Source organism: Microcaecilia unicolor, chromosome 9, assembly GCF_901765095.1.
Source record: "Microcaecilia unicolor chromosome 9, aMicUni1.1, whole genome shotgun sequence".
NCBI lineage: Eukaryota > Metazoa > Chordata > Amphibia > Gymnophiona > Siphonopidae > Microcaecilia > Microcaecilia unicolor.
The window spans coordinates 7177233-7321411 of record NC_044039.1 but is presented as its reverse complement, the minus strand read 5'-3'; the positions used below and the strand labels follow the sequence as shown (position 1 = coordinate 7321411).

At 45.4% G+C, this 144179-nt stretch overlaps 3 protein-coding genes across 5 annotated transcripts; 1 reads left to right on the top strand and 2 right to left on the bottom strand.

Moving 5' to 3' along the window:
• The first annotated feature begins 1960 nt into the window (after nt 1-1960).
• Nucleotides 1961-10235, top strand: CYREN (cell cycle regulator of NHEJ). Its single transcript, XM_030215458.1, has 3 exons — nt 1961-2341; nt 4293-4374; nt 8093-10235. The coding sequence occupies exons 1-3, from the start codon at nt 2193-2195 to the stop codon at nt 8315-8317; spliced, it is 456 nt and encodes a 151-aa protein (XP_030071318.1). The 5' UTR covers nt 1961-2192; the 3' UTR covers nt 8318-10235.
• Nucleotides 10236-16459: 6224 nt separating this feature from the next.
• TMEM140 (transmembrane protein 140) lies at nt 16460-26434 on the bottom strand. Of its 2 annotated transcripts, none has more exons than XM_030215455.1 (4): nt 26214-26434; nt 25304-25398; nt 23914-24001; nt 16460-17115 (listed from the first exon to the last, which is right to left on the bottom strand). In XM_030215455.1, the coding sequence occupies exon 4, from the start codon at nt 17065-17067 to the stop codon at nt 16522-16524; it is 546 nt and encodes a 181-aa protein (XP_030071315.1). In that variant the 5' UTR covers nt 17068-17115; nt 23914-24001; nt 25304-25398; nt 26214-26434; the 3' UTR covers nt 16460-16521. The 2 variants fall into 2 exon arrangements, with proteins under 2 accessions (XP_030071315.1, XP_030071316.1); XM_030215456.1 differs by lacking the exon at nt 26214-26434 and adding an exon at nt 25894-25992.
• Nucleotides 26435-40402: 13968 nt separating this feature from the next.
• On the bottom strand, nt 40403-123529 carry AGBL3 (ATP/GTP binding protein like 3). Of its 2 annotated transcripts, XM_030215331.1 has the most exons (21): nt 123408-123529; nt 122281-122377; nt 121492-121552; nt 118717-118902; nt 108121-108219; nt 102256-102406; nt 96759-97541; nt 92667-92841; nt 89747-89873; nt 85336-85436; nt 83958-84079; nt 82365-82431; nt 79420-79518; nt 73658-73708; nt 68153-68245; nt 67075-67128; nt 59281-59335; nt 51642-51690; nt 49676-49872; nt 45928-46135; nt 40403-42132 (listed from the first exon to the last, which is right to left on the bottom strand). In XM_030215331.1, exons 2-21 carry the CDS (start codon nt 122344-122346, stop codon nt 41937-41939), a joined length of 2940 nt encoding a protein of 979 aa, XP_030071191.1. In that variant the 5' UTR covers nt 122347-122377; nt 123408-123529; the 3' UTR covers nt 40403-41936. The 2 variants fall into 2 exon arrangements, with proteins under 2 accessions (XP_030071191.1, XP_030071192.1); XM_030215332.1 differs by lacking the exons at nt 40403-42132; nt 45928-46135; nt 49676-49872; nt 51642-51690; nt 59281-59335 and adding an exon at nt 59442-59562.
• Nucleotides 123530-144179: the final 20650 nt, after the last annotated feature.

The following is a 144179-nucleotide window of genomic DNA, read 5'->3' as shown; positions in this document are numbered from 1 at the left end:
AGCTAGTTTGCTCTGCATCCCTTTATTGGGGTGGGGGAGGTCAGGCAGAGCAGCCAAGCTGACCAGTTTCATGAGGAAGATTTGAGAAAAATCCTGGAATTCCGACGACCTTTTGTTATGGGACCTGTGGCTCTGATTTCAATGTGTGCAATTAGATACTACAAATTCCACACTACTGTGTGGGCTGTAACTTCGGAAGCAGGACTAGACATTTGAATTCTTTTTTTGGAAACTGCTTTGCTATCATTTGACAGGTGCAATAGCAAATCAATCAAACTTCAAAAACAGAGCAGCTAAGTTACACAGTTCCAAAAGAGGTCTTTTGGGGCTGTTCTGTTTTTGAACTTACATTCCAAAGCAGTGCTACAATTCTTAGTTTTCTTTTCCCATAAAATTTTTTTTTTATTGAATTTATGTAACAAATGAAATACAACAGTTGTATAAAAAGAGAGAACAGAGTAGTTATTAAAATACATAACTATTATGCATAAGAGATGGTAGCAAGTACAGAAGTCTGCAATTTTAATATGTTGGTGTTACGGCAACAGCGTCAAGAAGTATTTACAAAGGAATTAACATAATGAGTGAGTGTTGATCATACTGCTCTTTTTTTTTTAATGACTTGCACCCAAAACTTCAGCAGATGCAAGTTCATACTTGTGATATAGTACAACACACTGCCACCAAAAATGTTCCTTGAGCAATGAAGATTTTTTTTTCCAATTAGATGGTATGATTTGTTGTGCACAGCAGTAACAGGGTGGAAAGGAACCCATTCCAAGTGATCAGTCACCACACCAGGATAAGATGCTCGAATGAAATTTCAGTGGAGCATCTTATCCTGGTGTGGTGACTGACCACTTGGAATGGGTTCCTTTCCACCCTGTTACTGCTGTGTTCTGTCCTTTGTGCAGAGTGTGAACCCCATTTGTCTTTGCACATGATTTGTCCCATAATGTTTGGCAGACATCCAGGACTGGCTTGGGCTTCATCTCGCCCTCCTGGAACAGGCTGGCTGAATGCCTGACCCTGCTTTACAAAGAAAATATTAACAAAAGCGAAGGGACGAGGAGGAAAGAAAAAGCAGCCCACTCTTAGCTAATGGTTGCCAGGTTTAAATAATTTTTCCAGCCCAATAACCACACCCCCGCTGTCATCAACCCCGCCCCGCCGCCATCAGTCCCACCCCTGCCGTCACCAGCCACGCCTCCTACGTCATTAACCACCACCCCCAAACGTCAAAAACCACGCCCCCCGCGGCCGTGAAAAAAAAACAAAAACCGCCCGGCAAAATTGAAACAAGCCCAAAAGACCGCAACCCGCAGCGGGTGGCGGCAAAATCGGCCAATTGGGCGGGAAAACCGCCGATCTGGCAAGGCTTGAACCGGATGTGCTTCTCGCCTCTCCTCTGACGCAACTTCCTGTTTCCGGTCAAGGCAGGAAGCAGGCGCCAGGCGGCGGGAAGGAATGGGGAATCCGGATGCAGAGGGAGGGGAAGAAGTTGTGTTGTGTATAAGGGACGGGGCACCGGCGAAGGAAAGCTGTGGGGTTGTTAGGGGATGACCTCAGGGAGAGCCTGACTTGATATCTTTGGAAATGGCAGCTTGAATGTTGGCTTGGGCTAATTAGGAAGAAAACCCAAGGCCAGGTCTCCAGTTTGGCAGGATGGCTGCACAGTCAGAGACATTTCTAGAGCGCTACTAGGGTTACGCAGCGCTGTACAAAATAAACAAAGAAGGACGGTCCCTGCTCAAATGAGCTTACAATCTAATAGACAAATATAGGACAATCAAGCCATTGTGACATCACTGATGAGGTTGGCTCTTAGACATTGGTGGAATGAGGCATTATGACATCACAGTATCAGCTCTGGTTACCAAAGACTGAACCTCTTCACACTAAGGGGGGAAAGTGAGCCAAGTACTACTACTACTACTACTTAACATTTCTAGAGCGCTACTAGGGTTACGCAGCGCTGTACAAAATAAACAAAGAAGGACGGTCCCTGCTCAAATGAGCTTACAATCTAAAGAGCCAAATTTAACTTGATGGTGAAATAACACGGACTCCTGTTTCACTTGGGAAGTCCGATACGAGACAGTAAATCAGCCGCTTCTACTGTGTTTTGCAGAAAGGCTTTGGGGGGGGGGGGGAATCTTCTGGCTACTCCTTTTACTCTTATTCCTAGAAGAATGGACGCTGCTCATGGCAACGTTAAGAGCAGAGTCCTGCCGCACTGGATGACAGCGAGCGAGGACCAGAGCAGAGCACAGGCAGCAAAGCCGAAGACGTGGAGGAGGAAAGCCAACAACCAGCCTGAGAAATGTGTGCAGGGGCAAAGGTGCTTGGAGGAAGCCTGCTTGTGGGATTAGTTAAAGGGCCGGTCTTAGCCATTGCAGGGCCGCCGCCGCACAGACCGCTTCAGCGGGGCTCCCCCGCCCCTCACTATAAGCCATAATTTATCAGAGTTTAAAAGGAGGTTTAGAGCTCTCGGAACCCCACCTCACCCCGTACCTTGATGTGCATCCACCACGTCTCAGTAGAGAGCAGCAGGCAGCGATGTTCATATCCCGTCAGCTGCCCAGCCCAGAGCCTCCTTGCTGCTGCATCCCGCCCTCACGGAAGCAGGAAGGGACATCAAAAGGGGGCAGGACGCAGCAGCGTGGAGGCTCTGGATTCGGCAGCTGACGGGATATGAAAATCGCTGCCGCTGCCTGATGCTCTCTACTGAAAACTGGATGCACCTTAAGGTACGGAGCAGGGAGGTGTTCCGAGACAGGATGGGGGGCCCTATGCGACCACCCCTGTCACCCCTGCCTAAGACCGGCCCTGATTAGGAATTTGTCGTTGTGGGTTTGTATATATGTGCTCAGAATATGGTTTAGGACTTGCTGCTGATGTACACAGCTGTCTTATTCCCAGGTGTCAGTGATAACCCTCAGGTAGAGAAGAGATAAATTGTGCAAATCATCTGAAGGGTTATTAAGAGGAGCTGATAGTAACGTAGTAAATGACGACAGATAAAGATCTGCACAAGCCATCCACTCTGCCAGTGCAAGTTACACTCTATGATCAAATACTGGCATCGCAAACAGAGCAGTCGGCTATTTGCCAGAATGTCAACCATGTATGGGCAGCTTACTGGAAGAGTGGTTTAACATTTTAGTTGCAGCAGTCACATTCGTTGTCACTACTTGATTAAACCAACAATGTTGCTAACACGTTATTTGCCTTTCAGCCTTAAGATGTCTTCTGCTCTCCTCTGAGATACTTCATAGCATATGACATGAATGTTGATATAAAATAGATTCTATCCTATGTTGTTAAACCAGATTTCTTTTTGAGAGAGATTAGGTATTACCAATATTATAAAACACTCTTCAATACCAAATTTTCTTTTTTTTTGTAGACCGTCAGAAGATGGGTTATCCGGAAACAGCATGGCCACATTCCATCTTAATATATGTGCATTGTATGAATGATTTTTTGAAAAGGAAATTATATACGGATGCAAAAATAATGGAACTTTGAAGGAGATATATATAGTGAAAAGAAGGACCTATGAAGTTTACAGGTGTTGGTAATGGAACAAGCTGTTTCTGGATAACCCACTTTCTCACAGTCAACCCCCCGAATTCTTTATGGTATTGACAAGAGTGTTTTCCGATATAAAATACACATACTTGACTTTGATCTGTCCTTGCCATTTTCGGAACACAGACCATAGAAATCTGCTTGGTACTGGCCTTACTTCCCAATTCCTGGAGTTGCCTTCGAAGCCCTCTCCAGCCTTTCCAAATCTATCTTTCCATAATGGGGACATAGCCTGTAGAAGTTTGCCCTCATTTGCCATTGGGACACAGACTGTAGAAGTATGCCCAGCATGGGTTTGTGTCATGTGTATGGCAAGACCGATAGGATGTGCTGGAGTGGACTTTGATGGCAACTCTAGTAGTTGGGACATAAGGACAGTACTGGGAGGACTTCTGCAGGCTGCGTTCAAAAATGGCAAGAAAAAGGTTGGGATCAAATATATGTATGGTTTAATCATGAACTGATAATGAGTGTGACTGTTGGGCAGACTTGATGGACTTAGATCTTCATTTACTGTGTTACTGGCTTTATTTCTCATTGAACTACTGAAGTTGTTATCTAAGCACTGCAAAGTTGTTGGTTTTTATTTTACTGATTCCATCGTCATACCTTGTACAGGTTAGATACTGCTGCTTGTGATAGTGTTTCAGCTTTGTTCATTTTGTTGGTTGACCATTCTTGTGCTCTTTGTGTTTCAGCAAATGTTCTTCTTGGATATTTACCGTCTACTGTATGAATGAAGCAGAATTGGTAGGGATGGCACTCTCCATTCTGAACAGTGTAAGTAACATAGTAACATAGTAGATGACGGCAGAAAAAGACCCGCACGGTCCACCCAGTCTGCCCAACAAGATAAACTCACATGTGCCATTTTTTGTGTATACCTTACCTTGATTTGTACCTGTCTTTTTCAGGGCACAGACCGTATAAGTCTGCCCAGCACTATCCCTACCCCCCCCCCCCCCCCAACCACCAGCCCTGCCTCCCACCACCGATTAAGGGGCAGATGCACTAAAGCTAAATGAGCCTTTAATGACTCTCCAACGAGGAAAATTTGATCCGTTGCATGCATCAAAGGGCTTTTACCGAGGAAGCCAGCAGCTAACGAAAACGGAATGGAGATGAGCAATTAGTGTGAAAACCCCATTGAAACGACATGCACTAACCTTTTCCGATTGCCTTTACGCAGGAAAAAGGCAGGAAAACTAACGACAGGTCTGGACCACTCGTTAGGACAGCTCTGTGCCAGGAAAAATCATTAAGAGAAAAAATAAACTTTGAGCCAATCCCAGCGCATTAGCAGAGCTAAAAGCGCTGTGATTGGTCCAAAGGACGTCAGAAAAACATAAATAAATAAAAATAAAAAAAAAGGGTCGGGAGGGGGCAAGGGCGCTCATCAGGAGCGTCCTGTACGGACGGCCTTGCCCCCCCCCCCCCCCCGCTGCTCCCCACTTTCCGCCGCTCCCCCCACCCCGAAAAAGCAAAATTCGAGCAGCCCCTGCCCCCCGCCCTTCCTCACTACTCTCTCACCTGAGCTCCGCCTCCCGACATCCTCCGTCCTGTGCCCCGCCCCCTTTTGGGGTCGTCGCCGCCATTCCCCTCCTCCATCGGGCCCCCCTCCCTCTTACCGGGCCCGTGCAGCGCCTCTCTCCTCTGTCCGAAGGCGCTGCACGGGCAAGAAGAAAGCCTGATGCCTGCCTTCGCCCAGCTTCGATGGCGCGTCTTTCTCCTGCTGGGCCCGCCCCTGTCTGACGTCGGTTACCTACGTAGGTTACTGACGTCAGACAGGGGCGGGCCCAGCAGGAGAAAGACGCGCCATCGAAGCTGGGCGAAGGCAGGCATCAGGCTTTCTTCTTGCCCGTGCAGCGCCTTCGGACAGAGGAGAGAGGCGCTGCACGGGCCCGGTAAGAGGGAGGGGGGCCCGATGGAGGAGGGGAATGGCGGCGACGACTCCAAAAGGGGGCGGGGCACAGGACGGAGGATGTCGGGAGGCGGAGCTGAGGTGAGAGAGTAGTGAGGAAGGGAGGGGGGCAGGGGCTGCTCGAATTTTGCTTTTTCGGGGTGGGGGGAGCGGCGGAAAGTGGGGAGCAGGGCTGCTTGAATTTTGCTTTTTCGGGGTGGGGGGAGCGGCGGAAAGTGGGGAGCAGCGGGGGGGGGGGGGGGGGGGGGCAAGGCCGTCCGTACAGGACGCTCCTGATGAGCGCCCTTGCCCCCTCCCGACCCTTTTTTTTTCTTTTTGTTTTGATTTGGGAGCCATGTGCTTGTGATTTGACTGTGTTTTGACTGTTTGTGGCATGCGCAGAGCAGCTAACATAACGCTTGGCTGCTCTGCGCATGATTTGGGGGCCGATTAACGATGTGTATTGTGATTCTTTGATACATTGTACGTTTCTATACCGATCTGAGCATGTGTGACTTTTTTTTTGGTGCGTTCTTCGTTTTTTAAAAATCGTTAGGGCCTTTAACGATTTTGATTTTTTTACGTTTGCTTGATGCATCTACCCCTAAGTGTCTGTCTCTTGGACACCTGCGCATTCAGAGGGTGTCTGAAGATTGCAGAGTTTGTGGTTATTTGGGGGGGGGGGGGGGGGTCACTTTTTGAGAGGTAGGGGTTTAAGGTATTAGATTATTGTAACATTGTCTATGCCGGTGTTCCTCTATATTAAATCAAGCAGCTACAATTACTACAAAATACAGCAACCAGATTTGTCTGCCGGGCAAAAAGATTTGATCTTTAAATTTTCAATTTAAGATGCTTATCCTGACTCATTGAGCACTTAATGAAGGCGTTCATTTGTCTGGTTTGATATTTTTTTCCCCATTAAGTCTCAGGACAACGTTCATTTCTTCCCCCATCATCTCGGGTACACCTTGAGTCCACATGCCAGTCGGCTTTATTTTTATCGCTCCTATGTGGTGGAATGCTTTACGTTTTTCTCTTTGCAAAGAGTTATCATTGAAAAAAATGTAAACCCTATTAAAAACTCTCTTTTTTTTTTTTTTTAAACATGCTTTTGAGTCATAGGTAGGAAAGAGGGGGTGGGGGGTTGTGAGCCAGTTGTCTTGTGTACTTGTAAGTTTCTGGTTTGGCTGTTTTCTTGTACGAATGGACTCTTTCCTATCATGTTGATGGAGTCCTGATTTAATATTTCTAACATGTTTTTATTGTATTGTACGCCGCCTTGAACTGTATTTTCAGAAAAGGCAGTATTGCAAATGTTAATTAAACATAAACCCCAGAGCACCATGGTAACATGCTGAACAAGGCTGTGAGCTGGGCCTTGGAGGACTAGGCAAGAAGCCATGTCGTTTGTCTTCTGTTACTGCTTTTTAAAGATGTTTTCCCCAGGTGTTTCAGCTGTGTTTCACTGAAATTGCATGATCACATTTAACCTATGTGCAGTAGATTGCACGGCTACCAACTGCAGCATGGCAAGGATTTTACTCAAGGTTCTATTTTTGGTGTGTCCAAAACATGAGAGACATTTAATTGGTACATTCGTAGCAGACTCTTGCACTTGTTAGGTAGCTAATTGTTCCTATGAAACTTTAAAAAAAATGTTGAAACAAAAACAGGTCTCGTTTGGACTACTGCAATCTGCTTCTTGCTGGCCTCCCACTTAGTCACCTCTCCCCTCTCCAGTCGGTTCAAAACTCTGCTGCCCGTCTCGTCTTCCGCCAGGGTCGCTTTACTCATACTACCCCTCTCCTCAAGTTGCTTCACTGGCTCCCTGTCCGTTTTCGCATCCTGTTCTAACTTCTTCTACTAACCTATAAATGTACTCACTCTGCTGCTCCCCAGTATCTCTCCACACTCGTCCTTCCCTACACCCCTTCCCGTGCACTCCGTTCCCTGGATAAATCCTTCTTATCTGTTCCCTTCTCCGCTACTGCCAACTCCAGACTTTGCTCCTTCTGTCTTGCTGCGCCCTATGCCTGGAATAGACTTCCTGAGCCCCTACGTCTTGCCCCATCCTTGACCATCTTTAAATCTAGATTGAAAACCCAACTCTTTAACATTGCTTTTGACTCGTAACCACTTGTATCCACTCACCTCCACCTACCCCCCTCTCCTCTTTCCTCTACATTAATTGATTTGTTTGCTTTATTTTTTGTCTACTAGATTGTAAGCTCTTTGAGCAGGGACTGTCTTTCTTCTATGTTTGTGCAGCGCTGCGTACGCTTTGTAGCGCTATAGAAATGCTAAATAGTAGTAGTGCTGGGAATCTGGAACATGATCTGAGGAGCTGACGTTTTGCAACAACTATCTGTGCTTTAGGCTTTCAGTTGATTTGACCTTGAGTTGGGGAAAGTTTAAAAAGTCTGGTTTTGTGCCCAGTATTTTCTTCATCTTTTTGTTCGCTGTTCATACATTATTGTACTTGTTCTATTTCTGTATTTCCTATATGTGACTTGGAGCATGTCTTGTAACTTAGCAACTCGTACGTTGAAAAGAAAATTCTACATCTTTTTTTTTTTTTTTTTTAATCTGTTTTAGGATACTGGATATAATGTTCCCAAAAATAGCGTTTTTTTGGAAGAACAGAGAGAAGAGTCGACAAAAAGTCCAATGGTGGGCAACAAGGTTATAGAAGTCAGCCCCCCCAGAAAGTGTCCAACCAGCCTCGGAGAAACGACCTGCCCCAGCCCCAGAAATGGAACTGGCTCCCAGGATGAGGAGGATGATTCTCTGAAATTTGTGAGAGAGATTTTCTTTAAGTGAAAATCAAGGGCTTGCACATTATTATTATGTATTAAAAACCTTCCGTATTGCTCGGTCTGCAGCAGTGTGCACTGACGCTCTTGGCCATGGACTCCTGTTTATAACGTAAAGCAGTTCCTCTCCGGTTGTTGCCACCAGCCTTCTTCCCTAATTGTGTGTGTTGGGAGCACTTGCTATACAGCAGCTGGAGCCCTTTGTTCAGTAGGCAAAAGGGTAGACACCCAGGGCTAAGTGCAGTTCTGTAAATACTTTTTGTTTTGTTTTGCTATGGTCTTTTGGTTTCAGTCTCTCCAGGTTTTTACTTAACCCTTTACATGTACCGGATATTACTTGTGGCCATGACTGATGGGTGTTGCCCATGCTCAAAAGTGAATTCACAGTTAAATTCTACAAGAACTGGTGCCAAGGGTATGAGGTGCCCTTTGGCAAACCTTCAAGTTCATTCTTTTGGGTCCAGTGTCTTCAACTGCCCTATGCTCCTGTTATCTTTCAGGCTCTTAGATTTCCTGGGCCTTAGAAATTTTGATAATTAATTTTAACTAGCTTTATCACCTTAACACCAGCCCTTCCAGAAGAATCATAAAATGGCCCTGGCTGATCATTAGACTTCCTAAAGTAAAGCCAGTTTTATGTTCAGCGATCAAGGAAAATGCTGGACTGTTTTAATGTTAATATCAATTTTGTGAAGTTCATAGACTTCACCAATATCGCTGATGTGCTTGCAAAACTAAAAGCCAGAAAAATATTTGAGCAGATTAAACAAATGTGTCTAAGAAAATAAACTAGTTTTAGAACTACCTCATCTTTCTTTTTCTCTTGAACTGTATATCATCAAAATTTAGTGTATGAAAGTACTTGGCATTTTCTTGAGTAGGAAGGTGGGGGAACACCAGCGCCTTAAGATGGTCTTGCTGTCACCCATCGTTCTCTCACATGCAGTGGAAGAGTTAGAGGGTTCGCGGAAGCACAATTTAAAGTTGAACTAAAGCAGTGCCACAGTGGAACAGGCCTAAGGAACTGCACGGGTGACCTCTGACCCCTAGCCGAGCCGAGAAGCCAGCCTGGTCAACGTAATAAAGTTAAGCACCAGTCCTGATGTTTCACTTCATTTGTACGGTAATTTGTTTCACTGCTGGATATACAGCTGATCCTGACAGGCTATTATAGATTGTCTGATCATTTGACACCGTTTTTGATTGCCCTTCATTGGTTGCTGGTCCGTGTGAGGATACATTTCAAGCTACTTAAAAAAAATAAATGTATATGGTTTCGTGCCAGACTGTCTCTCTCAAGAGGTATCACTCTATTCTGCCTCCAGGGCAAGAGAAGATTTCAGTTTGTCATAAGACACTTGCTAGGAATAGACTCGTAATTGGCAAGGGTCCAGAATTATGCAACAGTTTACCCAAAGAAATTGCGAGTATTCCTGCCTATCTAACTTTAGACAGACACTTTTGATTTATTTCTTTTCTTTATATTTGAATGATTCATAAGTTTGAAATAATCTCTTAGTCTTTTGATTTCTTATTCAAGTTAGTTTTTGTAATTAATTTAGTGGTATTTTGTTTCTCTTGTAATCCACCTTGAGCCCTTCCTGGGTAAAGTGGACTAGAAGTGTCTAGATTAGATTAGTTGGACCTGTACAGTAGCAGACCTAACATATAACTTAGCCATTTTGGGGCCGGTTCTATAATGTTCATGTGTTTTTTATGCGTTTAAATGTTTAGAATACTCACACATATGTGTGTATGTGCATATAGTTTCTTTAAATACGTGTGTATGTTGGATAGCACATACTTGCGAGGGGGGCTTACAGAGGGCTCCCCCTTAATAGTGTAGCTTATGTACAAAGTTAGGCATGTTACAAAGAATCTTAGGACCACCTAGGCACAATCATCCTCTAGACTGATTGATTGATTGATTGATTGGGATTTATTAAACATCTTTAATGAATACATTCACCCAAGGTGGTGTGCAGCGGTATAGTTTAACATAAAACGTACAATTTTGTTAACAGCATAACAATGGTAAAATAACAAAGTATAGTGATACCTCGGTTTTTGTTGATAATCCGTCTGAAAACAATCGGCGAAATCCAAAACCGACGAAAACCGAGGCAATTATTTTCTGAGCAGGAGAACGCGTGGGTCGCCCTTTGTTTTCGCAAAGTTGGCAGCGAGGTCACGTGTGCACGCCAGTGAAATCCGAGGCAACCGACGAAATCTGAGACAAATTTTTCGCGGAAAAAAATCGACGATAACCGAAGTCAACGAAAACCGAGGTATTACTGTATAAACATATACAGTAAATGATGCAAACTTGAAAACAGTAAATTGTACATATTTAACAGCACTGGAATTCAAATTCTAAGCAAGATTACCCTACTTATAGGTTATAGGCTATGTGCCTTCAGAATAATCCCATTAATAGGGAGCAAGGAAGATGCACAATATAAATCAAAACCCCATAAAAGGCAGCATTGGAGCATTCAAATAAGCAGAGATATGATGATAGTGTTTGTACAATACAAAGAAACATCTTAATAAGTGAGAGGGGGGTTAACAAGTCAAACCTTTAAAAGATAAAGTGTGAAATATAATTTATACAGATACTTGAATCACAAAACTAGAAATATCATAAGTACATAAGTAATGCCATACTGGGAAAAGACCAAGGGTCCATTGAGCCCAGCATCCTGTCCACGACAGTGGCCAATCCAGGCTAAGGGCACCTGGCAAGCTTCCCAACGTACAAACATTCTATACATGTTATTCCCGGAATTGTGGATTTTTCCCAAGTCCATTTAGTAGCGGTTTATGAACTTGTCCTTTAGGAAACCGTCCAACCCCTTTTTAAACTCTGCTAAGCTAACCGCCTTCACCACGTTATCCGGCAACGAATTCCAGAGTTTAATTACACGTTGGGTGAAGAAATATTTTCTCCAATTTGTTTTAAATTTACTACACTGTAGTTTCATCGCATGCCCCCTAGTCCTAGTATTTTTGGAAAGCGTGAACAGACGCTTCACATCCACCTGTTCCACTCCACTCATTATTTTATATACCTCTATCATGTCTCCCCTCAGCCGTCTCTTCTCCAAGCTGAATAGCCCTAACCTCCTTAATCTTTCTTCATACTACTATTACTACTACTATTTAACATTTCTAGAGCGCTACAAAGTGTACGCAGCGCTGTACAAACACAGAAGAAAGACAGTCCCTGCTCAAAGAGCTTACAATCTAATAGACATACTAATGACTGATTGGTACTGCATTAATTGTGACAGGACGTACAAGAGGAAGAAATGTACATAATGTTTGAAGCTCTTATTTACTTATTTATTCACTCCTATTGAACTTGCAGCTTCAGATACCAAATTCCTGAGTCCAGATGTTGATATTATTTGCCAGTGGGATATGCAAATGACTCGATATTACAATACATAGACAAACTTGTGTGGAACACAATTACCTTACATTATACTGCTAACACCAAATAGTTTTAAATGGTTTACAAGAAAAGAAAATCTCTTGGGAATTACAAAACATGACAAATATTACTTCTACACAGGAACATTAACATAACTTAAAACATCGTTTAAGAACCAAGGTCTTTAAATGTTTCCTGAAAGCTGAGTAATTAGACAGACAGTTAAAACAAGAAGATACAAATTTCCAGATCTTCGTGGCTTGTAGCTTAACTCTTTTTAAAGCTTTAATTGATGGAGAAATGAAAAGAGAGTAATTACAAAGTCTTCTGAATCTGTTAGGTAAGGTAAATTGAAAAATGAGGTATTAAGCATTCCAGACATTCCCCAGTTAGAACTCTAGACAGCACACAACAATATTTAAATTGTATCCTGGCTTCGATAGGCAACCAATGCAAGTCCATATAGTAACTGGAAAGACAATCATATTTATGCAGTGAAAAATTAGCCTTACTGCAGTGTTTGTCTGTAAATTTTTGAATAAGCTGTTTCGAACCACCAAGGGGTTTTGATATGTATTGTGCAGACGTTGTAAGTATATTCTTTCCTGTTCCCTATTACAGGATCATTCTGAAGGCAATAATCTAATTTAGCAAGCAGTAAAGATTGTACCATTAATTGAATTGCTGAAATTCAACAACATTTTTAATACGCCTTAGTTTCCTCATCAAGAAGAAGGAACTTTTTATCAAGATGTTAATATAATAATTTGATAATCTCCCAAAAATGTAATCATGGGTGAAAGTGAATATTTCTTGTGATCTGTTAGCCCATGATTTAGCAAAGGATCTGACTTGTAATCCAGCAGCAGAAAGTTAGTTTTGTCTGTATTAAGTTTGTTTAAAATTCCTCCTCCAAGAACTAATCAGCTTGATTAGTCCTGTCTCTTGATAGATACATGTGCTAAAGTAGGATAAACAGGAATCAACACAGAGATATCATCTGTAGAGCTATGAATTGAAAAACCAGCCCTGGTTAATCTAGAGCCCAATGTGTGAAGAAACACATTAAATAATGTTGGTGAAAGAGGAGAACCCTGGGATACTAATCGTTTTCGTGTCTAACCTTTGAATCATGGCAAAACATTATTAGCAATACCAGTTCTGTTTCATTCAGAGAGTAGTGGATCATGGTCCACCAGGTGAAAAGCTGATGAAAGATCAAATTGTAATAAGAGCACTTCAACATTTTTACCTGGGAAAGTTCCAAACCAAAAAAACAAAAAGGCACACAACTGCTTTCAAAACAGTAGATAAAAAACAACAAAGCAGTGGAATCAAATGCATTTATTTGGAATAATACCCGACGTGGCCACGTTTCGCCCTCAGGCTGCGTCAGGGGTACAAACTATCAAAAGTGTATATAAGTATATTATATACACTAGTAGTGAGATGAGAACAGTTATTCCAAAAATCTAGTTCCACTTTTCTGCTACTTCCAACTGAACTGATATGCATATCAGTTCAGTTGGAAGTAGCAGAAAAGTGGAACTAGATTTTTGGAATAACTGTTCTCATCTCACTACTAGTGTATATAATATACTTATATACACTTTTGATAGTTTGTACCCCTGGGAAAGTTCCTACAGTGGGGTAGGATTTGCCTGTCCTCAAGATACTTTTTTCTGTAACTGAGATACCTTTTGAACTGAGAAGCACTTTGCTTCCCTTCACTTGGGAATATGTGGTCCTATCTAGAGCAGGGTTGGCCTCGAGGGCCCCAATCCAGTCGGGTGCTCAGGATTACCTCAATGAATATGCAAGGGATCTGTTTGCATGTAGTGCCTCCATTGTATGATCTCATGTATATTCATTGTGCAAATCCTGAAAACTCAATCTGGCAGGGGCTGAGGTTGGACATTGGTAATCTAGAGGAAACTAGCAGACGGGTTACATTAGTAATAGCTAAAACAAGAGAGATGGTTTTTAAGTTTTTTAACAATGTCTCCATAACTACTGGGATCATAAAGGGAGCGGTGCCGTACGTCTGAGAATGGCCTGGAGTTTTTAGAAAGAGGCCTGGAGCAATTCTGTGAATTCTATTTATTTATTTGTTACATTTGTATCCCACATTTTCCCACCTATTTGCAGGCTCAGTGTGGCTTACATAGTACCGGAATGGCATGTACTGTTTCCGGTGTGAACAAATACATTGGGCTGTTGTTGCATAATGAAGTTTATATGGCAAAGCCACAGAATAGTCGTAATGAAACATATTTTTCCGAAGTGCTAGTCTGAAAAGACCCCTTTAGCTTATGAGGCAGTCCTATAACTGGGCACTGGGAAGTGTGCGCCTCATTTGTTCCAGTAATTGGCAGGGACACGTATATGAATTAGACACTTCGATAAGGGGAGGGGTTGATGTGGGCGGAGCACAGATGAGCACAACTTTTCATGTACTATTAGCTGCATGCATTTATTGGCACATCTACTTATACAACTCATGGACCTGGCATAAGGGATCGTGCCTAACCTTTGGCGCACCAATGTGGGTTTGGGCTAGTATTCTATAAAAGGGTAAAAGGTCATGGATTTAATATACCGCATTTCTGTGGTACGACCAGAGTGGTTAACATATATTATATGCAGGTACTTTCTCTGTTCCTAGTGGGCTCAAAATCTAAGTTTGTACCTGGAGCAGTGGAAGGTTAAGTGACTTACTACTACTACTTGACATTTCTAAAGCGCTACTAGGGTTATGCAGCGCTGTACAATTTAACATAGAAGGACAGTCCCTGCTCAAAGGAGCTTACAATCTAAAGGACAAATGTACAGTCAGTACATTGTGCCAAGAGTCACAAGGAGCCTCAATGGCAATTGAACCCAGTTCTATTAGGCTACTCTCCACTCCCAGATTCTCTTCTGGGATGCGAAAGAAAGCTTCGTGCCATCAGTGTAGCAGGTTACGCAGACAGAGAACCATTACTTTAAGTGGGCTGTGTATGGATAGATTCAGTGGTGTGCTGGAGCCGGCTCGCAAGAGCTGGTTGTTAAAATTTTTTAAAATCTTGCGAGCCGGTTGTTCTGCAGGGCGAGCCAGCTCCGGTAAACGAGGTAAGCATGGCAGTAGGGCGCCAGAAGCCATGCTTACCCGTTTACCTCACCTTCCACCACTGCCCTTGTTTGCCTGCGCCGCCCTGGGGGGGGGGGGGAAATCTTTTTTATTACCTCCGTCCGGCCACATCGTTGAAAGCCCTGCCCGTCTCTAGCCTTCCCTTCGTGAGTTTGTTCCTTCAGAGTCCCGCCTTCTGACGTCATTTCCTCTTTCCGCGAGGTAATCGACAGAGGTAATCAGGGGATCGAGGAAAATCGCTGGGTATGGGTGGCTGGAGGGGGGGCAGGGGAGAGAAGAGAATTGCTGGGTATGGGTGGCTAGAGGGGGGCAGGGGAGAGAAGAGAATCGCTGGGTATGGGTGGCTGGAGGGGGCAGGGGAGAGAAGAGAATCGCTGGGTATGGGTGGCTGGAGGGGGAGCAGGGGAGAGAAGAGAATCGATGGGTATGAATGGATAGAGGGAGCAGGGGAGAGAATTGCTGATATGGATGGAGGGGGGCAGGTGAGAGGAGAGTTGCTGGACATGGATGGAAGGAGGGCAGGGGAAAGGAGAGTTGCTGGACATGGGTGGGTGGATGGAGTGGAGGGCAGGGGAGAGGAGAGTTGCTGGACATGAGTGGATGGAGGGGAGGGCAGGGGGGAGAGGAGGGTTGCTGGACATGTGTGGATGGAGGGGAGGGCAGGGGGGAGAGGAGGGTTGCTGGACATGAGTGGAGGGCAGGGGAGAGGAGAGTTGCTGGACATGAGTGAATGGAGGGGAGGGCAGGGGGAGTGGAGGGTTGCTGGACATGGGTGGATGGAGATGAGGGCAGGGGGGAGAGCAGGGTTGCTGGACATGGGTGGATGGAGGGGAGGGCAGGGGCAGAGGAGGGTTGCTGGACATGGGTGGATGGAGAGGAGGGCGGGGGAGAGGAGGGTTGCTGGACATGGGTGGATGCAGGGGAGAGGAGGGTTGCTGGACATGGATGGAGGAGAGGAAAGGGAGAGAGAAGACATGCTGGACATGGATGGAGGGGAGGGAAGAGTGTGGAAGGAGATGAGATGAGGGAGAAGGAAGAGGAGAAAAACTGCACATGGATGAAGAAAATAGGCAGAAGCTGGATCCACTGGACAGTAAAGTCTGCGTAGGACCCAGCTTTTACTTACGGATGTAGGGCAAGAAATGAAGAAAGGTGGAAAGTAAATAAATGGAAAGGAAGCCCTGGAAATGGAGTTAAGAGGACAGATAGCAGCAGAATTAGATACTGGGCCAGCATGATCAGAAAAAGCCCCATTGAGTCTGCAAAAAGGTGGGATACAAATGCAATAAATAAATAAAAACAAAGTCACCAGACAACAAAGGTAGAAAAAATCATTTTATTTTCATTATAGTGTTTGGTTTATGTTCACTTTGAGAATTAGGTGCTCAACATTAAAAGTTTATATTTACTTATTTATGACATTTTATCCCACATTAAACATGAATTAGATTGGAACCTGGGATTTAATTTTCTTTTTCCTGGAGTAATGCACTGCCCCCCCTCCCTGGCTCTCTCCCCAGCTATAGCCAGCTCTGCAATTTGGGTGGGGGGGCGCAGAGGTGGACCGGGGAGAGAGCCTGTTGTTAAATATTTACCAGCACACCACTGGATAGATTCTAATCATTCCCTCCTCTCTCCCCCTTTGTTAAACGTATTCTGGTTTTGTAAGGACTTGTTCAGACTCCCATTTGTAACTCTTTGCAAGGAAGACCTGAAGCAGCAAAGTGGCATAAACCACAACTAACCCCACGACTGTGTTATTCAGCTCGACTCTGTGAATCGAAGCCCAGATGGCTGCCAAGAATGTGCCAATGCCAACAGACAAAGCCACAACAGAGAGGGCTACCAGCCAGACCCCAAATTGCCAGACATCCCGGTCACTAATGGACCTGGCTAACACGAATGAGAACAGTGCAAACAGGCAGAGAGGCAGAGTGACATAAACACAAGCCGATCCAACCAAGATCATATACTGGAGAGCGATGCCCAGTCTCTGAAGATCCTGCATCTCATAGCATGTGAGCTCCTGACCTGTCTCGTTCCAGAAACATAAACTATTGAAGCTGATTCTCTTTCTCTCGGTATCTACGATGTTTCCAGCTTTCGGCATAAGAGTACAAAGCAACAGGCCCAGAGCGAGCACGAGAAGGACCAGGCAGACCAAGTAATGCATTCGAGAACCCATCTTCATTCTCTTACAGAGAAATTGTTTGCTTGAGGACTTCCACTTTCCTGGACACTGCAAACCAGGAAAATACAAAAAAAAGAATGCGTGTAAACATTTCAGTAGGATGATGGTGTGAATGAGTAGGGAACTAAACGATCTGAAATGGGTTCACTAAATGTGGAAGACTAGCTCAAGCCTGTAATTAATGACAATATGACACAGAGGGTGACAAATATTCAAAGGACTTATTTTCCTAACTTTGGGGCCCTTTTACTAAAGCTTAGTGAGGGCTAAATGCTGAGAGTCCTGTTTTTATAGCTATGAGCCACGTGATGCTTAGTACAAGTTAATGTTCACTAGCGCGTGCTTACCTTTACTAGAAGGCGGCCGTGACAGTTATGCTCATAAATTGGCCTATTTGAAAGTTTGCTAGGGCTGGGTGCATAAATATTTACTCAAAATTTCACTAAACTCTCAAATTCTGGAGCATAAAAAGCAGGTGATAACGGGGGACGGATTTAGGGTGCGGAAAAGAAGTTAGGAGCTTAGCACTAGGCTCGTAAATTAGGCAAACGAACAGCAGGCTTAGGTCTATGAGCATAACTTTTAAACTCCTATATTAAGATGAATTTTCAGCTGAAACATAGGCTCCTAAGTTTAGCTGAAAGTAGGGCACAAATTAAGGAGCATAAAATCAGGAGCTCCCGTGCGGCAAATGAGAGGAAACCCGTAGGAACTGAATGGGCTTCCTCTCATTTGCCGCGCAGGAATCACTAGCGCGGCTTTGTAAAAGAAGCCGTAAATGTTTAAACAATTGCTGCAAAGTATTTTGAAACAATGTAAGGGGTCCCATTTATTCTGGAGCCGGCAGTAATAGCGCCTGGATACCAAGAAGCTATTATAGCATCGGAGTACCTAAAGCTTAGTGGCAATTTACAAAATTGCCACTGAAGTAGTTAAGATATGAAAGTGTCAGGGTTTCAGATGAAAGTCTAAAAATAGATGGATTTTTTTTTAGTCATGAATTGAATATGGCAGAGAAGGAACAAGACATGCCAACTTAGGAGGCCTGTTCCAGGCACACAGGGGTCAGGGTGGGGGGGGGGGGGGGTGGATTTATACACCAGTTCAAGCAGGGGAGATGCAGGCAGACTTGCTGGTGAAGTTATAATTACACAGGTATGTAAGTACATATTTTACAGGTCTTAAAAAATTTATTTATTTTGCTTGATATAACACAAAAGGCCTTAAAAGGCTTCAATGTGGTTTTAAGTAAAATAATAATGAAAGGGGGGAATTTGGAAGGGGAAGGCAAGGCAGTGGGGGTAGGCTGAGAAGTATATAGATTACTGTAACTTAAACATGTATCATAGGCATTTAGATACTGCTCTTATGTCTGCTTATACCATAGGCGCCGACTCCGTGGGTGCTGAAGCACCCCCAATATTTACCGCGTTGGGTTTCGGCGGCAGCAGCAGTGAAAGGTGCAGGCTCGGCGTTTCAGCCTTCCCTTCTCTCAGCTCTGGTCCCGCCCTTGTGGAAACAGAAAATGAGGGCGGGACCAGAGCTGAGAGAAGGGAAGGCTGAAACGCCGAGCCTGCACGCTTTTCACTGCTGCTGCCACCATAACCCCGACAAAATAAGGTGACTTTTAAAATTCGGAGGGAGGGAGGGGAGGGGGGCCTGGAACTGGGAGGGGGGAGGGGGGCCTGGGGGGAGGAGAGGGAGGGGGGAATGCACCACCTGTAAAAAAAAAAATTTAAGCACCCCCCAATCATTTTGAAAAGCTGTCTCCTATGACTCATACCACCCCTCACTCTCACTACACGGAATCGCGGTTGCTGCTTCTCTTTCTAACTCCAGTGATTTCAAGCAAGCAGATGTGTCTTCTGCAATGACCCGTTCTTTTTCAGTCATTCCTGTGGCCACGTGGTTCAGATAGAGAAGGGAGATAAAGCGTGCAGGAAAAGGGAGCTTCAGCAGTGGGAGAGGTGAAGAGAGTCAGAGGTGATACGGACTTTGATTTCACAACACAGGGCCTCCCTTGTCTCATCATTTATTGATCAAACCTTTAACCTCATTTTCTTGTAGCCTTAAAGCCAGGGCTGGCATCAGGAGGCATGACTGCTGCTGGGTGTTGATGCCCCCTCCCAAATTTCTGCCCTGGACCCCAGCATGCTACAAGCTGTGTTTACTCCTGGGGGAATTCTGCATAACTGCACAGTGCAGAATTTGTGCAGAGTATTCATTCTGTCTGCAAAACGCTCAGAATTCTCAGTGCTTGCATCGGTTCTCTCCCCCCCCCCCCCCCAATCCCCTGTAGCGATCGCACAGCAGGAGGGTCACTTCCTCCTCTGCTGACTTATTAATTTATTTATTAGGATTTATTTACCACCTTTTTGAAGGAATTCACTCAAGGCGGTGTACAGTAAGAAAAGATCAAACATGAGCAATAGACAATTATAGCAGTAAAACGTATGGATTAGTGTCCTATATTACAATGTCAGTACAATGCACAATAAATTGTTTTAATAGACAGTATAAGGTGTAAGCAAAGATGGAACATATAGATGTATCAGAAGCGTAGTCAGGTTTTGATGTCAGGGGGAGCAGACCTTTTGTAAAAATGGCATCAGTGTGAAGCTGACGGGCTGATCCGCATAGGCACCATTTTATTCAAAATCTGCACCCCCACCTAGCTATGTCTCTGAGACAGATAAGAAAGAGTAACAGGAGTAAGAAAATAAGGTACTAATTTAAAGAAAAATGCACATGAGTTCAGAAAGGTGCTTGAATATGAACTTAGCTAGGGTAGGAGTGGGTAAACATGTCCCGCTGCAGTATGTGCAGCCCGAGTAAATCCTTGTGTGTGTGGTTGAGACTAACGAGTTAGTTACTTCTTCCATTAAAGGCTTGGTTGAAGAGCCAAGCTTTCACCTGCTTCCTGAAGTAGAGGTAGTCTTGTGTTAGGCGGGGCCTTTCAGGCCGTGCATTCCAGAGTGTGGGGGCTACTCCAGAGAAGGCTCGATTGCGGGTATCACATCATGGAATGTCTTTTGGAGAGGTTGTGATTAGGCATACTCCCTGGGAGGACCTTAGTAAACTTAGAGGTGTGGGGACAAAAACGGCCCTACATGGAAGTAGTATGTGTACAGCGCTACATGCAGGGGTGTGCTGGTAAATTGTTAACAGGGGGCTCTCTCTCGCCAGCAAAGTAAAAGAGAATTCAGGAGGGGCCCAAGCCCACATTTTGGGATCCATTTGTTAAAGTAGCCATGGAGAACCGGCTCCCAAAATTCGTAAAAACTTAACAAATGGCTCTCGAGAGCCTGTGAGAGCCTGCTCCAGCACACCACTGGCTACATGGTACTGTTCAGCTTTTAAACCTGAACTTTATCAATAGAAATCAAACAAAATAAAACATGGAAAAGAAAATAAGATGATACCTTTTTTATTGGACATAACTTAATACATTTCTTGATTAGCTTTCGAAGGTTGCCCTTCGAAAGCTAATCAAGAAATGTATTAAGTTATGTCCAATAAAAAAGGTATCATCTTATTTTCTTTTCCATGTTTTATTTTGTTTGATTTCTATTGATAACCTTAAGAGTGGACTAACACGGCTACCACAAACCTGAACTTTAAAATTGTAGACTTTGGCCAGTTTCATCTTTCCTTGCTGAAGCCTGTTGCTCAGGGCCTTGCACTATTAAATCCCCAAGGACTGCTGGAAATTCCCTTAGTAACTATGCCAACCTAATGGCTGGAGAAACAGAATGCAACAAGATGATGTGACTATGAATAGTGCACTTTGCTCAGAAGGGCTCCGTTCTGAATGTGATGTCATGTTTTGGTTCTCTGAAGCAGCCTTGGGAAGTTCCAAACCTATTGTTCCAGACTTGGTGGGCACTTCTTGTTTACCTGAAGCACTGACCTTCTAGTTTATTTATATCATTTATACCCCACAATTTCCCACCGCTGGCAGGCTCAATGTGGCTTACAACATTTAGTTAACAAACAGGAAAATACAATAAATTGAAAGGTACAGGGTTAAGAGAAAGTAGTTAAGTCCACAAGATCTTTACATGCGTTGGAGTCCAGGAATCACAGAGGCAGGACGGGATCTTTAGGGTAAGCTTGCCCAAATAAGTAGGTCTTGAGAGACTTCCTGAAAGTCAGATGATCTTGAACCGTTTTTTACAGATTTAGGCAGTGTATTCCGCAAATGAGTGCCGATATAGGAAAAGGTGGAAGCGTATGTGGTTTTGTACTTGAGGCCAGAACACGCAGGGTAATGGAGGTTTAAGTATGAACGAGAAGAGCTAAGCGAATTCCTTGGTGGCAAGTTGACAAGAGCATCCATATATGCTGGAGCTGCTCTGTAGAGGATCTTATGGACTAGGGTGCAAATATGCGCTCCTGTACAGGAAGCCAGTGTAAGTTCTCACGAAGTGGTCTGGAACTTTTAAACTTTGATGCACCAAAGATTAGTTGAGCCGCTGTGTTTTGAGAAGTAGGTCTCTGCACCCTGCGTATATGCCATTGCAGTAATCGAAGCAGCCTTGGGAAGTTCCAAACCTATTGTTCCAGACTTGGTGGGCACTTCTTGTTTACCTGAAGCACTGACCTTGTAGTTAAAGTGCTCTTCAATGTGATGCCAGTGGGACAATACTTTGGCTCATAAAACCATAACATGTGAGCTAAACATGTTGTGGTGCATTGTGGGAGAGAAGAAGAAACAGGCTGGGAGGGTGAGAGGAACTCAAAGAGAGAGCTGGAGGATCTGGTAACAGCGGTTAGTGTGTCTGAGTTTGACAAAGGTTTGGACAAGTTCCTGGAGGAAAAGTCCATAGTCTGCTATTGAGCTTGCCCTGGGATTGGTAGCTACTATGTGGGATTCTGGAATGTTGCTACACTTTGGGATTCCGGAATGTTGCCACAATTTGGGTTTCTGCCAGGTACTTGTGACATGGGATTGGCCACTTTTGGGAACTGGATACTGGGCTAGATGGAAAACTGGTCCGACCCAGTATGGCTACTCTTATGTTCATATGGGCAAGTAAGCACGTCATCACCCAGCTGCAGTTGGTCTCTTGTCACTATACGAGAGGCTACAAACTAAGATTGCGGGGAGTTGCTGTTGAATTCCATCTGCGTCTGCTGACCAGACTGAGGAACATTCTGCTATCTGGACATCTGCATCATCCGAGGTCCTATGTTTTATCATGTACCTTGCGTGATGGGTTTATAGAAACAGGTTGCATTAGGGGGATGTGGTTCACTTTCCATGCTGTTCCTCTGCTATTGTAAATAAAGGGCACTCTTTATTTTCAAAATACCTTGGGTGGGGAGTTAGTGCTGTTATTAGGGCATTGGATCTTGAGATAAGAGGGAACATTTTCATCTGACAGTGTCTTTAGTGGGTACTTGGCTAGGGTTACCATATGTCCGGATTTACCTGGACATGTCCTCTGTTTGAGGACATGTCCGGGAAACCGGGTGGGTTTTGCCAATCTGCCCGTTTGTCCGGATTTCTGGACAAACGGGCAGGCTGGCGGGCGGCTCTTTCCTGCCCCGAAGAGGTCACTAGACCACCAGGGCAGTAGTAAGGTAATGGGAGAGGGGTGACGGGGAGGGGGAGTAACGGGGTGTGTGACAGGGGGGAGGGGAAAATGTGACAGGGGGCGGAGTGAGGGCGTGAAAGGGGGGTGGGATGAGGCATGAAAGGGGCGGGGCATGTGTCCTCTTTTTGGGGGGACAAAATATGGTAACCCTATACTTGGCAGAGGCCAGTTTTGTGGTAATTTATACTGTGTGTCCGGTTTCTCTGATTAACACCCCACAGAGGAATGTACCGTATTTTTCGGACTATAAGACGCACTTTTTCCCCCCCAAATTTGGGAGGAAAATGGGGGGTGCGTCTTATAGTCCGAAGGTAGACTTCTTCCTACTCACGCGATCTTCCCTGGTGGTCTAGTGACGTCGGGGGCAGGAAAGACCCTCCTCTTTCCTGCCCAGCGCGCTGCTCTCCATCCTCAATTTTGAATCTCGCCGAGACCGTCAGGCTGCATACAGGAGGATGGAGAGCAGCATGCTGGGCAGGAAAGAGGGGGCTCTTTCCTGCCCCGACGTCACTAGACCACCAGGGAAGATCGCGTGAGTAGGAAGAAGTGGTGACAGGACCGGGGGGAGGACGGGATTCGGACAAGACGCACCGGAGCACCTAGGTTTTAGAGTTGGGAAAAAGGAAAATTTTTTTTTTCCTATTTCCCTCCTCTAAAACCTAGGTGCGTCTTATAGTCCGAAAAATACGGTAGAGGGCGATCCTGTTCTTCAAGTACTGTAAACTATTTCCTTTAAGGAATTTGAAGATCGCGGAACAGTTCACATAAGCAGTCAGTCTAAGTCAGCAGAGGAGGAGGAAGTGACCCAGATGTGCAGTGGTTCATTTTCTCCTCCTGCTGTGCCAGCTCCAGGACTACAATGAAGAGGCGGGGGGGGGGGGGGGGGGGGGGGGGGGTGTAGGACAGAGAAACGTGAATGTGCCCTGTTGGGAGTGGGGGAGCAGGCAAATGTGAGTGTGCCATTGGGGAGGGTGGGGGAGGCTGGAGCTTGAAGAGGGAAATAGGAGGGGGAAATTCTGTGCAAAAATGCCTCAAAATTTCAAATCTGTGGGCAGAATTCCCCCAGGAGTATGTGTTGAGCTTTGTAAAGGGGTAGCACCATCTATTAGAACATGCCAGAGGTTGCTGTGATTTCACTTTTGATTTTTTGGAAATGGAATCAGCCCAGTGACATGATGCCACTTTCGGTTTTGCAGTCATGTGACCAGTCTAACACGTAGCTATGTAAACAAAGATCATGCTGTACCTGCAAACTGAATGCCTTTCCGTCCAAAGTCCACAGACTGCAGGCGATTAGGTTTACCTCCACTGATCAGGGATTTGCTGGTTTTACTCTGAGATAGAAAGGGTAAAGTAAGCCTTCAGGGAACAACTTTCAGAAACCTCAGTGCACAAAATTACACAGATAATCCTCCTAATTTTAGGAGGATTTTCACGCAAAACACCTGTTTTTGCATCTGCTTTTTCTGGCGTCCATGCATGTTGGAAAGTCTAGCATTTTTTAAAATTTGGATTTATCTCACACTTTTTTTTTCTGTAATCGTTCAAGGTGTGTTACATTCAGGTAAAATAGGTATTTCCCTGTCCCCAGAGGACTCAATTTAAGGGATCCTTTTAATAAGCCATGGTAAAGAATGAACTTAGTGGGTCTTTCCCATGCAGTGGGACATGTTTACCACAGCTGTAAAAATGCCTTCTTTTTCCAATTCTTTTCAGTAATGGCTGGGTGCTAATGTTGCCATTAGTGTGCAGCCATTTAATTACCATGACAGCACTTACCAGCGGCTATTTTGTAGGTGCTAAAGGCCCCCATGTTATACCAGTACTATTACTACTACTACTTATTATTTCTATAGCGCTACGAGACGTACACAGTGCTGTACACTGAACACGTAAGAAACAGTCCCTGCTCGACAGAGCTTACAATCTATTCCAGACAAATAAGGGATAAGTCAAAAAGTAGCAAGGTTCCAGAATCCCAAAGACGACTACTGGTACTTATCATTTCATGTTCAGTGTACTGCGCTACATACTAGATGTATGTAGCGCAGTACACTGAACATGTATGAGACAGTTCCTGCTTTACAGAGCTTACAATCCATGCGCTAACCAGTTATCAAGTAGTTATGTACATGAACTAACTGGTTAACGCACGGTTAGCTTGCGGCACTGCAAAAACTAATGCACGATGCTTTAGCACATCCCACGTTAGGCCACTTTTTTGCTGTGTCGAGGCAATAGATGATGTTGCTTACCCAAGCTCACAAGGAGCAGCACGCAAGCATCGTTTTCTCCGTTGACTTATACATCTCTTGGACTGCTAATTTCTTTGAGCTGCACAATATCACTGTCCATTTCGATTAAGCCATTTTGTGGAGATGTATTTCCACCCAGAAACTGTCCATTTGAAAGTGGCCCTCACAGTGTGTGCTCATGTGCACTGTTAACTCTTAAGAGTTGCCAGATGTGTTTGGGATGGGACTTAGAAGTCTCATTCGCTACAGCGGGGCAAGCAAGAGCATTGAAACTAGCGGCAAACCTGCATCCTTCTGGGACTGTCATGGAGCGTGTCAGCAGCGCAATTCTACTGTTAGTCACAGACAGGTATTGTACGACCCACAGCAAGCACGACCCACCTCTTGTAACACGCTTCAGGCTCATTCTTCTCTTGATGTGGTTCATCTTCAAGTTAAGAGCACCGAAGGCAGTCTGTCCAAATGTGGATTGTGGACTTCAAGGATACAGGGAAAGGGGAAAGCAGTATAAGTTACAGTACACACAACACCCCTTCCTCATAGCCCAGAAATATGACAACAGTCCAAACCGATATCTGCTAACTATTGCAGGGTATAGAGCTAAAGCACAGTCACGTGTCCCTCCCTGATCGCTTATTACACCTGTCCTGCGAATCTGGATCCAATTGGCAGCCTTACCATAGACACTGGGTAAACTAAAGGGAACTGCAGGGGACTACAGATTCATATGTTAGGGAAAATACTGTACCTACAAGAAAGGAGAGGCGAGACCGGCAGGATTTATAAAGGAAATGGTTGAAAAAGTAAGGGAAACACTAAGAATATTCATCAGAAGATAAGAAGGATCTCATAAAGGGCACAACAAGGAAGAGAGTTAGCTAAAGGTTGGAGAAGCAGGGCTCGGATACAGATTCTAAACAGCACACCCACAAGCAAAAAGGAAGATAATAATACACAGGGTTTGGATATACCTTTTTAACCACAGACTCAAAACGGTTTGCAACAAGCAGTGTTTCCCCAGTTTTAGCAATTCTTTTACTGTCAGTCTTGAATGCCCCGACATGCTTTGAATGTTTAATAAAGATCTTTGCCTCAGCCCTTCTTGTTAATTATTTCTACTCTCGAACTCCTGTGTTAGATTTTCACTGCCTAAGCTCGCTAGCTCTCTCTCTTTGCAATCCTTTCATCTGTGTCCTGACCTTTTTCTTCTCTCAGAGCACACAGTATGTGCCCCTTGGACTCAGTTCAAACAAGACATCTATTTTTTCTAAGGATAAGGAAAAGCACTTACATGGAGTTCGGCATAATTAATGTAAACTCAAAGAGTCAGCCACAATGAAACTGTTAGGAAATGTGAATTCAGTCCTCTGTTCGTTCCTTCTTCTCTGGTGTAGGCTATCAAAGGGTCCTGTGAGGTGCAGATCTGGGAGAGCAATAATAGCTGTGAACTTTCACTTTCAGTTTCCCTTAAACAAAAATTCCTCGGTATGAGTTGTGACTACTGTGCACATGACAGATGATATCTGAATCCTTCCCCCGCCCCTTAAAAAAAGAAAGTTGAATAGAATGTGAACTGGCTTCACTTGATCAGCCCCATTTTAGCCTTTCAATTCTGCCAACCTGCAGTTTTCTCCAGACCAGCTCAGTTTTCTATATTGGCTGGGAGATGCTCATTTATTTCCAAAGTCCATCGCCCTCTGCCTCTTGTGTAAGACCCTCGGGGGGGGGGGGGGGGGCTTTTAGTATGCTGTGGTAGGGCTAATGCGCAGGTAGCACGTGCCAAATCGACCCTACCGTCAGGATAGTGTGGGCGCCCAGCGATAGTTCTGAAGTTGGCGGGCGCTGTTTCCCACGGTAGAAAATAATTTTCGAGCGCAGGGGGCATTTTCCAGTGGTGATTGGCAGCACAGCCACATTGCTACGCACTGCTTGATAACTGCGTGAACCCCTTACCACCATGTAAATAGTGATGGGGGAGAAATGAAAAAAATAGACTTTTACTTCAGCAGATTTAGCCCATACGCAGCAGAGCTTTAGAAGTGTTAAGTCGCATTTTTTTTTCTCTCTCTCTCGTTCACACAGACTCTTGAATAAAAGATTCAATTACTCTCTCTTCTTTAACTTCCAAACAAAAAATGATGTTTACTTACAGTTTCTTCAGATAACTATTTACATCATACTTGCAGTAGACATGGTAAAACTACTGAATACAAAAATTCTGTCAGTTGGTTATCATACAGCTTGAAGAGAGATTGCTAACACCATCTTATGCTGACATAGACTGACTCACTCTCAGAGCAACTAGAGTGACTCAGACACACCCACAAGACATTACACTATATCCAATGACATCATAGCTCATAGAATTGTTGACAGTTAATGCATGCAGCACTTGTCTTTCACATCAGGGGCGTAGCCAGCCTTCCGTGGGAGAGGGGTCCAGACCCCAGGGGGAGGGGGCACATTTTAGCCCTCCCCCCGGCGCCGCCCCCCACACCGCCGACATTGCCGCCCCCCCTCCCGCCACGAACCCGCCGCCGCTGCCGCCTACCTTTACTTTTGCTGGCGGGGGATCCCACTCCCCGCCAGCCGACGTCTTCTTCTTAGTCGCTTCCTGCTCTTCAATTTGTTTGCTGACGTCCTGCACGTTGTACGTGCAGGACGTCAGCAAACAAATTGAAGAGCAGGAAGGACTGAGAAGACGTCGGCTGGCGGGGAGTGGGATCCCCCGCCAGCAAAAGTAAAGGTAGGCGGGGGCGGGTTCGCCGGGAGGGGGGTCCCTGGGGTGAATCTGCGGGGGCCCCGGCCCCCTCAGGCCCCACGTAGCTACGCCACTGTTTCACATATTCCTACAAATAGGAGGTGGTAGTGGCTCAGGCAGTCAATAGCTGCAGCGGCGTAGGAAGGGTGGGGCGGTCCGCTCCGGGTGCACGCTGCTGGAGGGTGCAGAGAGCAGCCGCGCGCCTGTCGGCTCCTCTGGTCCCCTGCTCCCTCTGCCACGGAACAGGTTACTTTCTGTTCCGGGGCAGAGGGAGGCAGTGGAGTCGACAGGCACGCGGCTGCTCTCTGCACCCTCCAGCAGCCAAGAATGTACCCGGGGGGGGGGGGGGGGTGTCATTGCACTGTGGGGGGGGGGGGGGGAGGGGGTGTCGTGCTTGGCAGCCGACCTAGGATCGCCACTGAATAGCTGCAAACTACTTTTAATATTAGCACATGGCCAGTTAGTGCCCCATTTAAAAAAGCTCTTTTTACCCGCCGGTTCTGTAAACCGTCTCCGAACCAAAATTTAGGGAGAGAAGCGGACTATAAGTATCCAGCACCATCATCATCAGCCCCCTCACCTCTTCTCTACAACTAGAGTGCTTTTTATCTTATTTTGGTGACTTTATAGTGACCTGAAGGGGGGGAGGGGGTTGCCTCACAAAAGCTAGTCAAGAAAGGTATTAAATTAGTCCAATGAAAAGGAATCACCTTATATTTATTTTTGTTAAACTGTCCATTTTTGAAGCGTGTTGTTTTAAATTTCTTCTGCTCATTCACGCCTGTCCATATAGGCATGAGTGAGCAGATGGAGCTTTAAACCCTTTGAAAACCCAGCATTACCTTGACAAATAAGCAGTGGCGTTCCGACCCTAGCTGACACCCGGGGCGGATCGCCGATGCGCCCCCCCGGCGAAATGACACCCCCCCGGGTGCACGCCGCTGGGGGGGGGGGGGTGCCGCGGCGCGCCTGTTGCCCTGTCTCCGAGTTCGCAATTCGCATGTGTTCACTGCTCCCTCTGAGTCTGCCCCAGAACAGGAAGTAACCTGTTCCGGGGCAGACTCGGAGCAGTGAACACATGTGAATTGCGAAATTGGACTGAGACAGGGGACTGAGGGGAAATCGGACTGAGACCACCCCCACCCCCCCACCCCCTTGGTACGCCACTGCAAATAAGGTTTAAACATAACCCCTGATGTAAAAGAGTACGTCAACCTTAGGACAGTTCAGTGTCATAGTCATGGGTAGGCCCAGGTGGGCATGGGTTCACCCACTTTGGGCTCAGGCCCACCCAACAGCAGCACACTCTTGCTGTGCCTGGTAGGGGTCCCCAAGCCCCGCCTGCTGAACACCTCAGAATCTCAGCAGGGCTTTTCTAGTGACCGTGCCAGCTAACTTCTCCCATTGTCTGGTAGGTCTCCCTTTTGCTTTCAGTCTCTCCCCACCTGCAGTCTCGCATCTTTCTCTTTCTCCACTTCCCTCCCCCTACACTGATGATCTAGCATCTGACACAACCTCTCAAACCGCCCTCCCCTCCCCATATACCTTTTAAACCCGATTCACCCACCTTGCTGCTTGCAACCAGCCCCAGAGCCTTCCCTCTGATAGAATTCCAGTTTCTGCAGAGGAGGGATCACATCAGAGGGAAGGTTCTGGGGTTGACCACCAGCATATGTGAATTGCTGCTTGCTTTCAACAACCGATGTAAACACAGTGTTATGATTCTGTTAGAATTCTGCTAGTCAGGGGAATGCTTGGAACAGCTCCTGATTGGTCCATCAGGGGCTGAGCTGATGTCAGTCTGATCTATTTAAGCCTTCCTTTCCCTACAACCCCTGCTTTGGCGTTACACCAATTCTGCTGAAGCCTTACCTTTGCTCTGTCTGAGCTGTTAGCTCTGTGCTTGCGTGGAGTTGTTACTCCTTTCCTTGCATTCAGTTTCTGTTGCTCTGTCTCTGTCTGCCGGCTGCTGCCTGTGTGTGTCTCTCTCACTGCACCTGGGTTTCTCTGTTTGGCTGTGGTGCTGTGTGGTAGAGAGTTGCACGGGGACAGAAATCTTACCCATCCCTGCCTGTCCCTGCTGGAATCTTACCCGTCCCCACTGGAATCTTACCCATCCCCACCCATCCCCGCAAAAATGTAACCCATCCCAACCCGTCCCCGCAAGAATTTAACCCATCCCCACCCATCCCTATAAGAATTTAATGGTACATAAAAGAAAATTCCGGTCAGCTCCCTCAGTCTCTCTCTGGATTTGAGCCACAGCACTGTAGGCAAGGAAGGAATGGAAGCTGAAACTTGGAACACTCTGGTGTACACATGTAAGATTTGTCTCTGCTTTACTGGCACTGTGTGCTGAGAGGTCACCACATGCACACGCCAGTAGGTCGTGACATCCGATGCTCATGCCTGTGTCAGAGCTGAGGTCTGCGCATCAGCCCGGGAGCAAAGAGGATTAATTGTAACATAGTAAGTGACAGCAAATAAAGACCTGAACAGTCCATCCAGTCTGCCCAATAGTCACACTCATTATCAATTCATGATTAAATCAACGAGTGTGATATTATATACTTGATAATGGTCTTTCTTTCGTGTTTCTGGAACATAGACCATAGAAGTCTATCTGGCCCTAGCCTTATGTTCCAACTGCTGGAGTTGCCGTTGAAGCCCACTCCAGTCTATTCGTCTTCTCATTTGTGGGACACAGACTGTAAAAGTCTGTCGAGCACTGTCCTCATGTTCCAGCCGCTGAAGTTGCTGTCTAAGCCCTTTCCAGCCCATCCTAAACCAGATTGCCATATATGAGACACAGACCATACAAGTCTGCCAGGTATCAGCCCTAGTTCATCAAAGCCAGAGTCACCATCTAAGCGTCACTTGACACATCCACACACATGCAGCCATTTAAGGTTAGGTTTTTTTATAACTTCCATTTTCTAATTAGAGATCTGTGTTCATCCCATCCCTTTTTGAATTCCATCATCATTTGTGTCTCTACCACCTCCTTAATGGAAAATTTTCCACATTTGTGCTGTTAAAGCAAGGAGGAAGAGGAGGAGGAGGAGACAGCACTCAAAGAATTTGGTACTCGGTAGATGAGAGGCTGGTGCAGGTGCAGCTTACACTTCCACGGGAACCCCGCAGAACTGCTTCCATCCCCGCGGGAACCCCACACAACTGCTTCCGTCCCTGTGGGGGTTCTGCGGGATTCCCTTGAACCCCGTTCCCGTGCAGCTCTTTACTGTGTAGTGAGTTCCTACCTAGTTCTGTTCCAGTTTGTTTGTTTGTGACTGCTTTCCATGTGGGTGCTCTCCTTGCCCGCTGGTGGCCAGAACTGGTGGCTGCTATGGACTGTTTTCTGCTGTCTTCCATGTTCCAGACTTCAGTGAGTCCGGTCTGGATTTTCCAGGTTGCCAGACTTGCTCTGCTGGTTTGTCCTTGAACAGCAACCTTACTTGGCTGGTGATTGCTGCAGCTGAGTGTCAGCTGCTGATGGGCTTATTAGCTTCTGTGAGCCTTGCTTGCTTTGCCTTGGTATCAAAGGTCATCCATGAGTTCCTGTTGGTTTGTTGGAGTTCCTGCTCTGAACGTTTCCTGTGTGTTTGACCCTGCCTTTGACCCTTTGCCTGGACCTGGACTTTGACTTTGCTTTCTGCCTGCCTAAAGACTCTGGTTAGTTTATGGATTACCCGTGTTTGCTGCCTGCCCTTTTGACCTTGCTGTGCTACTGGAAAATGTTTACTGTCTACTATTAAAGCCTCTTCTAGTTATATTCTGTGGTTCATGCCTGTTGTGGTCAGCACTGCTTTCTGCTTGGGTGATTTGCCTGCCGCTGCCGCTCCTCGGCAGTGGCCCAAGGGCTCACAAACCTAGTTCCTGCTTTGTAAACGTGACATTTGCTTCCCCTTCCTTCCAAGTTCCCTTTGTGCTGTGTTTGTTTTCTGCTTGGCAGGTCTGCCTTTGTAGCAGACTCTGGACTCTTTGTTTCTCGCCGTGGGGGTTGTTTGTTTGCTCTTTCATGGTACTCCCCATTAACCAATTGTCTGCAGTGTTCCCTGCCTCTGGTTGCTGTGTGTGTGCTGAACTTGGTTTAACCCTTTACCTGCAGAGTTTCTCTGCTTCTGGTAGTTGTCTGTTTACTGCAGTCTTCCCTACCAGTTAATCTTCCTACACCAGGCTCTGCTGCTCCCCAGCTCATTACTTTCTCCCTCTTCAGGCTCAACCCTGCTCCCTCCCCCACCTCCAGCCAGGGTTAATGCTCTTAAAGGACTGAAAATGCATGAAAAGAAAAAAAGATTTCAAATGATTCATGTGAGTATTTTAATATTTAAGGAAGGTGGACATTCTTCTCTTCTTGATACACTTTTAAACAGTTTATTTAAAAAAATAAACCGTCCCCTAAACTACAACAGAGATAATAATCAAAGAATCTTCAGTTGACAAATTACATGGTTTTCAACATATAAAAGAAGTATTTTTCTTCATTGTGAAATAAATTTTAATGGTAGTACATGTGGTCACCGCAACTCAAAAAAAGATATAGTGGAATTAGAAAAGGTGCAGAAAAGGGTGACAAAAATGATAAAGGGGGTGGGATGATTTTCCTATGTGGAGAGGCTAAAGCGGCCAGGTCTCTTCAGCTTGGAGAAGAGATGATGAGGGGAGATATGATAGAGGTAGTACTACTGCTACTTTTCATTTCTATAATGCTACTAGACGTATAGAGGTCTATACGGATAGAAGTAAATTGCTTGTTTACTCTTTCCAAAAATACTAGGACTAGGGGGCATGCAATTAAGCTACTAAGTAGTACATTTAAAACAAACTGGAGAAAATATTTCTTCATTCAATATAAGTACATAAGTACATAAGTAGTGCCATACTGGGAAAGACCAAAGGTCCATCTAGCCCAGCATCCTGTCACCGACAGTGGCCAATCCAGGTCAAGGGCACCTGGCACGCTCCCCAAACGTAAAAACATTCCAGACAAGTTATACCTAAAAATGCGGAATTTTTCCAAGTCCATTTAATAGCGGTCTATGGACTTGTCCTTTAGGAATCTATCTAACCCCTTTTTAAACTCCGTCAAGCTAACCGCCCGTACCACGTTCTCCGGCAACGAATTCCAGAGTCTAATTACACGTTGGGTGAAGAAAAATTTTCTCCGATTCGTTTTAAATTTACCACACTGTAGCTTCAACTCATGCCCTCTAGTCCTAGTATTTTTGGATAGCGTGAACAGTCGCTTCACATCCACCCGATCCATTCCACTCATTATTTTATACACTTCTATCATATCTCCCCTCAGCCGTCTCTTCTCCAAGCTGAAAAGCCCTAGCCTTCTCAGCCTCTCTTCGTAGGAAAGTCGTCCCATCCCCACTATCATTTTTGTCGCCCTTCGCTGTACCTTTTCCAATTCTACTATATCTTTTTTGAGATACGGAGACCAGTACTGAACACAATACTCCAGGTGCGGTCGCACCATGGAGCGATACAACGGCATTATAACATCCGCACACCTGGACTCCATACCCTTCCTAATAACACCCAACATTCTATTCGCTTTCCTAGCCGCAGCAGCACACTGAGCAGAAGGTTTCAGCGTATCATCGACGACGACACCCAGATCCCTTTCTTGATCCGTAACTCCTAACGCGGAACTGCAATTAAACTCTAGAATTCATTGCCAGAGAATGTGGTAACAGCAGTTAGCTTAGCAGGGTTTAAAAAATGTTTGGATAATTTCATAAAAGAAAAGCCAATTAGCCATTACTAAGATGAACATGGGAAAATTCACTGCTTATTTCTAGGATAAGCAGCATAACATCTGATTTACTGTTCTGGGACCTTGCCAAGTTCTTGTGACCTGGATTGGCCAATGTTGGAAACAGGATGCAGGGCTTGATGGGCCTTTGGTCTGTCTCAGTATGGCACCACTTCTGTTCTCATGTTCTAACCACAGATGCATCAAATGTTGGACGGGGAACTCAGATGCACTCTTTACATCCAAGGAGCTTCAGATTTTTCTTCAAGAATTTAATTACATGTTGAGTGAAGAAATATTTTCTCCAGTTTGTTTTAAATTTGCTACTTAGTAGCATCATAACATACCCCCTAGACCTACTATCTTTGGAAAGAGTAAACAAGTGATTCACGTCTACCCGTTCCACTCCATTCATTATTTTATAGACCTGTATCGTATCTCCCCTAAGACATCTTTTCTTCAAGGTGAAAAGCCCTAGCTGATTTAACCTTTCCTAATAGGGAAGTCGTCCCATCCCCTTTATCATTTTCATTGCCCATCTCTATACCTTTTCTTATTCCACTACATCTTTTCTGAGATGTGGTAACCAGAATTACACACAGCATTCGAGGTGCGGTCACACCATGGAGCGACACAAAGGCATTATAACATTCTCAGTTTTGTTTTCCATTTCTTTTCTAATAGTTCCTAACATTTTATTTGTTTTCTTAGCCGCTGCTGAACACTGAGCAGAGAGTTTCAATGTATCATCAACGATGACGCCTAGATCCTTTTCTTGGTTGGTGACTCCTAACGTGGTACCTTGCATCACGTAACTATAGTTTGGATTCCTCTTTCTCACATGCATCACTTTGCACTTGCTCACATTAAATGTCATCTGCCATTTGGATGCCCAGTCTCCCAGCCTCATAAGGTCCTCTTGCAATTTTTCACAATTCTCTTGTGATTTAACAACTTTGAATAACTTTGTGTCATCAATAAATTTAATTACCTCACTAGTTACCCCCCTCGCTAGATCATTTATAAATATGTTAAAAAGCAGCAGGCCTAGCACAAACCCCTGGGGAACCCCACAATCTACCTTTCTCCATTGAGATTACTGACCATTTAACCCCACTCTCTATCTTTTAACCAGTTTTTAATCCATGATAGGACATTACCTCCTATCCCGTGACTTTCTAATTTCCTCAGGAGTCATTCGTGAGGTACTTTGTCAAATGCCCTTTGAAAATCCAGATACACAACGTCGACCGGTTCACTTTTATTCACCCCTTTAAAAAAATGTAGTAGATTGGTGAGTCAAGGTTTCCCATGACTAAATCCATGTTGGCTTTGTCTCATTAATCAATGCCTATGTATATGCTCTGTAACTTTGTTCTCTATAAAAGTCTCTACCATGTTACCCAGCACCAACGTCAGACTCACTGGTCTACAATTTCCCAGATCACCTCTGGAGCCCTTTTAAAACACTAGCGTTTCATTGGCCACCCTCCAGTCTTCCGGTACCTTACTGGATTTTAAATATAAATTACATATCACTAACAATAGCTCTGTAAATTCATTTTTTAATTCTACCAGTGTACTGGGATGTATACCACCCAGTCCAGGTGATTTTCTACTCTTCAATTTGTCAAATTGCCCCCTTACATCTTCTAGGTTTACAGAGATTTGATTCAGTTTCTCTGACTCATCAGTATTGAATACCATTTCTGGCACTGGTATCTATCTCCCCCACATCTTTCTCCATGAAGACTGAAGCAAAGAATTCATTTAATTTCTCCAAGATGGCCTTATCTTCCCTGAGTGCCCCTTTTACCTCTCGGTCATCTAGTGGTCCAACTGATTTTTACTGGCTTTTTGCTTCTCATATACTAAAAAACCTTTTGCTATGTATTTTTGCCTTCAATGCAATCTTCTTTTCAAAGTCTTTCTTTGCCTTCCTTATCAGCGCTTTGCATTTGTCTTGTCATTCCTTATGTTATTTCCTATTATTTTCAGTCAGATTCTTCTTCCATTTTCTGAAGCAGGCCCGTGCGAAGGGTCTGTGCCGCCCCCCGCAAACGAACAGTTGGCGCCCCCCCGCAGATGAACAGTTGGTGCGCGCGCGCGCCCCCCCCCCCGTGAAGATGATCGCGGCGCGCCCTGGGGGCCTTTAAATCTTTTACTTGCAGTCGCAGCAGCGTCTGTGAAAGCGGAGCACTGCCGACGTCTCCCTTCCCTTCGCGCTGTTGGTTCCCTCAGTGTCCCGCCTTCTTCTGACATCAGAAGAAGGCGGGACACTGAGGGAACCAACAGCGCGAAGGAAATGGAGACGTCGGCAGCGCTCCGCTTTCACAGACGCTGCTGTGACTGCAAGTAAAAGATTTAAAGGCCTCGGCGGCGCGGGGCGAGGGTAAGCACCGCGGCGGCGCCCTCCAGAGGTGGGCGCCCTCCTGCGGTGCTTACCCCGCTTACCGCATCGGCACGGCCCTGTTCTGAAGGATTTTATTTTAGTTCTAATAGCTTCCTTCACCTCAATTTTTAATCATTCCGGCCTTTGTTTGGCCTTCCTTCCTTTTCTTCTTTTTTAATACGTGGAATATATCTGCTCTGAGCTTCCAGGATGGTATTTTTGTTCCTCTAATTTTTTTTTTTTACCGTTTGTCTCATTTTATCCTATTCTTTTTGAAAGTTAAATGTTAACATATTGGATTTCCTGTGTGTATTTACTCCAGAGATTATATCAAATCAGATCATGTTATGATCATTGTTACCAAGTGGCACCAGCACCGTTACCTCCTGCACCAGATCATGCGCTCCACTAAGGGCTAAGTCTACAGTTTTTCCTCCCTCTTTTTGGTTCCTGAACCAGCTGCTCTATAAAGCAGTCCTTGATTTCCATCAACTACTACTACTACTTAACATTTCTAAAGCGCTACTAGGGTTACGCAGCGCTGTACAATTTAACATGGAAGGACAGTCCCTGCTCAAGGAGCTTACAATCTAAAAGACAAATGTACAGTCAATCTGATAGGTCAGACAGATTGGGGCAGCCTATATGTTCGAAAGGTTAGGTTCCGAAAGCAGCATTGAAGAGGTGAGCTTTAAGCAAGGATTTGAAGATGGGTAGGGAGGGGGCTTGGCGTAGGGGTTCAGGAAGATTGTTCCAGGCATAGGGTGAGGCAAGGTAGAATGGGCGGAGCCCAGGTCTGAACGGATTGAAGGGGGGATAGATGGCTGAGTGGGAGGCCAGTGAGGAGTAGGTTGCAGTAGTCGAGGCGAGAGGTAATGAGGGCGTGGACGAGAGTTCGGGTGGTGTGCTCAGTGAGGAAAGGGCGAATTTTGTTGATGTTGAGGAGGAAGAAGCAACAGGTTTTGGCAGTCTGCTGGATATGCGCAGAGGAGAGGGAGGAGTCGAAGATGACTCCGAGGTTGCGGGCAGATGAGACGGGGAGGATGAGGGTGTTATCAACTGAGATAGAGAGTGGAGGAAGAGGAGAAGTGGGTTTAGGTGGAAAGACGAGGAGCTCGGTCTTGGATATGTTCAGCTTCAGTTGGCGGTTGGACATCCAGGCAGCAATGTCGGATAGGCAGGCCTATACCTTGGCCTGGGTCTCTGCTGTGTTGTCTAGTGTGGAGAGATAGAGCTGGGTGTCATCAGCATAAAGATGATACTGGAAACCATGAGATGAGATCAGTGAGCCTAGCGAAGAGGTGTAGATAGAGAAGAGAAGGGGTCCAAGGACAGATCCCTGGGGAACTCCAACAGATAGCGGGATGGGAGTGGAGGAAGATCCATGAGAAGGTGCGGTGGGAGAGATAAGAGGAGAACCAGGAGAGAACAGAGCCCTGGAACCCAAATGAGGCCAGAGTGGCAAGAAGTAAATCATGATTGACAGTGTCAAAGGCGGCGGAAAGATCAAGGAGGATGAGGATGGAGTAGTGGCCTCTGGATTTGGCCAGGAGCAGGTCTTGATGTTACATTTACCCTGTCAATATTGGGGTAATTGAAATCACCCAGTATTATTGTGTTACCCAGTTTGTTAGTCTTCCTAATTTCTGATAACATTTCTGCATCTGTCTGTTCATCCTAGCCAGGAGGACGGTATAATACTCCTATCTCTTTATCCTTTTCCCCTTCACACATGGAATTTCTATTCATAGGGATTCTAAGATGTGCTTTATGTCCTACTGAATTTTTAGTCTATTCAAGGCCCGTCTTAATGTATAATTCTATTCCTCCGCCAATTTGATCCACCTTATCTCTGCGATATAATTTGTACCCTGGTATGACAGTGTCCCATTGGTTATAATCTTTCTACCAGGTCTCAGAGATGTCTATTATATCTATCTGCAATATATTCTAACTCTTCCATCTTATTTCTTGGTGCAGAGACTATTAAAACAGATGTCCCTACATCAGACTTTTATGCATCTTCCACCACTGAAGGGAAGGAAGCACCCAGCCATTCATTCTTATTTGGCAAGATAGCTGTTGGGTCAACTGGCCCAACTAAAACAGGGGTGGGTAACCTCGGTCCTCAACCCGGTTGGGTTTTCAGGATTTCCCCAATGATTGTCATGAGATCTATTTGCATACAATGGAGCCAGTGCATGCAAATAGATCTCATGCATATTCATTGGGGAAATCCTGAAAACCGGACTCCGTTGCAGCTCTCGAGGACCGATGTTGCCCACCCCTGCACTAGCCACATTAGTGTCTACTGAATTGATGCACGTGGAGGCATGCACATGGAGTCACATGATTTGTAGATATCATATGGCCAAGCATTATCAGAGAGTTGTTCTTGTTTACGACAGTCCAGATAGGCCCTATCAGATGCTGGTTCTCTCATCTGGGAGAAAAGTTTCCCCACTTGGGTATCTATTATAGCCTCAATATACCGGAATTGCTATGATGGTTGTTAAGGTCAATTTTGGATAGATTATCTTGAAACCCAGTAAAAGCAGCAGCTGAACTGTCATTTGAAGCAGCTATTTTGGTATCTTCTGTCTAGTGGAAGTTCCTCTGTATAAATGGAGGGCTACAGGTACAGGATGTGCATTAGGATATGTCTAGATGCTTCCCGTAAATCCAAAGAGCATAACTGATCTATCACATTCATGGAGAATGACCTGCATGGAATTCATTTTGAATTGTTCCCAGACCAGGAATTTTTTTCAGGTTGCACAGATCCAATAGTGGCCTCAAACCTCTCAATTTCTTGGAATTAAGAAATTGAACATCAAACATATAAATGGCAAGAGGCGTACTCACTCGCAAATGCGCAGTAGAGACCCTGTCTGTCCCGCCTCCGCGTCAATACGTGATGACGGGGGCGTGACAGAGAGGGAACCTGCGCACCTGAGAGTGAGGGAACCGCTGTCGCCACCGCTCCCCCCCACCCCCCCAGGGTTGCCGCTACCGCTCTCCCCACCCACCCGGAGTCGCCGCCGCCACCACCCGGCCCGGGTACCTGGCTTCACTATTCAAACCGCCGGAACGCAGCACACAGCTCATCTGAGCTGCCGTTGGCCTTCCTTACCTGCCTGTGTCCCGCCCTCGCCGACGTTACGTCACACGAGGGCGGAACATACGCAGAGAAGAAGGAAGGCCGATGGCAGCTCAGATGAGCTGTGTGCTGCGTTCCGGCGGTTTGAATAGTGAAGCCAGGTACCCGGCCCGGGTGGAGGGGTGGTGGAGGGGACTCCGGGGGGGAGGGGCGGCGGCGACCTATCCAGGGGGGGGGCTTTCAACCCCCCCTTCCTTTACTAGCCCGTTTTTATGGGCTCAACGGCTAATAAGAACATAAGCACTGCCATACTGGGAAAAGACCAATGGTCCATCAAGCCCAGCATCATGTCGCCCTTGTTTATTTCTGGTTTTAGGGCATGGTTCATGGCCTTTTCTTAAAGCAGGGATTCCATTTCCTGCTGTGGCCAACCCTAGTGGCAGGGGATGGGACGACTTCCCTATGAAGAAAGACTAAGGAGGCTAGGGCTATACAGCTTGGAGAAGAGACGGCTGAGGGGAGACATGATAGAGGTATATAAAATAATGAGTGGAGTGGAACAGGTGGATGTGAAGCTTCTGTTCACGCTTTCCAAAAATACTAGGACTAGGGGGCATGCGATGAAACTACAGTGTAGTAAATTTAAAACAAATCGGAGAAAATTGTTCTTCACCCAACGTGTAATTAAACTCTGGAATTCGTTGCCGGAGAAAGTGGTGAAGGCGGTTAGCTTAGCAGAGTTTAAAAAGGGGTTGGACGGTTTCCTAAAGAACAAGTCCATAAACCACTACTGAATGGACTTGGGAAAAATCCACAATTCCAGGAATAACATGTATAGAATGTTTGTACGTTTGGGAAGCTCACCAGGTGCCCTTGGCCTGGATTGGCCGCTGTCGTGGACAGGATGCTGGGCTCGATGGACCCTTGGTCTTTTCCCAGTGTGGCATTACTTATGTACTTATGTCCTCTACTTGGCTCACTTTTATTACATAGAGCAGTGATTTAACCTATTGTGATGTCATAGTGGCTCATTCCACCAATAAGAGCCAACCTCATTAGTGATGTCACAATGGCTTGATTGTATAGAATGTTTGTACGTTTGGGAAGCTCGCCAGGTGCCCTTGGCCTGGATTGGCCGCTGTCGTGGACAGGATGCTGGGCTCGATGGACCCCTGGTCTTTTCCCATTGTGGCATTACTTATGTACTTATGAATGGGATGTTCAGATGGGATTTGAGAGAAATGCAGCAGAAATCCTTCATTCACTATTTGTCTTTCACTATTAATGGAGTGAAATTCTGCCTTTCCATTAGGACAAGTCTTCCACTGGAGACAATCTGGGGTGAGTCCCAAAGTTCATTTTTTAGTGTCTCCCAGACCAGGAATTTCTTAAGATCTCTCAGGCCCAGTATCTCAGGTTTGTTTTGCAGCTTTTTTCTTTTTAAGGAGAGATGGTTTATTTATTTATTTAAAATTTTATATACCGCATAGCATAATCCCAATGTTCTCAGCGGTTTACAATTGAAACATACATAAAAGCAACAAAAACAACCATATACAAACACAAAAGCAATCTGAATCCTAACAAGCAGGCTTCCCATACGATAAAATCCCCAATAATAATCAGCTAAAACTATCCATATACTGTCGTAAAAGATACGTTTTCAATTCTCGTTTAAACTTTGCAACCTCTTGAATCTTTCTAAGCCTCAAAGGTAGATCATTCTGCAACCCTGGATCAGCTAAATCAATCGATGAATCAAGGAACAAAAATTCAGAGGGAAGGAAAAGCAAACACGATTAATAAAAAACGGGAGAAAACTCTTCTCGCATTAATTAAAAAGAACACAGAGCTTGGACAAAAAGGGGGACTCATGAAGTAGTAACCGTACAGGATTTTCCTGCACATGCTCGGGAAAAATCTAGGAGGTTTATCCGAGCAGAGCCGGCACAAGGGAATTACATACCTTAATCAAGCCTTCAGTCTTGCGCCTCAATTATCATTCATACTTCTAGGTCGTCCCTGCCCCTCCCCCTCCCAAGATTTTCATTAACTTTGCAATCACAATTATATTCACCTATCCCAGAACTATCTTGTACAGAATGCATAGATAATCATCATAGTTTTAAATATTAAATGCTGTTTTGTATGTACATATTTAATGAGAGCAATTTGCAAAAACACATTTACCTGGGTAAATGGTTATTTATCCAGATAAGTGGACTACTATAAATTTCAAATACCTCTTTGCAGGTAAACATACGCACTGATTGTTTTTCTTTTGAGTTACCTCTGTGGATTTATTATTTTGCTTTTGCAGCTGCTCGTTTTACCCCCTCCCCCTACAGAAGCTGCCACCCTAAATGATTACCTAAATGGGTTAAGCCTGCCCCATCTGAGTATTCTGCCTTGGTCAGCACTGTGGGATGACACCTTTCTAGCTGTGCAGCTCATTCACTCTGTTTGTTAACAGAGAACCAGTGGAAAACAAAATCATTTGCTGCATTTAAAGGACCCATTAATGCAAATGGAACATGTAAGCCTTGTGCCTCTGAGGTCATTGATAAACGTGTTAAGTTTGGACTTAAAACTCTTCTGTGCTTTCATAACTGAACATTGATACCATGAGTTAATGGGGGCTCCCAGTCATAGTCCTGCATACAATCTACATAAATTTGATTGGCAGAGGGCTTAATGTTTTCATACTGCATACACTGATATTATCTTTCAGGTAGATGTGCGAAATATTTTCCTTTATGGTTTCTACCTAGCTAACATCTGCGTCCTTTGGCGTAGCACCATCCCCAGTACGATTTTTTTGAATGTTAGTTTCCCGTACGAACGGACCTCGGCTGGGTTCTGAAAGCTGAAGCTGCGGGTGTGGTCTCCTTTGCCATTTGCCCTTCAGATTCCAAACTTAGGAGGATTTTTTTTGCCACATTATCTTATGTAGTGTCTTGAATCCAAGGTCTGTGAGGCAGACCTCCGAGCTCTGCTTTAGGGAGCCTTCTTCAGATTCATTAAGGTGTAGCAAGCTCTCGTAGGCATTTTCTGCTTCTCATACTGCAGAGGGATAGACTGGACCTGCAGGTCAGACATCCACTTTGAGTCTTCTGGAAGCAGGCCACTTCTTCTCCTCTGTGCTTGCTTTATTGACGTCACCATCATGTTTGGTAAAACGGGCTGGCTTTCCCTGGGACAGAAAAACAAGCAACGCAAAAGGAACAGCTTGAGAAATCCACTTTAACTTGAAAAACAAAAACTCATTCTGTTGGAAGAGAACAAGTTAATTACTGATATCTCTGAAGTACAAGACAGCTCTAACTTGTGCACTGTAAGGGACCAGAGGCTTTGTCCTTACAGGAAACAGAGTCTTGAGTGGCAATTCTGTAACAGGGTGCCCCCTTCAGGCTTCCCGGCGCTTCGCAGGGAGCACCTATTCCAGTGGTTCCCAAACCTGGCCTGGGGGAATAGCAGCCAGTCAAGTTTTCAGGATATCTGCAATGAATATTCAAGAAATCGATTTGCATGCACTGCTTCCACTGCATGCAAATTTCTCTCATGCAAGTTCATTGTGGATATCCTGAAAACCTGACTGGCTGCAATTCCCCCAGGACAGGTTTGGGAACCACTGACCTATTCTAGAACAGCATCTGGGTGCCCCGATTCCATTACTGAGGCAGCCATGGGCATAATTATATATATATAAGAAATGATATTAAAAGCTTGAAGTTTGAATTCTCTTCAGTCCTGCAGGTAAAGGAATGCAGGCTGGATTTAATTACTAGAACTCTAGCTTTGTCGAGCTAAAGGTTAGAAAGGTCAGAAAGACCTTTGTGAGTGATGGATTGTTATTGCTAGCACATATGTATTCTATTATGAGCCGGCATATTGCAGGCAGTTTGTTTAGGATTAAATTGAACACTGCTTAGAAGGAAATAGTTAGAGTCTAAATAATTCTAGATATAAATGAGTTAGATTTTAGAAGTTCTTGCTTATAAGGAATACTGATTCTGTGTATTTTAGAATATGTCTTATAAGGATGCTTATTTTAGAATATGTTTTATTCTGTAATTTCTATGTAGAATATTTGTTCAATTCTTTGTCTGACTTTCTAAGCAAAGACTGCAGTGAAGAGGCCAACATGTGTTTTGAGTTTTCTGTGGTCCTAGCAAGTTCTGTGTAAGAAGCTGATAGGTGAAAAGAGGTCAGGACTAGTCAGCTCTCTTCTCCTTGATTAATTATAGCTAAGTATAGGAATGGTCCTGAAAGTAACAACAAGCTATGCCATTAAGTAAGACTGGCTTTTGACCCCTTTAATGAATGCCAGAGTTCAGCTAGCAGGTAGTATGAACCAGACTAGGAATATGAGAATAATAAATGTAAGAATATCCCTTAGCTTCTAAATGAACCCAGTTTAAGTTATAGATGAGAAATCAATCATAATAAGAACATGTAAGAGATGGGAGCCACAATGTCTGGTGTAAGAGGCCCCAGGTCACAGGTCAGTTTAGGATGTCTGGAACCTATGTAACTGATATTTGTATAGAGCTGATTGGTTGAGGCAAGGTAGCCAATCTATTCCTTAACCAATTGGAGAGTAGGGGGGGGGGCTAGGCTAGGAGGGGGATAGAACAGTATTTAAGTGAGAGCAGAAGCAGTTTACGTCCAGTGTTGCCAGGTGGGCGGTTTTACCGCCCAATTGGGCGGTTTTCCGCGACCCGCCGCGGGTAATTTTTGCCCGCGGCGGGTTGCGGTTTTTTGGGCTGTTTTTGGCCTTCAGGGCGGTTTTTTCGGCCGCGGGGGGGGCGGGGTTAGTGACGTTTTTGGGTGGGGTTAATGACGTTTTGGGCGGGGCCGATGACGTGGGAGGCGGGGCCGATGACGGGGAGGCGGGGCCGATGATGTGGGAGGCGGGGCCGATGATGGGGAGGCGGGGCCGGTGACGGCGGGGGCGGGGTTGATGACGGCGGGGGCGGGGGTGATGACGCGGGGGTGGGGGTGTCAGGGGCGGGGTATGTGTTTTGGGCGGGTTTTGGGCTGTTTTTTGGGCTCGATTGGGCTGGAAAAAAATTTTCCACCTGGCAACCCTGTTTACGTCAGAAGAAAGCTGGAAGATAACAGGAGAGACAGCAGAAGAGAAGCAGCTGAGACAGAAGCCACAAAGACACAGAGAGCTGAGAGAGAGAGAAGAGAGCTAGAACTGATGTCCTGCTTTGTTTGCTGGCAAATAAAGAAGATTTCTCCCTCATTTTGGTGTGCTGTCTGACTCCTGAAGTATCATAAATTCATGCCTCCATTCCTGCAACATTACTAGTGTAACCACTAAAGGCAGGCATGCCCAGTTATGCCAGGTCTATTGCAGGCATCATGTAGCAGCCCCTCCCATGCCCCCATGTTCCACTGATGTGAACACCCCTTGCCTTATAGCACATACACGCTTTCTTATAGAACTAGCCGTTGAGCCCGTAAAAACGGGCTGGTATTGGGGTTTTCCTTCCCCCTCCCTCCCCGCGAGGTCGCCACCGCTAAAGTCCCCCACCCCCAGCCCCGGAGTTGCCGCCATCCCTCCACCTGGCCTGGGCCTTCTCTCCGCTACTAAACTTACACATTCATTCGCCGGAACGCAGCACGCACATCAGGTGAGCTGCCGTCGGCCCTTACTTCTCTGCCTGTGTCCCGCCCTCCTGTGACGTAACGTCAGCGAGGGCGGGACACAGGCAGGGAAGGAAGGCCGACGGCAGCTCAGCTGATGTGCGTGCTGCGTTCCGGCGAATGGATGTGTAAGTTTAGTAGCGGAGAGAGGGCCCGGGCCGGGTGGGGGGGAGGAACGGTAGCGGCGATCTCAGGCGGGCGGGGGGAGCGGCATCAACCTCGGCGGCGCAGTTTTCCACTCTGTCCCGCCCTCATTATCACGTATTGACGCGGGGGCGGGACAGAGAGGGAAGTCTCTACTGCGCATTTGCGAGTGAGTCGGTCACTCGCCGTTTATATGTTTGATAGTGCGTAGTTCACTTACATGCTGTCTTATAGAATAATACATAGTTCGCTTAAATGCTATCTTATAGAATAGTGCACTTATCCAGCATTTCATAGAATAATGTGTAGTGCACTTACCCAGTATCTTATATGCGTATTAAAGCAGCATCAAAAAGGTGGGCTTTGACAGAGTAACCTGACAGACTAGCCCCCCGCCCCCGCCCACTGACTTCCACTGGCCCCACATCTTCTCAGGAAACAGAGCCCACACATGCTAGTAGGGCACCCTCCCCTGCCCCCCCCCCCCCCCCCCAATGGACCCACTGTTCAAATACCTTAGCTGTGGCCTGGCTCATTGCTCTCAACCCTTGTCTCAGGTACTGCTACCAGTCCACCTCACTGAGCAATAGTCTGTTGGCTAGACTTGGGGAACTGGAGGGAATGGCACCTCCATGCTCCACAAACCCCCAGAGATGACAGCCAAAAGACTCAATTCTCAGGAAAGACAGGGAGTCAAGCCCAAACACCAAACCTGCTACACCAGCCCAACCTAAAACATCTGCTATTCTATTAACTACGCCTGGATTTAGGCATCTATATATATATAAAACTCACCCTCAACGTTCTATTTGCACTGACGTCACTGAAGCCAGGTTCGTAAGTTCGAAGCTCTGAAGCCACACAACGTCACAGTCTGTGGGCCCCGCCCTCGCGTCAAACGTTATGACGTTGAGGGCGGAGCACGTTCTCAGCTCCAAGTTCCCTTGTACTGCGCTGTAGCTCTCGCACGGAGGCTGCAGGGGGGGCCGGCGACACACGGAGACACAAAGGGACGGAGGGGAGCCTTGCTAGCGCCCGTTTCATTCCGATTTGAAACGGGCCTTCGTTACTAGTATTCTATAAATCACACCTAAGGTTAGCATAGTTTGCTGAGCCCCCGTTACTGAGTGAATTTCACAGAAGTGACTTCAAGAATTCCACCGAAAAGAAAGAGGATGTTGACACTCACCCATGATGGTTGTTGGCTTTTAATTGCTGTTCCTGTTCTTGCCGTGTTCTCGTCAAGCTTGGCACTGCTGGCAGAGAGAAAGCCACCTTTTTCTCTCTCTGCCAGAAACTCTGCAGGTCTACAGACACCTCCAGCTTTTGCTCCAGGGTAGTGCAACAGCTGCTGCCCGTCTTCTGTGGATGCCTTCTTTTTGCGATATCAGTGGGACCTGATCAAACAGCAATCAGTGTCTATTATTCCTTCCAACCCACTGGAATGTCAGAAAGAAATTATACATAAGAGGTTGAGATTGTGTCTGTCAGGAGACAAAATAACTCTCCAAATATTTAACAGGATGGGATCAAGTTTGGTGTGGAGGAAAAACTGCTGAAAAAGACACATGAAGTTTGAAAATGGGGCCAGATCAGTCAGGGGTTCCAGAGAAAAAAAAAACAGTTCCCGAAAAATGTCCCAGTACATTTCTCTGGGAGAAACAGTTCCAGCTTCTGCAGCATAGAAACTTTGATACACTGAAACATAGCCGTTAGTGAATTGCTCCTATTACACTGATTCTCCCCTGTTCTCTACTCTCCCAGTCACAGACCACTACAGTGGCGTACCAAGGGGGGGTGGGGGGGTGGGGGCGGACCGCCCCGGGTGCACGCCGCTGGGGGGTGCCGCGGCGCACGTCTGTGGGCTCCGACTTCGCTAACTTCGCTCGTTCGCTGCAGCTCCCTCTGCCCCGGAACAGGTCACTTCCTGTTCCGGGCAGAGGGAGCTGCAGCGAACGAGGGAAGTTAGCGAAGTCGGAGCCCACAAGCGCGCACCGCGGCACCCCCCCCAGCGGCGTGCACCCGGGGGGGGTGTCATTTCGCCGGAGGGGGGGGAGGTGTAATTTCGCAGGCGGGGGGAGGGGGGGGCACATCGGCGATCCACCCCGGGTGCAATCCAAGCTAGCAATGCCACTGGACCACTATGATCATTTTAACAACTTTTATTAATTTTATGACATCTCACTTGCCAACTCCCATCTCCAAATCATTTCTGAGTATGTTAAACTACACAGATCCCAGTAGAGACCCTTGGGGCACCTCCACTACAGACCCATTTCCATGCAGACATTCAGTACGACTTTCTGTTTCCTGTCTTTCAGTCGGTTTCTAATTCACAAACGTCTTCTAAAGACCCAAACACACTCCTTCAAGGCTCACGGTTATCCACAAGTCTGTTTACTCCTTTAAAAATGTAATAAATTGGTGAGGCCTGATTTGCCTTTGCTTGAACCTATGACGACTCATTTTCATTAACTACAGGTGCATGAAATCGCGATTTGTACATGTAGTTCCCAGCTTTCTAAAATCAGGTTTCTATGTGTGTGCAGCTAGTCAACATTCCCTTCAACCAGGCCGGTCACATGTTAGATTTGGTGGCTCTTTGACTAAAGCTGCTGTAAGTGTCACATGTTTACTGCAGCTTTAAAGCGTTTACCACGGGATGTGCTCAGGCGTCCTGCGGTACGATCCCAATCTGGATGTGCAAACTGCTCCCTATAAAATATTTAAATTATTTTCACAGAGGGGGGCGAGTCTGGGGGGGAGGGGGCAGAGAGAGGTCGTTTTTGCACTATTCAGTTAGCACGTCTATATTACCGCGCAGAAACTGATTGGCGCAGGATTAATGCATGAGCCCTTACCACCCGCAAAATAGGTGTCGTAGGTACTCACGTGCTAATTTCTTGTAATGGCACGTGCTAATTTCTTGTAATGGCCACGTGCTAATGGCAACATTAGCGCACGGCCATTAATACAAGAAATGGAAAATCAGCCATTTTACTGCTGCAGTAAAAATGGTCTTAGCGTGCGGGAAAGACCCACGTAAGAGCGCTTTTAGTAGGGTTACCATATTTTGTCCGCAAAAAAGGACACATGCCCCGCCCCCACCACACACCCTGCCCCGCCCCCTTTCACGCCCTCGATCTGCCCCCTGTCACATTTTCCCCTCCCCCTGTTACACAACCCGTCACCCCCCCTCCCCGTTACCCCCCTCCCCTTACCTTACTACTGCCCTGGTGGTCTAGTGACCTCTTCGGGGCAGGAAAGAGCCCCCTCTTTCCTGCCCGGAGCGCTGCCCTGCATGCATCCTTCCTGTTGCTGATCTCGGCGCTGATTCAAAATGGCCGCCGAGAGTTGAAGCAACCACCCTCTTCATCGGTTCACTTAATTGTATTTCTCCATTTCTCCGACATGCATGTTTCGCTCAGAAGCGAGCTGTCTCAAGGACATTCCCCTTATAATTTTTCTTAGAAAAAAAAACGGAGAAATACAATTAAGTGGACCGATGAAGAGGGTGGTTGCTGTTTACATTGCCAAAAAAGTTTTGTTGGCGATCAGCACCGCTGAGGTCACTATATAAAAAGTTAAAGAAAGTGAATGTGAAAGTGAAAGCTGTTATTTTGAAGAATATATATGTGAAACTTTCTGATTGAAGAATTGGTCTATTGGAGTTTAGTTGGGTACCTAAGAACTATATACTGTATACACCTCTGGTACCTTATATAAATTTGACTGAAATAAGCCATTGATTGAGCTATTTTAAGCCTACATTTCTTTATTGAATACAGTAGAGCTATTCGCATGCCCACCATCCAATAGTTGTCTTTCTATAAGGGGTCATTGGGAAAATCCAATGCTTATTTCTAGGATAAGCAGAATAAAGTCTGTTTTACTCTTCTGGGATCTTGCCATGCGCTAATTCTGAACCAATCAGTTGCCAGACCTGGATTGGCCACTGTTGGAAACAGGATACTGGGCTTGATGGACCTTCAGCCTGTTCCAGTATGGCGACACTTATGTTCTTATCTATCTATATATATAATTCTTACCTCCAACGTTCTGTCCTGCCTGGGACCGTGGCTCCTGTGGTCTGCTAGGCACCATCATGATGTGTGCCCCTTCCGCCGAGTTCCAGACTCCGCCCTCCCTCCCATTTCAACACCCCCCCCCCTCCGCGTTATGGACCCCTGGACCCCCCTGCCGCGACCCCCTCTTCCAGACGAAAACACTTCCCCGCTGCCGTCGCGTACCTGTGCTGACGGGGGACCCCAACCCCTGACAGCCAAAGTTCTCTTCTCGGCTGCGCCGGGGCGTTGCTTCATGAATGATCAGCTGTTCAAGTTTCTGTGCATGAGTCTGACATCATATGCATGCACAGAAACTTCAACAGATGATCATTCAGCAAGCAACACACCGGCACAGAAGAAAACAGAACTTCGGCTGTCGGGGGTTGGGGTCCCCCGTCAGCACAGGTACGCGACGGCGGCGGGGGAGTGTTTTCATCGGGAAGGAGGGGGTCGAGGGGGTCGCAGCAGGGGGGTCCAGGGGTCTGTAACACGGAGGGGGGGTGTTGAAATTGGAGGGAGGGGGAGTCTGGAATTCGGTGGGAGGGCCGTGAGGGGGCCTTGAAATGGGTGGGTGGGAGGCTGGGAGGCCTGTGTGGGTGGGAAGGGGGCCTTGAACTGGGAGGGAGGCCTTGAACTGGGAGGGAGGAAGGCAGGGAGGGAGGGTGGCTTTGAACTGGGAGGGAGGGTGGGAGGGGGGTCTGGAACTCGGAGGGGACAGAGCGAGACAGCGAGGGAGGGTGGGGGATTGCCTTGCTTGCGCCCGTTTCATTTCATAATGACTAGACAATCACTAATCCCAGCTCCTTATAGAATTATCCCCTTTGTGCAATAAATCAAAGTCTATAAATAAATAAGTAATCAAGAAAAGACCTTCTTCCTGCTGATGCGTTGGCAGTCTTCCCTTTGGCAATTTGTCTTGGTGCTTCTCACAGTCAGAGAACGACATCATGTGAGTGGAAGCAGAGTAATTGGCTTTACTGGGTGAAAGCGGGTTTTTGCTTTCTCTGTCGATTTGTTCGGATAACAAGGTCGTTTTCATTGGAAAATATCCTTGCTTCACCACAAGGCTGAAAGAGAGCATATTTCTACATTACTTATTTCCCATCTGGAACCTTTGGAGAAAAAACTATTGTACGTAATACAAGTCAGTTTTCGCTTCTTCCTCTCCCACAACTGGAGTTTAAGGGTAGAGTCAACGGTCAATTAGTTTTTGAACCAGTTACCAAGCAACCGCAATACTAAGCAGCAAGCAAAGCTGATTGCCTGTAGACTCTTGTTCTCTGTAGACAGCAGGATTAGTCAGGTACGCAAGCGGGTGATTCAGCAGACTGGAGGGCATTTCAGGGGTAATAGAACAGAACAGAAACAAATAAATAGTCCATAAAGACATTTTTTTGCATTCATAATCCTAAACTCAGAAGACTAAAACCTTTCTTCCCAAGAGGCACTTTTCGCAACCTGGTACAATCAATGGTGTTGAGTCATCTAGACTATTGCAATGCGCTGTATGCTGGTTGTAAAGAGCATATCATCAAGAAATTTCAGACAGCCCAGAACACCGCAGCTAGACATATTTGGAAAGTCAAAATACGAAAGTGCAAACCCCCTAAGAGAGAAGCTCCATTGGCTTCCAGTTAAGGAATGCTCCCTGTTTAAATTTTGCACTCTAGTTCATAAAGTCATTCATGGAAATGCTCCGGCATACATGACAGACCTTATTGATTTACCACCCAGGAACGCTAAAAAATCAGCACACACATTCCTGGGACTTCACTTCCCTAGCTGTAGAGGTCTAAAATACAAACTAGCACATGCGTCCTGCTTTTCCTACATTGCCACATCATCTGAAAACTATTCATGACCTTATCAACTTTCGAAGATCACTAAAAACTTTTCTTTTTAACAAGACCTACCATAATAATCAACAATAGGAATTTCTAACACATCACCAAGTACTTGAAAGATTGACGGTTTTCTGATTTTTTATATAAGTCCTAATTAGTGCCAATTAACACCAAGTCCTAATTAGTGCCAATTAACACCAATAAGTGTTAATGGCTCAATAATCTGGGCGATCTATATAGAATCAGAGGGTTTATTGCTTGGAATGCCCTCCCGCAGGAGGTGGTGGAAATGAAAACGGTAACAGAATTCAAACACGCGTGGGATAAACATAAAGGAATCCTGTTCAGAAGGAATGGATCCTAAGGAGCTTAGCCGTGATTGGGTGGCAGAGCCGGTGGCAGGAGGCGGGGATAGTGCTGGGCAGACTTATACGGTCTGTGCCAGAGCCGGTGGTTGGGAGGCGGGGCTGGTGGTTGGAAGGCGGGGATAGTGCTGGGTAGACTTATACGGTCTGTGCCTGTGCCAGAGCCGGTGGTTGGGAGGCAGGGCTGGTGGTGGGGAGGTGAGGATAGTGCTGGGCAGACTTATATGGTCTGTGCCAGAGCTGGTGGTGGGAGGCGGGGCTGGTGGTTGGGAGGCGGGGATAGTGCTGGGCAGACTTATACGGTCTGTGCCAGAGCCAGTGGTGGGAGGCGGGGATAGTGCTGGGCAGACTTATATGGTCTGTGCCCTGAAGAGGACAGGTACAAATCAAAGTAGGGTATACACAAAAAGTAGCACATATGAGTTTATCTTGTTGGGCAGACTGGATGGACCATGCAGGTCTTTTTCTGCTGTCATTTACTATGTTACTATGTTAAATGGCCTGATATTATCCACATAAATACCAAAACTCTACAGACCAGCCACCTTCCAGCAAATGTATAACTCCTGCTGAATATCAGCTTGCAAATGTTTTTTTTATCAAAGGGAGAAACCAAACGTAGCTTACCGACTTTGTCTTTGTAAAGCCATCAAGGTGGCTGATACTGGTACACTTTCTGTGAAATATGCAAAGAAAAGGATCAGTTAAGACACTGACTCCAACAGTGGACAGCACAAAATGGTCTCATCGCCTAGTCTTGTATTAAAGAATCAACGTTTCTGTTTTGAAGACTCAAACTCCAGCAGCCAGAGTCTGGAGTGCAGTTCCTTGTCTTTTCGGTGGTCCTCTGCTGTTTTCCACCAGGAGGCGCAGTAGGCCATCCCCACTCTGGGTTTGCACTTCTGGCATGTGTATTATTAAAAAAAAACTCGCTATACTCCCTTTTCTGATGTACAGGTCAAGGCGGTGTACACCTCCCCCCTTCACCACTGTGAGGCACCTCCGTGATGACTGACTCTGGGGCATGTTACTCTTTTCCTGTGAATCAATTTTCCCATTCTGGAACCTTCTCCCACAGGTCAAAACCAAAAAAGTAGAAAAAGCCAACCAAAATGTCCAGGATGACCAAAGTTCATTCTTCCAAAAAAAAAAAAAAAAAAAATTGCTGATAGTACAACCCAACAAGGGCTGTGTTTTGACAAACACAGTCAGGGGAATCTTAATAAAAACAAATAAATGTAAATAAATAAAATAAAACAAATAAATACAAATAGAGTAATAATCCAACAGACTTAAATGGAAATCTTGATCAATGAAAAATCTCCAAAACACATAAGCAAGCAAAAACAGGACAAGTTTCTAAATTATACTAGCCGTTGAGCCCGTAAAAACGGGCTAGTAAAGGAAGGGGGGGAGGGTTGAAAGGCCCCCCACGGATAGGTCGCCGCCGCCCCCCCCACCGGAGTCCCCTCCGCCACCCCTCCACCCGGGCCGGGTACGTGGCTTCAGTATTCAAACCGCCGGAACGCAGCACACAGCTCATCTGAGCTGCCATCGGCCTTCCTTCGTTCTTCTCTGTGTGTGTTCCGCCCTCGTGTGACGTAACGTCGGCGAGGGCGGGACACAGGCAGGTAAGGAAGGCCAACGGTAGCTCAGATGAGCTGTGTGCTGCGTTCCGGTGGTTTGAATAGTGAAGCCAGGTACCCGGCCCGGGTGGAGGGTGGGTGGGGGGAGCGGTGGCGACGGCAACCCTGGGGGGGGGGGAGCGGTGGCGACGGCGGTTCCCTCACTCGCAGGTTCGCAGATTCCCTCTCTGTCACGCCCCCTTCATCACGTATTGACGTGGGGGCGGGACAGAGAGGGTCTCTACTGCGCATTTGCGAGTGAGTACGCCTCTTGCCATTTATATGTTTGATAATACAGCATATACCTGTCAAATCAACAAACAGTATGTTGTCATATCGGAATTGCCATAACGCCTTTTAACTCCGTTGGATTATTACTCTATTTGTTTTATTTATTTATGTTTACTTGTTTTTATTAAGATTCCCCTGATGAAGACTGTGTTTGTCGAAACACGGCCCGTGTCGACAATCAGCTTTTTTTTTTTTTTTTTTTTGAAGAATAAACTTTGGTCATCCAAACTTTTTTGGTTTTGATTTGTGTTGACTGTGTGGAACTCATCTGTGCCCTTTGGTGTTTTACCTTTGGGCGGTAGAAACATGGACCGACTTCAACAAGAAGACACTCAGAGATGCCAGTGGGTCCCATTGAAACAGGGGATGCCCCTGAAACTGTAGCTGGAACTCTTCCTCTCCCCCCCCCCCCCCCCCCCCCCCCCCCCCCCCCCCCGCCCCAGTCCATAGAGCTACACTGTGCTTGGGATGGGCAGCCATTAAGAACTACAGAAGAAATGTCAACATTTACTCTGTTGCTGGCAAACAAAAAAAGCACAGGAAAAAAAACCCATAACATATTTTTTTGTATTTGCCGTTGACAGGAAGCTGCCTGCTGCTGTGCAGTGTTGCCAAGGTTGATATTTGACTTGCCATATTCTGGCCCACCATGTATGTGGCAGGCTGAATGGCAGTCTTGGTTGCATCAAGCCCCTCCCCACCCGGCAATCCAGGTCCCTCCCTTCTGCCCCCAAATAGCAGACAATCCCCCTATTCCTACCCCCTCCCATAGGTACCTTGGGTCTACCTTAATTGTCTATTGGGGGCCTGTTGTGGCACAGCCATTCCCATGGCCACATCAAATCATGACACACAAAACTCAAAATACTGGATTTCAGATGTACTGATTTTGGTAAAATGGGGGAATATCTGAAGAAGGAACTGATGGCATGGCTAGGCATAGGTGAAGTGGAAGTGTAGTGGTCCAAGCTGAAAGCTGTTATAAATATGGCAACTGATCTTTACACAAGGAACGTAAACATGAACAAGAGAGAGAGAGATGGAGGAAGAAATGCTGGCCAATATGATTTTCTGAATTTTTTTCTTAACTCTCTTTCCTTTTGACATTTCTTCTTTTTCTATGTCCACCATCCATCTTCTCTTTGCATCCCTTATCCATCCTATCCAGCATCTCTCCTCTGTGTCCCGCTCCCTAATCTCCTCCTGTGTCAAGCAGTGCCCTTCTGTGTCCCTATTCTCCCTCTATGCCCAGCGAGTCTTGTGTCGCTTTCCCTCCCCACATATAGCTTCTCCCCTCTCTCTTCCTTTCCTCCTGCACACTTTGATCTAAGGCCAGCATTTCTTCCCCCCTCTCTCCTGCCTCCCCTGTGCCCCCAATCCCAGGCCAGCATCTCTCCCTCTCTCATCTTGACCACCCTCCCCCTCCCCACAGTCTGGCATCTATCTTTCCCTTGCTCTGTTAGTCCAAAATCTCTTCCCCCTCTCTCTCCCTCCCCTTTTTGACCTGGGACTCTCTCTCTCTCTCTTCCCTCCACTTCCCCCTAGGTCCAGCATCTCTCTTCCTCTCTCCCCCCCTTCCCACGCAGGTCTGTAATCTCTCCCCCTCCTCCTCCCCCATGCAGGCCCAGCATCTCTCTCTGCTTACTCTATCCCTCCTTGAAGGTCCATCATCTCTGTCTCTGCGATCCCCCCATGTATGGGTCCAGCATCTCACTCTCTGCCCTCCCACGCCCAGGTCCATCATTTTATTTATTTATTGATGCATTCTTGTATCCCACTATTATCCCAAAACAAGTTTTGGTTCAAAGTGGTTTACAATTTAAATTTTGGTGGAGTTACAATAGTGTTGTGCAATGTTGAGAGGGCATCTGTAGTTCATGTGGTTCATTTCTTTCTGTGCTCCACCCCCCCCCCCCCCCCCCCCCCCCCACTGCAGTCCTCCAAAGTTCCAAAGTGGCAGTGGGTGGCTACAGAGACAGCTATCAAGGTCTTTCCTCTGCCTTGTCCTGCCTCCTGTGACAAAGTTCCCGTGGACGGATGCAGCAGAGGAAGGGCCTGGCAGGGTCGGCTAGAGGAAGCCCATTTTGCTTGCTGTCTTTTCCAGCCACCTATTGTGACTTTGGAGGACCATGGGGTGTGGCGGCGAGGAGAGGATGACAGAGAAAAAGATTCTGGCCACTAAGGGGTAGGGTTGAGGATAGGAAACAGATAGTGTACATCAGGGATGGAGAGCAGAGGGTAGCAGAGGGTAGAAGGTGGCCCCTATCATTGAGTAGCTCTGGGCTTTTTGCCGGGCTTGCTTAACGGTAGCTATGCTCCTGGCTAGACTGAATGGACCTTGGGTGGAAAAATTAAGATACTCCCCTATAATACCATCTTTCCCAAGGTAGTGGGAAGGAGAAGGAATCCCTTCAAAGCTGCAGTAAACAAATCCTGCAAAAGGCAAACACATTCCAGACCTATATAGAAAGCCTGCCATAGTCATAGAAGTAGAAACTGAAATGCAAGATATCAGAGATCCTTATTTCCCAAAGCTGACATAATTAATAAATTCAGAAAAAATACTTTTTCTACCCTTGTTGTCTGAGCATTGCTTTGGTCCCAGTGTCTCTTTTCTGCTTTTCTCTATTTTTTCTTAACTCTATTTCCAAGGTTTCCTGGCCTTTTGACATTTCTTCTCTATGTTTATAATCCGTCTTTCCTCTATGTCCCTATCCCCATGTTCAGCATCTCTCCTCTGTGTCCCTCACTTATTCTGTCCAGCCTCCTCCTCTGTATCCCTATCCCTCCCCTTGTGTACAGCACTGCCCTTCTGTGTCCCTAACCCTATATTCCCTCGATGCCCAGCACCTCTCTTACGTGTCCCTGTCCCTCTTCATGTCTAGCTTTCCCCCTCTCTTCTTTCTGCATGCCCCGCCCTGCCCTTTCCCTTGTGGTCCAGCATCTCTTTCTCCCTCTCTCAGTTGGTCCAGCATCTCTCACCCTCTCTCCACCCTGGTTCAGTGTCTTTGTCTCTTGCTTTTCTCTCTGATTCCCTGCCCCTCCCAGGTCCAGAATCTCTTCCCCTCTCTTCCTCCAGTTTAGCATCTCTCTTCCTCTCTTTCCCAAGCTCCCCCATCCAGCATTCCCCCCCCTCTCTCTTCCCTCTCCTTTTCTCTCCCTTCTGCTTCTCCCTCCCAGGACCAGCATCTCTCCGTCTCTTTTCCCCTCCTTAGGTCCAGCATCTCTCCATCACTCCACCAATTCAGGTCCAGCAAATGCATGGTCCTCCAAACGCATGACAGGTCACTGGCAGAGGCAGTGATGAAAACAGGCTGTCTCTGGCCAGCCCCACCAGGGTCTTTCCTCTATGGTGTCCTGCCAACAGAAAATTGCATCAGAAAGGCGGAGTTTAGAAAAGGTCCTGAAGGTGCTGGCTGGAGGCAGCCTGTTTTCATCACTACTTCTGCCAGTGACCTGTCTGCATGTGGAGGACTGCAGGGGGAAGAGGAGGCTACATGGATGCCAGAAATGATGTTAGACTTTTTTTTTTTGGAGTGGGGGAGAAGGAGGTTTCAATTGCAAGTAGCTGCTACCACTGGGTGGCCCTGGGTATTTTGCTGGGCTCATTCAATGGTACTACTACTACTACTTAGCATTTCTATAGCGCTGCCAGGGTTACGCAGCGCTGTACAAGTTTAAACATGGGGAAGGACAGTCCCTGCTCAAGAGAGCTTACAATCTAAAGGTAGCCATGCCCCAGTATGTCAGAGGTTTTCCAGATTCCTATCAGTGATTTGCATTGTTAATATGTGCTTATCATCTTCTAAAGATAAGAACTGTCTGTGCTGGAAATGAAGGTGGAATTACAGTGGATTCGTTAGAGCCTATCCAGGATGACACCGTGAATGTGTCATCTCTCGGGCACCTGTGCTGGTTTCTTTTTTTGCATTCAGCTGATAAATAGAAGATTCTTAAGTTGTATTTTAGGAACAGAGATAAACAATATATAGAGGAGGAAAATTATAGTTTTTCCTGATATTTCCTGACACGTCAGAAGCAATTTTTCTTACTCCGTCCAGGAACGGTACATTTAAGAGCGTCCCTTTTCCTGAGATTTGTTTGCATTCTTCACTTTTCTCTATCTGTCTTCTTTGAACCTTCTCATCTAACTGCTTTCTTGGTTACAAGGAGGGGAAAGGTAACCACCGCTTCTGGCGTATCGAAGTGACGTTTGGGATAGTATAAGCCTTTCTACCTTATTATGAGTAAGTGAGATTTTGCCTTAAAATTTTCCGGAATTAGGATTTTAAAAAGTATTTCCTTTATTACAAGGCTTTTCTGAAAAAAAAAAAACCGTATACTTGCTTGTTTAATATTTGCTAAATTCATTTTTAAAAATGTCAGAGGAAATGTTCGGCAGCGCTATCCGGACAGTGAAATGGTGCTCAGAGGAAATATTAAATTTAAATTTAGGTGTGCCGATTTTGGATTTACGCTAGTATTCTATAATGGCATCCTTGCACCCAGACATAGGAGCCAACTTTTCAAAATGATTGGGGGTGCTGAAATTTTTTTTATTTTACAGGTGGTGCATTCCCCCTCCCCCTCCCTCTCATCCCCCCTCCCTCTCCCCATCCCCCGTCCCCCTCCCTCTGTCCCCTCCCTCGTCCTCCTCCCTCCGTTCCAGGCCCCTCCTCCCTCCGAGTTCCAGTCCCTCCCTCCCAGTTCCAGGCCCCCTCCCTCCGAGTTCCAGGGTCCCCCCTCTGAGTTCCAGGGTCATCCCCCCTCCCTCCGAGTTCCAGGGTCATCCCCCCCTCCTTCCGAGTTCCAGGGTCCCCCTCCCTCCGAGTTCCAGGGTCCCTCCGAGTTCCAAGGACCCCCCTTCTCCCTCCCTTCCTCCCAAGTTCCAAGGCCCCCCTCCCTCCCTCCCTCCCTCCCTCCGAGTTCCAGGGTCATCCCCCCCTCCTTCCGAGTTCCAGGGTCCCCCTCCCTCCGAGTTCCAGGGTCCCTCCGAGTTCCAAGGACCCCCCCTTCTCCCTCCCTTCCTCCCAAGTTCCAAGGCCCCCCTCCCTCCCTTCAAGTTCCAGGCCCTTTCCCTCCGAATTTTAAAAGTCATCTTACCTCGTAGGGTTTACGGCAGTAGCAGCGGTGAAAAGCATGCAGGCTCAGCGCTTAGTTCAGTCTTCCCTTCTCTCTCTCAGCTCTGGTCCCGCCGGGACCAGAGCTGAGAGAGAAGGGAAGACTGAACTAAGCGCTGAGCCATCACGCTTTTCACCGCTGCTGCTGCTGTAACCCCGATGAGGTAAGATGATGACTTTTAAAATTTGGAGGGTGGGGGCCTGGAATGCGAAGGGAGGGAGGGAGGAGGGATGAAGGGAACTTCCAGTGGGTGAAATATTGGGGGTGGTCGAGCACCCACAGCACCCACGGAGTCGGCGCCTATGCACCCGGATGATGTTGCAGAATCGGGACTCAGCGCACAGCACTGGCGCACCCTACTGGAGGTGCCAAGTTATAGAATCGCTCCCATATTTTTTTTGCCTTTTTCACCCTCTCTTGCTTGTCCGGTGGCTGGAGAAGCCCCTCCTCCATGCGGAATCCCTTAAGCATGAGTTTAGCCAGCAGTACCAGCAACCACAATCCCTTCATCCACCCCTGTGGTATACCCTGTGCTCAACTGAGGGATCTGGACTCCCAGTGTCAGCCCTCCCAGAGTGACTGGTTCGGAGATTCCTGCTTGCATGGCTTTTTAGTCAGATATGACAGGAAATTAAGCCCTTGGGCAGAATCTAAATTACTTTTAGTAAATTAATTTACAGGCTTTTGCTCTAAATTTGCCTGATCCTTACATCTGATTCACAAAATCATTCACGCAGACGCCCCAACCTACATGCTAAACCTCGTGGACCTGCCTCCCAGAAACGCCATAAGATCAGCCCGCAGATTTCTCAATTTGCACTTACCCAGCTGTAAGGGACTAAAATACAAGCTGATACACGCCACCACCTTCTCTTACATGAGCACGCAGTTGTGGAATGCATTACCTACAGCCCTGAGAACCAATGACGAAATAACTAACTTTCGCAAATCTTTGAAGACACATCTCTTCAATGAGGCCTACAAAGAGAACCCATAGCCTTACAAAACTACCTCACCAACCCACCCAGTTATTAAAATCCACCATCTAAACTATCCTGCCCAACACCTTCCTTCTCTCTTCCCTTTCTTAATCTCTGTATATTACTAATTGTACCTGATATCCTGGAATGACTATAGCCACATTGAGCCTGCAAATAGGTGGGAAAATGTGGGATACAAATGCAATAAATAAATAAATGTTTTGTATAATGTATTCAACTACTGATTACCTTTCACTGTTTCGCTGATTTCCATCGGTTCCTCATGCTGTGGTAATAAGTCACACTACACAAGTACACAAAAAAGGTCAGGTATTAGCTTTATTTTGCATAGTCATTCTCTTTATAGCATGATTCTGCGACTGTACACTTCTTCAGTAACATTAGGATTCTTCCTTTTATCACAGGATGTATCAGCAGAGCAAATCCTCCATCTGCAGCCTACGCTTCTCAGGACTTCTTTAAAAATCCACTAAGCGCACTCTTTCATTGGCTACTGCCATGACTGACACCCTGTGGAACCAATGGTTATCTTTCTTCAATGACAAATTCTCTTAAAGTCAAAATTTGCACATACAGCTAGGTGGTACTCATGGAATCTGATTTAAATGGCTCTTCACGAGCTTCAACGAACACTTAAAAACTCTTACTCACAGTGTCTTGCACAATACGGCCAAGTAATTACTCTAATTTTGAAAATGTCACTTTTGGTTCTTACGTTATGGTATTTGTTAATTTTTATATAACTATTATATCCTGCTGTGTTATGCAATTTTTTTGTAACTTTGTTAGCCACATTGAGCCCGCAGAAGCTGGGAAAATGTGGGATACAAGTGAACCAAATAAATTATTATTATTATTATTATTACATTTGTATCCCACATTATCCCACCTTTTTGCAGGCTCAATGTGGTTTACAATTCATTGTGGATAGTGGAAATAGAAAAGAATATACATTTGGTTTTACAGCAAGTTTTGGGTACATGATGGTGAAATACATGATAGTGTTAAAGCCATAGACGTTAGGTGCATGATAGTGTGAAAGCAAAAGACATTAGAGAACGTTCCTGGATATCTTAAAGACTGTAGAGTTACGCGTGTTATTCTTTATGATATATTTTGTCGAAGAGATGAGTTTTCAGGAGTTTGCGGAAACTGGTCATTTCGTAGACCGATTTCAGGTTACGTGGCATTGAGTTTCAGAGCTGTGTACTTGTATAGGAAAAGGTTGATGAATGCATTGATTTGTATTTCAAGCCTTTACATTTGGGAGGATGAAGATTGAGGAATGTGCGGGAGGATTTTTTTGCATTTCTGGGTGGTAGTTCTGTTAGGTCCGACATGTAGGCTGGGGCGTCACCATGGATGATTTTATGGACCAAGGTACAGAATTTGAACGTGATGCGTTCTTTGAGTGGGAGCCAGTGTAGTTTTTCACGAAGGGGTGTTGCGGTTTCGTATTTTGGTTTGCCGAATATAAGTCTGGCTGCCGTGTTCTGGGCTGTCTGGATTTTTTTTTAGTATTTGCTCTTTGCAGCCGGCGTAGAGTGAATTACAATAGTCCAGATGACTAAGTACCAGTGATTGTACCAGGTATCGGAAGACATTCCTTGGGAAAAATGGTCTGACTCGTTTTAGCTTCCACATTGAATGGAACATCTTTTTAGTTATGTTTTTTGCATGCTTCTCAAGTGTTAGGTGTCGGTCAATGTTGACCCCAAGGATTTTTAGGGTGTAAATAAATTTTGTAACAAGTTGAATAAACTGGCAGGCTGGTACATCAGTTTTCAAAATGAACACATGCTTGTAAGTTTGCTTTGAATTACACCTGCTATTTCAAGTGGACAATGCTAAGTAAATTTATGCAGTTACCTGACAGATTAATATTTAAACCTCATGGTCAGCGTTTTTTTTTTTAGCACTGAAATTGTGGTGTTTCAATTAATAATGAATAATTCATATTTAGAGCCAGTATCTTGGATGTAAGTGGCATTGGATATCCAAATAGAGAGGGCTGAACTGCCACCTTCAGACACTAATTAAGACAACATTTTTCCTGTCCTAAATTTATCCAGATAGGTATGTGAACAACGATCTGACTATTGGCAATCTCTATATATAAAACGCACCTCCAACATTCTAATGAAGCCTCCATAAGTCCCAACATTCTAAATCTGTGGTGGTGTAGATCAAAGTTAGCCCATGAGTGTTTGTCCTGCCCTCGCGTCCTGCAGGCACGCAGGCAGACAGGCGGCCAGCCTGAACGTCAGAGGGAGACAGCCAGCCAGTCACCCAACCAAACAACCAACCAGCCAGCCAGCCAACACACTCTCACACAGACAGCCTCACTCTATGTCACACACACACACACACACACACTCGCACATTCACTCTGTCTCTCTCTCTCTCACACAGTCACTATCACACACACTCTCCCAAACATACACACTATGATGAAAACCTTGCTAGCGCCCGTTTCATTGGTCTCAGAAACGGGCCTTTTTTACTAGTTTTTACAGATTGTACCTACTGAACATCTCAGAATTATCCAGGTAAGAGCTGCCAGTATAAAGGATACCATAAATGAAAACTTCACCCAGACACTGATCCCCAGAACATCTCTTCCAAGGGGTGGGGGTGGGGGCGTAAAACCTGCCTGTACCCAGGGCTTGTGAATACACTTGAACTGATGCACTGGAAGGGTAATGTTATAAAAGCAGTGAAAGCAAGAAAAAAGAGTGGGGGACCGCCACGACCCCCGAGGAAGGCATTGTGCCGAAACACGGCCCGTGTAGGGTCTTTTCAGTCAGCATATTTTGGCAAATAAACACTTGGATGCTCGTACTCTTTGTGTGCCTTGGTCATCTGGAATTTCCCTCACTTTCACCCGTGTTGTTTCTACTGTTATAAAAGGACATTTTCATGGATAAAACGCTGCTTTACATAGTAACATAGTAGATGACGGCAGAAAAAGACCTGCACGGTCCATCCAGTCTGCCCAACAAGATAAACTCATATGTGTATACCTTACCTTGATTTGTACCTGCCTTTTTCAGGGCACAGACCGTACAAGTCTGCCCAGCAGTACTTCCCGCCTCCCAACCACCAGTCCCGCCTCCCATCACCAGCTCTGGCACAGACCGTATAAGTCTGCCCTCCACTATCCTCGCCTCCCAACCACCAACCTCTCTTCCCCCACCTGCTCCGCCACCCAATTTCGGCTAAGCTTCTGAGGATCCATTCCTACTGCGGCACAAATGCCTTTTAAAATGGCTTTTAAGTTGTTATATTTTTAAACGCTTAGGAACAGACACCAACCCCCTCAATCTATATCTTGCATTGCACAATTTTATGCTTAGTAGAATACCTACAGCTGTGTGTGTAGTAAAATTGATAGCTCACGTAACTTCAAGGGATTCTGGATGTGGAAGGGGCATGGGCGGTTTAGAGGTGTGCCCGGCACTTAATCACTAAAGTAGTTAATAATAATAATAAAGCTAACCCGCTATATCTGAGTCATTCTAAGCAGCCAAAACCTAGCCCACCGACTTACGTTTTCTGGCCCACAGACGCTCAATAGAAACACAGATTCCTCCGACAAGATTCCTGCTTCCGTGCTGCAACTGCGAGCTTGAGCTGCGCAGCGCTGGGAGTTCGGGTTGCAATTAGAGGCGTTGCGGCAGGGAAGCAGGGATCTCGCCTGAGGACTTTGCATGATGAGGGCAACTAAAACAACAGAGGAATCTTCATTTTATTCCAGCTTTTTCTTCCTCTGCAACTTTATGCTCAACTGAAAAATGAACCAAAGATGGGTGAAGACGGGTGGTGGTAGTGGGGGGGGGGGCATATGAGAGAGAGAATAGATGAAGGCAGCGGGGGGAGCCCATATGAGAGAGAGAGATAATGAGGGGTAGGCAGGGGGGCACATATGAGAGAGAATGGGTGAATGCGGAGGGGCACAAATGACAGAGGGAAAGAATAGGTGATGGTGGAGTGCAGTGGTGTGCTGGAGCAGGCTCTCACAGGCTCGCAAGAGCCGGTTGTTAAGTTTTTAAGAATTTTGGGAGCCGGTTGTTAAAGTAGGGCCCTCCATGGCTACTTTAACAACTGGCTCCCAAAATGTGGGCTTGGGCCCCCTGCTGAATTCTCTTTTACTTTGCTGGTGGTGATGCTGAGCCCTGCCAGCCAAGTAAATAGACTACTGCTGCTCCCCGCTCCTTGTTTCCAGCTCTGGGCAGCAGGCTGGGACTTCTCGAGCATGTGAGAGAAGTTCCAGCATGCTGCTCAGAGCAAGACGTTGGGAGTGGTGGCTGCCAGCAAAGGTATGCCTAGCATGTCCGCACGAAGGGAGGGAGGATAGAGAGAGGCAAGTGTTGCTCCCCCCCCCCCCCCCCTCCTGGCCACCCCTGGCCCTTCCAACTGCAGAGCTGGCTACATCCGGAGAAAGAGCCTGTTGTTAAAAATTTACCAGCACACCCCTGGTGGAGGGGCACATTTAAGAGAGGGAGAATTGGTGAAAGTGGGGGGCACATATGTGTTTCTCAGAAAGAGAGCATGAGTGCACGTGCGTTTTGGCCCTCCGAACACTAGACAATATAAAATGTGGCACCTGATACAAAAAGGTTGGACAACCCTGGCTTAGAAAATCGCATCGGTCATCTACTTGTCAGTAGGCTTTGTTTTCAGTTCTCCCGTGATTTTGGAATGCCCTCCCGTTAGCACTTCGTGAGGTGCAGGCCCTTCCTTGTTCTAAACGGAAGTTAAAGCGTATTATTTTCTGCAGGACTTTGGGGCCGTTTTCTCTGTACAGTAATTTGATTAAATGTCTTAGAGTATTAAGTTTTTTTTTGTATGCTTTCGAGCCTCACTCCTTGTGGACTAGTCTAGTTGTCTCGAGATCCGGTGTCTGCTTATGTGCGAGATGATAGAGATTCTTGCGTGATTGTGCTTTCCCGTTATATATTCTATTTCTTTTCCTTATTTTAGCTAAGTTTATTTACATAGTAACATAGTAGATGACGGCAGAAAAAAGACCTGCATGGTCCATCCAGTCTGCCCAAGATGAAAACGGTAACGGAATTCAAACATGCGTGGGATCTGCATAAAGGAATCCTGTGCAGAAGGAATGGATCCTCAGAAGCTTAGCTGAAATTGGGTGGCAGAGCAGGTGGGGGGAAGAGGGGTGGGTGGTTGGGAGGCGGGAAATACTGCTGGGCAGACTTGTACGGTCTGTGCCCTGAAAAAGGCAGGTACAAATCAAGGTAAGGTATACACATATGAGTTTATCTTGTTGGGCAGACTGGATGGACCATGCAGGTCTTTTTCTGCCGTCATCTACTATGTTACTATGTTACTATTTAGAAAAAAAAAAAAGAGACAGCTTTTTACCTGCTGCAGTAAAAAGGGGCTTCAGCATGTGTCAAAAACCTGTTGCCAGAAAATGTGGTCAAGGCGGTTAGCTTAGCGAGGTTTAAAAAAAAGGGCTGGTGGTTGGGAGGAGGGGATAGTGCTGGACAGACTTGTACGGTCTGTGCCAGAGCTGGTGGTGGGAGGCGGGGCTGGTGGTTGGGAAGCGGGGAATAGTGCTGGGCAGACTTATAGGGTCTGTGCCCTGAATAAGGCAGGTACAAATCAAGGTAAGGTTTACACATATGTTTGATATGATCTCTTCGTGTGGAGAGGCGGTATAGAAAGTAAAATTAATTAATTAACTATAAGGTTACAGAAGATTGTCAGTTACATATGAGCATCTGCAGCAGCCTTTGATAAGGTGTGATTGATAAGTGCACACGACGAAGGTTACGTATTAAAATGCACACTTACCTAGTATTCTGCAGTAGTAATTACGTGCCTAATCATCAATAGAGAATTCCCGCTTAACTTTAGGCCACCGTACAGAATTACCTGGAGCCTTTCAAGTAGCAAATGTGCTCTATGTGATACACCCTCGACAGCTTGCATTGTCCTCTTGTCCTGCCCACTTTGGTGACATCAGCAAGGGAAGCTAATGGATAGGACATGATTTTGGTGCCGCATGTGCGTGCATGTGTAGTTCTATCCTGTTTTTAATGGCGTACTTTTCTGGATTGTTTTTATGTTTTTATTGGAATGTAAACACGGTGATCTTATATATTTAAGCCAAGTGGTATAGGAAATAAAGTAAACTGTAGCTGTAACTGTAAATGCTGTGAAAATCTAGTGACCTGTAGAGAGATGAAGGGAGCTCTCTTACCCTACTACTACTACTATTTAGCATTTCTATAGCGCTACAAGGCGTACGCAGCGCTGTACAAACATAGAAGAAAGACAGTCCCTGCTCAAAGAGCTTACAATCTAATAGACAAAAATAAAGTAAGCAAATCAAATCAATTAATGTGTACAGGAAGGAGGAGAGGAGGGTAGGTGGAGGCGGGTGGTTACGAGTCAAAAGCAATGTTAAAGAGGTGGGCTTTCAGTCTAGATTTAAAGGTGGCCAAGGATGGGGCAAGACGTAGGGGCTCAGGAAGTTTATTCAAGGCGTAGGGTGCAGCGAGACAGAAGGCGCGAAGTCTTGAGTTGGCAGTAGTGGAGAAGGGAACAGATAAGAAGGATTTATCCATGGAGCGGAGTGCATGGGAAGGGGTGTAGGGAAGGACGAGTGTGGAGAGATACTGGGAAGTAGCAGAGTGAGTACATTTATAGGTTAGTAGAAGAAGTTTGAACAGGATGCGAAAACGGATAGGGAGCCAGTGAAGCGACTTGAGGAGAGGGGTAGTATGAGTAAAGCGACCCTGGCGGAAGACGAGACGGGCAGCAGAGTTTTGAACCGATTGGAGAGGGGAGAGGTGACTAAGTGGGAGGCCCTTCCTGATCTACTTGAGTCATGGTCTCCAGCCAGCTAGGGGAGTGTGTTGGAGTATAATACTTATGATATGATACTTATGCTGACCCAGAATATTTGTTTTCTGACATGCAGAATGTTTGTTTTGACCTGTTACTACCAGAATATTTGTTTGACAAGTTGCTACCACAACGCTCCGTTGTGGTGGGTAACTCACTACAGGACTGTGCTGAGAAACAAGTCTAAAGGCTGGTGTTTTCATCAGAAGGTGCCTGGGAGGGAGGAATGCAGATTGGCCACTCATTGTTCTGTTCCAGGCACACTTGTTTGTGAGCTGTTATAAAAAGAGGCGAAGCCCTGGCTGAAACAGAAGCTCTGTACCTGGTTGGAGGGACGCCTCTTTCCAGTGTGGAATTGTCCCGCAGAATCTCTGGGCAGTCATCGGTGCTTCCCCGATTGATGTTGCAGCTCAGATGAAGGCTACAATCCTGTGGTGATGTATGTATACTGCATAAGAGTGTTATGTAATATGTGGGTGCCTATTGATGTATGAATAAACAATCTTTAAAGCAATATCCGAACCCTTGATTTGCTACAGGGAGTCATCATGCAGTGCTTATTATCTACCCCTGCCTCCTTCTCTTCTGCTTTCCTGATGACTTGTGTGGGACTAGCAGGACTCCCAAGACTATGGGGCACCACATGGTTCCAGCTTCAGAAGGAAGAAGGCAGAGATGGAGGCAACAGCAGGTTAGGAGTACCGTTCACCAGATTCCTCCTGCCAGCTGAAGGCCATGAGAGGGTGGAAGGTATGATGCTGATACCAATAGAGGTGTGTGTGTGTGTGTGGTGGGGGGGGGGGGGGGGGGTGGGGAAGAATGGGAAGTGATGATGCTGGGGGAAGGAGAGTGATGGAGTTGGGAAGGAAACGTTTGCCATGGCAATACAAAACCCGTTACCAGGTATGCTACACGCACACACACACACACACACACACACATGAACAAAAGGTTGAGATCTATTGGCCCAACGCAAGGTCACTGCAACCTTCTTTTAAACAATTTCCCTCCTCCCTACCCAACTCCATAATGTGGGGAAAGTGAGCCCTGATATAATTTAAAAAGTTGCTAAACCTGACTTCCTGAAAAGTGTTTTCAAGTCACATGAACATTAGGAAATTAAGACGCGCTTCATATGGTAGGTACCTTGGATCTGATGATGTCTGTCTCGGTTCTGAAGAAGAGGCAGATGACGGAGGCCTAGAAGAGAACGAAGGAGACAACATGCTGCGTCATGTCATATAAAACCAACAAAGAATGGAAAGAGGACAATGTAATCGAATCGAATCTAGAGCATTTCTAGCCTGCTTATTTCGAAAATGGATCCCAAGCGGATTACAGAGCAATTTATCAGACGCAGGGAATTAGCAGATTTACAAAATAGCGCTTTACAATCAAACACCGAGATGTCTTGCAACAAAAGAGAATTAAATGGTCATCTTTAGCCAAATAGTTGAAAATAAAAAGTCTTCAAATGTTTATAAAAAAAGAAAGTAAGAAGACTGTTGTTTAATGTTTAATGGTAGATTATTCCAAATACACCCCACTTGGAATGGAAAAGAACTATCCAGAATTCATCTGATATGACTATCCTTAACTGAAGTCACCACCACCACCACCACCAACTTTGACCCCCCCACCCACCGATGACCCTCTTGACCCCCCCTCCCGCCGCCAACCCTCCCCCACCATTGCCTACCTTTGCTGGCCGGGGACCCCAACTCCCGCCAGCCAAGGTCCTCTTCTTCCTTCGTTTCTGAGTCTGACGTCCTGCACGTTGTACGTGCAACAGAACGAAGGAAGAAGAGGACCTCGGCTGGCGGTGGTTGGGGTCTCCCGCCAGCAAAGGTAGCAGACGGCGATGGCGGGTTGGCGGCGGGAGGGGGGGATCGAGAGAGTCATCGGCAGGGGGGTCTAGGGCCAAATCTATGGGGGCCCAGGCCCCCGTGGCCCCACATAGCTACGCCCCTGCCTGGAACACCCCCAAAATAGCCGGTTTTCAGTTCAGCCCTAACCAGTTATTTTCAGTGGAACTAACCAGTTAAATGCCACTGCAAATGACTGGTTAACCCCAAACGGGTGATTTAACCGGCCAGGAGCCATTTCTGGCCGGTTAAATCACTTTGAATATCGACCTGGTATCTTTTGCTTTCTTAGTAAAAGGGCCCCACAGTGTAAGAAAAAACTGCTTTGGAATTGTAGAGTAGCAAGATGGTCAACCCACGTTAGATGTGTTGTTCTGGAAGAAGGTCTCGTCCGATTTGGAATCTGTCTTCTTGGATATTTTACTCCTCCGCAGCACCACATTCTTCACTTTCTGGCAATAAACAGAAATAAAACAAAATATAAAAGAAGATAAAATGATACCTTTGTTATTGGATTAACAATGCATTTTTTTGACTAGCTTCAAAGGCAGTATCTACTTCTTTGGGTCAGAAACGAGCCAAATATGACAATCCAATGACATTCTCAGGGAGGAAATGTGTGTGGGGGGGGGGGGGGGGGGGGGAGTTGTATCAGGTGGTCATATTACTGGAAAATGTGAACCTGGGAAAAAAGCAAAGTTACTCAGAAAGAGCACCCTGAAAAGAAAGCAGCAAAAACCTCCTTTCCCCTAACTTGTTTTACACAGTGTAAACCAAATAACTTAACCCAGGGGCGTAGCTACGGGTGGGCCTGGATGGGCCCAGGCCCACCCAGTTTTGTCTCAGGCCCATCCTCACCTTCTCCCACCCCCGCCGTAGGGCTGCCTCCTCTCCTGCACTTCACGGTCTCTGTCTCCCACCCTCGCGGCAGCGCTTTCAATTTGCTATCAGCGCTGCCTACCTGACAGCTGACAGACGCGGCGCGACGTCCTCCTGCTCCTTCCCTCTGCCGCGTTGATTCAACTTCCTGTTTATGCAGGGCGGATTGCATGCGGCAGAGGGAAGGTCCCGGAGCAGGACGTCATCGCGCCGCGTCTGTCAGCTGTCAGGCAGGCAGCGCCGATAGAGCGCTGCCGCGGGGGTGGGAGACGGAGACCATGAAGTGCAGGAGAGGAGGCAGCGCCATGGTGGGAGAAGGTGAGTGGAGGCAGCGCCGATAACTTTAAATGTGCTGGACAGACGCGCGCGTGTGTGTGTGTGTGTGTGTGTGTGGGGGGGGGGGGGGGGGTTGTAGTGCCCACCCATCCAACCCGCTGGCCCACCCAAAATTGTCTTCTGGCTACGCCACTGAGTCTTAACCATAGTAATAGTGTAACTAGAGAAAACAAAGAATTGGATTGACATAACCCCTTTCATCCAAACAGGACCTCAGCCTGCTTTACAATTTAATTCTTCAGACACCTCTAGGATGATGAGCCTCAGAGCTCAAATCCTAGGGTCTGGACTAAAAGAATGAGGAAAAAAAAACCACTGCTATTGCTGGGTGAACATATTTGGGTAAATTGAATAACAGGCCACACCAAATCAAGGCTGAAGGGCACTGGGAAAAGGGTTTCTAGGTGCTTTCGATACCCTAATCATCTTTTCTCTAATGAGGCCATTAGCAAGCAGAGAGAGTTGTTTTTATTATTAAACACATTTCACATTTCCAAAGCAGTTACGAGAGTTTATTAAAACAACAAACAAACAGAAAAAAAACAGATAAAAATACATGACTTATATGGTTAACTTGGATTTAACCGCACAACTGTTTTTTTTCTTTTCAAAATCTGGGTTTGCCCTCCATATATCTTTCATCCAGACATTACAATATCCAGCCAATGGTTATCTGTTTAGGAAAAGGGTGAGACTAAAAGTGATTTGGATAGCACCATTTTTTTTCAGCAATGTTCAGTCAACTTTATCTCTTAGGACCACATAGAATAGCCGACTTAACTTAAAAGGATAAGTTATCTGTTTAAGGTTAGGGCTGTATATTCAATGGTGCAATTTAAATGGATAAGCTAGCTGAAAACCCTGATATTCAGAGGGATTTAACTGGGTAGGAGAAAATCCTGCCTGGTTAAAAAAACTCCACTGACAGCCTCATGATCAAAAGCAAACGCTGGCGCTAGAGGCTATTAGCGCCATACCAGCGCCGGCGTTTGCTACAGCCCCATGATCAGAGCCTTTTAGCGCGTGAAACAACGCGCTCGAGGGCTCAGCGCAAGTAGCATGCAAATGCATGGTAAACAGGGCTCTTTGCACAAGTAGCCTGCAAATGCATGCTAATCAGCGCTTAATGCATTCATCACCAATGATCAGCGTCCAGCTCGCCAAAGATTGGGTCGCTGCTTGCGACAAACCCTACGCCAGCTCCGAGCTGGCGTTAGGGTTTGCAGATCATTGGGGAGGAATGGTGAGCCCTGTCCAGCATACATTTGCATGCTAGCAGGCCCCCATTCCCCCCAACAACGCAACTCCCCCCCCAAGCGACAGGGGACTGGAGGTCTGACGGACCTCCAGTCCCCCCCGACGATCCCCCCAAACGTAGTCAGGGCCTGTGTTTGACAGGTTTGGGCTTTTGACAGCCTAGAGCTGTCAAACAAGTGCAGGAGGATTGTGCTGAGCGCATGCTCAGACACAATTCTCCCGCACTTCTACCCCATGAGCAGAGATAATTGCACTGCTTAAATTTGCATGCATTATCTCTGATCATAGGTCTAATAGTGGCCTGCGCTGTTCCAGCGCTATTATAGAGCGCTGTTTGGAACAGCGCGGAGCTTTTGATCATCTGCCTGTGAGTTAGCTGACCTCAGCACCACTTAACCAGGTAACGCCATGGAATATCTCCAGTAACCAGCCATTCCCTAACTGGTTAAATTAGGAGTTGTCCTGGGGGCGGAGTTTGAGCAGAAGCACAAGTTAGCCAATGAGAGCCAGATTCTAGATATGATGACTACAATCTAGGCATGTCCGATTCACGCGCCTAGCGGTATTCTAGAAGCCGAGTCTTCATTCAGGCGTGGTTTATAGAATAGCGCACAAGCCGGGTAGATGAACCTAGATTCAGGAGCAGCCATTTACGCCAGTGAAAAGATAGTGTAAATGCTTGCCGCCTAAATTTAGGCGCACTCCCCCAAATTCTATAACCAAGTGCGTAGATGTGATTGATGGCCCTGACACACCCACACTCCGCCCGTGACTCTGCCCCCTTTTTGGCTGCATGCATGGGAATTTATGCATTGCTTTTTAGAATATGCCTAAAAAGAAATATGTGTAAACTCCAATTATGCCCAATTAGTGTTGATAATTCATTACTGGCCAACTATCTAATTGGTTCGCTAAGTAATTAGTGTGTGTACGTTGGCTGTGTGCACAAATGTACACACTACTCGGCACTCCATATATGGATCCTGGGGGTTAGCGGCAATATTTGGTCCCCTAACCAGCTAAGTAAGCGCCTAAAGTTAGGATGGCAAAATGTCCTAATTTTATGCACCAAGTTAACCAAGCACTGCTCTGAATATTAGCTGGTCCCCAGCTCAGTGGCGTACCAAGGGGGGGGGGGCTGTGGGGGCGGTCCGCCCCGGGTTCACGCCGCTGGGGGGGTGCCGTGCGCCTGTCAGCTCTTCGTTTTCATGCTCCCTTTGCCCTGGAACAGGTTACTTTCTGTTCCGGGGCAGAGGGAGCATGAAAACGAAGAGCCGGCAGGCGCGTGGCACCCCCCCCCCAACGGCGTGCACCCAGGGGGGGTTCTTTCGCCGGGGGGGCGTCGCACTGTTCCGGGGGGGCGGGGCGCATCGGCGATCCTCCCTGGGTGTCAGCCCCCCTAGGAACACCACTGCCCCAGCTAACTTCTTTTTGTTTTTTTAATTTTTTAAAATCATTTATTTGCAATTTTTCATTTTACAAGGGTCACTTGCAAACAGTAATACAGAGATGACTGTACATTAATACAATATAAGAAGAAAACAATCCCAACTAGATATATGGATTATATACAATCTTTCTCTTTCTTAGACCACAAAGTGAAGAAAAATAGGGAGAGTGAAATAAGACAAGGAGATCAATTAAACAGTAAACAAAAAAAAAAGAAAACATGGTATTAACCTGATTATCCCCAGATATTACTCATCTAGTTCATTATTCCACATTGATCATCTGGTTGGCTTCCTCAAGACCAAATACGGTGTATAGTCAATTCATGTCATTGAGAACATACTTATTGTCCAGGTTTTAGTTAGAAATAATACATCTGATTACATTCTCTCTCTTTTAAAAACCAGAAATTATTTAACGATACGTATACTCAAGTCTCTAATTCAAATCCCACTGATTAAAGCAATCCCAGTTTTCACAGGCTTCGCTCCTTTCGAAGTAATAATTAAGGAAATATTTCTGAGGAAAACCCCAGCTAACTTCAATGTCAGGAGCCATGCATTCATTCAGTCATTCAAAAAGTACAAAGACTAGGGGACACTCAACGAAATTACATGGAAATACTTTTAAAACAGCTCAGGTCAGCCTGCACCTGCCACTTGTGCTCTATACTAGCACTCTTCTCCCACTGACTGGGTCAGAATTGCCTCTGGGCGAGTCTCCTGCTCTCAAATTATCCCTAGTGATTTCTAGGTTACTGGGGCCACACTCCTAGTAGTCCCACAGTTCCCAGAAAGCACTCACAGACCCAACACACAGACCACCAGGATTCTTTATCAGTCCAGACAAGCAGGGCGAACAAACAATTATGTTTATTCTCTTAAGAATATTGAACAGCGGAACAAAACAGTGCAAATAGCAAACAATAACAGGTAACTGAAGTATGGATCAATTATAACACTAACTAAATATTTGCATACTTCCTAGAAAAAGTATCTGGGGGAGAACAGGACATATAATTTACCGAGCCTCAGCAAAGAGATCTGTCTCTCTTTTTTTCCGGGGTAAGACTGAAGCAACAGCCAGTACTACTGGGTAATGTTTTTAAACTCCAGGTCAATCAGAGCCCACTAAACAAGTTTCAAAAGTATATGGCTGCTTGCTTCCTGCTTGTGTTAAAGAAAAAGAACATTCAGTTCCCTATAACAGCTTTACAGCAAAGAAATACCACCTGTTGGCTAAATAGGAGAAATACACTTCTGGACATAATTAAAACAGGAAAATATCTAATATATTTTACAGGCTTAAAAACACACTGTTTCTTCACAAACCTGTCTTAACAGTAGCCCACGTTGATAACTTCCCCCTCTAAATGCTTCCAAGCAGATTAACACTGAAATCTTTGCCTTCTGCCAGGGCTCTGAAGTTCTATAGCCTTTATAACAGGGGCGTAGCCAGACACCCAATTTTGGGTGGGCCTGGGCACAAGATGGGTGGGCAGAAGAACTCCGCCTTGTCCCACAAGTGAGTTGGTCTCTCCCTCTCTTGCCTGCATGCCATATGGTCTCTCAAACATCCCCCCCCCCCCCCGGATACCTTTTAAATAGATTCTCACTGGCAGCGAGCAGCAACTAATACACACTGCTCATGTTGGACCTACAGCATGTATCAGTGGCTACTTTGCTGCAGGTGAAGATCTATTTACAAGGTATGCAGGAGGGACAGTTGTTGGGAGTTTTCAGCTGGTGGGGCTTGGGAAGAATGCCTGCCAGCCACATCATAGGTGTGCTGCTACTGGGTGGGCCTGAGCCCAAAGTGGGTGGGCCTGGGCCCACCTGGGCCCACCCTTGGCTACGCCACTTCTTTATAATGCATTAAAGAACAAACTACAGGAGACATCCTTCTTCTACAGTACAGAAGGCATTTTATTAAGAAACCCTTACATTCCTGAGTCTTAGGTCTTTGTTCTCAGTGACGTCGGGAACTGTTTCATCCTGGGGAGAAAAGATAGTTAAGGTCACAATACAAACTTGCCCTTGTACACATGAAAAAGTCTTTGAGTGCCATGAAAGCTGAATTATTTATTTATTTGCTGCATTTGTACCCCACATTTTCCCACCTATTTGCAGGCTCAATGTGGCTTACATTATGCTGCAATGGCAATCACCATTAACGGAATGAAAAGTTCAGATTATTTATACAATTAAGGTACATAAAAATTATTGTAAATCAACTTCTGATGGGGCAGTTGAATAGACCAGTACATCATCCAAGCAGTGTTCTTTGAGGTTCTGGTCCATTTCGGGCATTGTCACGAAAAAGGATTTAAGTGGAGTTCCTGGAGCATAACCAGGGTTGGTAATAGATAGTTGGGGGATGTTAAGGGGGATCTGATCACTTGTATAAGTACGTTAGCACTGTTACTGTGGGATTTCAGAGGAGCTTTTCACTTTACAACTACAGATAAAATAGCTCATGGATTTGTATACGTTAACGGGCATCATTGATTACATAGCTTTTAAAAAATTGAAGGGGTTGAGATTCAAAGAGATTTAACTAGCTGGTTAAATTGCTTTTTCGGGGCAAACCGTTCATATTCAGCAGCGGTTTTCTGGAAAGTGCCGCTGAAAATGTCCGGTTAGCGCCCAACTCGAAACCGGGCATTTGGGGGCAGAGTCAGCACTTGATATTCAGTACTTAATTGGCCAAGGTAACGGCATCGATAGGATCCAAAAAGCACAGTCCTCTCCTTACGCAGTGCGCCATAGCCGGTTAAGTGGTGAATATGACGCTAAGCCGGCCATCTTTTCGCTAGCTCCATAGACTCTGAAATTTAACGCCAGGACCCAGACATGGCCCAGCACTGAATTTCTGAGAATAAAACCGGCGGCAGTCAGCATAACACTGATCGCTGCCGGCTGAATTTTGGGCCCTTAATCGGTACGTGCTGATGTCGTGGTTTGCTTACCTTGTTTTCTTGGTGACAGGTAGGAATGTTTTTTTAATCTGTGTAACATGACTGACCTAAGTTCCACAGGATTTTTGCCTTTATCTGGCTCAATGGATGGAAGGGTAACAAAATATGTAAAGCACAAATGAAATCATGGTGCGCTTTGCAAAGTTCCTTGATTAATCAACCTCTTCGTTTTCCAAAACTACTTCACTCTTCACCTAGATGCCTCATAAAAACAGGAGCTTAAAATGAGGTGCTCAGCCTTGATCAACTTGTTGCCTAATCCGTTTGTAAACTGACTTCTTGAGGGTCAACATTCAAAAAAATCAAGGTACCCACTTAAGAAATTAGGGGTTAAAAATTCCAAAGGATTTAAGTGGGCAGGAGAGGCTCCTGTCCGGTGAAACCCCAACGAACTAGTACTGGATTTTGTGCCACTTACCTGCTTATTTTCGAAGGAGAAGGGCGGCCATCTTCCAACACAAAACGGGAGATGGCTGGCCTTCTCCTAAGGCCAGCCAAATTGGTATAATCGAAAGCCGATTTTGGCCGGCTTCAGCTGCTTTCTGTCGCAGGGCCGGCCAAAGTTCAAGGGGGTGTGTCGGCAATGTACTGAAGGCGGGATGGGGGCGTGGTTAAGACATGGCTGTCCTCGGCCGATAATGGAAAAAAGAAGGCTGGCCCCGAAGAGCATTTGGCCGACTTTACTTGGACCCTTTTTGTTCACGACCAAGCCTTGAAAAGGTGCCTGAACTGACCAGATGACCACTGGAGGGAATCGGGGATGACCTCCCCTTACTCTCCCAGTGGTCACCAACCCCTTCCCACCCAAAAAAACAACAACATTTTTTTGCCAGCCTCTCTGCCAGCCTCAAATGTCATACCCAGCTCCATCACAGCACTATGCAGGTCCCTGGAGCAGTTTTTAGTGGGTACTGCAGTGCACTTCAGGCAGGCCGGACTCAGGCCCATCCCCCCCTACCTGTTACACTTGTGGTGGTAAATGTGAGCCCTCCAAAACCCACCCGAAAGTCACTGTACCCACATCTAGGTACCCCCCGTTACCCTTTAAGGGCTATGGTAGTGTTGTACAGTTGTGTGGAGTGGATTTTGGGTTTTTTTTTTTGGGGGGGGGGGGTGGCGGCTCAGCACCCAAGGTAAGGGAGCTATGCACCTGGGAACAATTTTTGAAGTCCACTGCAGTGCCCCCTAGGGTGCCCGGTTGGTGTCCTGGCATATGAGGGGGACCAGTGCACTACAAATGCTGGCTCCTCCCACGACCAAATGGCTTGGATTTGGCCGGTTTTGAGATGGCCGCCATTAGTTTCCATTATCGGCGAAAACCAATGGCGGCCATCTCTAAGGGCGGCCCAAATGTTGAGATTTGCCTGGCGCAGACCGTATTATCGAAACGAAAGATGGCCGCCCATCTTGTTTCGATAATATGGTCAGGTACGTTGCTTTACGGGCCGTCATTAGAGATGGGCGCCCTTATAGATGGGCGCCCCCATTCAATTATGCCCCTCCACATCAGTTAGCACCTCTGAATACCCCTACTAACTGGCCTTGGTTAGGGGCATCCCTGGAGTGTGTGGACCATCAACTTAGCTGCTTATCCACCTAGAGATATGCCCCCAAAATCCAGGCGGATTCTATACCAATGTGCATAACTTAATTGTCTTAACAAGCTAATCAGCATTGATAACAGCACTTAGCAAGCAAAAATGAGCACTAATTGGTAATAATTAGAATTTAGGCGTACAACTAACTAAGCGTATTCTGTAACGCACCGCGCCTAACTTTTAACATGCACAGACAAAAAGGGTCATGGTTAAGGCTGGGGGATGTAGTTATAGAATATGGCCCTCTGTGCCTAAATGTACGTGAAAGGATTTACGCCATGTTTTCATTGGTGTGAATGGACGCGCGTAGTTGTAGGCGCTGGGATATCAACTAAGCATATTTTACACATCGCGCCTAAATCTAGGCACCACTGACAGAATAAGCTTATGTTTTCCGTGTGGATTTTTTAGGCACCATATATAGAATCCCCCCCCCCCCCCCCCTTAGAGGCAACATTCAGTCTGCTAAACGGCTACGTTCATGCACAGGACAGAAAAACAGCTGTCCTAACTTTATGCGGTGAGTTAACCAGGCAGCAGTCTGAGTATCAGGCAGTGCACGGCTAACTTCTGGGTCATCAGACATACTTGAATATTCAATGTCAGGAGCTGCATGTGCCCTGGCGTTGAGTATCCAGGGTTAGGTCAACCTATGGCTGGAACCCATGGGCTGAATACTGACCCTCAGGAACCTAGATCTCATCAATGAAAAAGTTGCCCTGCTAACCACAAATTAAGGTGGCTTAAAAGTGGGTTGGGATGAGGACGGGGACAAAGCCGCGGGGACAGGGCAGGGACATTAATGGGCTGTGTCAGCATTGCCCCGTGGTAGCCGCTAGCACGGCTTTGTAAAGGGGGCAGGGGTAAATTTTGCAGATGACACAAAACTATTCAAAGTTGTCAAAACACATGTATATTGTGAAAAATTGCAGGAAGACCTTAGGAAACCGGAAGACTGGGCGTCCAAATGGCAGATGAAATTTAATGTGGACAAATGCAAAGAGATGCACATTGGGAAGAATAATCCGAATCGTAGTTCCCTGATACTGGGGTCCACCTTAGGAGTCTGCACTCAAGAAAAAGATTTAGGTGTCATTGTAGATAATAGGCTGAAATCTTCTGCCCAGTGTGCGGTGGCAGCCAAAAAAATCAGACAGGATGCTAGGTATTATTAGGAAAGGGATGCCGAATAAGACCAAGAACATTATAATGCCTCTGTATCACCCCATGATGTGACCTCACCTTGAGTATTGTGTTCAATTCTGGTGGCCGTATCTCAAAAAAGATATAGCGGAATTAGAAAAGGTTCAAAGAAGAGCGACCAAATTGATAAAGGGGATGGAACGTCTCTCTCTTATGAGGAAAGGCTAAAGAGGTTGGGGCTCTTCAGCTTAGAAAAGAGACGGCTGAGGGGGGAAATGACTGATGTCTATAAAATCCTGAGTGGTGTAGAACGGAGACACTCAATGAAATTACAAGGAAATACTTTTAAAACAAATTTTTTCAGTCAAAGTATAGTTAAGCTCTGGAACTCAGTGCCGGAGGATGTTGTAACAGTGGTTAGCATATCTGGGTTTAAAAAAGGGTTGGACAAGTTCATAGTCTGTTTTTGATATGGACCTGGGATTGGTAGATAGCATGGAATATTGTTACTAACTGGGTTTCTGCAAGGTACTTGTGACGTGGATTGGCCACTGGGCACTGGGCTAGATGGATCATTGGTCTGACCCAGTATGGTTATTCTTATGTGTATTTATTTATTTAGATTTTGCTCACATGTTTTTCAGTATTAGCTCGAGGTGTGCTACATTCAGGTACACTGGATATTTCTTTGTCTCCGGAGGGCTCTCAATCTAATTTTGTACCCGAGGTAATGGACTGTTAAGTGACTTGCCCAAGGTCACAAGGAGCAGCAGTGGGATTTGAACCAGCCATAGGCCACTCCTCCACCCCAAAGAATCTTGTTACTCTTTAGGGTTCTACATGGAATGTTGCTACACTTTGAAATTCTGCATGGAATCTTGTTATTCTTTAGAATTCTAGAATCTTTATTTATTTAGATTTTGCTCACACCTTTTTCAGTTGTAGCTCAAGGTGAGTTACATTCAGGTACTCTGGATATTTCTCTGTCCCAGGAGGGCTCACAATCTAAGTTTGTACCTGAGGCAATGGAGGGTTAAGTGACTTGCCCAAGATCACAAGGAGCAGCGGCGGGATTTGAACCGGCCAGCTCTGGATTGCAAGACCAGTGCTCTAACCACTAGGCCACTCCTCTGCTTGTTATTCTTTAGGGTTCTACATGGAATGTTGTTACACTTTGAGATTCTGCATGGAATCTTGTCACTCTTTATGATTCCAGAATCTTGATATTCTTTGGGGTTCTACATGGAATGTCACTATTCTTCGAGATTCTGAATGGAATCTTTATTTATTTATTTATTCATTCAGATTTTGCTCACACCTTTCAGTAGTAGCTCAAGGTGAGTTACATTTAGGTACTCTGGATATTTCTCTGTCCCAGGAGGGCTCACAATCTAAGTTTGTACCTGAGGCAATGGAGGGTTAAGTGACTTGCCCAAGATCACAAGGAGCTCTAACCACTAGACCACTCCTGCACCCCAAAGAATCTTGTTACTCTTTGGGGTTCTACATGGAATGTTGCTACACTTTGAAATTCTGCATGGAATCTTGTTATTCTTTAGAATTCTAGAATCTTTATTTATTTATTTAGATTTTGCTCCCACCTTTTTCAGTAGTAGTAGCTCAAGGTGAGTTACATTCAGGTACTCTGGATATTTCTCTGTCCCAGGAGGGCTCACAATCTAAGTTTGTACCTGAGGCAATGGAGGGTTAAGTGACTTGCCCAAGATCACAAGGACCAGCAGTGGGATTTGAACCAGCCACCTCTGGATATCAAGACTGATGCTCTAACCACTAGGCTACTCCTCCACACTATGTTCGTTACGATGGCAGCATATCCCTGCTTGACCCTGGAGAGCCACATTGTTACAGTTGAAAATACCCTGGGGCTGCATAAGGAGAAGAGAAATGAAAGTTTGAGGAAGAATTTCCTCTCTTCTTCAGTCTGCTTCTCACCTTACAAAAAAACCTAAGGTCTACCCAGATTTACCTGTGGCTTCTCTGTTAATGGCACACCTTTCCTCCAACGTCTTGCTCGATTGGAATCTCTTTCTTCCTTTGTCTTTAGATGTTTCTTTCTGGATTTATGCTGGGAAATGGAAGAAGAAATTCAGATTACCAGGGGAGGATTCTTATTCCTTGGATGACTACCTTTGCTAGTCCTCTGCCCACCTATCTCTTGCCTGTCTATTCTACCCTTGACCTTTGTACCACTTTGTCTACCTCACATCACATTCCTGTTTCACTTTTCAATTCCTCCTTCTCACTGGATTTGTGCAGACAGCAGGAAGGAAAAGGGTGAGCCTGAAGCAGAGCAGATAACAGCCGCTCTGCTCCTCTGTCCAGCCCTCTTCGCCCCCTTCTTGTTCTGCAGGAACCAGGAAGGAAGTGGGTAAGCCTGAAGCAGACATAGTACAGAGCAAAGAACAGACATAAAAAGGGGCATTTTTGAAATGCAGCTATTGTGATTGTAGATCCTTCTTAGGAAGGATACAACACATTCTATCTTCACTCTGGTATTTACATGTTTTGTATGATCTACGTTTTTATCTATTTTTATATGTGCATGCATTTTCTTTTATTTTGAGATGTTTTTAATGACTATGATGTATTGATAGGGATTTATTAACCGCCTTTATGAAGAGACTAGTAAAAAAAAGCCAGTTTCTCATTGAAATAAAACGGGCTCTAGCAAGGTAATCACCTTCTGCCATTAATGTTTTTAAGGGAAGTTCCAGCATCCCCCTCCCTCCCAGTTCCAGGGTCCCCCCTCCCTCCCAGTTCCAGGGTCCTCCTGCCCTCCCAGTTCCAGGGTCCTCCCTCCCTTCTTCCCAGTTCCAGGGTCGTCGTCCCTCCCTCCGAGTTCCAGGGTCATCGTCCCTCCCTCCCTTCCAGTTCCAGGCCCCCTCCCTCCGAATTTTAAAAGTCATCCTGACTTACCTCGTCAGGGTTACGGCGGCCGGCAGCAGCAGCGGTAAAAAGCGTGCAGGCTCGGCACTTACTTCAGTTTTCCCTTCTCTGTCTCACAGCTCTGGTCCCGCCCTCATTTCCTGTTTCTGCAAGGGCGGGACTAGAGCTGAGAGACAGAGAAGGGAAAACTGAAGTAAGTGCCGAGCCTGTACGCTTTTTACCGCATGAGGTAAGTCAGGATGACTTTTAAAATTCGGAGGGAGGGGGCCTGAAACTGGAAGGGAGGGAGGGACGATGACCCTGGAACTGGGAGGGAGGGGGAAACCCTGGAATTGGGAGGGAGGGAGGGGAGCTGGGAGGGAGGGGGGACGGACGACGATCCTGAAACTCGGAGGGAGTGAACGAACCTCCGGTGGGTGAATATTATATGCAGCCTTCCCTTCCCTCCGAGGGCGGGGCACTGAGAGCGAGTGCGAGGCCTGTGGTTGGTCCCTTCTCCTTCTGATATCGCATTTCTTTCCCTGGCAACTATACAGAGTTCCCTCGAGGGTGGGGTGATTACGAACCCTACGAACACTACACGGCTTCACTGCCATGCTGCCACAGTGTCAGCTTCAGAACGTTGGAGGTGCAAATTATTATATTAGATTCACCCAAGGCCGTGCACAGCAGGTCCAGTTTAACATAAAACTTACAATTTTGTTAACAGCATAACAATAATAAAAATTGCCAAATGTTAACATGAATACAATAAATGAGGCAAACTTGAGAGCTGCAAATTATAACCTATTAATAGGACTACCATCCAAACATACATGTATGTATTTTTTTTTATATATACGTAGACTCCTGATGCAGGCATTTGCCAAAACACAGGCTGTGTTGGGTCCCTAAATAAAATTGCTTCCTGGATATTTTAGCTCCACCTGGTTGTTGCCTCCGAAGCCCTCTACAGTGGTTTTGTTCCACGATTTCTTGTGTTGCTGTTTCCCTCATACTTATCAGGAAGCCTATGACCTACAGTAACAAACTGGTCAATATTCAGCTGTGGTGGTCAGCATTTCTTTAAACCAGATATTCAGTGCCGGCCCCTATCTGAATATCCAGCACTGAAATCTGGGCACTTGACAAAATTCAGAGGCAGGACCTGGACAGCTTCTTAGTTAACATAGGACAGCCTTTTGTTGCTTCTATCTGGAATAAGTCGTCACTGACCATCTTACCTCTCTGTTCCAAGCATGCTATGCTACTTGTATGTGGCCATGTATGTAGGGATACCATTATCTGTTACATGTATGCATTACCAATTACTACTACTACTTAACATTTCTAAAGTGCTACTAGGGTTACGCAGCGCTGTACAATTTAACATAGAGGGACGGTCCCTGCTCAAGGAGCTTACAATCTAAGAGACATGTGAACGGACAGTCCAATAGGGGCGGTCAAATTGGGGCAGTCTGGATTTAGTGAACGGTAAGAGTTAGGTGCCGAATGCAGCATTGAAGAGGTGGGTTTTAAGCAAAGACTTGAAGATGGGCAGGGAGGGGGCTTGGCGTAAGGGCGCAGGAAGGTTGTTCCAAGCATAGGGTGAGGCGAGGCAGAATGAGCGGAGCCTGGAGTTGGCGGTGTTGGAGAAGGGTACAGAGAGGAGGGATTTGTCCTGTGAACGGAGGTTACGGGCGGGAACATAGGGGGAGATGAGGGAGGAGAGGTAGTGAGGGGCAGCAGACTGAATTCTGTTACCCGGAAATGGCAACCGCCATTACGGCAAATGTAAGCCACATTGAGCCTGCAAATTGGTGGGAAAATGTGGGATACAAATGCTACAAATAATCTTATCAGGATATTTAACGCCACCCACTATTCAGATAGGGGTGCTGAATGAATACGCAAACATTTTTTGACCGTTGCAGCTGGCATTGAATAAAAAAATTCACCGACTGCGGCTGAATATTGATCTGTTATTATTTTACAGAATTTCCCTCTGGCACCCTTCTCCTTGATTCATTTGTACCCGTAGCTTACCTTACAGGCAAGCGCCATCAAATGAGCAGGAGGGCCATTGGAGTCGGAGCTGTCCGAGCCATCAGTGCTGAAAAAGAAAGAGGATTATGGTGTTTAGCGCTGTCACTGTGCACTTTGGCTAAAAGCCGGAGATGCTGGTCAGATTGAAAGGAACTCCTCTCAGGCATCTGACTGCTGTATAGTAATGCTGATGCATCAACACATCGGCAGGATTCTAGTCATGAAAGAGGACACTATTTAAGAAATCTTTTGTCCTTTGGAAGGATAGCTCTCAAGTCCAGGTAGGTAACTGTACATGTCAATCCAAATGTCAATGATTCTAAAAGTAAAACCGTCTTCTGCTGTAGCAGCTTGACAAATATACTTCAGTGCTGTTAGATAATGTGTTTGACCCAACAATAGGCAAAACCAGTGCCATCATCCAACCATGCAAGACTGATATTTGGAAAATCTAAGTTTGAAACTGCAAAACCACTCAGAGAGATTCTGCATTGGCTCCCTATGAAAGAACGAATATCCTTTAAAATATGTACATTAATCCACAGAATAATCTACGGTGAGGTACCAGAATACATGCTTGAATTGGTTGATTTACCACCTAGAAACAGAACCAGCTCATCGCGATCTTATCTGAACTTACATTACCCAGACTGCAATGGCTTAAAGTATAAATCAATTTACGCCTCAAACTTCACGTACATTGGCACTCAACTGTGGAAGGCCTTACCAAAATTAACAAAAACTACCCAGAACTACCTAAACTTTAGGAAATCATCGAAAACAGTATTGTTCAAGAAGGCTTGCTCCCCAGGTTCAACATAATCAGAATTATCCCTTACTATTATAAGATCCAATAGACTCTAATTACATCTTATCTTTCATATTTACTACTGATTAATTGTTATTCATATCCTACTTCAATACCCATTGCTGTTTAACTGTTAATTTTTATTCTGCTAAATTTGAAAACTTGTACTTCTTGCATTGTAACTTACTACAATATTCTTGTAAGCCACTTTGAGCCTGCTATCAGCGGGGAAAGGCGGGATACAAATGTGATAAATAAATAAAATGCAGAGAAAGGCTCTGACAGTTAAGGGTTAAAGCAAAAGGAAATGATATCAGAGTAGTCAATTTAGGAAGAGAGAATGGTCAATAACCTGAACTGGCTATGGTATAAACTAAGAATCACTAAAACACTTCCAGTCGTAACAATTATTACCTATTATGCCCTCAACTACTAATCAAAACTAGAAACTACCACAGAATAATCAGTTTAACATAAATTGGTTCCCTTCTTTACTGGTACTAATTAAACTGAAGATACCTTAAGCCCTTGGTCTTCATTCCCAGTCTTTGAGGGCCACCAATGGGCCAGGTTTTCAAGATATCCCTAATGAATATGCATGAGAGAGAGTTGCTTGGCTACTAATTCCATTGTATGGAAATCTCTCATGCATATTCATTAGGGGAATCCTGAAAACCTGGTCTGTTGGTGGCCTTTGAGGACTGGGAGTGAAGACCAATTCCTTAAGCTCAATATCTCATTAAACAATAGAAAGCTCATTCGCATCTCTCCAAGGCTGAGGTTACCTGGACTCCAGATCTGAAGTTACATCCATGAGTGAGGTCTCCGAATCGTAGGCCAGCTTCTCCAGGCTGATGGTTGCCTGCTCTTTCATCATTTCCTCCAGTTCTTTCAGACAATAGTAGTACTAAGAGAAATTATGCGTTTCAGTGAACCAATGAGGTCAGTGTTAGAAAGTTCAGGCAAAAACCAAACTGCTTGTATGAAGCAGGAGAACAGCATTCTACGATAGAACACAGGGTACGAGATATCGTGGCAGCCATTTTCCTTCAGTGGCCGCAAGGGGCAGGAGCGAGGGGCCTCTGCTCCTGCCCCCAATGACCACCATGGACCACTATGGCTACAGGTAGGCCTACCTGGACAGCTTGGGGGGCCTTCTGGGTTGGGGTTCTTACCATGGGTTGTGGGAGGGGAAGGAAATAGGGCCATTGTCGGGGGGGGGAGGTAGGAGGGGGCTTGGGGGCTCTTTTTTTACCAAACAACCCCTAAAACCCACATAGCTAGGCCAGCCAAAGTTATGAATCCAAGCTAGCCATCATACACTGAACTCAGGGCACAAAATAATGCCAATTAAGTGATGTGTTGTCAGGGCAAGATATAAGATTATGGCACCCGCAGCCAAAGGACTAGTTGGCAGGGATTTCCCTATACAATCCATGGCATCAGATTTTCTGCACCATAGGCATATGCCTATGTCTAGATCCAACCCAGGATGTATGCGCCCAACACTTGTATCAGTTACTTTACGTGAAAGAGACTGCAATGAAGATGTGTGAGAACGACTTAGACTTTTCACATAGCGAGTCTGGAAACAGGTTTCAAACCCGTTTCAAACTTCAAAATGAATGGTCTTCAATCAACTCTGGGGTAGGTATTCAAAAGGGTTTTGCTGGTCAGGAAAGGCTTTTGCTTGGTTAAACCCGCTGAGCTACCTGGCAGCTGATATTCAGCGACAATTGAATATCACCCCTAACCGGGTAGGTTAGGGGTGGGCTGGGGCAGAGCGTCAACTTATCCAATTAGTGGAGACATTCAGTCCGCTAACACAGTTGTCCTAACTTGTTAAGCAGTGAGTGAACTGGACAATGGTCAAATATCTGCCAGTGCCTGATTAACGTCTGGGTCAACGGGCATGTCTGGGCATTGAATATCCAGGGTTAGGTCAACCTGTGGTTGGAAGCTGTACAAGACGCTGACTGCCATGGGCTGAATATCGACCCCTCTGAATGCATTTACAGAAAGTTACAGAAAATGTATATTGTTGATGCCCCCAGAGTGTTCCAATAAAAGAAGTTGCCGCAACTCGCCCACACCCCGTTAAAGTGGTATTAAAGAAACAGGACTGCGCCTTCATCTTCTCAGAATTTGAAAACCTTTGCTTACCTTTGACTGGTCTGGATCACAGTAGTCTAAGAGAGTGTCACAGAAATCATATCCCAGGGTCTCTAGGTCCTTAGTGCTGAAATGGGTACCCTGTCTACTCCCTACAAAAGTAACAACAACATTTTCAAACCCATTTTCACAGCAGAACAACAGATTGTGGATTTCAAATTCTGCAGTAGCATAGAAACTGAAACTGAGAAGCAGCGACATATTTTGGAGGAAAGATGATTGCTTGGTGGTGTGGAGGACTTTCTAAAATTCTCTCTGTTAATACAAACCAGGTAATTCCTAAAATGATGATTTCTACATCGTTAAAGTAGCTGTGCCCCAGACTCAAAGCTGGCTTGTGTAAGCAGAGCTTGCTTTGATCTATCACTGAGACTGATTTGCTTATTCCCATGGTCTCAGAATAAATAGAGAAATATGGGTGGTAGTAAACAGAATGGCAGGTGGGGCTGCAGGTAAAGCCTGAGGTCCACCAGCCTGGTACTGAAATGGTAAAGGATGCTACACACCTGGATTGATCTATGTGGATATCAGTCCTGGAGTGTCAGGGATAATGAAAAATTATGATGAATGCCCAATGCTGAAACTATCCATAATGTCTCCTATTAAAGTGACCAGGATGCCTTGCTTGTTCATAGCTGATCCGTGCTCTGCTTAAAAAGGTGAACTTTAAACTTACCTCTTAATTTCCTTTCCTTTAGTCCTACCAGGCTAGTCCAGACAACTGAATTAATCTCTTCCTGCCAGCAGATGGAGTCAGAGAAAAACAGTTCAGAGCTGACTTCACCCTCCTCAGAAGGGTCTACTGCAGCCTTCAGCTCTTCACTACTCTACAAAGTTAAGACAATCAAAGGCAATTGTATCATTTGGTTTTGAGCTTCCAAATCATCATCAAAACCAACCCAGATGGGAGGGAGGGTGTGACTAAGATGGCATGGGAATAAGACGCTAGTTGGAGGCTCTGGCTGTTTATACATTAATACTGTGTTCTAGCATATTTCTTTTGACTTTTTATGATACCAAAATGCAGGGGGGAAACTGAAAGGAGTTCTTCCTTCCCCTTTGGTTACCTTTTCTCCGTGCCAAACCACAATTACTTCTTTTGCAGTGCCTTCTTCATTGGGCATTTCTACTTGCAGGGCCAGGAAGGACCCTATCTTGGACAGCGATGTTTTGCTAAGCCCTTCTGGACCTCTTGCTCCTCCTCCTTTGAGAATGTCCATCGAGCACCCAACCCAGTCTATGGAGGAACCTAGATTGGATTCTGTGGTTGCTGCACAAGCTTTCCAGTCGAGCATGAACATGATTGTCAATGTTTAAGCATCTGGGTCTTTATAGATGCCAGTTCAAGGAGCTGAGCTTGAGCAGCAGGCTAGTGGTGAGCCAGTATGAGAGCCTGAAGTAACACCTGCAGTGGCAGGTAGTACCCAAGATGGGGGTGCTCTTATACCTGTATTATCCTTACAGCCACTAGCCAAGCTGCCATTAGTAACATTCGAGTCACTGTAGAGTGCTCTAGTAAGCCTCCATCAGGTATGCTCATAAGTACATAAGCACCACCATACTGGGAAAAGACCAAGGGTCCATCAAGCCCAGCATCCTGTCTCCGACAGCGGCCAATCCAGGCTTCAAGAACCCAGTAACCCCCCCCCCCCAAAAAAAAATTTTTTTTTAATAATGTTCAATGGACTTTTCCTTCAGGAATCTGTCCAAACTCCCCTTAAACTCCGTAAGGCCAGCTGCTGTCACTACATTCTCCGGCAACGAGTTCCAGAGTCCAACTACACGCTGAGTAAAGAAAACCTTTCTCCTATTTGTTTTAAATCTACCATATTCTAGCTTCATCTTGTGTCCCCTCCCTGGTTCTTTTATTGTCATTTCTCTTAACACCTCCACTAAGCTGTAGAACCAGGATTCAACTTGAAAACAACAAACCACCAGAGCTGATAGTATTGAGAAGACCGTAGCTAAAATAAAAACTGTCTCAGGCCAACATTCACGAGATAAACATTTATTATTGAGAAACATTGAAAATCTGGAAAATTATAACCAAAATTTGAATCTGAGACTTCAGAATTTTCCAGTGTCCAGAAGAGCTACTCCTAGAAACTTGTTTCATTGCTTTTTTTGTTTCTTCTATTTTGAACTTTTCGGAGACAAATTTGCCACCGATACAGAAGATTTATTATATTCCAGCAGAAAATAATGTAGAGACTGAAGTTCAATGTGGATTAGATGTTTCAGCAATTCTGGAATCATCTGATATTGAAATTTCAGGTAGAAGGTACTTTACTGGTGTCCTTCACTTTTCTACAAGACTAGTAAAAAAAAAGGCCCGTTTCTGGAGCCAATGAAACGGGCGCTAGCAAGGCTTTCCTCTGACCCCCCCCCACCCAACACACCTTCGTTGTTAGTGACGGCATTGTGCCGCCGTGGTCGCCGTCGATGTGTGACTCTGGCCCCCCCACCCAACGCACCTTCGTCATCAGTGACGCCATTGCGCCGCCCTGGCCGCCGTCGGTGTGAGTGAATTTGCTCCGCCCTCAACGTCATAACGTTTGACGCGAGGGCGGGGCCCCGAGACTGTGTTTTTCGTGGCTTCAGAGCTTCGAACTTACGAACCTTGGCTTCAGTGACGTCAGACAATAGAACGTTGAGGGTGAGTTTTATATATATAGATAAAGAAACAGTGTTGAAATTGTAGTTTAGTTCCTCTAAAGCTACCTTTCCAGGTGGAGAAAATATCAGTCTTTGCCGACGTGTCTAGGTGGATGCAGCTTAGAAGGACATTTTTGTTAATGCAACAAGCTAGGAGCTACTTTCCAGTTGCGATTTCCTTTCAAAATTATAGATATATATTTTTATGACCCATCGCAGTTGCAAGTTTTTCTTGAAGGAAAAGGGGTACTAGGGAGAGTTTTGCCACAGTTAGTCACTTTTGATGCTGTTTAATATTTTAAGAAGGCTTCTTTTCTTTGTCTCTTATTTCCTTTTTTTTCTTCAGTGTATTTCCAGCTTCTTATGGAATTTCTGTGGGTCCGCTCTCTCCTCAATGTGGACTAATTGTTTCCTAGATATTCTGATTTCTTATGAGGTGTAATTTTCTGAATTTCTTTTTAAAGTGCAAATAAACACAACAACAACAACCCAGATGCAGTCAAAAACCATGGTCATTACTCCCCCCCAAAATGTACTACATCTGAGGTAAAGACAATCCAACTACTTTCAGAACCCTCCATTGCCTCAGGTACAAACCTAGATTGTGAGCCCTCCTGGGACAGAGAAATATCCAGAGTACCTGAATGTAACTCACCTTGAGCTACTACTGAAGAAGGTGTGAGCAAAATCTAAATAATAAATACATAAAAATAATAAACCTGTCTGCTGTTAGTTTTCTGAAACTATCTCTCTGAGAGTCCTTGATTGTCATGGCTTCCCTGGGTGAATTCTGGACTGGTCTGGCAGGACTAAAGTGGAGGAGTAACCTAGTGGTTAGAACACTGTCCTGACAATCAGGGAAGCCCAGTTCCAACCCCACTTCTGCTCCTTGTGATCTTGGGCAAGGCACTTATCCCTCCATTGTCTTAGGTACAAATTAGATTGTAAGTCCTCCAGGTTTAGGGAAATACCTACTGGGCATGAATGTAACTCACCTTGAGTTACCACTGAAAGTTATGATCTAAATCCTCAAAATACAGCTAAGTTTAAATTTCACCTTCCTTACTGTCCATTCTAGACAAGCTTCACTCAGACCAGGTGGGAAGAAACCAAGACCAACTCTCAGAACTACTGTGTGCGATGCTAGTGTTTTTAGCTCTGTGCACACACAAGGGTAGGGTTTAAACAGGAATAAGTAGAACCCAGGACTCACCCTGCCCTTCTTCTTAGAAAAAAAATAGATTGCTACTCTGTCTACGTGGTCTCCTGTCTAAGTGGTCCTCTGAAACCAGCAACTCTTGCTGGAATGAGCCAAAGTGATCATCTTCTTAACTCCTCTGGGACTAATGCCTTATTGGGAAACATCATTAGACCAAATGTATCTGAAATTCAGAAGGAGCCGAGCACCTAGAAAAATGTCAAAGTGCCCATCCCTGCCCTAGCCTACATTGACTGTTTTCCTTACTATTATAGGCAGAGGGAAGGTCTGATCCTGACAGAAATGAGGCACTTACCTTAAGACAGAGGGGAGTACTGGGAATGGGGATATCTTTATTTAGTCACTGAATACTGGGCTCTAAATGAGTATGTCTGCACCATCTGCTAGAGACAGAGAAATATTAAAGAGCTGAACACTGTACCAGATTCTTATAAGGAGCCAGGATCTCTGTCTCCACCTGCTGGCAGGAGGATAATAACCAAGTTGTCTAGACTGGTCTGGTCTGGACGAAAAACACCTTTTTCTCACCTAGTGAGGAGCCACAGAAACTGGATTCCATAGTGTAGCTGTTGTTGATGCCCATCTTCCACATTGTCACTCGCCCTGTCCCTTCTTTGCCCTTCTGCACCTTGAACTTACATCCTGTGAAAGAAAACTGACATGGAACATGGGCTTAGCCTCAGTGTAACAAGCTAACTTCATGTTCATTAGGATATTTTGATGTGGCCCTTCTTTTTGTGAAAGTTCTCCTTGGAAAGATTTTGAACACCATGAACATATCAGTCTTTATACAACGTTTGCACAGGAGATGTTACACAGATGCTCATGTGCTATCAGTAACTTCTAGAAAAGCTAATGGTTATATGACTTGGTTGTATCTTACAGACAATTCAACGGATTGGCTGTAGCTTTTAGAAAAACCTGAGAAACATTTTAGAGGCAATTTTCAAAGGAAGTTTCTGCAGGTAAACGAGTATTTACCCTAAAGGAGCCCTTTGAAAATTGCCCTCCCAGTGCCTGGGGAAAGCAATGGTGCTGGAAGCAGGCTCAGGACAGGCCAGCAAACGTAAACCTGAGGTTTTCATTTTGAAATCCCCTCACCTGGCTTTTGTAGCGCTATCCGTCTGCAGGATAAGAGATCTGACTTAACAGCATTAAAAAGGCCAGTGGTTCACCCTTTGCTAAAGAAAAACAACCTCGACCAGGACAAACTTGAAAGTTACCAGCCAGTATCCAACCATCCCATTTCTAGGGAAACATACAACAAACAGTCTGTGTTCAACTCAGTGATCGGCTAGAAGAGAGAAACTGGCTAAATCATGTGAAGCTGGGTTCAGACCCGGTTATGGAACAGAAACGGTCCTCGTATCCCTGCTAGATGATCTTCACAGAAACCGAGACAGGGGACTGGCCTCGGTGTTAGTACTGCTAGATTTCTCAGCAGCTTTTGACACTGTGGATCATGATATCTTGCTAGCACGACTGACAGATGGGACAGTACTTGCCTGGTTCAGATCCTATCTCGGAGAGCCCTTTATAGAACAGTGCTTAGCGCCAATTTTTTTCTGGCACCGAGTTTTGAGCGCCATTTATAGAATTCCTCCCTAAGTTTATAGAATTAGGAGGCATCTGTATACTTAAACCGCTGTTGCAATTTTTTGCGAAAGGACTCTTCCATTGCAAAACAAGCTTTGCACACTGAATAGCGTTGGTCAGATTTATCCAGTGGTTCCCAAACCTGGTCCTGGAGGCACCCCAGCCAGTCAGATTTTCAGGATATCCACAATGAATATTCACGAAAGAGATTTGCATGCAGCGGAGGCAGTACATGCAAATCTTTCTCATAAATATTCATTGTGGATATCCTGAAAACCTGGCTGGCTGAGGTGCCTCCAGGACCAGGTTAGAGAACCACTCCCTAAAAGACGAGCACAAAAGTGCAGTAAGTTTTTAGTACAGTAAGCTTTCCAGCACTGGAAGTAATTGTATGTACAGATCCTTTGCATGCATTAAACGTGGGAAGTGCATTCAAATTACTAATGTTAATGCACCAAAATGTGTGTTAATGTGGTGGCTTTAAAGATGCATTAATTTTAGCGCACCTTATTATAATCACCTTAGGGTGGCGTTATGACAAAGGTGGCGTTATGACAGGTGGATGATCAGAAGCAAATGCAAACCCTAGAGGCCCTTAGCATTGGACCAGCACCTGCATTTGTTAGAGCTGAATGATTGCAGGGCTCTAGCGCTAGGAGCACCGAGCACGACAGAGCACAGCACAAGAGGTAGGCAAATTCACGCAATTAAAAAACTTACCCATTCCCTCCCGATGCTCAGAAGAACAGCGACCAAACCCAAACTGCCTTACTGCCGCAGAAATAACCCCAGCCCGGAGCTGGCGTAAGGGTGCAGGAGAAACCCCCTCCCCTCCCCTTCCTCTCTCAACTGTTACTCCTTGTAGATTAGCACATGGGACAACCAATCCTGCTGCTGAAGGCGGGGATCTGGGCTCAGGGGCTGCTTCTTTGCACTTCAGAGTGCTGGTGCAGGGACACCAACCTGCTCTTTCATCTTCTCTTATGAGGTAAGGTGCTGGTTCCCCTTGTCTTCCCCTCTGGCTGCTCTGTGAGGTTTCTGGTGGGCTGTTTCAGGGTACTTTTAGGGTCTGTCTCTGATGTATTTCTGCATCAGCTTATGCTGACCCTACACTGGCATTCCAGCTTTCTTCAAAGGTTCTCGCAGGCAAGTGCTGCTCATCCATTGGTTGAGGGCTGGGTTATGATGTCATTTATGTCTGGCTCCTGATAGGTTGCAGAAGTAGTGTCAGGTTGCAGTCATAGGCTTGGAATGTTTCCCTGGAGTCGAGTTCAGATTTTTTTTTGTTTTTGTTCATGCTCTGACTCCCATGCCTGAGCGCATGCGCCAGGCACAATCCGGAACAACACGCCAGAACCACTCCCCGAATGCTCAACGCTTACAGCCCGCCTATATTTACATGTAATTAGCATTGAGCATCCGTGAGTTCTTCTGGTGCGCTGTTCCAGCGCTGTTTCTCCGGCACTGTTCAGTTTTGATCATCTGCACCTGAGTGATTTCGTTTTGAAATCCCTGCACATGCTCTACCCCATGTGTAAATGGGGAAAGTTGCCCTTTGGCACTAACTTGCTCCTGAATTTTCAAAGGTAAACTCTGGGGGGGTCGGGGAAAGAGGGGCGTTCCCTTTGAAAATCGGCTTACGGGGCTGGCGGTACAAAAATTGGCTTGAAAGCATCACAAGGAGTTTGAAAACAGACATCAGTGATTATATAGGGCCAGTTGCTCTATACAAAATCAGAAGAACACAGGATAAAAACAAACTTGCAGTAACACTATCAGAAAAACCTGAATTTCTCCTTTAATCCCCACTCAGTCCCACAGCAAGGGAAGGGATGTGAGCTGTGTGTCTTACCTTGTCAGGGTTATTCTTGCTCAGCATGAGTGGGAAAACCTTCCCTTCCAGGTAGCTGGTCTGGCAGCGGCTACCTCCACCATCCCTGCTGCTGCAGCCGTACATGAACACATTCTGTTTCCTGCTGTGCCCGTGTAGATCGCAATAGAGGAGAACTTCCCACTCAGCCATCACACTGCAAGAAAGCAGCGACAGGGTTATTTAGGAGAAAATTCCGTAACTGGATGTCTGCATTTCTGGCACCATCTGATTATATGACCCACGTCATCAGATGGCTGATTCATTCCTGTTTGTCAACAAAGAACGATGTAACCTTGGAAATAATACATGTGAAACCATTTAGGAGCAGCAAGGCTGCCTAGAACCCACAAAAAGGACTGTAGCACAGCAGCTGAATCACCCCAGAACACTAGAGGGAGCTCTAGAACCATTCGTTCTCTGAAATTTACTGTATCCTTGTATCAGAATCCATGCCCTATAATCTGTTATTCTCTCCTGCTTTGTTTAGTGAATATTCCTCACATTTCTTATCCAAAAATCAGTGAGTCAGATCTTAAAATGCTTTTAAGAGAAACAAGAGCAATCACGCACAACTATGAAAACTTGTTTTAAAAAATTTCTCAGAGTTTGGATACAGAAATAGCAATCTGCTTAATGTTGGTTTAATTTGCATTTTTCAAATTGGTCCTGGACTACCCTCCAGCCAACCTGAATGTTAAGCTATCCACAATGAATAGGCATGAGAACGATGTCTACGCCTTCTCATGCATATTCGATGCAGATATCTTAACAATCAGCCTGGCTTGGGAGCACCTTGTTGACTGTGCTCATATGTGAGAGCAAGGTTCAACTTTACATCACTGCCCTGCTTATACCACAGGACTGAGTTTTATAGTTACATCTTTTTTTACTAAGTGCACAAACAGAATACCAGATAACCAACAATAACATTCCATAATGGAAACAGGATTACAGAAATAACAACACAAGGCAAATAGCAAAGGTTAACAGGGTAACCCCCATCTGACCCCCCCCCTCCCCTTTGCATATCGGGACAATGAGCCACTCAACGTCCGTGTCATGTAATGAGAGGTCCAGGTTTAAAAGTTTACGGGGGGGGGGGGGGGGGGGGGTCTAGGGAAAAGGAATGGAGGAGTGGCCTAGTGGTTAGGGTGGTGGACTTTGGTCCTGGAGAACTGAGGAACTGAGTTCGATTCCCACTTCAGGCACAGGCAGCTCCCTGTGACTCTGGGCAAGTCACTTAACCCTCCATTGCCCCATGTAAGCAGCATTGAGCCTGCCATGAGTGGGAAAGCGCGAGGTACAAATGTAACAAAAATAAAATAGATACTACTGGAGTTTCTACATGGAATGTTGCTACTATTGTAGATTCTACATGGAATGTTGCTATTCCACTAGCAACATTCCATGTAGAAGGCTGTGCAGGCTTCTGTTTCTGCGAGTCTGACGTCCTGCACGTACTGCGCGGCCACATTGGTGATCTGCAAGGGCCGACTTCTACATGGAATGTTGCTAGTGGAATAGCAACATTCCATGTAGAATCTCAAACAGTAGCAACAGTGGAGGAGTGGCCTAGTGGTTAGGGTGGTGGACTTTGGTCCTGGGGAACTGAGGAACTGAGTTTGATTCCCACTTCAGGCACAGGCAGTTCCTTGTGACTCTGGGCAAGTCACTTAACCCTCCATTGCCCCATGTAAGCCAAGTTGAGCCTGCCACGAGTGGGAAAGCGCAGGGTACAAATGTAACAAAAAAAAAACCAAACTGTCTCTTCATGTTCAAGTGTACAGCGCTGCGTACGCCTAGTAGTGCTTTAGAAATGATAAGTAGTAGTAGTAGTAAGACTAAAAATGGAATTGTGAGACTGAAAGATGCTGTGAACCGCTATGAGGAGAATGGCGAGGAAAAAGAAAATCTGCTAAACAAATATTTCTGTTTTGTGTTCACCACAATTGACTGACATAGGTAAATATGAGAATGGAGTGGATATAGCACCATGGACAGAAGAAAGTGTATATGAACAACTTGAAACTCTGAAGGTGGACAAAGCCATGGGACTGGACAGGATCCATGCTCTATAGCTGCTTTTAAGGATGTGAGTTCAGGGACTAGAATCATAAACAAATCTTTAACGGAGGGGGCGTTGTCCCCACATTCTTTAAAAAGAGCTTCTGCGACACCACTTCTGAAAGGTGAAAAATTAGATGTGACTCTGCCAAGTAACTATTGACCAGTATCTTCAAATTTTTTACATGGTTTTATAACAACTACAATATTTTATTGATCAGAATAATCTTTTGGATAAAAATCAATCTGGTTTTATTCCAAAGCATAATACTGAAATGCTTTACGTTTCTGTATTAGATACCATTAAACTTGTTTTTCGTCCTGGTCTACAATATATTATGGTTACCCTTGATATATCTGCCGCTTTAGATACCATTAACCATAACATTCTAATTGAGTGTCTTGAGAGCATTGGAATCACTGGGACAGTTTTTATCTTGGCTTAAATCTTTTCTGGAATGCATTCTTGTCAGGTTCGCACTAAACATGAGACATCAGCCTGGTCCTGTATAGAATCGGGAGCTCCACAGAGATCATCTTTATCAGCCTTACTTTTTAATTTTTATTTATTTGTTGCATTTGTACCCCACATTTTCCCACCTATTTGCAGGCTCAATGTGGCTTACATAGTACCGTCAGAGGCGTTTGCCCAGTCGGTTGATAACAAATACAAGGTTGTATAGTGATCGTATGAGGTATAAGTGGAGGGTCGGAAGGGGTGAAGATTGCGTGTTGTCCTGTTCGATCATAGTCATGCTGTGTTGGTAGGTGAAGAGGTTTACGTGGGGTCGTTGGGGTAGGCCTTTTTGAAGAGGTTGGTTTTTAGTGATTTCCTGAAGTTCAGGTGGTCGTGGATTGTTTTCACAGCTTTTGGGAGACCATTCCATAGTTGTGCGCTTATGTAGGAGAAGCCGGATGCGTAAGTTGTTATATATTTCAGTCCTTTGCAATTTGGGTAGTGTAGGTTTAGGTCTGGGACTGCAGTACAGAAGTTATGCGGATTACCTTAAGTTCTTTTCTTTACTGTAGATACTACCATTGAGGAATGCTTTGAAACATTTGGGGGCCCTGTTTACTAAGATGTACTCGTTTTTAGCGAATGTCTAAAATTATCATGTGCTAAATGCTAGAGACACCCATATGGGTGTCTTTAGAGTTTAGCACGCGCTAAATACGTTAGCGCGCCCTTAGTGCTGCTTAGTAAACAGGGCCCCTTAGTATCGCCCGTCAAATTGATTCAGCAATGGATGACAGCAAATAGATTCCAACGTAATGTGGGAAAAACATAAGCCTTGTTTGTAGACCGATTTAAGTCTAACTGTTGCCCACCTAGCTTCCTACTAGATGGTTGTTCTATACTGATTCTATCAGAACTCTGAAGTTTGATTCTTCATTGTCATTGAGAAGTCATTTGAAAAATATTATAAGATCAGTTTTCTTTCAATTACAGTTACTTCTTCATAGTCCTTCTGTGTTGTACCCTAGCAGGCTCTATCTCACGGGTAGAAGAGCTGGCAAATCACTGTTGGAGACAGACAGAGGTGACCGGTAGATTTGTATTTATATACAGAAGGCATATTCCTGGACAGATTCCTGAGGGAAAAGTCCATTGAACATTATTCATTTTTTTTTTTTGGGGGGGGGGGGGGGGTTGCCATGTTCTTGAAGCCTGGATTGGCCACTGTCAGAGACAGGATGCTGGGCTTGATGGACTCTTGGTCTTTCCCAGTATGGCGGTGCTTATGTATGTACTTATGCACTTGATCATTGAGCATTCTTTTTTACTTTCTAACTGGAAAGCATACCTACTTTAGCTCACACGCTGCCCAAAGGAGGCATGATTGAATAATTGGTTTCCATCTCTATTTAAAAATGCCTCCTGTATATAAATACAAATCTACCGGTCACCTCTGTCTGTATCCAACAGTGATTTGCCAGCTCTTCTACCCGTGAGATAGAGCCTGCTAGGGTACAACACAGAAGGACTACGAAGAAGGCAGCGCTTACCGTTTGATCATTTTGCGGGTGCAGTAGACGATGGGGAAGGAATCCTTCAGGATGGATCTGAAGTTGCGGTTCAGGTCACGGCCAGTGAGGGAGCAGCGGTAATTCCCCACGATTACACCATCTGGGTTCAGCATGGGCACCACTTTGAAAATGAAGGTGTCACGGAGCAGTCGAGCGTCTCCCCTGTTGCTCAGGATATAGTCCAGGAAACCCTTCATCATCCAAGAGCTGTTTGTCTCTCCAGGGTGGACTCTCGCTGTCAAAATTACTGCCTTCTTGAGCCTCATGGCCTTTGCAGATGGGGAAGGATTCGTGATGGTAAGAACATACACCAGGTTTCCTGCCAGCGAGCGACACAGAACGCGCACCTTGCAGAAAGTGGAGCGTTCGTGGTCATTGCTGATATCTGCAAGGTACTCCTGCAGGTTGGAATAGGTGTAGGGGTAGCAGTGGGCAAAGTAGCAGGTGTCTCCGTGGTGTGGGAATTCAAAGGTCCAGGAGAGAGAATAATAGTTCTTCCCTTCCGAACCGAAGTTGTTTTTGTAATATTTAATATCCGTTCCTATCCTATGCCAACCAATCCGAGACGTTCTGGCCTCCTCCACAGAGTAAATCAAAGGACGCATGCCAAGGTTGTACAAGCTGGCAGGTTTGGTGAAGTTAACGATAGTGAAGCGATATGGTATGCCTGCACGGGTGTTCTGGACTCGGAAGTAGTACCACTGCGTGTGTTTCTCCGTGTAGAAGTCAGTGCGCAGGGTGAGATGGTAATCAAATTCTCCACTAAAATAAGGAGAGAAGACAGATAAGATTAGCTGTGTTTGGCCTGAATGAGTGGACCAGTTCGAATGTTAAGCAAATCACTATTTTCATTTTTTTAAAATTACAGATGTTAAGTAAATTCAAAGGCTGCATCTCACCACAGGATTTCAGATTGGTGGTTCAGAGTATATTTAGTAGTTAGCTGTCTAGACTACTGCAATGCTCTATATTTAGGATTAAAGTTAATCCTTTATTAAAATGGACTCGACACAGGACTGTGTTTCAGCAATAGTACCTCTCTCAGGAGTCTGAAAAATGTACATTAAATGTATTTATCAGTCGTCTTCAAATTTTTCAGACTTCTGAGGCAGGCATTATTGCCGAAATACAGTGCCGTGTTGTACTGCTATAAATTTACAGCCTGTCTCACTGACACAGACTACTCAATAATTACTGTGGATTCTTTTGGATTCATGTTAGATAAATGAAACCTTTATTAGAGGTGCTAAAACCTATAATGATTACGATATAGACAATGATTAGCTATATAAACAATCATTACATCACTGGTCTCTACATCTAAGCAATGCTAAGAGCTTTTAGACCAGGAAAGGAAGCAATAATACATTATACATACAATCATCACTGGTCCTTACATCATCCAGGCTCTTAACATCAGCTGGGGGGGGGGGGGGGGGGAGACGGTTCACAGCGAGAGCCAACAGCTTCTTTGACCAGGAACAGATCCATTATAGATTTTAGCACCTCTAATAAAGGTTTCATTTATCTAATACGAATCCAAAAGAATCCACAGTAATTATTGAGTAGTCTGTGTCAGTGAGACAGGCTGTAAATCCATAGCAGTACACGTGTCGAGTCCGTTTTAATAAAGGGTAAGGTGTAAACATTTCCATCTCGTCTCCTTTGGAAGAGTCTTTTTGATCACACTACTCTTCCTTTCCAGTATTCTCCTTACCATAGCGGATCTTGATTCTCCACCTTGGTGGTTGATCTCCCTCTATGTTTAGGATTGCCGGAGAATGTGGTGAAGGTGGTTAGCTTGGCAGAGTTTAAAAAGGGGTTAGACGGTTTCCTAAAGGACAACTCCATAAACCGCTACTAAATGGACTTGGGAAAAATCCACAATTCCGGGAATAACATGTATAGAATGTTTGTACGTTTGGGAAGCTCGCCAGGTGCCCTTGGCCTGGATTGGCCGCTGTCGTGGACAGGATGCTGGGCTCGATGGACCCTTGGTCTTTTCCCAGTGTGGCATTACTTATGTACTAAGTGGTAGGGTGTTACAGGTTGTTTAGAATACAGTGGCCAGGTTAATATCTGTTTGTTCACGATTTCAGCATATCGGCTCAATTTGGACAGAATGCCACTGGTTTCCCATTGAGAAAAGAATTGTTTTTTTAAATATTACTGTTGATTCAAAAGGCCTTAACACATAAATCTGATCATTATTTGTCCACAGTTTAAAAATATATCATCCAAATCAAGCTCTGAGATCAGAAGGTACACAATGTCTGACCATACCAGCATTACGAAAGATACACATTGAAGAAACTAGACAAAGTGCTTTTTCAATCCCAGGTCCTATAATCTGGAATCAGCTTCCACTTCAGATTAGGGCAATGACAGACACTGCAAAACTTTTAAAAACTTTTAAAAGTGCATCTGTTTATTGAGGTATATGAAAGGGTGATCTAGGGGAGGAAGTAGGAATACACTGCTAATTGTGTGTGATTATTATGAGTTTTGTCTGATTCTATTTTTATTGTTTAGTTATGATGTTAGTTATGGTTTTGTAAATTGATTATGTGATTCGCTTAGGAATAAGCGGAATGCAAATGAATAAACTGAACTAAACTCCAGTTTAGCACTTTTTTTCCTTTATGTTGAGAGGTTTTACTGTGGATTTTTCTGAGCTAAAACCGTTACTACATCAGGTAGTAATTAGTGAGGTAAAATCCAGAGCAAACCACTGAGCTAAAGGATAGTGCTGTGAATTATAACCTTAGCTCACAAATCTCAAGAGTTTGCAGGACTCACATTAGCCACCAGATCAGACCCCCATTCAAGAACATCAGATATGCTATAGTTGGCCAGAAAAGAAGTCCATCACAGGTTGCCAAAACACAGCTGTATAGGGTCATTCTTGTGACTAAAGAGTTTTTACCCATCCATCGTTTGAAGGTTGCCCTTCTTTGGGTCTTCTCTGCTTTGATTTGTCACAGTTCCTGAATGACCCGTAATGGAAATCTTGGCAGTTGGAGTCTTTCAGTAAAACCTGAAGATAAAGGGCCCAAAATGAAGGGAAAAAAATACAGAAAGGTGCATTCCGGGTCCTTGTGAATGAGGATCCAGCCTGCTGAAAGCCATTGTCTTGGGGATAAAGAGAAGCTCACACACTGCCAAGTTCCCATAACGTTTTCAACTGCCTCCACACTGAGTGATTTACAGTTCTATTTGACTCTGCTGCCAACTGAATTTATTGCCATGTACTGTATAGAAGTCAACAGCTACTCAGCTGGCTCGAGGTGGAACTCCTCCTTGCCATGCAAATAAAACTTCTAGGGTAGGTATTAGATTTCTGAAGTGGACTAAGAAGACAGGCTAAGAGCAGTTCTGAACAGTAAAAACTGTGTGACAGTAATTTGTCAAGCAGGTATATAATTTATATCTACACTTACTCAAATATAGTATAAAGATTTAAGAGCCATAGAGATGACTGATTAGTTACTGTTGGCCTCTCATCTGCACTGAATATTTCTTACACATTTACGTGTTTTTAAATAACAAGTATTTCATCTTTTATTAAAGATCTACCCTGGTTTTATGAAAATCTCCTTGTATCTCTTCAACAGTTGAAGCTAAGCTGATGCTCTGCATGGGCTCCATCTTCCCCCCGCACAGCACATGGCTTCTAAGTCCATCAAAGAACACCAGCAGGCACATACCCTGGGGTGAGGTTCATTCTTGTCATGGTATAAGCATGGGAGAAATTTGGTTCTCGATACCGCATTACTCTTTGTATGGCTGATCCATTTAGCCACTGTTGGGGAATCTGTTTGTGGAGGGTTTTTTTTTCCCTACTCTCTATTGGACTGTTTTGTCCTGAGGTATTTTTTTCCTGCACATTTAATTCGCATTTCTTGCTGGATATGTTCATCAATACAATCCCCTTTGTGCTTGTTAAAGAGTGGATTCCCATACAAACATTGTTACTGCTTATATGTGGGCTGCTGTTGTTTATGTTCTGAGATTAACACACTTCATCGCTAGTACATTATTGTTATCATCATTTGGGGACGTTACTCCTTAAGGTACACTTCCAAATCAGGTATCTTTGCAGTGGCATAATGGGGCAATTCTATAACTGGGTGCCACCTCCATTGAGGCACCTGAGGATTCAAGGTGAAAACTGGTTCTAGAACACGATCTGGGCCCTCAAATTCCATTATAGAATTCTAGAAACCTGGTATCGATACACTTTACGTTGTTACACCAGCTGCTCTTGAAATCTTGGTTGTTCCAAAACTATCTTTTGTGAAATTTTGGGAATTAATTTAGCGTTCCAGCGTTCCACCATCCTGAGCTTTTTAGACTAAGACATAATAATGCGTTATTGTATTGTAAATGTGGAGGGTCATGTGTAAGTGGGAGCCCCGCCCATGCTCCGCCTCTTCTGCATTTATGTGCTATGCCACTGATGTGGGCCCTTACCGAAGGGCGCTCAGGCTCCCTCCTAGCACTTACCTATGAAAGTGTTAGTATTCTGTAAATTTACCCATGGATAGGGTGCATAAATGTTGGTGTCCAGTTATAGAATTAGCCGTTAAGAGACTAAACTCAGCAGGGGGTCTAGAACACTGTTTCCTCTAAGCTAAGTGAGAGACCTCCAACTGAACTGCTGCCGGTAAGGGTTAGTGTCATCAATAGAGTGTTTTTAATTGCTAGGAAAAGGCAGGTTTCCTGGAGTCCTGCAAAGCTTTCCTGTTTCTCACTATTTAGAATTGATAGTGAAACAGCACCCCTACTGGCAGGACTGCAGCTGGAGGACTCCCGCTCAGCTTAGGTGGAACAGTGGACTAGAGCAGGGGTCCTCCAATCCAGTCCTCAAGGTCCATAATCAAGGCTGGGTTGTGGGCCTCGAGGACTGGATTTGAAGACCCTTGGGGTAGAAGAACAAAGAATTCTCATGATGGGCACCAAAAACAAAGCCATGGTGACAGCACACTTCCAAATCAGGCAGCCTTCCAATGGCTAAGCTGAAACATCTCTTTAGCCAGAAAGTCAGGCATGAACACAAGTCAAGAATGAACCCTGGATGAGTGGATTGGGAGTCCAGTCATCAATCGGTACTACCACAAACTCATAGGAGTGGAGGAGTGGCCTAGTGGTTAGAGCACCAGTCTTGCAATCCAGAGGTGGCCAGTTCAAATCCCACTGCTGCTCCTTGTGATCTTGGGCAAGTCACTTAACCCTCCACTGCCTCAGGTACAAACTTAGATTGTGAGCCCTCCTGGGACAGAGAAATATCCAGTGTACCTTGAGCTACTACTGAAAAAGGTGTGAGCAAAATCTAAATAAATAGAGAACCACCAACCACCAATCAAGGTCTCTAGCTAACAATACAGAGAAAATTGCAATCTTTGTAGGCTGTGATACCTTTGATTGGACAAATGGAGATGCTGTGGTAGCTAACAGAAATGAGTTCAAAACCTACACCTGCACCACCTTTTGGAGGTTGCCGCTCTCAAAGCGTGACTCAAAGATCAGGGTGTTGTCCATCTCATCCAGAAGTTCACAGGCTATCTGCTTGGGACAGTTGGGATTTCCCCCTGCCCGAGAAAAGGTAAAACAAGTCTCCTTGTCTCCTGGGGACAGACAGAAGAAAGGACAACCATAAACGATAAGAAAAGGATACCTAGAATTTATCTTTAATTCCCTGCCCATCCCATATACATATTTACTTGTCTTTCCCTTTAAAAGTAAATGTCTGTCCTGATTTAATTACAGCCCAAAATAGCAGTAGTATCATTCCATCAAATATCATTGACTTCCCGTTGAACAATGGATTACTTATAAAGTTGCATTGCTTACTTTCAAGGCTTTTCATGCTGGTGTTTCTGACTATCTTTCTTGCCTTACTGTTCCACTAGGTTCCTCCATTCAATAAATGACCGTAGGTTGGTATTACCTAGTCCAAGATTAGTTTACCTAGAATCTACACGGTGCAGGGCATGTTTCTTTCTCTCCACACACGCTTGGAACAGTTTACCCCTCTCTTTATGCAGCAACAGTGCTTTTAATAGTTTTAAAATGGAATTAAAAACCTGGCTTTTCCAACAAGCTTTCGGAATGAGTAGCTAGCTTGACAATCACCCGCGACACCATCTTTTGCCTGCCCTTCCTATGCCCATCTCTACTTCTTCTGTTTTTTAATTACCTCTTTTCTTTTCTTTAGGATTTCATTTTCTCCTCTATGTTCTATTTGAGTTCTTTCTATGTTTTTATATGTTTTCTCTAAACCCTCTGATGTGTCTATATTGCTTTCCTATATTTTAATGGCGTTCCTTTTCTTTCTCTGTTTTTAGCCTCTACACCACTGTGCTCTCCTAGTCAGCTAGAGTGGAATAGAAAGTTTTGGAAGGAAAGAAAGAACTTGGGTAACTGCATGGAGCACAGTTTCCACCCTAAAAGGCATTGGTATTACTCTGAAAAGCTGGGTGAGAGATTGGGGTGGGGGGGAAGAGGAGAAGAGGCTGTTAGGCTCCACAAGAGAATCTGCATGCCCATCTACTGAAGGGGACAAATCACTGCTGGTCAGACATGATGGGCTATTTTGGTCTTTTCTGCCCGGTTACTATATATGATTTATTTAATTATTTACAACACTTTCTATACCAACTCTAACTGACGGGCAGAGCAGAGAGGTGTACAAGCTAAGAAGAAATAGGACAGGAACTCCATTAAAATATAGGAAAGCAATCAATCATAGCAAGGGAGCAGTGAGGGGGACAGGGAAGGAGAGGGGAAGGGGTAGTCAAGCAAATCAAATACAAATATATATATATATATACTAGTAAAAGAAGCCCGTTTCAGAGCAAATGAAACGGGTGCTAGCAAGGTTTTCGTCGCCAACACCCCCCTCCCTGGCCAACCCTTTCGTTGTTCTGGCATTGCTCCGCCCCCAACGTCATGACGTTTGACGCGAGGGCGGGGCCCGGAGCGATTTTCCCCCCCCCCCCCCCGCCTCCCTGCCTCTCTCCCTGCCAACCCCTTCGTTGTTCTGCCATTGCTCCGCCCTCGAGGGCGGGGCCCGGAGCGATTTCCCCCCCGCCTCCCTGCCTCCCTCCCTGCCAACCCCTTCGTTGTTCTGCCATTGCTCCGCCCTCGAGGGCGGGGCCCAGATCCATTTTGGTGGCTTCACCACCATGAACCTTCGAACCTTTTTGAAGGAAGTCAGAGCTTGGCTTCACTGACGTCAGTGTCCTCAGAACGTTGAGGGTGAGTTTTATTATAGTAGATATGCACAACTGGTATCTTTTAATTCTCAATTAATCAAGGATGCTTCCCATTCAGGCAGATTCTATACTATTCTTAAGTCTCTAACTGTTCCTAAATCACAAACACAGGATTCTACTCAAAATTTCAGCAAAAGCATTAGCCACATTTTTTTCTGATAAAACGAATACCTTGCGAATGACTTTTATGTTTCAACAATTTTTATTGATGAAATAACAAAATTAACAGTCAACAATCTCAGTATATATCCATTTGAAAACGAGACAACCTGAGTACAAGCATGGTGATAATCTCATCATCAAAGTTTTAACATTTGTTTCCCCCCCCCAAACTCCACCCCCCACCCCTTCAGGGTTTATGTTTAAATGGTTCTTATTATGGAACATTCATGTAACACAATAACCAATGTAGTACAGATTCGGCATAGAGCCGATCAGACCTCCTCAGAAGGTTCTATACCATAGACCCCTAGTGTTTCCATATCAATATCCATAATTACATTATAGAACTTTCTCTTCCCTCCGCCCCCTCCCTCCTTCCGATACACCCAGAACTGATAACAGTAGCCACACGAACAACTAGTAATAAATTCTCCAACCTCTTCCTTGCGAATGACTTTTAAAACGTCCTCAAATCTTAATCCTACTCTTGACTTTGCTCAGATTCATTCTGTGGACACTCTGGTATTAAGCAGTCATTTGTCTACTTTTTACATTACCCAATGAAACAGGAGGCTACAGCTCGTATGATTAACATTAGGTCCACACGATCCTTTCAAATGTCTTCGGTCGTTTGAATCTATACTCCTACCTTTCTTATCTCAAATGCTTTTAACTAGTCTTCAAAATGCCGAAGTCTCACCATCTTGGAAAACTGCAGTTAATTGTCCAAGGCTGAAGGATGTCTCACTGGGTCCTTCTACTTACCAATAGTATCAAACGTTGCAGACCATTTACTATTGCACCAAATAAATGATTTTCTATTAAAAACTAACGTATTGACCCTAATTCATCCGGTTCCCGCAAAGCACACAGTACAGAAACAGCACTACGTAGATTGACTACATTTAGGTCAATTTAGACCAGCATAAAGCTGGAATTCAATTATCATTGGATCTTTCGGCCAAATGTGGTGCCGGCATTGAGTTTCCGAGTTCGCCACTGACTGCGGGAGTTAACCAGGTTCCCGCCTACAGTCTCAATATTAGCCCCAATGTATCTTTTCCCTTAGGTTAAATTTGGTCCCATTCTATTAAAGTTTTGTCTCAGACACGTAGACAGATAGACATTTGCGACCTTGTATGTATAATTTCTAATATGTTGTTGAGTAGAAAAAGAACAAAAAACATTTTAATGACAGAGCTGTGGCTTATGAGTGTATTCTATGGCTGTCATTGCACTGGCTAATATAGGTAGGGCTATACAAACAGAGAAAAAAACCCAGGGCGGTTGTAAATGAAAGCTCAGGGCATCCTAGATCATGTGTCTCTGTGTTACTTGTAGGACAATAAAGAGGACATGAGCAAATTCTTTCAAGTAGTGTTACTAATATATCACTGTGATGTGCTGGGCTGAGAATGTTTCTATTTTAATATTGATTTGATTGATTTATTTGTTGCATTTGTATCCCACATTTTCCCACCTATTTGTAGGCTCAATGTGGCTTACATAGTACCGTGAGGCGATAACCACCTCCGGTGATGAAACAAATACAGAGTGATGTTATAGAGAATGAGATACAGTGGGGGAAATAAGTATTTGATCCCTTGCTGATTTTGTAAGTTTGCCCACTGACAAAGACATGAGCAGCCCATAATTGAAGGGTAGGTTATTGGTAACAGTGAGAGATAGCACATCACAAATTAAATCTGGAAAATCACATTGTGGAAAGTATATGAATTTATTTGCATTCTGCAGAGGGAAATAAGTATTTGATCCCCCACCAACCAGTAAGAGATCTGGCCCCTACAGACCAGGTAGATGCTCCAAATCAACTCGTTACCTGCATGACAGACAGCTGTCGGCAATGGTCACCTGTATGAAAGACACCTGTCCACAGACTCAGTGAATCAGTCAGACTCTAACCTCTACAAAATGGCCAAGAGCAAGGAGCTGTCTAAGGATGTCAGGGACAAGATCATACACCTGCACAAGGCTGGAATGGGCTACAAAACCATCAGTAAGACGCTGGGCGAGAAGGAGACAACTGTTGGTGCCATAGTAAGAAAATGGAAGAAGTACAAAATGACTGTCAATCGACAAAGATCTGGGGCTCCACGCAAAATCTCACCTCGTGGGGTATCCTTGATCATGAGGAAGGTTAGAAATCAGCCTACAACTACAAGGGGGGAACTTGTCAATGATCTCAAGGCAGCTGGGACCACTGTCACCACGAAAACCATTGGTAACACATTACGACATAACGGATTGCAATCCTGCAGTGCCCGCAAGGTCCCCCTGCTCCGGAAGGCACATGTGACGGCCCGTCTGAAGTTTGCCAGTGAACACCTGGATGATGCCGAGAGTGATTGGGAGAAGGTGCTGTGGTCAGATGAGACAAAAATTGAGCTCTTTGGCATGAACTCAACTCGCCGTGTTTGGAGGAAGAGAAATGCTGCCTATGACCCAAAGAACACCGTCCCCACTGTCAAGCATGGAGGTGGAAATGTTATGTTTTGGGGGTGTTTCTCTGCTAAGGGCACAGGACTACTTCACCGCATCAATGGGAGAATGGATGGGGCCATGTACCGTACAATTCTGAGTGACAACCTCCTTCCCTCCGCCAGGGCCTTAAAAATGGGTCGTGGCTGGGTCTTCCAGCATGACAATGACCCAAAACATACAGCCAAGGCAACAAAGGAGTGGCTCAGGAAGAAGCACATTAGGGTCATGGAGTGGCCTAGCCAGTCACCAGACCTTAATCCCATTGAAAACTTATGGAGGGAGCTGAAGCTGCGAGTTGCCAAGCGACAGCCCAGAACTCTTAATGATTTAGAGATGATCTGCAAAGAGGAGTGGACCAAAATTCCTCCTGACATGTGTGCAAACCTCATCATCAACTACAGAAGACGTCTGACCGCTGTGCTTGCCAACAAGGGTTTTGCCACCAAGTATTAGGTCTTGTTTGCCAGAGGGATCAAATACTTATTTCCCTCTGCAGAATGCAAATAAATTCATATACTTTCCACAATGTGATTTTCCGGATTTAATTTGTGATGTGCTATCTCTCACTGTTACCAATAACCTACCCTTCAATTATGGGCTGCTCATGTCTTTGTCAGTGGGCAAACTTACAAAATCAGCAAGGGATCAAATACTTATTTCCCCCACTGTATATGTGTTACAGACACATTAGAGAATCAAGAGAAGATGAGTTACCGGTATATAATGTTCATTGCAAGTTTTGGTTTCATTGTGTGTTCAGGCACTTAAGTTGGATCAGTAGGGTATGCCTTCTCGAACAGATCGGTCTTTAGTGATTTCCGGAAGTTGAGGTGGTCCTGCGTGGTCTTTATGATGTTAACTTAAGAGAGCTTTGTCTTTTGTTATATTATTTTTCAGTTATTTTTGATTGCATGATGTTTTTTATTGACCATATATGTATTTTTAACCTGCTTTGATTTTTTATTTTAGATAATGTAGGCTGTAAATTTAATAAAAAAAAAATAGATCATTATTGTATTTCAATTGAGTTGGAAGTCCCAAAGTACAGTTAAAAAAAGTATGTGTTAGGATTGACCAATGAATCACTTGATAGCTTAACAGCAACGCTTAGTGACTAGACTCACGGTGCACATGTATGAGTTCTGGAGGGAACCACAGTTCATGGCCCCTGATCTAGGCCTGTTATTGACAAACCTGGGTTACAGGTGTAGAGGTCATCCCTATGTGACGTTCATCTTGCCTTTCTCATATTTCCCGTAGCCCATTCACATCATCTCTATGGCGCATTCCTACCCTCCCAGGGCCAATAAATGGAACACTGGCCAATGTCCCTTAAGCCACATGTTCAGCCTCATTGTTCATATGCTAAATTTCTCCACCTTTACAGACAGCATCCTTACCTTCATTCATTTCATATACAACTCTACCCTCCGAATGGACTGCTTCCTGTTCCAGGCCTGTTGATTTGTACAATGACTCGGGGACAGGGGGATGCCATTCTGTGGAAAGAACATCAGAAGAACATAAGATGAGCCATGCCGAGTCAGACCAAAGTCTGTCGAGCCCAGCATCTTGTCTCTTGTAGATCCCCAAAAGTAGAACATATTTCTCATAGCTTATTTCAAGAAATAAGCTACTGCTTTCCCAAGTCCACCTGGCTAATACATTTTAGGACTTTTCTCCAGGAACTTGGCAAAACCTCTTATGAACCTCACTTTGTTAGTCATTTAAAAAGCCCCTCCCCCTAAGTTGAATTATAAACTCACTCATTGGTCATTATAATAGTCATTAATCCCCGGATTCTATATAGCACGATCAAAATTGTGCATGCAAATCTGGTAATATTCTGGATTTGCGTGCACGATCTAATTACTCAACAAGCCAATCAGTGTTGATAATTTCCACTTAACATGCAATTATTCACATTAATTGGCATTAATTTGAATCTATGCACACAGGTTTTACTTGATGTAAATGGACACGCCTAGAGTTAGGCGCAGGAGTAGCCCTAGGCGTATTCTATATACCACACCTAAATCTAGGTGCGGTTTATAGAATACGTCTGGGCAAAAATATTTTCAGGGCCCATTTTTCAGGCGTCTTATGTAGAATCTAGTCCTAAACCTTTAATTCAGATTGCGGAATGTGTACTGGTGTAGTGGTGGTGGCCGCCACACTGGCCTGATCCCAGGTTGCTCACATGGCCCCGCCTCTCTTGGCTTGTCTCTCACACAAGCACAGATAAGTTTGGTTGATCTTCCCAGGCCTCTGGTTTTCACAGATAGACAGGAGGGAGCTCACATGTCCAAACGCACAGAAAAATTCAAGGCTGCTCTTAAAACTCACCTCCTCTCAAGCTTTTCCCACAGGTTGATTCCACCCACCCCCTCATCCTGCTCTCCTTAACTCTCTCTTGACCCTCTTTTCTTTCTCCTCCAGTCAAGGACTGAAGTTCCACAGTGGAAACCTATGGAACTTAGCCTCCCAAAGTGCTTTGAAAATATGCCTCAGTGTCTCATAAAGACCTACAGCCACTCCTACTGGAAGATAAATTACTGGAAGAAATAGTCTCAGCATTCCTGGTTCTAGTCCTTCTAGCAACCACTTAACCTGAAAAGTACGGAGAACATGCCAAAGAGAACAAAGTGGCACAGAACCCGGAATGATACCATGATGCAAACTGTGCCAACAAATATCACAGGAACCCGACCACGTACCTGAAAGGGAAGGCTCAGGTAACAGACTAATTAACTATTTATGGACTGAAAAGTGCCCTCTGCTCAGTAGCTACAAGTATGCTCATAGGTTTCAGAGCACAGGTAGGTACAGGGAAAAGGGGAGGGGGAGGAATGGACATGTTTCTTCCTACTGGAGGGGCCATTGGGCTTTTCTTCATCTTAGATGTACCTTATGAAAGCAATGATCAGGATCAGAGCACTGACACCGATGTTTTAAGGAGCGTAGGAAGGGGTTTAGAGAGTGTGAGAACCTTGAAATGAGTGTGACACTCTTCTGCTGAGAATGCTGTTAGCAACACAGGAATATTCAGTCAACGGCAGTGTCGGTGGTGGTTTTATGCCCTGATATTCAATGCTGGGTTATGTCCAGGCACCGGCTATTTCTTGTGTGGTTAAGTGCGATAATCGGCACTTAACTGCCTAACCAGCTCATTTTCGAAAGAGAAGGGCGCCCATCTTCCGACACAAATTGGGAGAGGGGCGTCCTTCTCTCAGGGTTGGCCAAATCGGCATAATCGAAAGCCGATTTTGGCCACCCTCAACTGCTTTATTACTGAATAAATAAATCTTTTTCAAAGATGGGAAAACTGGAAAACCGGATGACAAATGAAATAAAGCTGAAAGGAGGAAAATGTAAAGGCAACATTAGGAAGTATGGAAGGATGCTGGCTGTTTGGAAAGTCCTCCTGGTGGAGTTTGCGGGGACAAAACGGGGATAAACACAGAAGATCCCTACATTCCAAGAGAATGGAATCCAAAGTATTAACATTTCCACTCAAAACAAAGTATAAATGAGCTTCATGCTTCAAAAGAAGCATTAGCGGGGGCACACTAACAACCCCTAATCACCTAATTGGGCAGACTGGGTGGGCCATGCTGGTCTTTACCTGCTTTTTGATATAACACAACAAAAATGGCCTTTTTTGTGAAGAGGAAAGACCATGATAAATTACATTCAAGCCATCCTACAGTCATGTTTTGGTCTGTTCATATAGGCCGGAGTTCATTTGTAATCAATGGTGCTCTCAGATACACAAAGGTCTACGTAGGTGGCAGAAAAACTTTAATCTGAAACTTACAACAACAACAACAACAACCATTTCTAAAGCGCTACTAGGGTTACGCAGCGCTGTACAATTCAAACACAGAAGGACAGTCCCTGCTCAAAGAGCTTACAATCTAAAAGACAAGAGAACAATCTAAAGACAAGTGAACAATCTAGAGGACGAGTGAACAGTTAATCTGATAGGGTGGATAGATTGGGGTATTTTATATTTTTCTCGAGCGGTTAGGCGCCGAAGGCAGCATTGAAGAGGTGAGTTTTAAGCAGAGATTTGAAAATGGGTAGGAAGGGGGCATGGCGTATGGGTAAAGGAAGATTATTCCAGGCATAGGGTGAGGCAAGGCAGAATGAGCGGAGCCTGGAGTTGGCAGTAGTGGAGAAGGGTACTGAGAGAAGGGCTTTGTCCTGTGAGCGGAGGTTGCGGGCGGGAACATAGGGGGAGATGAGGGTGGAGAGGTAGTGAGGAGCCGCAGACTGAGTGCATTTGTAGGTAAGGAGGAGGAGCTTGAATTGTATGCGATATCTGATCGGAAGCCAATGAAGTGATTTAAGGAGAGGGGTGATATGAGTATATCGGTTTTGGCGGAATATAAGACGTGCAGCAGCGTTCTGAACAGATTGAAGGGGGGATAGATGGCCGAGTGGGAGGCCGGTGAGGAGTAAGTTGCAGTAATCGAGGCGAGAGGTAATGAGAGCATGGACGAGAGTTCTGGTGGTATGCTCAGAGAGGAAAGGGCGAATTTTGCTGATATTGAGGAGGAAGAAGCGACAGGTCTTGGCAGTCTGTTGGATATGCGCAGAGAAGGAGAGGGAGGAGTCGAAGGTGACTCCGAAGAAGGAGAGGGAGGAGTCGAAGGTGACTCCGAAGAAGGAGAGGGAGGAGTCGAAGGTGACTTGTGTGCTTTAAACAGCTCCAACCAAGTCCCTCAAACCCAAAACCATGAGGAGTGGTTGAAGCTCACAAGAGAGAGGACTCTGTCGCACTTATGGAAATTATATTGAGGTGTGTGTAATGACAATTTGGGGATGCAAGCTTTAGTGGCACAAATTTGGACTTCGGTTTGTGTTGTGCCGCGGATCAAGCTATCATTTACCACAGATACAGGCTTGAAATGAGCATGTATTAGAGAGCCCAAGCTATTAAAAATAAACTCTAGCCTTTATGAACAGCCCAAAACACGACTGTAGCATGGTCTCTCCTCTTCACAAAAACAGTTTTGCTGTGTTATATCACAGGAGTAGTGTGTTAGGATTTGTTGTATAATTGTGACCTGATTCTTTGTGGGATTTTAATCACTTGGGGGGGGGGGGGGGGCTTTTATTGTGATTAGCCTACCGCATGCTAGAAAAAGTACTACCGCAATACGCATTGATGCATTCCACTGTAGTTTTCCATTTATTTTTCAGTGCGGGGGGGGGGGGGGGGGTCATGTCTAGGGGGAGAGTAGGCATGCCTGGGCTAATCAGGTAGCATGGGCACATTACCACGCACTACCCAACTAGTGGTGCATGGCGGTAAGGGCTCCCGGCGGTAATGGCTATGTGCTAATGGGGAATTAGCATATGGCCATTACAAAATAGCCAAAAGAAGGCTATTTTAGAGCTGTGCTACAGAGTGGCCAGAGTGCACAGGAAACCCATGCGCTGTTCGCAGTGCCGGCTACTTTTTAGCGCGTCTTAGTAAAAGGACCCCTAGGTCTTTATCTGCTGTCATTTACTATTGTGATGAACAAGGTAGACCTGGGGGAGGGGGAGAGCTCTTTGGGAAAAGGTGACCAAAAGCCAGACATCTCCAAGAGGACTTGAGGGACTACAACTCCCAGTCTCCCCGAGGTAGAAGCAGACATTTCCCAGAAGACTTGAAGGACTACAACTCCCAGTTTCCCCAAGGTAGAGCCAGACATTTCCCAGAAGACTTGAGGGACTACAACTCCCAGTTTCCCCGGGGTAGGTCACGTGAATTCTTTAGAGAGGTTAGCCCTCACTACAAGTCCCAAGATCCCTGGGGCAGATCACGGGACCTTTCCAAGAAGGATAATATTGACTACACTTCCCAAGTTCCTGAGGGTGGCTCTCATGACCCTTTTAGGCAGGCTAATCAAGGATTATCAGCTTGAAGGAGAAGGGAACAGGGGAGGAACCAATGGAGTGGTTGCACATAGAAAAGATTTCAGTGGTTCAAGGGGAAGGAGGAACACCTGATCCAGAGCCCATGGACATTTCTGCCCTGGCAGAGGTGAAAGGAGGGAAACCTAAGAGCCTGATAGCAAACTTGCTTGCATATTTCATCTGAAGGTGGAGGAAGGATCCCTAGAGAGAAAGCTTTAAAGGTATGGACGCTGGAACCTAACCTTGAGAATTACTGCAAGCATTTAAACTTGTTTCCTTTTGAAGAATATTGGGAACTTGATACTGCATTCAAGCCTGACCCATGTGGGTGGATACCAGATGTTAGGTTGTAGGTATGTTTAATGGAGGGGGTCCCCTGTGCCTCAAAATGTTAACTGAGGAGAGGGTACAAAAGGCTTGAGTTTGCTGGAAGTAATTGTAATACATGAACTTACTTTCTTTAAAAGATAGTATTGAACTTTGTGAGAGATTGGAGCTATAAGGACTCTGGTGTGGTCGGTGGGGCAGCCGGTGAAAAAAAAAGGGGGGGGGGGCTTTATTTGGCCACCCTTATAAGCAAAAGCCTTAAGCATGCACCCTACATGAACTTAGCTGTTATATGATGTGAACCAGGAGAAGAAAGACCTTGCGACAATAGAGTTTTGTGTTTGTTAACTATTATGATTTCAAATAATTAAAAACAAAGTTATATAGAAAACCCGCAAAGGAGTCATGGACCTGGACTTACAAGTTACTAATTACACCTGAGAGGCATCGTAGTGTGACACTATCAGGCTTATTTTCGAATGAGAAGGACGCCTATCTTTCGACACAAATTGCAAGATGGGCGTCCTTCTCACAGGGTCGCCCAAATCGGCATAATCGAAAGCCAGTTTTGGGTGTCCCCAACTGCTGTCGTGGGGACGACCAAAGTTAACAGGGGCATGTCAGAGGTGTAGCGAAGGTGGGATGGGGCGTGCCTAACACATGGGCGTCCTCGACTGATAATGGAAAAAAGAAGGGCGTTCCTGATGAACACTTGGGCTACTTTACCTGGTCCTTTTTTTTCTTATGACCAAGCCAGAAAAATGTGCCCTAAATGACCAGATGACCACTGGAGGGAATTGGGGATGACCTCCCCTTACTCCCCCAGTGGTCACTAACCCCCTCCCACCCTCAAACTTTTTTTAAATATTTTTGCCAGCCTCAAATATCATACCCAGCTCCATGACCGCAGTATGGAGGTCCCTGGAGCAGTTTTAGTGGGTGCAGTACACTTCAGGTAGGCGGACCCAGGCCCATTCCCCCCCCTACCTTACACTTGTGGTGGTAAATGTGAGCCTTTCAAAACCCACCATAAACCCGCTGTACCCACATCTAGGTGCCCCCCTTCACTCTTAAGGCTATGGTAGTGGTGTACAATTGTGGGGAGTGGGTTTGGGGGGGGTTTGGGGGGCTCAGCACACAAAGTAAGGGAGCTATGCACCTGGGAGCAATTTCTGAAGTCTACTGCAGTGCCCCCTAGGATGCCCGGTTGGTGTCTTGGCATGTCAGGGGGACCAGTGCACTACGAATGCTGGCTCCTCCCACGACCAAATGGCTTGGATTTGGTCGTTTCTGAGATGGGCGTCCTCGGTTTCCATTATCGCCGAAAATCGGGGACGACCATCTCTAAGGACGACCATCTCTAAGGTCAACCTAAATTTCGCGATTTGGGCGTCCCCGACCGTATTATCGAAATGAAAGATGGACGCCCATCTTGTTTCGATAATACGGGTTTCCCCGCCCCTTCGCCAGGACGTCCTGTGAGGATGTCGTCAGGAAAACTTGGGTGCCCCTTTTGATTATGCCCCTCTATGTTACCATGACAACTGAGAGATCCCTAAGATTGTTTTTTTTCTCGATTGAATATTTTCTAGTCCCTGTCACTTGTTCAATAAAGTTGGGCAAGTCAAGAAGGGAGTCTGTCTTATATGCCATGCTGCATTCGGACTTAGCTCTCCTGTACCTGTAAACAACATCATTACATGCTGTGAGGACACAGTAGAAATCACCCACAACATGTCCGGAGAAGCCAGGATATAAAACGCAGGATATAATCCTGGTATGGGAAAAAAGTAGTTTATTTAGATCCAATGATCCTTAGAATGTGGAGACACCAGTAACCCCTACAATTCTAATTAAACTCCTTTCTTGCCATACCGGGATCCCATTTTGTATCCATTTTTCTTCTGGCTTCTCTGGATCAGGATTTATTTATTTTGCCTCTTTTACTGGACCATATTTTTACATATCCAAGTGGACTAACAGAGCAAGCCAGGATTCTCTATTACAACTTCAGACTACAGGATCTGTCACCTTGAATATCTCTCCTCCTGTTGCCAGCTGAGACAGCTAGTAGAGAACTGGGCCGCAGGAAACCCTGTGGCCAAAATCATCAGAAACATTAGGAAATAATTACAAAAATGGAATCGAAATTAACCTGTTCTGAAGTCTAGTTATGGGATTCACCCTAATTGACAGTATTCATATTTTCAAATTAAGCATCTACTCTCCTGGCTCCTGCCTGTGCCGTTTCAGCTCCGAGTTTCAATTAAACCCTGGCACTCGCTATCTTCATGCAGATGATGCTCAGAGATATTCCAGGGGGTTTTCAAAAGATGTCCACGGCAGCCCTGAATGCATGTCCCAGATTTCTCCCCGCAGTTCTATTGTACGTTTCAGCAGGTCAGAGTAAGTGGAAGATCCAAACCAGGTTACTAATTAAGCTTAAAAATATCTGATAACATCCCTTCCACTTCAAAAAACCCAAACTAGCAATTTTTTTTCCTTTGTGTGTTTATGTGACAATAAGATGCTAGCCAGCCTTCACTGCGGTAGCAGTAATTTAACAAGACTGCAGCCTGTCATGGCTTATTGCCGGACATGTTCCTGCTGTCCAAATGTGCTGAGAAAAGCACCTCTGGCTGAGCAGGAGTCATTTATGGCTTTAGACAGGTTGTTGATATAATTTGCTTTAAATATCTACGCATGTCAGATAAAGCGCAGAACTGGTGACTGCAGTTATCCGGAGCTGCGGTCTCTTCTACATGTAACAGGCTTTGGACAGTAGCTGCGCTGTTTACATGTCTCTATCTTCTGCCAATACTGACCATATCTCTGAATAGTCTTCGGCCAACAGGTGTCACCCACATATCAGTCACTCCTTTTCTCTGCTTCAGGCTCTGCAAGCCATGAATCAGCGTCTCTTTCAACTGTGACTGGCCTGTCACCCCAAGGAGTGGAAGACAAACTACAGTCACATTAGTTACAGTGATCTCCTGGTTCTGTATAAGAAAATAATCTGTGATATACATAGCCAAAAGTCCTTGGGGGGAGAACAGTGCTGTCTTTTCAAAGAATCCCTTCTGATCTAAGACATCCTTTTGTCTTTAAATACATGTAAAATCTCAGGGCTGTGTTCCTTAAGTTTCTCTACTGCCTTTTCAAGATTTTATAATTTAATTATGAGAGTTGGTAATGGCTCCCCATCAGTGATCTGTCTATAAACTGCTGGATGTGAGACGTGTGCAAACGGGTGACCCCCAATGCACTTCCGGAAACAGCCTAGAGACCAAGGCTTGTACTCCATATTATTCTGTAGCTCTGTGTCGTGACACATGCAGTGTCCAGCCCACAATGCAGAAAAGCCACATGTCCCACGGATCACGTATCCACATCCACGTTATTCTTCTGCACGCGAAGCTGTAAAAGTACTCCAACTGTTTCTTGTACATTGGTCTACATATAATCAAATATGTTTTCTTTAAGACATTTTTATGATATTAGGAAAAAGGTTAAAATGCCCAGAAGGAACTGTGGAATATCTGTCCCTGCCTTTGGCCAACAATAATATTTGTGGGGTAATTCTAAGAATCGACACCTAGACGTAGATACCACTAATGTGCATCAAAGTTGCTATTAATTGACAGTTATGGGCCCTAGGCGTTATTGTATATGGTAATTATCCTGTTTGGGAACATTTAATTTTTATTTTTTTCTTATATTTTATGATGTCATTTTTGGAATCTTGCTGTATTTTAACTATTGTTATTTTTTACTTTTTTATGTATGGGTATATTTGGTTGATGTCATTTTTATGATGTTTCTGTACCAAACTTGCAAGCTGCTTGAACCCTTATTGGGGATATAGTGGCTAACAAAAGCAGTATTGATATTAGTGCCATGGAGGGGCATAATCGAACAGGGGCGCCCATCTCTAAGGACGGCTCCGTAAAGGGGCGGGGCAACCCATATTATCAAAACAAGATGGAAGTCCATCTTTCGACTGCCCCTATCGAACTGACTATTCACTTGTCCTTAGATTGTAAGCTCTTTGAGCAGGGGCTGTCCTTTTATGTTAAATTGTACAGCGCTGCGTAACCCTAGTAGCGCTTTAGAAATGTTATGTAGTAGTAGTAGTAGTAGTTTTGATAATACGGTCGGGGCCGGCCAAATCTCAACATTTAGGTCAACCTAAATGTTGAGATCGCTGACCTTAGAAATGGGCGGCCTTGGTTTTCGCCTATAATGCAAACCGAGGATGCCCATCTCAAAAACGACCAAATTCAAGGCTTTTGGTCTTGGGAGGAGCCAGCATTCGTAGGGCACTGGTCCCCATCACATGCCAGGACACCAACCGGGCACCCTAGGGGGCACTGCAGTGGACATCACAAATTGCTCCCAGCTGCATAGCTCCCTTACCTTGTGTGCTGAGCCCCCCAACCCCCCCCCCAACCCACTACCCACAACTCTACACCACTATCATAGCCCTTAGGGATGAAGGGGGGCACCTACATGTGGGTACACATGGTGGGTTTTGGAGGGCTCACATTTACCACCACAAGTGCAACAGGTAGGGGGGGGATGGGCCTGGGTCCGCCTGTCTGACGTGCACTGCACCCACTAAAAACTGCTCCAAGGACCTGCATACTGCTGTCATGGAGCTGGGTATGACATTTGAGGCTGGCATAGAGGCTGGCAAAAAATGTTTTTTAAATTGTTTTTTTGGGTGGGAGGGGGTTGGTGACCACTGGGGGAGTAAGGGGAGGTCGTCCCCGATTCCCTCCAGTGGTCATCTGGTCAGTTCAGGTACCTTTACGAGGCTTGGTCATGTAACAAAAGGGACCAAGTAAAGTCGACCAAATGCTCATCAGGGACACCCTTCTTTTTTTCATTATCGGTCGAGGACGGCCATCTCTTAACCACGCCCCCGTCCCACCTTTGGTACACTGGTGACACGCTGCCTCGCGACGGAAAGCAGTTGAGGGTGGCCAAAATCGGCTTTCGATTATGCTGATTTGGCCGGCCCTGAGAGAAGGACGCCCGTCTTCGGGTTTTTGTCGGAAGATGGGCACCCTTCTCTTTCAAAATTGAGCTGGATAGTTGCCTAACTACATGGGGGAGGGGGGGGGGGAATGTACACATGGTTGGAGCATTAATGGTCCATGGGCTTGTCTCCCAGTTATGCACGTACTTTATAGAATACTATAAATTATGCACCTCACTTAGGGGTCTTTATACTAAGGTGCGCTAACAGATTTAACATGAGCTAAATAATAAGATGATCATAGGAATATAATGGGCATCTTATCATTTAATTCATGCTAATCATTAGTGCACCCTAAACCCATTAGCACAGCTTAGTAAAAGGACCCCTTAGTGTGTCAACATGGCAAAAGAGGGCAACACCTAAGCATGAGCATGTCAACGCCAACTTTTGCTAGTATTCTATAATGGAATCTTGAGACCATTACACAAAATTGGGGCACCTAGACTGAGATGCCATTAACCACTTACGTGCCTGCTTTGCTTCCTCTTGAGAACCTCCTGAGCAACCTAATTAGACACTTTTCATTCTTCCCCGAGTGCTTTTCGTTTGTAGGTAACAGGATAAAGTATCACTAAGGACCTAATTTTCCAACAGTTTTAAAGCAACTATAGTAATAACCTTGCTCAACTAGTTACGTTGCTTTGGACTAACTAGTAACTGGTTTCACAGAGCTGGTGAGTCCTCTTCATTCTATGCTCAGGCTGTGCTGACTCACCGATGTGCCACACCTTTTCCTTGATCACCTCACACTCGTATGGCCAGCGTGGCTGCGGCAATGAACTGGCTGAAGATACGCCGTAGAGATCTCGTGGTTCCCGAAGTCGAGGAATCTGTTTCCCCAAGTGATATTCCAACACGATTTGCGTTGTGCGTTGGGAGCGGCCATTGTGGCTGGAATTGACTGTGGAGAAGGGGGGGGGGGGGGGAGAGGACAGTAATAAAATGACAGACTGTTAATCCAGCCACCCTTTCCACATCCTGTGACCATAAAAAGATCACAGTTACTTGTTTCTACCGTAGACACAATAAAATCACAATGTTTCGTTTCATAATGAAGACAATGATGCACTTGCACATTGTCAAGAACGTGTAATATGGTCTTAAGTGCCATATGCTTCGACTATTACCCCACAACTTCCAAATCATTCTCCTTTGTTTGGGAACTTATCTTGTTATATTCTCTATGGCTAAAATGATAGTTCATCTGGCTATAATGTTATAGGTGTCACTATTAAAATGTACCAGTCATGCAAACCAATAAATCACTCTCAACTTAAAGGTATTGTTAAATGAACAACACATGGAAACCATGAAGGCCATTAATCATTCAGATACAAACCGAAAGTATGACACATGGATCCATCAATCCACACCTCCTTTCTTTTGGGGTCTGTGTATATGCACATTTATAATGTGATGAATTTCGAAAGCTGCTTTGTCACGTGCTTTGGAGAAGAGAGCTTTATATGTAATATACTGATGTATAATAAATGAGAAAACATTTACCACTTTGGATTGTTCCGAATTGCTCGGTTGTTCTTTCTGTCCTGTTATTATACAGCCCAATTCATCAATGTCTGAGAAAATGTGCCTGGTTTTAAATTTTGCCTTGTGAAAGCATTTAGATTAATCATTCTGTAGGTATGAATTTGCCCCACTTATGAGTCCCTTAACCGAAGCCTGTGCTGCATTTAGTGCATATTATGGGATGGGAATTGATGTTCTAACGGAGGCCTAAAGCCCCTGTCCTGTGTGCTTATAGCTGAGCCTTTTCACAGCGCAACTGCAGACCTGTCAGCTGACCTGTCACATGACTTAAGACCTCAGTCTTCATGCCCAATTCTCAAGGACCGCCGAAAGGGTCAGATTTTCAGGATACCCTCTAATGAATATGAACCAGAGAGATTCCAATGCCTACTACCTCCGCTGTATAACTTGTACAATGTAACCCATAACCAAGTTGTAACAAATGTATTTTCATTATTCATATCTTATTGTAAGCTACACTGAGCCCACAAAGAGGTGGGAAAATGTGGGATACAAATGCAAACAATAAATAAATACTACCTCCGCTGTATGAAATCTTCTGTCACGGATATTCATCAGGGATATCCTTAAAACCTGACCCGTTGGCCATAGGAGCCAATTTTTCAAAATTATTGGGGGTGCTAAGCCCAATGGAAATAACCCCTCCCTGGACACGTACAAGGAATTTTCTCAATATTGGGGGTGCTCAAGCACCCACAGCACCCACAGAGTCAGCTCCAATGCTGTTGGCAGCCCTCAAGGGCTGGTCATAAAGACCAAGAGGGCTTAAGACTTAACTGAGGGAACTGGCAGCTTTATGTGGCCAGTAACGTAGTAGATGTTGGATGTTTAGGACCAACCAGTTCATCCAGTCTGTCTAGTTGTCCCTGCCTACACTACCCTACGGACATATCCCAGATGTCTGCTGCATCCCCTTATCTGAATTAGTTTTGTCGTCTCCCTTCTCTGCTTGTCTACTGATCTAGGTAAATAAAGATAACAACTTTCCGATCTTAAACTAACACCTAGACCCCTCTCCCCTGTATCATTTACCCTTGAAGTTGAACATTCTGATGATGCGCTGGTGGCGAGGGTTCAAGGTAGAGGTGTGCATGGGGTCATGGTCTGGTCCCCAGCCCCAATAAGTTACATAAGAGTAGACATACTGGGTCAGACCAATGGTCCATCTAGCCCAGTATCCTCTTTTCCAAACAGTGGCTAAGCCAGGTCACAAGTACCTGGCAGAATCCCAAATCGTGGCAACACTCCATACTACAAATCCCAGGGCAAGCAGTTGCTTCCCATGTCTGTCTCAATAGCAGACTATGGACTTTTCCTCCAGGAATCTGTCCAAACCTTTTTTAAACCCAGATACGCTAACTGCTGTTACCACCTTCTCCGGCAAAGAGTTCCAGAGCTTAACTATTCACTGAGTGAAAAAAATATTTCCTCCTATTTGTTTTAAAAGTTATTTCCATGTAACTTCCTCGAATGTCCCCTAGTCTTTGTACTTTTGGAATGAGTAAAAAATCGATTTAGTTCTACTCGTTCTACACCACTCAGGATTTTGTAGACCTCACGCCTTTCCCATCGTATTGTTACCACCATCCCTATGGATTGTCCTCTGTCCTAGTGCACACTTCTAATACATTCACAAACTTCCAGTTCTTAAGGTCAGGCACCAGAAAACAAGACTCTTTAAAGGATTTTTTTTTTTAAGGAAAGAAACATTCAGTCTATTAGTGTCTGCTCTATGACTCTCAGCTCCTATCTGATCAATTCAAAATTTTCATTTTTACTCACTTGTCTGTTAAAATAGTTTAAGAAACTTGGGAGGAATCATTCAGGAGTGGATATCATTAAGCAGCATTCATTCTGTCAACTGATATCTGCTCCTGAGAGAATCCCATGAATGTGGGTCCAACGGCAGTAAGATGGCACCCGTCACAAGACGTGTTCTGACCTGTGTAAAATGGAGAACGCCGGCAGGATGTGGGCACATATGGGATGTAGAAGCCTGTACCCTAAATTAAAAAAACAAATGGGTTATTCATCATGGCAAATGCACCTTCCTTTCCTCTTAAAGCAGCATCCGGAGCTAGATTAACACAGTGAAACCTTGGTTTTCGTTGACTTCGGTTATCGTCAGTTTTGGTTTTCGTTGATTTTTTTCAGTGAAACTTTTGTCTCGGATTTCGTTGGTTGCCTCAGTTTTCGCTGCTAATTTTGCGAAAACAAAGGGCAACCCACGCGTTCACATCTACCCGTTCAACTCCACTCATTATTTTATAGACCTCTATCATATCTCCCCTCAGCTGCCTTTTCTCCAAGCAAGGCATTGTTAAATGACAAAATAATAGATACATTCAGCCCATTGAACAATCCAACTGAACATTCCTCAGGGTTTTATACAAATATGAAGAGATAAAGGCCTCACCACATAAAACATTGGCTGTGAAAAGTGGCCTCAGGCTCAATATCCAAACCACTTAGAAATCTCAGTCTACGCTTTCCTATGCCTGTTTCCTATAATACATAATTGTGGTAAATTGGTTTTAACATCAGTGTGTCAAACTGCTCCACTCAAAGAAGTATATTAGCAGTCTATCTTCCCTACAAGAGAATACAAGGTCACTCTTCAGCTGAATGTCCTTGAAAAGCTCCTAAGCTCCCTCTGAAGACTATTTATGAAGCTGGATAGGTGGATTAGGCCACACAAAACCAAGTAAAACCATGTTGAATGGAAACCTACCGAATCTGACTCATCACTGCTCATTTGGGTTGATTGCTGGTCTTCCTTTTCAGAGTCTACAGACATAATCTTCACGACTGTGATTCTGTTCTCTGAACTGGAAAAAGAAGATGCACAGTAACATAGTCAGTGGTGGTAGATAAAGACCAGTCTGCCCTGCTCTGCACAGATTACGGACCCTTCTGCCCACGCCTTCTTAGAAATGCAAAAAAGTCATTTTGTTGCTGGTCTGAGCTGGAGAGCTTCACGATTACTTTTTACGTTCTTTCTGTTTAGGGATCCTCTAGCTGTACCCCATTTCTTTTTGAATTCCATCAACGTTTTGGAGGAGTAGAGCTCGTGGTGAAAGCAGTCGGCTGAGAACTAGGAAAGCCATAGCTGAATAAAATAGGCAGCTGTGACCCCTCATCCCCCCCCCCCCCCAGAACCCTGGCCCGGATGGAGCCCCTCCTCCCCATATGAGCAAAAGGAGGGTCAGCTGGACCAATAACTCCAGGCAATATTTGTGGTGTAATTTTGGCCACAACCTGGCAAGATTTTATAACACTACAACCATACCTAAGCCAACCCCCCCCCCTCCCCACTCATAGGAATGCAAATAGGGGTTAATTCTATAGTTGCATATCCAGTGCGTTTATTCTACCAAAAAAGGTGCCGGTACTCAAATGCTAGGCCACTCTTCAAGGGTGGGGTGCTCACTGAGGGACCCACCCCACAATAGCCAGGTCCCCTGCAACCAGTCACAGAATCTATGACAAGGCAGAATTGTAGACCCTCAGCTCTTTCATTAAAACTTTGGGTCCGTGGGTCAATTTTAACAGACAATGGAAAAGGTGCCGGTACTCAGTTCCCCCAAGTACCCCCTCAAAAAAAGCCCTGTGCATATCTATATATTGTACAGACCATACAGCAGCCCTGGTGTTGCCCTGGATTTCACTAATGCCTTTTCTCTCTCTCTCTCTCATACAAAACATACTACGTCCCTGCACCGCAGTCAGTGACCTGCAGTGCAAATGCCATTCTACAGGCAAGTAGCATGCCACTGCCTGGGCAAATTCAAAACAGCCCCCAACTGCTCCTACTGTACAATCTGCTGGTGGGGTGTGGGGGAAAGACAAAGCACTTACACAGCAGAGTTTCTTCAATGGCCATTATCCTTAACCCCTTCCCCATGAAAGCAGCAGCTTGCTAATTCACATCTTCTACCAGACCACGCAGCAGTCATCAAGCTGTGTTTATGACATCGCTGGTTGCTAAGCAAAAGAGTCATGCCACAAACTCAGTGATTCCCGTGGACTGTTCAGCTTCACCGTTCTACTTCCTCCCAGGAAACAATGAGCATTACAGCCTGGACATTGCAGAAAACAAGGCAAATCCTCTCTCTAGTCTGTCTAAATAGACACTTTGGGGGACTGAATGCTTTTAAAGTAGAGTTGGCTGTCCAGCTAGACTCATTGCTCACAAATTTGGAACTTTCTTCATCCATGAATTTCTATGTGAATAAGAGACAGGTTTTTCTACTTTTTTTTTCCTGTTACTATCACAGAAAATCGACAATCTAAGGACCACAGAAAGGCCTGCCGGAGTAGCCTCTGAGCCCTAAATCTGCTAAATCTGGGAGACTGAAACACAAAACTTTATTATTCACAGTCAGAAATCTAGCTATTAATTTTGAAAACTGAAAATGGGGATCAGTTTCTAACATCTTTTCAGAAACTGAAAACTGTGCTAGAAGAGCAAAAAAAAAAAAAAAAAAAAAAAAAACTGATGAAAACACACCTAAGGCTACTTTCAGAAATAAGTTGGGGGTCTTCACCTTCTTCAGGAGTCTTTTTACTAAGCAGCAGTAAGCACACTGCAGCCTTACTGTACGCCAATCCAAAAATTCTGTTGGGTTACCGCAGGTGCCCGGAGGTAGCTCCCACCCCCTAGCGAACACCATTTCCAGCGCTAAAAAAATATGATCTATTTTTTTAGCGCCGGAACTTAACCGGCGGTAATCAGGCAGCGCCGCATGTTGCCTGGATACTGCTGGGTTAGCGTGGGAGCCGTTACCGCTACCTCAATGGGTGGCGGTAAGGGCTCCCCCTGAAATGGTCGCACGGTAAGTGTTTCACTTACTGCATTGGTCATTTCTTTTCCTCAAAACAAGACAGCCTTTTACCCGCTGCGGTTAGAGGAGGCCTCAGTGCGCATCAAAAAAGTGCTGATGCTAGCATAGGCCCCCCCTTTTACCGCAGCTTAGTAAAAGGACCCCTAATAGAATTCGACAAAATAGAGAGTGAAGCCAGGCTTTTAAACAGTGCATTTTTTCTTGCAAAAAAGGTGCCAGTACTCAAATGCTAGGCAACCCTTCAGGGGTGCAGAGATCACTGAGGGACTCATCCCACAGTAGCCAGCCCCCTCCCCTGCAACCAGACATAGAATCTATGACAAGGCAGAATTGGACCATAGAGCCTGAGCTCTTTCATTAAAACTTGGGGACAATGGGCCAATTTTAGCAGACAATGGAAAAGGTGCCGGTACTCAGTACCCCCTCAAAACAAAAGCTTTAAGGAAGGACATGAGAGCCTGTTGCTGACCCTGCAAAGGGTCAAAGAGTGTCTGATAACCAGAGCTCAGGGTCAGTAAAGCCACAGTTTGTAAAATCAATCAAGCACAAGGAACACAGATAAAGACAAGGTGAAATTTAAAAAGCAGACTGGAAGCGGGTCTCCTCCCCTATCTCCTGCAACCAAGTGATGAACCCAGAGCCTCCAATAAATCTCTAATCCACTGCCCACTCAAATTGTACCCCAAAGGATTGACCAGATCCAGACAAAATCAAGGTTTATTCAGTTCTCCACCGTGCCCAAAGTTCCCCTGCATGAAAGGATGTTATGCAAGTGTGCACAAGTAGAAAACGATTTGAAAATGTACCTCCTGAGGTGAAGAAAAAACTCTGACACCTCTCTCAAATCTTTTTTTGATGATGTTGACAACCCTCATGAACAAATCAAGGCAGACTGTCAATGGATGACATTCCACCCACCCTCTCTCAATGCAGTTAACAATGCGATCAAAAAATCCTACAACACACACTGTGTGCTAGACTCCTGTCCTACCTACCTACTGGAGACTACCCCAAAGGTCTTCATCGAACAACTATCACTCCACCTGAACTTCATGTTATCACACAGCCTATTTCCCTGCAAAAAAAGGCAGTATAATGCTGACACCCATACACAAAAATGTGAACATAAGCACAAGCACAATCTCGAAATATAGACCAATAGCTTCCATACCACTCATGATTAAGATCATGAAAAGCATAGTCACCAAACAATTAATGGATTACCTAAATGATTTCTCAATCCTCCATGAATCCCAATCCAGATTCAGACCTGGATACAGCACTGAAACAGTACTTATGACATTAATTGCCAATTTCAAATGAGAAATAAGCAAAGGCAAAACAATTCTATTACTCCAATTTGACATTCCAACTCATTCGACATGGTTGACCACGTCATACTAATCCAACTACTCAACAGCATTGGGGGCGCCATACTAAAATGGTTCAAAAGCTTCCTAACTTCCCAATCCTATCAAGTGAAAATGGGCACCACTATATCCACTCCCTGGAAAACCAATTGTGGCAAACACACTAAAAAAAATTTGATTCAACCCATTCATCTATGCTGATGACATCACAATCTACACCCCATTCGATAAAGGCGTATCAGAATTAAAACATAAAATCCAACTAGGAATGAAGATAATGGAATCATGGTCGACAGCTTTTAAGTTCCAACTCAACAAAGAGAAAACTCAGTGCTTGATACTATCATCCAATCACTGCAAGACCATAATACCATCTTTAGACCTGAATGTCACAAAGCTCCCAATTGCAGATCATCTGAAAATACTAGAAGTAATCTTAGACTGTGAACTAAGTCTTGATAAACAGACCACAAAAATCACCAAAACAATGTTCCAAACCATGTGGAAACTGAAACGAATAAGAAACTGCTTCCCAACATCCATCTTCCGAGTATTAGTCCAGACCATGGTGCTATCCCATCTTTGATTACTGCAATGGAGTATATGTGGGTTGTAAAGATTCTACCCTCAAAACACTACAGACAGCCTAGAACACCGCCGTGAGACTCATCCATGGATGTCCCAAATTTGCGAGAGCACACTCACTGATGAACAACCTCCACTGGCTCCCAATAAAAGCATGAATATCCTTTAAACTAAGCACATTGATCTACTAATTAATACATGGATTGGTACCAAGCTACATGAAAAGCCTAATCGACCTACCAGTTCAAAACTCAGTGCAAGAGTCCTGTAATTATCTATTAATTCACCTTCCACATTGCCAGAATATCAAATATAAAACCACACGCACTGCGAACTTTGCATACCTAGGCCCAAAACTTTAGAATTCTTTATCGAGGAACATTTGAAGCATTTCCAGCTACTTTAAATTCAGGAAGCTCCTAAGAGCCTTATACTTTAAAGAATACTTCCCAGAATGATCCAACAAGCACACTCAACAGATCAAACAACACATAAAACCTCTTGTTGACAAGCCCTACGGAATTCCCCCCAACTACACCACTCTGTTCCTCCAACAGAAGAACCTATTCGACTGCTCATCCTTCACTCTACCTTCCAACCAATGCTCGATTAGGACATTACTACTACTACCCTACATAGTCCGCTCCCTTTATTTGCCACATGGTCAAAATAGTCCTAACTCCATAACCTTTTCTCTCTTTTTATGAAAGGTTGATCCTCACCCCTCACACACATTTCCCCCACCCCTCTGTATTCCACCATCAACGCTGTTATTCCTCTCTGTTTGTACTTTCTACCTTCATTGTAAGCAGGGGTGTGCTGGTAAATTTTTAACAACGGGCTCTCTCTCCGGGCATAGCCGGCCCTGAAATTTGGGGGGAGGGGGGAATACATGCCTCTCTCTTTTCCCTCCCTTGTGCGGGCATGCTAGGCATACCTTTGCCGAGCCCCACCAGCCAATAAATGGACTGCCACCATTCTCTGCTGCTTGTTTCTGGCTCTGAGCAGCATGATGGAACCTTCTTGCGCTTGTATGAAAAGTCCCAGCCTGATGCTCAGAGTCAGAAACAAGGAGCAGGGAGCAGCAGTCTACTTACTTGAGTGGTGGGGCCAGCATCACTGCCAGCAAAGTAAAAGAGAATTCAGGAAGGGGCCCAAGCCCACATTTTGGGAGTCAGTTGTTAAAGTAGCCATGGGGAGGCCTACTTTAACAACCGGCTCCCAAAATTCTTAAAAACTTAACAAACGGCTCTCGCGAGCCCGTGAGAGCCTGCTCCAGCACACCACTGATTGTAAGCCACATTGAAATGATTCTCAATTGTATAATGTGGGGTATAAGTGATAAAATAAATAAATAAAAAAAGAGGAGCACTCTCCCCCCCCCCCCCCCCGAGTTCCAGCACTAACCCAGCAGCCACAGCAGCAGGGAAAAGCAGCATGCCACCACTGACAGGAAAGGGGAACACTGGTGCAGAAGAGACCCCTTTGGCTGCCAGAACAAGCCAGTCAGAAATTGGGGTTGCTGTGCTTTGATTATAACCACAGAAAGGTGGTATATCAAGCCCCATCCTTTTTCTCTCAAAACTCTTATATTATAACAACTTTGCGGAGGCTGGTATTCTAGACCCTTGACAATTAAAACAATTCCCATCCCTCACTGGAGTCAGGAACAGTGAGACCCCCTCCCTCCCACACCTTTTACAAACTTAGCAAATGGCCAAATACAGCTGAAACAGCCATGAGCTCTCACAGATTTAGATAAGCAAGAATAAGCTTTACTTAGCTTAAGTCCATGCCTTCCATTCCGTTGGAGTTTGTCTCTTGATGTCCTGGCAGCCAGTCCATAGCGTCTTCCCTTTCTCTTTCCTAGGCAACAGGCAGCTTGAAAAGGCTTTCAGTTTTTCCTTTTCCTGAGGGAGAGGGGGAAGGGGGAGGAGAGAGAGAGAGAGAGAATGAATTTTATTCTGTTCTAGGGGAATTCAGACTCCTTCCCTTCACTATTTGGGGCCTTGGCACCTGTGGATTGCTGAAGCTGAGACAGGGCTGGTGAATAAGATTTCACCTTCATCCTCTACTGCAGGCAAGGACTAGCTTTAAAACTTTGTCTCTACTGACAGGGGATTTGAACCATTCCTGCCTTTCTTCCCCATCACAACTATCAGCCCTACCTACCTAGCCCAAAGAGAAGTGTAGGGGTCTAGAGAAAGGCAAAAGGCAGGGTTAGTTTGTCAGCAGCTTACAATCCACTTATCACCACAACTGAATATTACTCCTTAAATTTATATAACCAACAGCGAACAAATAGTGTAAATTTGGAAAAAGTAAACAACCTATAATATGTCAGAGCCAGTGCCCTGTAGAAAACAGGTTGCAAAGTATGCACAGTTTGAGAGGTGAAAATACTATGTCTCATTTCATGCATCGTTTGGGACGCTTGCCATGACCGGAAGGCTTCCGTGATTTTTAGGTGGTGTTTAGTATGCAAATACATTGAAACAGAGAAACATAGGGCAGTATGGGACAAGATGGCATTTTGAGCAGTCACGTGTTTCTGAGCTTCTGACCCCCCACGGCTCTGCCTGACATACTGGAGCTTTTCCCCATGTTATTCATGGGGAAAAGAAAAGGAAAAGCCAGGGGTCAGCCCTCCTCCAACCCTGGAGATAACCCTACCTTGCGACAGACGACTCTGGAGAGGTTCGGCGTCCAGACGTTGGAAATGCCGGCACCCGCTTCAGTTGGATCCGTGTTGTCGTCATCGGATCGCAGCATAGAGGGAGTTTTGCTTAGCCCTCCCTCCAACTCAGCTCCCCCACGTCCCAGAAGCAGGTTTGCGTCAGCTGAGGAACAGCGTTGCGAGACGTCCGGAGAGGAGTTGTTCTCCCAAGCTGCTGGAGGAGGACCCGCCGCTGCCTCGACCCCAGGAGTCTCAACAACTGAGGATATGAGGGCAGTTAAGCCTTCCTTTTCCTTCGACCTGGGAGCTGCCTCCATCGGTATTGGGGGAAGTAGAAAACCGGCTGTGGTGACTATGAAAGCCCTGTGGGATGCAATACAGGGTTTGAACTCTTCCCTTCTCCAGGTAACTAACTCCTTTAGGGGAGAAGTTTCTGATTTAAAACAATTACATCAAACTATGTCTGGGAAAATAGATCTTCAAGAAGCTAAAACTGAATTACTAGAAGGTGAACTTAAAAAATTGCAGAGCTTTGCAATGACAGTCATCAGGGAGAGAGGGAGAAGAGACGGCTGAGGGGAGACATGATAGAGGTATACAAAATAATGAGTGGAGTGGAACAGGTGGATGTGAAGCGTCTGTTCACGCTTTCCAAAAATACTAGGACTAGGGGGCATGCGATGAAACTACAGTGTAGTAAATTTAAAACAAATCGGAGAAAAGTTTTCTTCACCCAACGTGTAATTAAACTCTGGAATTCGTTGCCGGAGAACGTGGTGAAGGCGGTTAGCTTGGCAGAGTTTAAAAAGGGTTTGGACGGTTTCCTAAAGGACAAGTCCATAAACCGCTACTAAATGGACTTGGGAAAAATCCACAATTTCGGGAATAACATGTATAGAATGTTTGTACGTTTGGGTAGCTTGCCAGGTGCCCTTGACCTGGATTGGCCACTGTCGGAGACAGGATGCTGGGCTCGATGGGCCTTTGGTCTTTTCCCAGTATGGCATTACTTATGTACTTATGGGAGGAGGAATAATTTGAGATTTTTAAATTTTCCTAAATCACCATTAATTCCTGCTTTAGAAATGTTGAAAAGATATTTTGGAGAAATAGTGGGAATTCCGGCTGAGGGTTTTCCACCCATAGTCAGAGCCCAGTATATAAGTGGATTCAGAACTCCAACCGTGAACCCTCAACCTGAACTAAATCTGACTGAATTCTTGGAGAGCTCTCTGGAAGTCGTTACTGAACGAACAACTCTTCTCGTCGCTTTTGGCTTAGAACCCAGACAGAAACAATATATTTCGTTTATACTTCAGGCATATGGATGCATCTTTCTCTGGGTCTAAGGTTCAGCTTTTCCCTGATTTAAGCTAGAGACACGCAAAAAAGAAAGCGAGAATTCCTGGGTTTAAAACCAAGAGTACTGGCTTTAGGTGGAACATTTGTACTGAACTTTGCTTGCAGATGCTTGGCGTCCCTTAATCTGACTTAATTATGTGTTTTTTGACCCAAAGAAATTGCAGGAATTTGTAATATCCAAGGAAGGTGTACGAGATGGCATCCCTGAATGCTCCCGCATGTTAATTATATGCTGGTTAATTGGCTGCGAGTGTCAGCACTCCACTGCTCTAATTTGATTTGATTTATAAGTTCCTTTCTTGTTACTTTTTCCTTGTATCTTGTCCCACTATAGTGGACTAAATTTGAGAGTAATTTGCTTTCTACCCTAATTCAAGGGTTAAAAATAATTTCCTATTTTTGTTGTTGCGGATATTTCTAATGCATTTATGTTATACTAGGAAAAAATGCCCGTTTCTGAGGGCAATGAAACGGGCGCTAGCAAGGGGCCCCCTCCCTCCGTCCCTCCGAGCTACTTGCCTTGTTAGTTCGCTGTGGCGTTTCGGTTTCGGGCCTCGAGTGTCATAGCTCCGCCCTCGACGTCATGACGTTTTGACGCGAGGGCGGTGCAGACACTCCAGGGCACACCGGATATCTCGGGCGCCTCAACTTCCGTGGAGGCTTCAGAACGTTGGGGTTGCCTTTTATATAGAGAGATGAATGTAATATTAAAACTTATCTCTCTATATAAAAGGCACCTCCAACGTTCTATGAAGCCTCCAACCGGAACTTTGAAGCGGGCGAGATATCCGGTTTGCCCAAGAGTGTGTGCCCCACCCTCGCGTCACAACGTGATGACGACGAGGACGGAGCAAACACACTCCACGAAACGCCATCTCCCCCTGCCCCTCACCGGCCATTTTTCACATGCACACCGCATCGCGGAGCGCCAACGACAGCAGCGGACAGGTCCCTGGGGGGGGGTTGGGGGACAGCTGGATCCCTGGCCATGGGTGGCTGCAGGGGGGGGTGGGGGATGGAGCGACAGCAGCGGACAGGTGCCTGCCTGCAGGGGGGTTGGGGGACAGCTGGATCCCTGGCCATGGGTGGCTGCAGGGGGGGCCGGGGGATGGAGCGCCAGCGACAGCAGTGGACAGGTGCCTGCCTGGAGGGGAGTTGGGGGACAGCTGGGTCCCTGGCCATGGGTGCCTGCAGGGGGGGCCGGGGAACAGGACGGTCGCTGGACACAAAAACCTTGCTAGCGCCCGTTTCATCTCTCAAAGAAACGGGCCTTTTTTGCTAGTAAATAATAAAAAAAGAAACAGAGAAACATAGGAAATTAGGGCAGATAAAGGGGCCAGGGGAGCACAGATTAGGCAGTCAGGGCCGCCGAGACACTGGGCCGGGTCTGGGGCAAGGCCATCTCTGGGGCCCCGCCATCACCACCGCTCCCCCCTCCACCCCCCCTGGGGTTGCCGCAGCCCCCCTACGTCTGCTACCGGACCGGGCCCCCTGCATTGAAATCACAGCGCCTCTCACCTCCGTGTGAAAGCGCCGCAGGCAGCAGGGCAGCAGATCGCCTCCCTTCGGCCCTCCTTCCCTCCTTGTGTCCCGCCCTCGCGGAAGTTACATCAGACGAGGGCGGGACACAGGGAGGGAAGGAGGCCCAAAGGAAGGCGACCTGCTACCCTGCTGCCTGCAGCGCTTTCACACGGAGGTGAGAGCCGCTGTGATTTCAATGCAGGGGGCCCAGCCTGGTGGCAGATGTTCGACGATGGAGGTGGGTGGGACTGTGGCGCCGGGATTTTGCCCCCCCTCTCGGCGGCTATGTAGGCAGTAACAACTGTGACATACTTGCAACATTTTAAGCAAAGTGTTTTACAAAATCTGACACATGAATGTGAGTTTTATAGTAATAATTACAACATGGCAAGAAGTGAAGAAGGGACAGTTTACATAGCAGAGGGATACAGTCAAGAGGATTAAAGCTTCTTTGCAGAAGTTTCTTGAGTAAAGTGCTGGCATTTTCCCAGTGAATGGTAAAGGTGAACCCTGTTGATTGAAGGCTTGGCATTTTCTCAATGAATGGTAAAGGTGAAACCTGCTTCTCACATATTGCATTCAGCAGGATGACATAATGCAGTCAGTTCCGGATCGCTGTTGTAATGCTGCTATACAAATCTGGAGACCGCACCTTCAAAAAGATAAAAACAGGATGGAGTCGATCCAGAGGGCAGCTACTAAAATGGTCAGTGGTCTTCGTAATAAAGGGTATGAGGACAGACTTAAAGATCTCAATATGTGTTCTTTGGAAGAAAGGAGGAAGAGGGGAGATAAATGCACAGGAGGGAAGTCTCTTTTAATTGAAAGGAAGCTCTGGAATGAGGGGGCACTGAGAGGTGAGAGGGGGAAAGATTAACCCGGGCCTGGTGAGATCCAGTGTCTTTCCTCCCTTCCAACCCCCCTCCCCCATCGATCTACTTGCCTGGCATTATTGCCTGGTGAGCAGCATTGATTAAGAGACACTGCTCTGCTGGCCATGGGTCCTTCTTCCTGCTGCGTCCTGCCTATGAGGAAACAGGAAGTTACTTCACGAGAGGTGGGCTGTGGCAGGAAGAAGGACTCGTGGCTGCAAGAGCAGTCTCTCTCAATCACTGCTGCCTTCCATTCAAGGACTCCAGGCAAGTAGGGACCAAGGTGGGGTGGGGGTGTGGGCTGCAGCGGTGGTGGTGGTGGGGGCAGTGGAAGGGGGGCATCAGGGGGCCCCTTAACATTATTTGTGACGGGCCCAGCTTTGTTTCTTGGCAGCCCTTAGCACAGGATGAAGGTGAAAGGAGATACACTCAGAAGTAACCTGAAAAAATACTTCTTCACGGAAAGGGTGGTGAATTCATAGAACAGCCTCCCAGTGGAAGTGATGGAGTCAAAAACAGTATCTGAATTCAAGAGAGCTTGGGACATGTACATAGGATCTGTAAGGGAGTGATAGGGAGAATAAACGACATGGATGGGCAGACTAGATAGGACATATGGAGGGGCATAATGGAACAGAAACGCCTATCTCCATGGGCGTTAATCTCCGAGAACGGGTCCGTGAAGGGGCGGACCGAACCATATTATCGATAAAAAATAGACGCCCATGTTTTATTCGACAATGTGTGAGCTGGGCGTTTTTGCTTTTCAGCGATAATGGAAAGGGAAAGTGCCCAGCTCAAAAACGAATAAATCCAAGGCATTTGTTCGTGGGAGGGGCCAGGATTCGTAGTGCACTGGTCCCCCTCACATGCCAGGACACCAACCGGGCACCCTAGGGGGCACTTTTACAAAAACAAATAAACAGGTAAAAGAGCTCCCAGGTGCATAGCACCCTTCCATTGTGTGTTGAGCCCCCCAAATCCCCCTCAAAACCCACTGCCCACAAGTCTACACCATTACTATAGCCCTAAGGGGTGAAGGGGGGCACCTACATGTGGGTACAGTGGGTTTGGGGGGTTGGACGACTAATAAGCATTAAGCAGCACAATTGTAACAGGTAGGGGGGGATGGGCCTGGGTCCACCTGCCTGAAGTCCACTGCACCCCCTAACAACTCCTCCAGGGACCTGCATACTGCTGCCAGGGAGGTGGGTATGACATTTGATGGTGAAAATAAAAAGTTGTGAAACATCATTTTTTTTGTGGTGGGAGGGGGTTAGTGACCACTGGGGGAGTCAGGGGAGGTCATCCACGATTCCCTCTGGGGGTAATCTGGTCATTTAGGGCACTTTTTGGGGCCTTATTCGTGAAAAAACAGGGTCCAGGAAAAGTGCCCTAAATTCTAGCTACAAACGCATCCATTATCGGCGAAGGGCGCCCATCTCTGTTCGGGTGATAACCACGCCCCAGTTCCGCCTTCGACACGCCTTCGACACACCTTCGACACGCCCCCGTCCACTTTGTCCGCATCCGCGACGGAGTGCAGTTGAAAGCGTCCCAAATTCGGCTTTTGATTATACCGCGTTATTCGTTTTTGTGAGATAAACGCCCATCTCCCGATTTAGGTGGGAACTTGGGCGTTTTTCTTGTTCGATTATAAGCAGGATGGTCTTTATCTGTCCAACTTTTCTCTGTTTCTTTGTTTCTAAGTAAAGCTCTCTTTGCATGTGTTCTAGATTTAATGGTTTGCTAAACACAATAACTCACCATCTCTACCTCTGTCTCTATCGCTTTCCTCTGTATCCCTCCTCCCCTGTCTCTTTTCCTTGCCCCGCTAGACTGAAGCTGAAGGGGCAGATATGGGCCCCTGAAGTTAGTCACAGAGAGCTTAATCCCAGGCAATCACTTCCATCTATACTACAGCTTGTCATGACTTTGTGGTTATGTTTCCTTTTGTTGTGTACTGACACAAAGATGATGTCCATTTCCTCCCCTTTCCCCAGAGGCTTATATGTGTCTCTGTTGGGGGGGGGGGGGGGGGGGGATTAAGTCTGGGCATCTCTCTTGGAGTGGAGAACTGTTTTATGTGTTTATGGATCTCACCACTGATAGTGGCCAGTGGAAGGTGAGTCCATGTCCTCTATCTTCTCAGAGGCTTTTGTGTGTGTGTGTATGTTGTCTCTGGGCATTTCTCTCAGGTAGTGGATTGTTTTGTATATGTGTGTGTGTTTCTCATTGCTGAAGTGCCTACAGGAAGTGATGTCAATATCTCCCTTCCCCCTAGAAGATTGTGAGTCTCCCTCTGGCTGGAGAGGGGGACGGGTTATATCTGGGTATCTTTTGGGGTAATGGGTTGTTTTCTGTGTGTGTGTGTGTGTGTGTGTGTGTCTCACCGCTGTCAGTAGCCATGGGGGGGGGGGGGGGGGGGAGATGTCCATGTTCTCCATAGCCCCAGAAGATAGTATGTGTTTTTCTCTTGGGGGGGGGGGGGGGGGGAGTGTGTGGGCAGGTTATTTATGTGTGTGTATATGTCTCACTGCTGGCAGTGTCTGAGACAGGGTTTATTGAGCATTGTTCTGTTCAGCTTGGAGAAAAAGCAGCTGAGGGGAGATATGATAGAGGTCTATAAGATAACGAGTGGAATGGAACGGGTCGATGTGGAGCATCTGTTTACGCTTTCCAAAAATACTAGGACAAGGGGGCATGCGATGAAGCTGCAGTGTGGTAAATTTAAAACCAATCGGAGGAAATATTTCTCCACTCAACGCGTAGTTAAACTCTGGAATTCGCTGCCGGAAAAGGTGGTTAAGGCGGTTAACTTAGCGGACTTCAAAAAAGGGTTGGACGGCTTCCTGGAGGAAAAAGCCATAGAATGTAATTGAATGGACAAGGGAATAATACAGTATTTCTAGGAGGGGCGGGACAAATTGCTTGTTCTTTTGGCCGCTGTCGGTGACAGGGTGCTGGGCTCGATGGACCCTTGGTCTGTCCCAGCATGGCGATGCTTATGTACTTATGTTCCCAGGTGGAGGATTTGCTCCTCTGCTCTTTCGTCCTTGTGGGCCTATATGTACCAGTAGTTTCCACCCCTACATACCCAAGCAATTGTATAAAAATCACTTTCCATGTGTAAAACATGTTTTGCATAGTAAATATGCAGTCACACCTTGGTGCAAGATGCATTTAACCTGCGGACACTTCATCAAATTTCAAAGGGAAAGTGTACAAATCCTCACTCTTTGAACATTTCTGGACCCACTTGGATTTTTGCACAAGTGGAATTTTCAGGATCTGTCCAGAACACCCTCCAGAAATACCTTCCTTCCCCCCCCCCTCCACCATCCCCACCAATCTGACTAAAAGTATGTTCTCTGCAATGCATGCGGTTGTAACTGGATTGCAGTAGAGCAATTACCAGTCATTTAAACCAGGTAAATCACTGCTTACCTAGATAAATGGCTTTGAAAAGCGCCTTCCCGATGGCTAGAGAATGAAACTTCAAAAATGGAAAGGACTGAAAACCAAAATTACAAAATTGGGAGCTGTAAATAGGCCCCTTTTGTCTTTAAAAGCACAGGGAATGGAAGCACGATGCGAGACTTTGATTTACGGACAGGGTGGCCACCTGGTGCCACTGATTGGCTTAAAGTATTGGAAGCACTCGGATGCTTGGAATAATCAGGCCCTGCTGCACTCCGAAGCAATTTTTACCCAAAGGACTCTGTTGTGTATATAGCTATGGAATCCATTTCTGGGCTCTGTTCCTCATCTTTCACACTCTATTTCCATATACATTTAGATTTAATGATACCAGGTGGAGCGATAAAAACTGACACAGTACTATGATACAATGACAACGCTAGAGTTTTTTTCAGCTCAGGTAGATAGCTGAGGTCATTACTGAGTACTTTATGATGGCAGCTAGTGTTTATTTTCAGGTTTAATTAATTTGAGATAAAATGTGTAGGATCAGACATCAAGATTCATGCTTCTAGAGTCATGGACAGTGGTGTGTACAGAGACGGCTTACTTTGACGGAATAGGATTCTACAGTCAAAATGTGCCTCAGCCCAGTAATGTAAGTTAGTGACTACATTAACAATATGTAATAGCTAACCTTAGAGATTAATTAATTAAGACAGAGAATCTCTACCTATCGATCTTGTGCACCTGGGTTCCTGTGGAAGAACCAGAACTGAGTAAGAATGTCTTAAAGGTAGAGAAATGTGATCAATGACCATTTAAAGGCTGGATGTAGCAAACGATTCTTTCTATCACTAGTAAAAAGCTTGAATATATCAGGCCCCCATCGTTGCTAGGCTGGACAACATTACCTGGGTCCAGAGAGCTGCAGAAAGAAAAGGGACACAGAGCTTGGAAATGGAGAACTTCATCGTATCCTGTTGCTGTTTCCTCCCAGACACAAGGCCAGCCTGAACTCTTCAACGTACTCCCCCTATTAGGGGCTGAAAGAGCGTGAGAGTGCGAGAGTCTTGAAATGAGTATGACACACTCCAAATGAGCGAGACTTGGCATCGTTGCATCCCTACAGAATTCCAATAAGACATAAGCATCGCCATGCTGGGACAGACCAAGGGTCCATCGAGCCCAGCACCCTGTCTGCGACAGTGGCCAAAGTATTTCATCCCAACCATCCCAGAAATAGTGGATTATTTCTACGTCCATTCAATAACATTCTATGTCCTTTTCCTCCAGGAAGCTGTCTAACCTTTTTTTAAAACTCCGCTAAGCCAACCGCCCCAACCACCTTATCTGGCAACGAATACCAGAGTCTAACCACGCGTTGAGTGAAGAAAAACTTCCTCCGATTTGTTTTAAATTTACTACACTGCAGCTTCATCGTGTGCCCATTTGTCCTAGTATTTTTGGAAAGCGTAAACAGATGCTCCACATCAACCCCTTCCGTTCCACTCATTATCTTATAGACCTCTATCATATCTCCCCTCAGCCGCCTTTTCTCCAAGCTGAAGAGCCCCAGCCTCTTCAGCCTATCCTGATAGGGAAGCCGTCCCATCCCCTGTATCATCTTTGTCGCCATTCTCTGCACCTTTTTCAATTCCACTATATCTTTTTTGAGGTGCGGCGACCAGAATTGAACACAATACTCGAGGTGCGGTGGTACCATGGAGCGATACAATGGCATAATAATATCCTCATTTTTGTTTTCCATCCCTTTCCAAATAATACCCAACAATACACTGAACATTTTTATGCCTTGAAAATGTGTACATTTCAATAGCTGAGCTGCATAGAAATACGGACAGGGAGCAAGAGAGAAGAAGTAATTATTAATATTACGTTGATACAGCTGAAGAAATAGAAGTACAAAGACACAGAGAGATGACTAGAATTTCACATGGTCATTGCCACATTCCTCCAGATCAGCAGTTCAGTGTTATAACCACTAGGAGTGCCCTTTCCCACCACATTAATGTGAAATGTCCCATCAAGCTGCCAAAAGACCTGGCCTTTGGCTGAAAGGAAGGACAAACTGGGGGAGTTATAAATGGAGAGCAGTGAGGACTTTCTGTTTCCTAAAGAGTCTTAAACTTTCACAGCCCTTGAAAGTCAATAACAGCTGTCGCCACCCTAGAACAGATAAAGCGCTAATGCACCTTACACAGCATACACATGGGTTATCTCACAGTGCAAAAGGCCAATAAAATAATTAGAGCCTAATATAAGAATTCTGGCAGTGTGTGAGGTTTGGAGTTTATGCCTTGTTAAGTGTAACCAGTGCGGTGATAAGGAGCAGCAATTTCAGTTGTGTGCAGTGTAATTGTATTATAAACTTATAAACTCCACATCAGTACTGGGGCAAGGAGAGGTGAAAAGGTAAATAGCGAACAAATGAAGTGTTGCTGTTGGAGAGAAGAGCGATGGAAAGGGGAATCAACATTTTCCCATCGGTATCTCTTTTTTGGCTTCAGCTGTGTTAGCACCTGGTTGGAGCATTTTGTTCTTGGCATCATATCATACGCTGTTCTGCTCATTTTGGGTTTCACTCAGCAGTCATTGTGTGAGACCTCATCTGAGGTATTGTGTCCAATTCAGGAGGGCAGAGAAGAGACAGTCTAGAGCCATCTTCAAATCCTTGCTCAAAGCCCACCTCTTCAATGTCGCTTTCGGCACCTAACCATTATTCATCTATTCAGTAGAGGAGTGTGGTAGCCATGTTAGTCCACTCTTAAGGTTATCAATAGAAATCTTCCTACCCACCCCCTCCTCCCACCCTGTCAGACTGTCATAGTAATGCTTGAATGTTTTCACTTATATACACTGTCAGCTAGCACATTTGCTTATTTCCGATCTGAGGAAGAAGGGCAACCTTCGAAAGCTAATCAAGAAATGTATTAAGTTATGTCCAATAAAAAAGGTATCATCTTATTTTCTTTTCCATGTTTTATTTTGTTTGATTTCTATTGATATTCATCTATTCAGGAAATCTAGACTGCCCCCAATTTGATTGACTGCACTTTTTTGTCCTTTAGATTGTAAGCTCCTTCGAGCAGGGACTGTCCTCTGTGTTAAATTGTACAGCGCTGCGTAACCCTGGTAGCGCTTTATAAATGTTAAGTAGTAGTAGTAGCCATGCTTACCAATCTTTTGGGAAGCCCAGGTCTAGAGAAAGGTTACTTAAAAAGCACAATGAAATGAGCAATGGCGGTCCATGAGGGATGCGGAGGGGTGCAGAGCCATGTGCACAGATTTATTTTGGGGCTGTATATAAATAAAACAATAGGGCTGAAAAACAGGGTCATGTGTGAAAAACAGTCACTTCGTGGAATGGTGAATCCTGAAACTGAGGCCTAAGTCCCCAAATATGTATTTCCTGAAACAGAGGAGAAAGAGGATTGTGGTAAAGAATGCACAGAAAGTGAATCTCTTGTACTGGAAATGTTCTAGACTAAGAGTTTATAACATGAGGCTCCAAGGGGGGGGGGGGGGGGTACATTCACAACTTACATAAGAACATAAGAGTAGCCATATTGGGTTATACCAATGGTCCATCAAGCCCAGACCAGTATCCTGTTCTCCAAACAGTGGCAACATTCCATGCTATCAATCCCAGGGCGAGCAGTTGCTTCCCCATATAAGTCTCAATAGCAGACTATGGACTTTTCCTCCAGGAACTTGTCCAAACCATTTTTAAACCCAGATACTCTAACCACTGTTACTACATCCTCCTGCAAAGAGATCCAGAGTTTAACTATTTGTTGAGTGAAAAAATGTTTCCTCCTATTTGCTTTAAAAGTATTTCCATGTTAACTTCCTTGAGTGTCCCCTAGTCTTTGTACTTTTGGAACGAGTTAAAAATTGATTTTGTTCTACTCATTCCACACCACTCAGCATTTTGCAGGCCTCAATCATTTCTCCCCTCATCTGTCTCTTTTCCAAGCTGAAGAGCCCTAACCTTTTTAGCCTTTCGTCATACGAGAGGAGTTCCAGCCCCTTTATCATTTTGGTCGCTGTTCTTTGAACCTTTTCTAATTCCATTATATCTTTATTTTTAATTTTTAGAACTCTTCATTGATCATTGAGAAACAATACATAAGCAGTGGGAACACACAAGGAAATACGAGGCAGCAAGCAATGACTGAAAAGAAAAGTGCTAAACTAAATGATCGCCTCCTCCCTGTGAAACTTTCAGCAATTGCATGCTGGACAGGGCTCACCATTCCTCCCCAATGATCTGCAAACCCTAACGCCAGCTCGGAGCTGACGTAGGGTTTGTCGTGGCCAGCGACCCAATCTTTGGCGCGCTGGTTGCTGATCATTGGGGATGAATGCGTTAAGCCCTGTTTAGCATGCATTTGCAGGCTACTTGCGGTAAGAGCCCTCAAGCGCGTTGTTTCATGTGCTCGAGGGCTCTGATCATGGAGCGATAGCAAACGTCGGCGCTAGTACGGTGCTAACAGCCTCTAGTGCTGGCATTTGCTTTAGATCATCTGCCCCTGAGAGTATATTTTTTTGACCAGAACTGAATGCAATACTCAAGGTGAGATATAGAGGCATTATAGTATTTTCGGTCTTATTCACCATCCCTTTCCTAATAATTCCTAGCGACTTGTTTGCTTCTTTGGCTGCCACCACACATCGAGCAGAAGATTTTAGCGTATTATCTACAGTGACACCTAGATCATCCCTGGGATCTACATATGAAAAGAGGCTGGCAATGGTGCTCCCATCTGAGAAAAACAAATCATGTATACACACTTGGCCCATGCGCACAGCACAGATAAGACTTGACTTGGATCAGAGAGTTTTGACACACGATTACAAATAACAAATAATTGTGTAAGAAACAACCCACCAAATAGTCCATGGCTGTGGCGTAGCCACAGGTGGGCCTGGGTGGGCCAGGGCCCACCCACTTAGGGTTCAAGCCCACCCAACAGTAGCACACATTTAGTGGTAGCTGGTGGAGATCCCAAGTTCCACCAGCTGAAGACTTCCCCCTGATGGTCAGCCAAGATGGAAAGAAGCGTTTTCTCACCAGCTGAGATATTTTTTTGGTGCTGGTGGGGGAGAACACTTGGTGTTCACCCACTTCTTGCCTAGGCCCACCCAAAATCTGTTGTCTGGCTATGCCCCTGGTCCATGGGTTGTGAAAATCTGGAAAATCCTAGAAAATCTCTGTGAAATTCATGGTTACATCTGTTCCTTTGCTTATAGACATGATGTGCTCTCTGTTTCTACAGTAATAAAACACAGCTTGGGAAGAATTTACAGCATTGGGTCATAAAGTGATAAGGGAAGTAATGCAATTTAACAGAGGTCAGGAGCAGGTGAGGGAAGTTCAGAAGTTCATCCTTTGTGTTTGCTGGGAATGTGCTAGAAGCCTTTGCTGGTGATTCTTGCTGGAACTGTCTATCTTGGAAATATGGCTGTCACATGTTTTGGAGCAGAGGATGCCTTTCAGGGATACCAATTCATAAAAGAGCACCAAGCTAATTATTAATGTGCAGAACAGGTTACACATCTCTTAGAATTACCCTGTGAATGTGAAGAAACACAAATGGCCAACTGTCTTGTGAAGGATTTGCCTATTAACTACACAGCTATACCACTGAGCAACTGTGTTTTTCACACGTGGCCCTGCTTTTCATCCCCTACTCACTTTTGCAAATGAGGCCCCACAATGAGTCTCTGTATATGGCGCCACATCCTTCCACATACTCGGCAGGCTGTCTCTGATTAATCATCTTTTTTCGGCAAGCTCACTACCGGCACTCTGGTCAACTTATATCTGCCAAATTCAGCAGCTGGCTGCTCATATAAAATCTCTGACCAGTAGTTCCCAATCTTTTTCATGTTGTAGCACACTATCACCTTCTTGTCTGACATTGCTGCCTGGATGTCTCAACGCCACCTGAAATTAAATATGACCAAAACCGAGCTTCTCATTTTCCCCCCCAAACCCACCTCCCCGCTCCCCCCGTTTTCTATTTCTGTTGATGGCTCTCTCATTCTCCCTGTCTCCTCAGCTCGAAACCTTGGGGTCATCTTTGACTCTTCTCTCTCCTTCTCTGCTCATATCCAGCAGATTGCCAAGACCTGTCGTTTCTTTCTTTACAACATCCGTAAAATCCGCCCCTTTCTTTCCGAGCACTCTACCAAAACCCTCGTCCACACCCTTGTCACCTCTCGTTTAGACTACTGCAATCTGCTTCTTGCTGGCCTCCCACTTAGTCACCTCTCCCCTCTCCAGTCGGTTCAAAACTCTGCTGCCCGTCTCATCTTCCGCCAGGGTCGCTTTTCTCATACTACCCCTCTCCTCAAGACCCTTCACTGGCTCCCTATCCATTTTCGCATCCTGTTCAAACTTCTTCTACTAACCTATAAATGTATTCACTCTGCTGCTCCCCAGTATCTCTCCACACTCGTCCTTCCCTACACCCCTTCCCGTGCACTCCGCTCCATGGATAAATCCTTCTTATCTGTTCCCTTCTCCACTACTGCCAACTCCAGACTTCGCGCCTTCTGTCTCGCTGCACCCTACGCCTGGAATAAACTTCCTGAGCCCCTACGTCTTGCCCCATCCTTGGCCACCTTTAAATCTAGACTGAAAGCCCACCTCTTTAACTTTGCTTTTGACTCGTAACCACTTGTAACCACTCGCCTCCACCTACCCTCCTCTCTTCCTTCCCGTTCACATTAATTGATTTGATTTGCTTACTTTATTTATTTTTTGTCTATTAGATTGTAAGCTCTTTGAGCAGGGACTGTCTTTCTTCTATGTTTGTGCAGCGCTGCGTATGCCTTGTAGCGCTATAGAAATGCTAAATAGTAGTAGTAGTAGTAGTTCTCTCTCGCCACTCCATGCATTATTCTTCCTCTTCTTCCACACCCTTGCATCATCATCATCTTCCTTCACCCACCTTACACCAGCATCGTCTTTCCCATTCATGATCAACCCTAGCTGGCACGAGGAGTTGGGAAACCACTGTTTCTTAGCTGTTGCCTTCTCCTCTTCTTTTTCTTCCTCCTCTGCCAGCTCATATCTATGTGGGTCCCTATAGCCTTGAACCCCACACAGTTCTAATTTAAGAGGGAATCCAGCAGAGTAGGAGGTAAAACATACTGCTTTCTTCTTCTGGCCAGTTGGTGATGATCATGTAGGGGAGAGGGGGAAGGGGTAGAGATGAAGAGTTTGGAACTGGAAGCAGTGGCTTTGACCTCTTTGCAGCAGGAACATATTGTACATCTGAGGTTACACCATGGCAAACTAGTTGCGAACCCCTCCTTTAGCTATACACAAGGAGAAAAAAAAATGGACATGCCTAGATCCTGAGATAAGTTTATCGTGAAGAGAGTTCCCCAATGTTGCTAAGAGTATCTATTATGTATATGTAAGAACAGATAGTCAATGATTTCAACATGTCCTCTATTTACCCTAATAGGGTTGACCCTTGATCTAGGGTGAGGTGCTGTTCTACAATACAAACTGACACTGTTCCAGAAATACAAGTGTCGCAACAAGTCCAAGTAATGTGATTGACTGAACACCTTCTGATTCTCTATTATATGAAACCCACGAGAAAAGAACATACTGCTACTTTGCAATGATGAATCATTTCTTTGACAAGAGTCACTATCATGTGTAGTAACACCAAGATGAGAGAAGGCTTTGCCTGAGAGTAAGAAAGTTGTGGACATTCACTGGAAGGTGAAAATATAATCTCTGGCCTTGTTTAGCATTAGATGATGCTACGAAAAGACCAGTTTATCCAGTTTGTCTTGTCAGTTATTCCTGTCCAGGCTGCCAATTGTAGTCTGTAGGATTTCACTTCTTATCCTCTGCATTTTTACGCCATCATCTTGGGCAGATGAGCAGAACCTTCTAGATCCAACTGAATGAGCACCTGCATTTTCAC

What these genes read in the sequence shown, in the direction of transcription:
- CYREN (XM_030215458.1), top strand. Translation starts at nt 2,193, where the DNA reads ATGGACGCTGCTCATGGCAACGTTAAGAGCAGAGTCCTGCCGCACTGG. An exon ending in AAATGTGTGCAGGGGCAAAG is followed by an intron (nt 2,342 to 4,292) that starts GTGCTTGGAGGA and finishes TTTGTGTTTCAG; the next exon opens with CAAATGTTCTTCTTGGATAT. An exon ending in CACTCTCCATTCTGAACAGT is followed by an intron (nt 4,375 to 8,092) that starts GTAAGTAACATA and finishes AATCTGTTTTAG; the next exon opens with GATACTGGATATAATGTTCC.
- TMEM140 (XM_030215455.1), bottom strand. Translation starts at nt 17,067, where the DNA reads ATGAAGATGGGTTCTCGAATGCATTACTTGGTCTGCCTGGTCCTTCTC.
- AGBL3 (XM_030215331.1), bottom strand. Translation starts at nt 122,346, where the DNA reads ATGTCTGTAGACTCTGAAAAGGAAGACCAGCAATCAACCCAAATGAGC. An exon ending in GCAGTGATGAGTCAGATTCG is followed by an intron (nt 121,553 to 122,280) that starts GTAGGTTTCCAT and finishes TTTTTAATTTAG; the next exon opens with GGTACAGGCTTCTACATCCC. An exon ending in TCCAGAACAACACATCTAAC is followed by an intron (nt 67,129 to 68,152) that starts GTGGGTTGACCA and finishes GTTCTCTTCTAG; the next exon opens with GCCTCCGTCATCTGCCTCTT.